The sequence below is a fragment of the Pavona decussata genome, unplaced genomic scaffold (assembly GCF_977016875.1).
Source record: "Pavona decussata unplaced genomic scaffold, jaPavDecu1.1 SCAFFOLD_280, whole genome shotgun sequence".
NCBI lineage: Eukaryota > Metazoa > Cnidaria > Anthozoa > Scleractinia > Agariciidae > Pavona > Pavona decussata.
In genome coordinates, this window is record NW_028145681.1 from 446248 (window position 1) to 589736 (window position 143489).

Consider the following 143489-nt stretch of genomic DNA (forward strand, 5'->3'; position numbering starts at 1 on the left):
AAGTGTGGTCTGAGGCAACTGACATAAGTTGCTGATTTGAAGCTCATTCTGCGTTTCAGGAAAGTTGTCATGCGCTAGCCGCTGAAAATAACCTAACGCATTCACCTTCTCACTTTCACGACCCACTCCAGAGGAAAGCAAAAATGACTTTTTGCAGCTTTCCTATAAATCATTAAATTTGCACCTTTCTCTTGTCTACGACCATACCACAGGGAAAGCACAGGTTCTCGTCCGATCACCGAAGTTAAGCCCTGTCGGGCGTGGTTAGTACTTGGATGGGTAACCGCCTGGGAATACCACGTGTTGTAGGCTTTGTTTTTACGTTTTTGAGAGCAAGGAAAACATTTTCCTTTTGCCAACGTTGTAAAAACAGTTCAGAGCTAATAGAAGAGGCGAGCGAAGAAACCATTTAGCCTACCAAAAACGTTTATTTAAAGTTTAAAGGCAGGGGCACTTTTGCAAATTGCCAACCTTGTGAAAACAATTCAGGGGTGACGGAAGAGGTGTGCGAACAAACCATTTTTTGTTAAGAACTGTACTAGACGTTTAAGCGGCTCTTAGTTTACACATGTAATTAAGAGAGAATACAAGTTTAATTCAGGAGCAAACTAACAACGATAGAACCAAATGTTAGGCATCAATTCATTGTTCACCTGCCCTGTGAAGCTTCCTTCACACGAACACAGATCGATAAAAATAGCAAACGTTGGATCCAAAGAAGGAACTTGCAGTGTAATTTCTTCCACTGCTCCTTTCTTCCATTAAAAGGACACCGTCATTCTCGGTTATCGTTTGTTGTAAGTACTGAAGTAGCGAGGTGAAAGCACTTGGTCACCATGATTGATTTCAGTTTCTCAACGAAACTAAAATCAATCCGATCCAAGTTTTTAGCTTTTTACACAAATAATATTTTGCTGTATCTTGTAGGAGACAAGAAATTTAACCTTGAGGAATTTCCTATCTAGCTGCAGCACTTGATTTCCATGTATTTTTGTTATAAACAACCCGGCTTAAAGGGTCACAAAAACAAAGAACATAAAGAACACAAAATGAAGAAACCAACACAATGTAGAAAGGCGCGCTCAGCCAATCAGGAGCGAGTATTTTCGCAGCTCGACCAATCAGGAATAAGTAATTTTTCCCTCGGTGAAAGGAAAATTACGAAACAAATGCCCTCTGTTACAACAAATAAGCATTCAGCAATTTTGCCCTCTGTGCTGCATTGTTATTGTTGATGAGCAGTTTGCTGCACATGCACTAAATATATATATATATAACTGCAGAATGGATGAGGAGCTTGTAAGGTTCATACAATAAGCATACTTCTATAAATGCTATTAGAAAAAGGAATTGTGGAGCTCCGATTTTAGGCTTGGCTAAATATATATTTATTATTTCCTTCTTCACGGACAGAACTGAATACGGAACATACAGTTTAAGTTTGGGGTGGTCTTCAGTACCCGAGAGAGTACTCTTATGATCTGTTCGGGGAACGCTTTTGGGAACTCACATTCATTGCCCTTTCTCCAGCAGTGTTGAACAACAAATCAAAACTTTGCCCGGGCTTCCTCTTCAGTTGCAGTCAAGATTTGTCACAACATTAATTGGGATCGCGATTGATAAAATAAGCACCAACTTTTCATGCCATAGTAACGTAGTTGCTCCGGTTTTCGCCTGCAATCGGTCCTTCATCCTCTTTGAGAATGGGTTGCTGTTAGTGCGAAGCGAAAATTTCTGTAGATTGCAGTTCAAAGTTTCAAATCTTATCCAACTTCTCTTACCAGTATGCGGGGTCAGCGCTGCAGATTTCCAACTTTTCTGTTGGTTCATAAAGGCGTCCGTCATATTTTCATCCAACAATCAGATCTTAAGCACGAGATCAAGTGAAAATGAATTGATAACAGCGAGTCTGTGTTCCATGTCGCCTTCTTTAACTGTGAGATATAATTGTCAATCTATAACAGTTGAAATGTTTGATTTTTCTGTTTTTCTTTCTTTTTGAGCCATAATTGTAGCAGGACATTCAATCGTGAGTCTTGAGGGGAAACCTGATTTTTCTTAAGCATCGTGATCTCTTTTAGGTTTTGGATCAGTCTATTAATATTCAAAAAGCGTGCTAACTGGTCAAACATTCAAAATTATTATTTTGATAAATATAGTGGAATTGAATTGTTAATGAAATGGGATTTTTACGGTGGCCCGCAAATAAGAAAAGCAAAATGCAAACAAAAAGCAAAAACGAAAATAAAAAAACGGAAGTAAAAAAGCAAAACGGAAGTAAACAGGAAAATCGCGTAGGGACTGAGCTCTAGGCCATCCGCGCCATTCTGTTCGCAAGCCACCGTGTAGCAGTTGCCGTGTGGAGCGAAGTATCTAGTGGAAAATAATTTGAGAAATCTACAGAGCAAACGTGCTCTGCCCAAGCCACACACCAATTACCTGAAACAAAGTTTTTGTTATAGCGGGGCCTGTTTATGGAATAATTTGTCCCAAGAATTAAAGGATGCCAGCTCTGTTGGGCATTTTAAACGAAAGATCACTAAAATGACGATTGCCGTATGTTTAAGTAACGTTTAAAGTGACTTTAAGAGACAAACCTATACCAGCATCCCAGGACGTTTTCCGTAAGGGTTCACTAGAACCTACTGTACCTGAAGAACCACATCGCTCGGTGCGGCTACGGAGACGACCTAGAAGATATCTTAAAGAAGGCTGATCCAGAAGGAATGCAATCCATCAGTCTTACCGCCCCGTCCCCTCTGGGAATTCTAAATGATAACCGTTTAGCCTTGAACTACGAAAACCTTGTTGATGTCTGTTTAGTGTCAAAATGTCGACTAAGGCTTTAGAGCTACAGCCCCTGAACAGTAAGTGGAATATAGTAAATATACATATTTGAACTGCGGATGAAAGAATGAGTAAGTGAATGACCATTGAAGTTGTGTACGCAACTTAAATTGTTGAAAAAAAAAAAAAAAAAAAAGTTGAGAAAAAAAAATGCCTAAAAGCCTTGGCTAAACGATTAAACATTTTCCTCCAACATCGTGTTTGTTACCCTAAAGCGTTCGGAGTTGAGACGTCATGCAAATTCCGTTCATCTGATTGGTTGCATTTTCCCACTCGCGCAAGCTAACCTCAACACAAGTAAACAAGAGGAGGTAAGAAGAAGGGAAGACGACAGTGTAAGTAGACAAGCTAGACGATGTAAGAAGTAGGCAAAATGACATGACAAGTAGGGAAGACGACGGAATAAGCAGACAAGAAGACGTAAGAAGTAGGGAAGACGAGATCACAAGTAGACAAGACGACATAAGAAATAGACATCCAGTTATTCTTGACCCCGATACCGCTCCATATCTTTGTTGCAAGTTGTCAGACTCGTCTTTTCTTCTTGTTTTAACAAATTCGCGCGCTATGCATGACCAACAAAGGCCTGTTGTACTCATTTATTCCCAAGGATAATATTGTTACATTGTCTACAATTCAAGCTGTTTTATTGACGTTAAAAAAATGTAAATGGGAAATTTGAAGCAAACGGTGCACACTTACTACAGCTGAGTACGGCGGCTACTAGAGAAGCCGTCAAACATCGGTGAATAAGGAATGATTTAGAGATATCCTACATCCAAAACAAACCTATCAAACGCTCACCAGATGTATAGAAATTTAGAAAAATAAAGGTGTGGGTAAACCTTGTTGCAAAGTAACAAATTTTCAAGACAGGTATGCTTAGTTTAATGTTTATTCAGTTCATCACAAACCACCTCACAGCAATCATTAGTCTTCAAGTGTAAACCAATGAAGTTTTATTGTATTTTATTATTTGTTGGTGCATTTATGAGTTTCCATGTCTAAAGACTACTTGTTCCTTTGCAAAGTTCTTCATGGTGAAGTGTTTTTTCTTTCCTTGAACACTTTGAATATTCATAGTTTATACTCCATGAATAATGGCCCACAAAAGCATTACGAATAAAGACTATCTCAAGGCGAACACAGAGTGTTTTGCATGTTAGATGAATAAGAGTTTATTTCGCTTTTAAATGATAATATACCTTTGCTAACAGGAAGGTAATAAGGATTTAAAAAGGACAGAAAAAAGAGATTGTTTTCTATATTACTGCAACATACACAAAAACTATTTTCCGTCGTGCTGTTTTTTATATAGAAATTCCGAAAACGTTAGGTGAAAATGACCTCCTATATTTTCCCATTCAAACGTTAGAATATTCTTAGCATTTACGATGCTTTTTACAAAATAGCTTGGAATTACTTTCCCATCCTAAGTGACAAAAAAGGGATATTGCACCCGGTGAATAACATAATAGCAAGAATATAATGACTGAAAAAAATATGGGTGCAGGGCAACTGCAGTGCTTGAATTATGCAACTTTAAATACATACTCAATACACCTTCCACGAAGCAAGCGGTGCTCTTAACAAAAAATATTAAATTTATTTATAGTGCCTTTTCCCATTAAACTGGGTAGGAGAAGCGATCTCATTAGCCAGCCCATTGACGTGTAATTTTAATTTGAGGGTTGGCAAAGAAATGGAAAGAAAAGTACAATAGGAGTAAAACAAATAATTTTGTTTGTTCACTTTTTGTACAGTTTTAATCTCATATTAACAAGGGAGATGTTTTTCTTAAATGTGCGACAGTTGGTGCAAGAACAAACAAAGAAATTATCTTTTTACCAAAGTACGGCAGTTGGTGCAAGAACAAACAAAGAAATTATCTTTTTACCAAAGCGAAAACATCTTGGCATTGTTATCGATATTTATGAGACAGTTAAGCACCGCTATTCATTCACTTCCTATAAATATTCACCGTCATTATTTCCCGATGGAAGATAATAGGGATAATAATAGGAAGGCTCGTCAACTGAAACAATCTCAATTCTTCTTGTACGTTTTCGTTGGAGTGAGCGTCTATTGATTATTTGGGTGAGTATTTGTTTCGTGTTAGCGAACCTTTTGACGTCGAAAATTACACTTTTGTTTATTTTAACCCAAGAGCACGCAAACTAAAGCAGAGGAAAATTCACAACAAATCGTTCTCTAAAGTACTGCTAAGCAAACAGCACCGCAAGAAAGTGCTTTAACAGCTTTCAATGTTAATGGCCACACTGCAGGACTTCAAGTAATGAACCAAAATGTAGAGCCATATTGAACAGCACAATAAACATCACCAAGGGAACAGTGCTCTATGGCTTGCATTTGAATGGTCACACATTAGGATTCCACCCACAGAGTCAAAAGCTGGAATCTACGTGGTAAGACACAGTGGGTTTGAAGAAATTTTCATTTGCGACTGAGGACATGACAAGTAGGCAAGACGACATGTACATAAGAAATAGACATCCAGTTATTCTTGACCCCGATACCGCTCCATGTCTTTGCTGCAAGTTGTCAGACTCATCTATTCTTCTTTTTTTTTTTTTTAACAAATTCGCACGCTATGCATGAACAACAAGAGATGATAGCCGGTTGTACTAATTTATTCCCAAGGATAATATTTTTACATTGTCTAAAATTCAAGCTGTTTTACTGACGTTAGAAAAATGTCAACGGGAAATTTCAAGCAAACGGTGCACACTTACTTGAGCTGATAGGCGGGTACCAGGGAAGCCGTCAAACATTGATGAATAAGCAATGGTTTAGGGATATCCTATTTCCAAAAGAAACCTCGTAAACATTCACAAAAGGTATAAAAATGTAGGAGAACAAAAGCGTGGGTAAACCTCGTTGCAAAGTAACAAATCTTCAAGACAGGTATGCTTAGTTTAATGTTTATTCAGTTCATCACAAACCACCTCACAGCAATCATCAGTCTTCAAGTCCAAACCAGTGAAGTTTTATTATAGCTTATTATTTGTTGGTGCATTTATGATTTTCCATGTCTAAAGACTTTAAGTTGTTCCTTTGCAAAGCCCGTCGTAGTAAAGTGTTTTTTCTTTCCTTGAACACTTTGAATATTTATAGTTTATACCCCATGACTAATGGCCCACAAAAGCATTACGAATAAAGACTAGCTCAAGGCAAACACAGGGTGTTCCGCATGTAAGATGAGTAAGAGTTTATTTCGCTTTTAAATGATAATCCACCTTTGCCAACAAGAGGTAATAAGTATTTAAAAAGGACAGAAAGAAAAGATTGCTTTCTATATTATTGCAACATACGCAAAGAACTTTTTTCCCTCGAGCTATTTTTTAGATAGATATATATATTTTTTTGTGGAAATTCCGCCAACGTTAGGTGACAATGATCTGTTATATTTTTCCTTTCAAAAGTTAAAATATTCTTGGAATTTACGATGCTTGTTACAAATAGCTTGCAATCCCTTTTCCCATCCTAAGTGACGAAAAAGGGATATTGCACCCGGTGAATAACATAATAGCAAGAATATAATGACTGAAAAAAAGATGGTTGCAGGGAAACTGCAGTGCTTGAATTATGTAACTTTAAATACATACTAAATACACCTTACACGAAGAAAGCGGTGCTCTTAACAAAAAATATTAGATTTATTTATAGTGCCTTTTCCCATTAAACTGGGTAGGGGAAGCGATCTCATTAGCCAATGGAAAGAAAAGTACAATAGGAGTAAAACAAATAATTTTGTTTGTTCACTTTTTGTACAGTTTTTAATCTCATATTAACAAGGGAGATGCTTTTCTTAAATGTGCGACAGTTGTTGCAAGAACAAACAAAAAATCAAAGGCTGCTGTGAGCCAACTCGTGAATGCAGAAGAGAACAGTGCTAACCGTAACGCAGTACTCGCATCAAACTACGTTAAAACTAACGATTCGTGGACGACATGCGGGAATGAAGTGTGACCTGAAAGGTATAAAATATTGTTCCCATTGTGTTCGGTTGGCCCAGGACTCGAAATACAAATCGTAAGATTTTGTCTTTGACATGTGCGAAGGTTCGAATCGGGAACCTCCAGCTTCAAAGACCATCTATAACGCCACTGCGCCACAGGTGCTCAACTTCCAATGCGGTGATTAATTTTTGTATTTATTAGTTGTTTAGGGTGTCTAACTATCTTGCACCCGTGGCGCAACGATTTTAACAGCCAAATGACTTCAGATTGCGAAAGAGGAATACGCAAATGAGCACGGAATATCCTCAGACGTTTCCCCATCGTATTTTCTGTCTCCATTTTGCGCGAAATCCCTGTTGACTTGGACAACAATCTCAATCTGCTTGAGCGGTATCCGACGGTGCGCTTTCCTCGCCAAAATATAAACGTACGAAGACTATATACATCGATCAAGTGTTGTTTAGTCTATTTCTTTTGATTTCGAACTCCCAAAAACGTGAATTTTTATAATTGAAGGAGCTGAGAAGCTAAAGCGAGCCGTGAGAGTACGCCACATTTGAAAGCCGGTTTACCAGCGACCGAGTGACATTTCCACCACATTACGATAACTCGCTCATTGCGCATTATGAGTATTGCACCCAAAGCGAAAACATCTTGGCATTGTTATCGATATTTATGAGACAGTTAAGCACCGTTATTCATTCACTTTCTATAAATATTCACCGTCATTATTTCCCGATGGAAGATAATAGGGATAATAATAGGAAGGCTCGTCAACTGAAACAATCTCAATTCTTCTTGTACGTTTTCGTTGGAGTGAGCGTCTATTGATTAATTGTGAGTATTTGTTTTGTTACCGAACCTTTTGACGTCGAAAATTACACTTTTGTCCGTTTAAGTCCAAGAGCACGCAAGCTAAAGCAGAGGAAAATTCAAAACAAATCGTTCTCTAAAATACTGCTAAGCGAACAGCAACGAAGGAAAGTGCTTTAACAGCTTTCAATGTTAATGGCCACACTGCAGGACTTCAAGTAATGAACCAAAATGTAGAGCCATATTGAACAGCACAATAAACATCACCAAGGGAAACAGTGCTCTATCGCTGGCATTTTAATGGTCACACATTAGGATTCCACCCACAGAGTCAAAAGCTCTGGAATCTACGTGGTAAGACACAGTGGGACTGAAGAAATTTTCGTTTGCATGGACACGTACTTGGCCTTGTAAGAACAACTGGACCAGAAGACAATTTAATGGTCTTCATTTCTCGGGCATGGTATAATATCTCATCAGTATACCTCGGCCACTAAGCCAATCAAATTTGTGGAATTGCATCAGTACAATGATCCCGTTGTTAATTATTCCTCTAATACGAGTAGTGGATGGACATTATTACTGAATTAATTACATCAAGGGGAACAGTTTTTGGGAGTCCAGCTTAAAGTGAGACCGGGTTTAAATAAAAACAATTCAGCATCATTATCTTTTGATACCCCTCATCTTGTTTCTTTTAAAATTATACCAGCGTATGACAAAGGTAGTTTATGTTTCATTTTACCATGACAAAATAACCTTCCTGGATATTTTCACCAGTGATGTCAGAAACAGCCTTCTTTTTAGTTAAATGATGTGGAAGATAAATGATTGACCTCAATCCTGCTCAGTTGAAGACAACTTCTCTAAAAATCAATATTTTAGTAACAATTTTAAAACACTCTCCTCTCTCTTGTGCACTTTCCGCCAACGTAAGAGACAAAGGTCGCACAATTTTTCCATTTCACACTGACCATTATGTTCTTTTAAGATATTCCAGCCCAAATCATAAGAAAACAATGAGAATGGAACAGGCGGAGATAAACAAAAGGATTTTGCTGTTAGAAAAACAGCTTTAACTTGTCAAAATATGGACTTTTAAATACATTCTTAACGCCCACTGCATTACTTCTGAGATATGTATTTGAGATAGAATTTAACATAATTTTGATTGTATGACGAAAAAAAAAAAAAAAAATGCTGGAAGCCAAAATTCCTTTGGCACAGTTGTAACAAAAATAATACGAATTCAAAAGAAAAAATAAAATAAAGACGGTATGATTTTCTGACCTGTTGCACAGCAACTTTAACTTTCGAGAGTGATATTTTCAAATACGTATTTAACAGTCTTTAGTCTACCTGCAAATTCTGCCAAGAAAGCTATGAAGCCAACGAGTGTAAGAAACGCTTGCGCATTAGAAGAGGCCTTCATTTGCAAGGAGAATCGATCTAATACCATAAGATAGGCAACGTGTAATTTTAAAATTGAAGGGCGACGAAACAAATAGGAATCATTGTAGGCGTAAAGCAAATAATTAATTCAACCTTCAACAATTAAATTTTTTGTGTAGTAAAATTACTACGTTATAGCCCAAGTTATTGACATTTATGAATGGCCATGTGGCATTATTCATTACTTATTCCGCCTGTTCTGTAACATGATGATATTCACCGTTTTTGCTGTAGTGCGTCAGTTTTCAGGAAGACTCGAGACGTGAAGCATCTCGGTTATTCAGGTAAGTTTTTGTACGGGATTTTCGATTGATTAACACAGCACAGCAGTTGAAAATTGTCCGAACTAGTCTCATGTTACCAAACGTTTTACTTTTCAAACAAAACTACTAACGGCTTTTTCCTCCTGAAGATCTCGTAAGGAGATCGGATCCAAAGAGTAAACTGAAGTCGGCGATAAGCGGGTCCCGTTGAAAATATGTGTCGGGGGTCTCCTGTTCAGAAGACGCCGGAGTTTTCGTTTTTTTCTCAGCCCCTTCTGGGAATTCTCTGGCGATTGTTCAATCTTGCCCTTATTGCAGAATTAGGTCTCTGAAATAACAGTGATATTTTTCAGTTAGGATGTGGGCGGCGTTTCTGGTAACTCGAATAACAACTTAAAGAGTACTGGTGATTAGAGAGTTGAAAAAAATGTTCAAAAAATGTTCAAAAAGCCAACGTTATTTTTTCCAGGGCGCATTTTTTTTTTAAATAAAAAATGTTAAATGTCCGTTTGAAAATTTAGTGAGGGCTTCATCAAGAGGAGTGTCAGTCATTTAAAGATGATGTTGGTTTATTTTGACAGGAAACGCAGCCAAAATGAACACTGCTTTGAAGATGTGTGCGTTGATTGGGTTGGTGGCGTTGATTTCATCACGTAAGTTGCTAATGAGATAATCCTGCTGGGTTGCTCCTTTTGTTTCTTGGCATCAATCGTTTGTAAAATTACAAAATTGTGAAACGCTTGAAAATGCACTTTTTTGGCGTGCGGTGAGCTTAGGTGACAATTCTCTCTCCCACCCATCCACTCAGTGTTTAGATATTCTTTCTGGTCGCCGATTTCAGTCCAGTGAAAAGGGCACGGAATAGAGAGAGGGAGTGGGTGAAGGCTTACTTATTTTAGATTAAGGAAGAATTTTAAATTATATTTGCCAGTTAGTTTTGTTCTTCATATAACTGCCTCAAAATTCTCTTGAGCTGATAAAAATTGCGACCAATTTTCCCAATTCTTTGGACTAAATTACGGTCGCCTCCTATGAACAAACAGGACTGCTGTTTCGTTTTCCAATCTTACCAGCCTTGCTTGCCTAATGTCGAAGCACATTGTTTTGTAAAACCGCTTCTATCCAAGGCAATCCAGAATCTAACCAAAAGCAAATATAACAAAAGTATAAAAGCACAACCTAAATTGTCTCAATTTTTTTGTCATTTAGAGGCCTGCGAAGTTGGCACCAAGACGGATAAAACAAACGCTCTCTTTCCTAATTGCTGCCATTTTCCCTTCTCGTACAACTTTAAGGAGTATCATGCCTGTACCCTTGATGGTTCAAAAGATGGCAAATACTGGTGTCAGTTTACCGGCCTACCAGTCTTGGGAATGTGGGGACACTGCGGTAAGCATCCAAACACTTGATGAACGTTAGTAAGGTTCGCTGTAAACATTTGTCCAAAACTTAATTTTGCACTTGTTATAATAACAATCCAGTTTGAAGTAGCTCAAAGTGAAGGCCCTTCACGAGTCTACTAATGGTGAATTTTCTCCATCTACGTTGCAAATGAATTTTCAAAAGAACGTAATTGTTTTTTCTCTAGAAAACCTAATGCTACACCTTTTGTTTCGTTTATCAAATGTAGTTGATGGAAACTGGGGCGAGTGGTCCGACTGGAGTAAGTGCAAGCGCAAGAAGCAGAAGCGATACCGAAAATGCGACAGCCCCGCCCCAGACCCCGCGCATGGTGGCCGAGCTTGTGTTGGTAGCGGCGAGCAGATACAGAAATGCAAAAAAACAAAGAGAGACTTCAAGGTAAATTCTGGAAGAGGCATACGTGTTAAGGAAAAATGATGACTTTCTTGAAAGCAAAGAAAAAAAAATGTGGCTTTGCATGTCATTGATTTAGTTCAAATCAAGATGGCGACATAGTAGGCTGAATGAGAGTCAATGGCGTTAATCACGGGCTTTTCAAAAATAAGGTTACCAGTTCAAAAACTAGGCTTTTCTTTGCGTCTTAGGTCGCGTTTGTCTCAATTTTCTTATTCATTTTCCTGCGATTCCTTGTTTAATTTTTGTTTTGACAGAACGAATATGCACCTTGCGCTATTATGCTACATCTAAGCGACCCCACTTAGCGATTTAGAGACCGGGCCTCTGTAAGGAATATCAACACGGCCAGCCTCTGCGCTGGGATAGATCTTTCCTAAAGTGGTCGTTTTGCTAGGGTTAATAATAATCATGTTCACTACGGGTGCATTTGAAGCCTTTTACACTTTATTTTGCTAAATGTTTTTAAATCCTACTAATGCTTTTAACATTTATACAGGAGCCCTTGGCCAGAAAGTGTTGCTGATGGACTCAAGTCTAAAAGGAATGAATGTGGGGAAATTAAATGGTAGCTTTTGTGATTTCTTAACTGTTGTAAAACTTCACCATAAGGGCCAGATGTAAGGGATAAATAAAGAGCATGAAAAACACAATTACTTCTATTATTTGTCTGCTGTGAGGATGAGGCAAGCTATCCAATGTTTTTAGGCATTACGTCCCCGTAGCCGCCCATTTCTCTTCTCTTCGTTCCCACCTGTTCTGTGACTGGATAGTTCGGCTACAATGTGCAAGTTAAACGAATTGGAATAATGGCGAAGTAGTAAAAGTAACGCGAACTTATATTTTCAAGTGACGTTTTTCGTTCATGAATGCGCGGCCGCGTGGTACGAAGGCTCTCACCCTATCGACAAACGAAAATCACATGTAGGAGGGCTTTTCTAGCGGATAAAATTGGTCGGTAGAGAAAATAGGAATTGATCAAGTATCGAGCTAGTTGGAGCGCTAAATTGTTTCTATCCTTTAATCAAATGTTAATGGCGAATATATGCCCAGACGCACAGATCGTTTCGAAAAATCTTGAGGGAGAAGAAAACACAGAGACTAAAGCTAGGCATTTCTCATTCTGAATTCTTGCGTATTCTAGCATTTCCACACAAACTCTTGTGTTTCAGCGCAGTCAAATAGATGCGTAGCATGTAACAGTTTTAAAATATACACACACGTGTACGTAAAATGCGCATCCCACAACAAACTAGATGCGCTTGGTATCTATAGTGCTACAGTCTTAACGCGCGTTCACGCAGCGCGATTTCAGCCGCGATTTGGGGTGCAATTTTTTCGGCGATCTCACAGCGACGCCAAATCGCGCGGTGTGAATGACCGGCGATTTGACTGCGATCTCACCTGCGATGGACTGCGACATCCTGCGATTTTCTGATGATGTCTGGAATAATATATAAATTTAGACACTGTTTAAGGAAAATGTCATTTTCATATTATTTTGGTGACTTGAAATAAGGTAAAGTTTAAAAAAATAATATTGAGGTTGTTACCCGTGAACGAAGTTCCCGTTTCCTCCTTGATAACTTGTAAATTAGCTTTCCGAGCCATTTTCCTTTTGTCGTTGTTTTTGTAGTCGGTTGACTTTGTGTTACACAAATATTCGTATTTTCCCCATTTGCTTATCAAAATATCCTCTTCTTGGGTTTTCGAAGTCTTTTTTTCACTTTTTTCGGCATCGACACCTTGAAAACACTGACAAATCTCCTTTGGGGGGGACCTCTAGGGCATCATTTCTTTGTCAGATTTCTGGAGAAATCGCAGTGAAATTTGAAAATGTTCAAAACACCTGCGACGGTCGTGCGACGTCGCGGGTCCATCGCAGGTGAGATCGCAGTCAAATCGCCGGCGTTGGCGTCGCCATGAGATCTCCGCAAAAAATCGCACCCCAAATCGCAGCTGAAACCGCGCCGTGTGAACGGACCTTAGTCACATCTGTTGGGACTGATCTCGTCACCCTACCCTCTCAATGTTGGTTGACAAGACTGGCTAGCAGAATTGCGAGAAACAACATTGAGAGGGGGGAGGTGGAGAGAACGGGAAGGCCAGTATTGCCTTCTCTGTGAAGTGTCCCAACTTAACTTGGCAAGGACTGCAGCTCCCAGTGTGTCTCGGATTACGTAGCCTTTGGTTGACAGTGTCTATCGGATGAATTCGGGTCAAACTGACAAAACCCTCTTCTCCTACGCTCGGCTCATCGTTTCAAGATCAAAGGGCCCTTAGAGCAGCTCATTCATGTATTGGCCAATTCGCATTTTTTTCTTTCGTTTAATGCAATATTGGTACAGTTGAAGACAGTTGGAAATAGCAGGGGTTAAGTTTGAATAGACATTTTTAATGACTGAGAAAATGCTTGAAGTAAAATGGATTTTATTTCGAAATAGCAGAGTAATAACCAAGTTTAAAATGGTGAAGTTCAAGTACAATGGTCAAGTTCTTTAGTTCTTTTTCAAGTATGGAATTCAATGATGTACGATTACTGCTAAGATAATATGTATATACCTCATGAAGGGGTATAGATAATTAAGCCAGACAGTCCTCTTTTCTGGGTTAAATGAGCATTATCTGGGATCATGGCCGTTGCTCCATTGACATGAAGACCAAAACTAATTAGGCATGACAGAAACTTTGCATGACTTTGGGGAGAGTTAGAACAGGCTTTCGGCAAATGTATTTATGCTCGTTGCGTCGGAATGGAGATTATGTAATTATGCGTACCGCATTGAGGCGTGTTCATCACGCCTATTGTTTGGGTTTGTATAAATTGTCTCTCCATGTATTCTGCTCTCACTTTAGGTCTTTTCAGTGCCTTCAATCGATCGTCACTTAGTTTTTGCTCGTATATAATGTCCGACAAAGAAGGCGAGGTAGATCCGAAATTAATCTCTGGTGGGTCCTTCGACGACTTGAGGGCTTACTTTGATCAGAAATTTTCCCATCTGAAGCGCGAGCTTTCGGACGATCAGGTTAAGTCGTCCTCATCCTTGGTAAAGAAACTGAAGTCAGAGACGAACTTAACATTTAAGTTTAGCGGGAATAAGAAGCAATTTGAGTTCAACAACGAGACCTTGGAACAGATTACGCAGAGTCTTTCCTTTGTGGATTCACTGAAGTCCTTGGTCGACCTCGAAAACTCCGAGAATCACCAAGTGTCTGCCTTGATTCTTAAACTTGACGATTCCCTCAACTCAGCCTCAAAGGCGATCAAGCGAAGGAACAAGCTCATCAGAATCGCGGATAAATCCGAGGCAGGCTGGGCTGCAGTTGATGAATATCTTTCTGACGAAGTCGCTTCAGGTTCCGAAGACGAGAAGAAGATCCGTGCTGCTGAGCAGCGAGCACTGAAAAAGAAAAAGAATGCCCGCATTGCGAAGTCGGGACAAAAGTTAAGTATTTTTATTTGTTTCCTTTTCCCGTTCTTTATGTCCTTTAGCGTTGGAGGTTCGTATTTGATGGCACTGCTCGACCTATTCCTCCAATACAACAATAAATTCATTATTGTGTATTTGCTTGTGCTTGATGTTTGATTACAGAGTTTAGAGCATAAATAAGTTATTTTCGGTACGCAGTTTAGAAAATAAATGTATTTATGCTCGTTGCGTCGGAATGGAGATTATGTAATTATGCGTACCGCATTGAGGCGTGTTCATCACGCCTATTGTTTGGGTTTGTATAAATTGTCTCTCCATGTGTTCTGCTCTCACTTTAGGTCTTTTCAGTGCCTTCAATCGATCGTCACTTAGTTTCAGCCTTTTTCCTTCATTTTTTTTTTATAGGTTGTTCAGCGCCCGGGGCCCTCATCTGGCTTTTCTTCTACTGTTTCTTCCATTACTCCGCGAAATTTCAACAATTTTCGTCCTCAAGCGTCAAAGATCGCCTTCGATAAATCTCGTCACGACATCTGCTTCGCCTGCGGAAAGATAGGCCATTGGCGAGCAAACTGCCCAAACGCATACTTTACAGCCGGCGCCGGATCGACCTACAAACAACGGCAAAGTTATCAAAGCAAAGAGAGTGCCTCTTCTGGGCAGCAGTGATGCGATTTCTGTTCATAACGCGGTTAATGATACTCTGGAAGGTATTTCTGACGTGTGTTTCTGTTATTGAAGAGTGTTATGAATTTGAGAATTCACCTACTAGTGTTCAAGCAGTCAAGGGTAGGCTCAGATCTAATTTTAGTTTTTGGTTGCATACTTTAGGCGCAAATGATTTCATTCTCCAGGTCATTGACAAGGGTTATACCATTCCTTTTATTACAGTTCCCCAGATTGCATTTTTTGACAATAACCATTCAGCCCTTGCGCACTCTGATTTTGTTTTAGAGGCTATTCAGGAGCTTCTTCTGTCAGGTTCAGTTGTTCAGGTATCTACCCCTCCTCATGTTGTGAACCCTTTGTCTGTTTCCATACAGAGTTGCGGTAAAAAGAGGTTAATCCTGGACCTCAGACATGTGAATAAACACATCTGGAAGGAGAAATTTAAATTTGAGGACATTAGAAATGCCTCTGTTTATCTTCCTTTCGATCATTTCATGTTTAAATTTGATCTTAAATCTGGCTACCACCATATTGATATTTTGCATGAACATCAAACTTTCTTAGGTTTTTCCTGGGTTGTTAATGGGGTAAGGAAGTTTTTTGTGTTTACGGTTCTCCCTTTTGGGTTATCTTCTGCCCCATACATTTTTACTAAGGTTGTCCGTGTTCTTGTTAGGTATTGGAGAAGTCATGCTATAAGAATTACAGTTTATCTTGACGATGGGCTCGGTTTCGCTTGTTGTGAAGCTGCTTCAGCATTTGTTAGGACTTCGCTTCAGCTCTCCGGTTTCCTTCCCAATGACAGTAAATCCATTTGGCAGCCAACTTCTTGCTTAGTGTGGTTGGGTTATTGTATTGATTTATCCATTCATACCATCACTATACCTTCCGAAAGAATTCTCAGTGCTGTACTAGTAATTGATTCAATTCGTTCCCAGTATCCTTTCAGTACCGCTAGGAAATTGGCCCAGTTTGTTGGTAAGATTATCTCAATGAGTTTCGTTTTTGGTAATATTACTCGTATCATGACAAGGTATTCCCATTTTGATATTTTCAGAAGTTCTACGTGGGATGGGAAGATTTCCCTGTCGGGTTCAACTCTTAACGAACTTAGTTTTTGGAAAGAGAATATTCCTTTCCTTAACAGCAGGCGCCTTCTGTCTGTAAAGCCTCAATATACCCGTGTATGTTATTCAGATGCGAGTTCTACGGGTTGTGCCAGTTACGTCTTAGATTTTCATAACACCTTTGCCCACAAGATGTGGAGCGTCGTGGAGGCTCAGAAGAGCTCTTCTTATAGGGAGTTAAAGGCTGTTTCACTCGGTTTAGAATCTTTTTTGCCCTTAGTCAAAGGGCACACTATCAAGTGGTATACTGATAATCAGAGTGTTTCTAGAATTGTCGAAGTGGGTAGCATGAAGGAAGATTTGCAACATCTAGCTTTGCGCATTTTTAGTTTGTGCTTGCAAAATTGCATCACATTGGAAGTTGAATGGATCCCGAGATCGGCTAATGACAGAGCTGATTTTCTTAGTAGAATTGTGGATTATGATGATTGGCGGGTAAACAGGGACTATTTCCTTTTGGCTGAGGAGAAATGGGATCCTCACTCAGTAGACCGTTTTGCAAATCACGAAAATACCCAGTTACCCCGCTTCAACAGCAGGTTTTGGTGCCCTGGAACAGAGGCGGTTGATGCCTTTTCCGTTTCTTGGGCGGGGGAAAATAATTGGCTTGTTCCACCTATTTTTCTCATTCCCCGGGTCATCAATCACATTGTCGCACTTGGCGGTTGTGCTATGCTACACTTGTTGTTCCACATTGGCCTTCCGCTCCATTTTGGCCACTGATTTTTACAGATGAGGGCATGTCTCCCCTTTTCTCTGATTTTTTCGAGATCCCTATGGGTACCGATGTTTTCGTTTTGGGTAATTATAAGAATGCCCTCTTTGGATCACAAAATTTCTGTTCAGGGGTTCTGTTTTTGAGGTTTTCCTAGAGAGGCCTTATTTTGTAGAATTTGTTATGCTCATTCCACATGGTTTTTAGTGTTGTGGGATGCACTTGGATCCCCCTGTTTTTCGTTGACCACTTGGTCTTTTTTCATAACGCTGGGACCACTTGGACCCAACCTTATTTTGCCATCTTGTGCCTTTTTTGTTTGGGAATGTTTTTGCTGCTTGTGGGACCACTTGGACCCAACCTTATTTTGCCATCTTGTGCCTTTTTTGTTTGGCAATGTTTTTGCTACGTGTGGGACCACTTGCACCCAACCTTATTTTGCCATCTTGTGCCTTTTTTGTTTGGCAATGTTTTTGCTGCTTGTGGGACCACTTGGACCCAACCTTATTTTGCCATCTTGTGCCTTTTTTGTTTGGCAATGTTTTTGCTGCGTGTGGGACCACTTGCACCCAACCTTATTTTGCCATTTGGGCCTTTTTTGTTGGCAATGTTTTTTGCTGCTTGTGGGACCACTTGGACCCAATATTATGTTTCTCTTATTATGTTACATGTTTTTTATATTTTTCTTATTTTCTTATTTTTTTCTAATTTTGCTTCAGATGTTAAAGCAGCTGCCAGCCGGACGTATGGCGTTCAACTGTGTGAGAAGTTTTGGCTCACTGTCTTTAATTCTAGAGCTGATAACACTGTTATCAATTATTGTCAATCATTTTGTAAATTTAAGGCGTGGTGTCTGCTTAGCTCTGGGGAGTTTTCTTTTCTCCCAGCTACTTCAGTTACAGTTTCGTTGTATTTGCATTATTTACTTGAGAGTTCTTTAGGTAGCTCCACTATTCAAAACGTCTTCTACGCTATTAACTGGGTGCACAAATTAGCTGGTTTTTAATAATCGTAATCCATGTGACGCTTTTATTGTAAAGTCTATTGTTGAGGCTTCACGTCGCGTTCCTCGTAAACCTGTTAGTAAAGCAGAGCCCATTACCCCGGAGATCCTTGGTCTAATTTACCGGCAATATGGGGAAAGTAGTAACTTACTTGACATCAGGTTTGTCTGTATGTGTTTACTTGCTTATGCTGGGTTTTTCCGCATTTCAGAGCTTCTTAGCATTAGGAGACCTAATATTGTAACCGAAGATCGTTATCATAGGATTCTCATTGAAGTCAGCAAGACTGACAAGTATAGAGAGGGTTCCTCGGTCTATATCGCTAAGACTGGGAATGTTACTTGTCCTTATTTATATCTCATAAAGTACTTGGAAGCTGCCAGGATTCCGTCATCTTCTCAGAATTATATTTTCAGATCCTTACGATATGACAAGAATTTGAAGACTAATGTTTTGTCCTCTAAGCCTCTCACCGCCAGCAGAGCGGGGGAAATTCTGAAGGAGAAGCTAGAAGCCATCGGCTTAGACCCCCATAAGTTTAGCAATCACAGCTTTAGGTCCGGAGGGGCTACTTCCGCGGCTAATCTGGATCTCCCGGACAGGCTTTTTAAAGTTCACGGGAGGTGGAAGTCTGATTCAGCTAAAGATGGCTATGTTCACGATAAAGTTGAGTCGCGTCTTATCGTTCCTTTGCATATTGGCGTGTGATTTAAGCAGGTTTTTGTTACAGCTCGTTTACATTATATTCTTTTTGTGTTTTTTCTTCTATTTGGTTTTTTGTAAAGGTCGTTAGGCGGTTCGTATTTGATGGCACTGCTCGACCTATTCCTCCAATACAACAATAAATTCATTATTGTGTATTTGCTTGTGCTTGATGTTTGATTACAGAGTTTAGAGTATAAATAAGTTATTTTCGGTACGCAGTTTAGAAAATAATAGCATTTCTGGAATGCTTTGGGTAACCAATGCTAGCCATGATCAGTCGATGTACTGTTACTTTAAGCTTATCATAGTTGATTTTTAAACAAAAGAAAGTGAGTTTTGTAATAAAAGAACTTTAATAAATGCAACATTACAATTAAACCTCCAAAACAGGGAAAACGAGGTAAATTAAGTCCTTCTTAGAAAATTATTTTAACTTGCCAGGGTTAATCAAGTAGTACATATGTATTTCCCCTTAACATTGTGTGTTTTCATGGAACCTCAAGTAACCTACTGGGGTCACAAGGTCAGCAAGGAAGGCATTCAAGCGTTGCAAGACAAGGTCGATGCTATTTACCAATGCACCTGCGCCTACGAATGTGTCAGAGCTCAGATCGTACTTGGGCAAGATTAACTACTACCAGAAATTTCTGCCCAACATATCAAGTGGGTTGGCTCCATTACATGCGTTGCTACGTAATGAGACTCGTTGGCTTTGGGGGTAAAGAGCAGACGCACGCATTCCAGAAGTCGAAGGAATTCCTGAAAGTTCTCAAGCCTCCTGGTCCACTACGACAGTCATTACCTTGACATGCGATGCATCACAACATGGTTTGGGAGCCGTTCTTTCTCATCAAATGGATGATGGCTCAGAGCATCCAATCGCTTATATGGATTCCTCGGGGGAATAGCATGGAGTAAGACGTGCCGTGCTGAGCTCCGCAAAAAGTTTTGATTTTAACTCAAACTGTCCAAAATTTTGTTGCCTTTGATTACTATGCTTCATGTCAGGAAGTCGTCTTCGATCTGGAAAAATCTTAGCGCCTGAAGGAAGCAATAAGCAGCAAAACTACTCGGAGAAGAAAGCTGTAAACACTAGCGAGTCGAACATGGCCAGTGCCAAAGTACGCGAAGAACTGAAATCGATGAGACTTGACCTCACAGGTCAAATAACCAAACTTAGTGATGATTTAAAGGACTTCCAAAGAAACACAAACGAAAGGCTGCAAAAAATTGAAAGCGTCATGTTCAAAGTTGACGAAATAGATGGTTTGAAGACCAAGCAACAGCAACTAGAAGCCGATGTCGACAACATGAAGGAATCCTTGAACTTTGTGAGCTTCAATGCCGAAGAGGTAGATAATCTTCGTAGAAGCAATGACGATCTTAAAAAAAGGTTGGAACATCTAGAACGGTATTCTAGAGAATTTAATATTCGAGTGCTTGGTGTTAACGAGGATGAAGGCGAAGACTGTATGTCGAAAATTTTGGATTTCATCACCTCTCTTGGCTTCGAAGATGTAGCAGCCGAGGTAGAGAACGTCCACCGCACCGGGAAGAAACGAGACGATAAGCCAAGGCCTATTATCGCGAAGCTTTACAGCAGACCTTTTAAAAGAAGATTATTACAAGCAGCAAAGAGTGCAGATGGAAAGGAAATACTACAAGGGGTAAGAATTGGAGAAGACTTTACACCTAGTGACTTTGATGCCCGCAAGAAAGCATTGCCAACTATGAGAAAGGCGTATGAAGATGGTAAAAAGGTGCGTTTCACTAAGGGAAAACTTTCCGCTTTGCTAACTTTGTATTTTGTATTTTGTAAAATGGCAGTGTGATGAGACCTTTTTCATTCCACATTTGCGAGCACAGCGCAAAAAATCATCTGCGCGATGTCTTCATGTCCGCTGGGATTACTTGTGCAGTGTTGCACTAGAGCGAATTTTGAGCAACACTTCTTCCAAATCAGTTTGCTTATGTACGCTTTATTTTTATTAGCAATTCTTTACAAGTCATATATTTTGTTTTCCTCAAACGTTTCTTGCGTTAGTATTAATTATTTACATCGGAAAAAATGGAGAATGTTTGAGGAAACGATTCTTTAAAGATCAAGTCCACAGTTATGTTAAATTACGTACTATATGTAAACTGTTACTATGTAACTGTGGAAATAACAAAAAAAAAATGAAATGTAAGAAGTTGCCTGGCACTTACTGCGGTGTTGTAAAACTATTATTATTAACTATTGTTAGCTATTATTACTATTAACTATTGTATATTTGTCTTGTATGTATGGCAATGTAATGGATTGTATTGTCAATAAATAAATTAAAAAAAAAAAAATATCCAATCGCTTATGCTTCCAGGACCGTGTCCACTGCAGAAAGAAATTACTCCAACCTGGAAAGAGAAGTACTAGCCCTGGTATTCGGGGTGAAGAAATTTCACCAGTACATTTGTGGCAGATATTTTACTTGGTGACTGACCACAACCCGTTGGAATTATTAATTAATGAGAAGGAGACCATACTTACTATAGCCGCAGCGAGGATTCAGCGTTGGGCCTTGGCACTGGCTGCCTACGACTAGTCCATTGATTACAAACCAGGACCTGAACACGCCAATGCTGATGCCCTCAGTCGACTGCCCTTGCCGCTTGGTCTGTCGACTACACCGTTGCCTGCACAAACTGTTTAGGAATGGAACTCCTCAATTCGGCAACAGTGAGTGTGAATGAAATAAGAACCGGAACCAGATGTGATCCGATGCTGGCTCAAGTAATCAAGTACGTACAGCAAGGTTGGCCTAATCAAGCGTTACATCACAAGGAAAGATGAATGGTGCGTTCAAGGTGGGTGTTTGCTATGGGGCAATGAAGTGGTGGTATCCCCTGAAGAAAGAGGAAGAGTAGTGGAGTTACGCGAGACACACCCTGGAATTTGCCGTATGAAGGCGTTGGGAAGAAGTTATGTGTGGTGGCCAAAAATGGACACAGATTTGGAGCAGAAAGTGCGTCAGTGCAGTCCTTGCCAGGAAAACAAGAAGTCACCGCCAGAAACTCCTTTACCTCCCTAAGAATGGCGTCATAAACCCTGGGTTCGACTTCACCTAGATTATGCAGGTCCGTTCCTTGGAAAAATGTTCGTTATCGCGATAGATGCCCACTCCAAGTGGATGGAGGCGTTTCTAATGAACACGTCGACATCAAGTGCGACCATTGAAAAATTAAGAATCGCTCTTGCAAGACAAGGTCTGCCGGAAATCGTTGTCACAGACAATGGCAGCAACTTCACAAGCGAAGAGCTTGAAGATTTCCTCAAACAAAACGGAATCCGTCATATCAGAACTGCACCCTATCACCCTGCATCAAATGGACTGGCTGAGAGGGACGTGCAAATATTCAAGGAGGGAATGAAAAAAAAAAAAAAATGAATTAAGGGAGTGTGGAGAGGCGAGTTTCGCGATTTCTAGCCCGTTAAAAGAATCACCGTACCCATCAGACTTCAACAGGAGTGTCGCCAGCAGAATTACTCCTAAGGAGGAAACCCAGGTCAAGGCTAGACCTAGTCTACCCAGAAATTGAAAGGAAAGTACGTCAAAGCCAGACTTCTCAGAAACAGGCATATGACTGACCATGCTAAGGAACGTACCATGCTGGACGGAGAAACCGTTTACGCAAGCAACTTCAGAAGAGGACCAAAGTGGATACCTGGAGTTTTGAAACAGTCGACTAGTCCAACTTCGTTTGTTGGTCAACTGGAAGATGGACGAATGTTGAGACGACACTAAGACCATCTTATACAGCGGTCCAGTGTTCTCCAAGCGTCTATTCCTAATCAAGAGGAAGTCCCAGCTGACCTGATTCCAGCATCAGTAGAAGCTGAAAAGCCAGAATTGCGGGTGCAAGAAACCCCGACAAGTTGTCAAGACACCCCAACATCAGCAATTGAGCCTGTGCAGTCTGCTCCCTAAGGTGTCCCAGAAAAATGCTACCCTACGAGGAACAGACACGCCCCTCGATGCTTGGCTGATTTTGTTACTTGACTTGTTAGGTTATTAGGACTGAGACATTTAAGAACTGCAAGCTAAGTTTGACGTTGATTTATTGTGATAGCTTTCATGACTAAGTGGGGGTGTGGAATGTTGTGAGCTGTGTAACCGAAGGTTTCCCTCGATGCTGCTGCGTTCATCTTGTTATTCATTCAACTCATCCACGTGCTGCTTCTGCCTGTGCTTTGGAGAAGAGCAAGCGAAACTTACTGGCCAAGAACAACAGCTTCCTCTTGATAAACTTGATAGCATTGCCTGTGATTGATCTAATGCGACGAGCAGCCATCTCAAGCAACTTTTAATGAGAAGATTGTTTCGTGGTTTGTATTCCGGATATTCAGCAGATCGTATAGCAGTTTTTGTACGAGGGAGCCTCGAGTCTGGATCGAAAATTGAGTAGAGAGACTATCTTGGCCGGTATTTTTGATGTGTGGCTTGTATGTTGAAGAACTCCAAAGGAAAAAAAAAATCACTAAAGCAATGATATTTACCAATACAAAAGCAAATAAACGACTTTCCAATAATAATAATAATAATAATAATAATAATAATAATAATAATAATAATAATAATAATAATAATAATAATAATAATAATAATAATAATAATCAAGCGAAAATTAAAGTTAATAGCCGACGTTTCGGCGTCATCGTGACACCATTCTCAAGGCAAAGTGGATAAATTAATGCGAAGATTTGGTTTCTATACTTTACAGTCTCTAAAAATTAGCATATTAACAAAGGATCACAAGTTCTTCAGGTGAATACCTTTGCGCGAATCGAGTCTGTTTGCACGTTTAGGGATGGTTTAAGTTTTCTTATGAAAAGCATCTCCTTAATTAGGCAATCAAATTTGTTAGCACATTTAGCTAGCACGTGAAATTGTTCTGAAAGACAGCGAGGCACGTTCGAGTTATGTTCGCTCAAGTAGTGTTTACAAATAGACGACGATTTTTATTTGTGTCCATCAACGCGTTCGTGGAGGTGGCCGCGAGTGTAACCAACATATCCTGCATCGCACAGGTTACATTGAAATTTATGAACTAGACATTGTTGGTTAACAGTGGCAGGCTTGACTTCTCGAACTTTAAGGTCTTCGTTGAGTTTTCTGCTAATGAACACAGGCTGAATTGTGGTCTTGATTTTTGAGCTGAGGTCTGTGATACGTTTCTTCACTACATTAGCAGAGGCCTGATCTTTAAATGGCATGACAACTCGGATGGTGGTTTCAGTTGAGGGAATGTGTTGCTGGTCTGATACTTTAAAATCTACGAACTGCTTGACAGCTAAATTGAGTAAGTGCCTCGGGTACTTAAGCTTTAAGAATACCGTCTCTAGTCGATCACATTCTTGTGAGAAGTACGACCAGTCGGAGGATATGCGGTAAGCTCGATCTAACATGGTGGTGATTAGACCGCGCTTGTACCGATTATCCACGCGGCTCTGATAATGGAGCAAGAGGCCCGTATTTGTTGGTTTCACGTAGACCTTGGTCTCGATTCTGGATTCTACGTTTAACAATTCAACGCCGATGAAAGGAAGTGACGCATTCCTTTCCACCTCCATAGTGAACTTAACTGATGGGTGGCGGTGGTTAAGGGTGTGAAGAAAAAATCCGGCTGATGCTATATCAGGCATGATGGTGAAGGTGTCATCAACATAGCGTCGATAATAGGAGGGCAATTTACCATCTTGATCGAGTTTACCTTCAATGGAGCACATGAACACGTTGGCGAGAAGAGGACCAAGAGGCGATCCCATTGCGACGCCATCGGTCTGCTCATAGAGATTTCCATTGAACTGAAAGAGTTGGTTCTTAGTGGCTGCGTTGAGTAGTTCAATTAGCTGGTCTCTGGACAGGTTCAGTTCATGGGTCTTGTTAAACCAATCATCATTGAAAGCCTTGTCAGCTAAAATCTGGATAGTCTCATCCAGCGGTACATTGGTAAACAGAGAGGTGACATCATAGGATACTAGAATATCACTTCTGTTGATCTCGAGGCTTTGTACTTCATTGACAAGTGTAACCAACATATCCTGCGATGCAGGATATGTTGGTTACACTCGCGGCCACCTCCACGAACGCGTTGATGGACACAAATAAAAATCGTCGTCTATTTGTAAACACTACTTGAGCGAACATAACTCGAACGTGCCTCGCTGTCTTTCAGAACAATTTCACGTGCTAGCTAAATGTTCTAACAAATTTGATTGCCTAATTAAGGAGATGCTTTTCATAAGAAAACTTAAACCATCCCTAAACGTGCAAACAGACTCGATTCGCGCAAAGGTATTCACCTGAAGAACTTGTGATCCTTTGTTAATATGCTAATTTTTAGAGACTGTAAAGTATAGAAACCAAATCTTCGCATTAATTTATCCACTTTGCCTTGAGAATGGTGTCACGATGACGCCGAAACGTCGGCTATTAACTTTAATTTTCGCTTGCTTATGTTTTAAGAAATCATTATTGATCAATAATAATAATAATAATAATAATAATAATAATAATAATAATAATAGTAATAATAATAATAATAATAATAATAATAATAATAATTTTAGTGATGATGCATGAATTGTAAATAGGTTTTTAATAGTTTTAACTTGTAAATATCGATTTTGCTCCGAATATTTCAATAAAGTTTAATTATTATTAAAAAAAAAAAAATAATAATAATAATAATAAAAAATTGGGGTCCTTGTAGGTGTGAACATTTTGGCTCCTCAATCCATATCGCGAATTTTCGAACTTGCGAAATTACGATTTGATGTTTATTTACTTTTTACACAAAACAAACATTTCTATTCTTTGCACTTGCGTATTTTAACTTCCTCGAAGGTAATGTGGACTTTTACTAAGCGGAGAAGGGGAGGAGGGGGGAGGAGGAGGAGGTGGGGTTTGCATGTCAAATCACTTCCGTCTACGGTCCACAACTTCCGTCCACATATGCTCAACCACAATACCTCATTCATTTCTTGCGCAGTGATTGAGCTAAAAAGGGAACTTTTAAACCAATACGTTCGTTCGGCGTTGAAGGCGTGTACTGCACCATGGAAGCTGAACTTTTACTGAACGGGAATTGAAATACAGTGTGTGTTAGTTGATGGGGTAATATACGTGGCGAACCCAGGAGCAAATTCCCGAAGCGCTGAAAGAGTGGGTTTCAGCTCAACAAAACACAGAGACGACTACAAGAACAAAGAATACGCATGTCAAACAAAGTACTGGGCAATAACTCTAACAAGCGCTTTATTCGATTGTCCTCACATCAGTGACGCAATTTAAGAACAGAACAGAACCACCCGCATGAAAAAAACAAATTATTCACAGGCACAGGAACTCTGAGAGGAAAAATGCTGGAGAACCAGTGACAAAGACAGGTGGCTAAACGGATCATTGTGATGAAAACAGTGCTGTGTTATTTGTGAATGAAAAATAGATATAAAACTCCTCCGCAAAGATGGTGTTAAAATACGACCAGGAATAAAAAAAGTTAAAAAAATAAAAACATCAAAATTAGCGCAAGACACACTTGCAATTTTTGGTTGACTGACACATTTGTTAAAGCAAAATATAGGAATATAGAACGCACTGTTTCTTTTCTTTTTTTTTTTGTTTGTTTGAAGAGTTGAATGAGCTGTTTTTGGTGGACAAGGAGAATGGATACGTAAATTTAAAACTGAGACACCAAGAAGCTGTTAGGAATCACTTTCTCATCCGAATCTTTGACTATGGCCGAAAATAACAACTGACAACTACAAAACCTTAACAAGTATGAAAGGAGATTTCGAGAAAACAACAATAGCTAACAGTTTTCGATGTTTGATAAATACCGCTTAGGTTACACCAGCTGACTTGAGTTTATGGAAACATTTTGCCGAACAATTTACGTTTCGCACTTATAGTAATCTTTCAACGGGGACAGAAGGTGCCTTATTACAGGAACACTCCAAGACTTCCCAAGCAAGCGCTGTCTCTGAGACCGGCCCATGTTGCTGACATCGGTGTAATGAGACGGCAAGCCAAACAACCTGAGAGTAAAATGGAACACTTATTCGCCAAGTTACGGGATGGGATACATCTAAAAGATACGTTTGTCTCATATTTCAGCCTTTCGCAGTCTCTCATAATTGTTGGAATGTTCATAAAAGAAAAATTAAGATTTGCAAATGATTGAAGGTTAAAATCAATAGCTGGGGACCAAAACAATTCGCTTTCACACGGAAATGCTCTCTTTGTGGCGGATTAAATGGCGGTGTGAAAAAAACAAAATAACTTTTTACACACGAGGCGTAAGTCCGCTGTGCAGTAGCAGCGGAATTTCTGAACTAATACTGCAATAGACCTGATCACGGTTTTGGAAGCCATCTTGATGAGTTGGCAAACACGTCTTGATATAACAGTGTTTTTATGGAAATCCAATGTCAAATAATCTTCATAAAACATCGCTTCTGAAAAATTCATGAATTGGAAACTGTTCGCACTAGGAAAAGGATTTTAAGAAAAAAAAAATGGAGGGATGTAACTGTGCCAGAGAGCGCCCAGTCGTGTTTTGAACTTTCCTTACATTGCCTGTATTTTTTTCCCGCGTCTATTTTTAGTAGCAGTTCACGGCTGGTTCGCTAGACAGACAAATGTATGGAAATGTGAAAATGCAACTAGATGCTTTCTAGCACAGCTACATACCTCAGTTATTTTCTGTAAAATCCTCTGCATAGTGCCAAAAGTTTCGAATTCATGAATTTTACAGAAGCGATGTTCTATGAAAATTATTTGCCATCGGATTTCCACACAAACACTGTTATTTCAAGACGTGTTTACGTACCCATCAAGGTGGCTTCCAAAACCGTGCAAAGGTCTATGTTTATTACTATTATTATTATACAGTCTAGAACATATAAATGTATCCTTGCGAAACAACTTCATTGGGCGGCCAGCGTAACCTATGAGCTGATGAGCAAAACGACTTATGTACACATTATATAAAATACACTAGAAAATATCGTATTGATAAAACTGAGAGTCAACATTGAATAAAATATATGCCTTCAACAAAATTTAAAAGCTTTACAAATTATTATCATCATTATTATTATTATTATTATTATTATTATTATTATTATTATTATTAATGTCGATTCATACCTTTCCATCTCTGTGATCCAGAGAATGTCTTCCTTGTCTTGGCCATCACTGGCTACATACTGAACTGGAAGCAATGCTTTCTTTGTTTGAAGCATGGAATTGGCGTTAGTGGTGAGAGTTTGTACCTTGGTAAACTGTGAAAACCGAACAAAGCCTTAGACAGGATGCAGATGGCGCGACTTCACATCACTTTTAACGTTTTTATCCTTAATGATACCATCACAGGTTTATAGCATACAGTCCCAACAGCATATATTTTTATAGTAATTTTTAGAGTGTTCGCAAAACAGCAATCTCTAGGGAAGTTGAGAAAAATGACGATATCAAAATGGAATATCAAATTTGGAGGTTAATACTTTAATAACGAACACCAAACGGTCTGACGTCCCCCAGCATTGTTAGCGGACTGTCTGGGTGTGCATAAAATCCTCTTTCCATAAGTCACTCTACATTTCATAACCTTTCAGTACAGACGCCGGTCAAATAAACTTTTGCTGGGTAAGAATTCTAAGATGTCGTTTCTTTCCAGTCAAATATGAATTGTGTTGTTATCAAGCTGATTCATTACGATTTTTGACAGGTTTTTTGGATGCAAAGATTACATTCTAAGCGACTGTCATTCGTCGTACACTCTGAGAAAACATGACTTTGGTCAACAAGACCAGACTGTGGTTTCCTGTGTATACATGCTAGCTACAGTTGGTCTGTACCTTGGCCTGGCGACCACAGTTTGGTTCAAGGCAATCCTGTAAGCACAGTTTATCACCTGGCAACGGTATGGTTGGTCTGAAGAATGAAAGACACAACTAAAAATTACTCGGTGGCAAACACCCAGCAAGTATATTAAGGTGGCATTGATCGCCTAAAGGTGCGTGTATCCGAATCTTGTCGTTATAAAACACCACAGTACACAAGCCATCGGTCTCCTAACATGACCGGTGTTTGACACGGGTTCAGTGGAATGAAGGGATTTTTCTGCCCCCCCCCCCCCCCCTTCAGCCCTACCCCCAGCAGTATGTCCCCACTTCCTATTTATACACTTGCGTGAAGAGAAAAACCTTGGAGCAAAGTTTCTAGTCTAAGGAAACAGCATGACGGTAGAGGTTAGGCCTTGAACTAAAGACCTTCAGCTCTGACGACAACAAACTCATCACTACAGACTTTCCTGCGTAACAAGGGAAAATAAAACTTTTTACTCGCTGTTGTTCTGGATGGGGACAAAGACCAGCTAGGATGGTCAAAACAGCAACTTGAAAATTTGAAAGCTGCAAAACAATATCTTAAAGGAAATACGCCTGATGCTTCAATTTTCCCGTTAAATTTCCCTGTAATTCAGGCACACCTCCACTTGGAAAATGACCAGAAATCCGTCAATTAGACTACGAGAAGTCCCTTAGGCCCCGTCCACACGTATCCGGATATTTTTGAAAACGAATATTTTTTCTCCGTCCACACGAAAACGCTAAAACAATGGAAATACGATAGCGTCCCTTACAGAGCATACGCAATGCTAGTGGAATTCTCAAAAATTCTCCCTCAATTCTCCTGGTACAACAATTTGGTTCACAAGAGTATCCCACCATGCACTCGTTCGTCCTGGCCTGACGCAGAATCTCCGTGGTGTAGCTGGCCTTCTTTTTAATCGTTTTACAGTCCCTGTTCTCGACACTGGCACGGAAAGCAGTTCAGTTCAGTCGCTTCCTCACATAGTCAGCTTGAAGATTTAACAACGTAAAATGCAACTGTATGCATGCTACTGGGCTTGAAAGACGCCGAAGTAGCAACGACAAAAGTTGTCTGTCCGCTATCTTGATTTTTCACTCGGGGAAACGCAGACCGGTATAGACTGGACTCGACCTATGACATCATCGTATTTGAAAACCTCCGTTTTCGTCTATCCACACGAAAACGATGAGCCGGCGTTTTCAAAAAAACTCCACTCTGGGGACCGTTTCTCGAAAACCTTCGTTTTTGGTACCCGAAACGCCGTTTACGTGTGGACGGAAGGCTAAAACAAAGAAAAAAATCTCCGTTTTCAAAAATATCCGAATACGCGTGGACGGGGCCTTATTTCTTCTATTGGGATAGTAAAGCCAGCGGACCACGCCCAGAAATTGCCTCACGCGCGTCGCGTCTTCTCGTGGGAGGAAATTTTCGCGCGCGCTCGCGTGGTTGACACGCTTTACTCACGTGGTTTCCATTAATTTTTGAAAAAAAAAAAAACCAATATACGCAGTAAAACGTAACTGAAGACAAGATTAGTTTTCAACTGACTCCATAACCAATGCAATGGCATCAGCCAAGTCAGTACAAACTTAAAGAACGTGAAAAGCCAATCAGAATTTGAAGTATGACTATGAAACGAGGCAAAGAGACAGGACACGTGCTTTAGGCAACTGCATTGGCTTTACTTCTGCCTGTTTGACAACCGGATAAAATGGTATTCTGATTAAAAAAGTCCCCCAAATGCGTCCTTGGGTGTGACTAAAAGAAAACATGACCACATCACCTGTTCATGCCAGGCAGATTTCCCCAGAAATAGCGCGCTCTGTGGGCAGGGGAGATCTCCTTGGCGTCCACTACTACTGGATTACACTGCAACCACAAACAACACAGAACTTCACTTACTACGGCTGACTTATGTCGGTGCATTTAAAGGGAGAGTTTCACGGTTCGGCGCATGTGCGAGCGATAACGTAAGCGCTGTCAAGCCTATTGTTTTTGGACCAATTAGAAGCGAGTACACAACACCGGCGGGATACGGCGGGCAAGTCTTATAACCTGCTGGCATAAAAATAAAACTGACCGGCCAGTGTTTCGATCACGTTTCAGAAAGAAACAAAAAGGCTGTCCATGTAAAACACATAGGGATTTTTGCAGCGCCGCTTCGTGAATGTCCCATAACATTCAAGAAATGCCAGAACTTTTGCGAACGTATACGGTTTTATTTTAGTACAATGTCGATATCTCGCGGCATCGACCTTTTTTTATTACGCGCGGTTCGAAAAGCCGAGAAGCTCCCTCAAACTTACGTACTTAAATCCAGTATTTCATCAGTATATAGTGATAAACTTACTATAGTGTGTACGCTCGATAGCCTGATTTTATTAGGCCAGCGAGAAGGCGAAGAACGAGAAATCTGCAAGCTTCAAGAAGCGATGCGACCGTTTAGTAACAACAACACTGAGCGTCCTTCCGAGATGCTGGAATGCATTTGAGAAAACTCTGCCATGGTGGCAAATCAAAAGTGCGTTTGCCATTCGCAATGACCATAATTTTATAGATAAATGAATACCTTACAATAGATTTTGTACTTTGCCGCAAATCTTTTGCATTTTTTTTCTACTGCCCGCTATTCGAGCCCGCTAGTAGACGACTACAACTAACCCGCACATTTGATCTCATATTTAATTTATTCGCTTCGCGTCTCAGTGTTGTACAATTTTTTCCATCCAAAGCAAAACACTGATGTTTTATGCTGTTTGTCCGTCGAATTCTCCGTTTTTGACAGTTGACTTCCCTATGAACAAACAGTACGATTGAAATCTAGAAAATCCTCGCGAGTTCATCCAAAGCCAGTTGGTGACCTTTGCCATTTCCAGCGAAAGCAGATGTGCCGCGAAATCGTTGTCTATTTTAAACAGACTTATCCCTTTACCAATCTTCCACGTTTGGTGGACGTATCTTGTTAACCACACAGGATTTCTACATCCACTCCACTCTGTCCGCTTTAACTTCTGTGCTTCCAGAGAGTCCAAAGAACGTCCCGTCGCCGGTCGGCCGCGACGTCTCCTTGCCGATCCATCGACAAAAATGTCGTTTTCGGATGCTAAAACACTTTTAACCTTACAAAAATCGAACTTATATTTACAACAGGAAACAAAGATTATAAAAAGTGAAGAACGAAGAGCGGATGATCCAAATTCGGGCGCGATTTCAACAGATTGTTCCACCAAAAGCTCGCATCGAATTTAGTGTCGACCCGTACAATTTATTTTTGAGCCGGTCTGCTCGCGCATGCGCTTGACCATGAAACTCTTCCTTTAACTACTGTTTAGAATATTAATGAGGCAAGTTATATCAGGACTTGCTGAGTGGGGATAATCTCAACCAAACTATAAAGTCACACAATTATTTTAGTCGCAAAAATGTTAAATTCGCGCAAGGGCCGCAGGCGGTCCAACGGGATGGCAGTAGACTCCGGGTTTCTGTAGCATGAGGAAACTAGGGGTATAGGTTGATTGCATGTGACGTCATGGCGGCCATGTTGGTGGTATGGAACGATAAGATTTTTCTCCTCTGTGAGTTAACTTCCATTTTTATGCAAACTATGTGAGCAAATTTTCTTTTGTTTTTACCACCAACATGGCGGCAATGCAATCCACCTATTGCTACTCCTAAGTGAAATCAGACTCTCCTTGTTGAATGAGCGACCACGTGATCTTAGTGATGTAATAAGAATAAGCTGTGCTATTTCGTCCGCTGTCTCTGTAGGTTCGCTTGTAGTGTGGTGGTTATCACGTCTGCCTTGAATGCAACAGACCGGGGTTCGAGTCCTCGCCGGTGAACCATATTTTCACATGGTCCGTTCCTTTGATATAACAGTTCATTACAGTGATCCTATGTGAAAATATGGCTGATTTACTTAGTATGAATATTCCCTGCTGTCTGTTTCGCATGGTTACTCCCATCACAGGGCTCCCCCCAGCAGTATGTCGCTTGTACCCACTTATCTAAGGAAACAACACAGCAAAACTGACACCAGTCTCGCTCAGGCGTCCGACCGCTAACCATCATAACTCCGCGCCGATACGAAAGTTACGGCTGCCAAACAGAAAACTTCCTTCCCAAAGATATGTTATTTACCGGACGGGAGGTCCGTCTTGGGAAAAAATAAGCCCTCTGACTGACCTAAGCCGGCGAATATCATTTTTATTTTTTCCGCAAGAAAACAAGACCCAGGTCTTGCAACAAATCACGCAATAAATCCGCTCTGGTTCGTAGGCAAGATCGAAAAATTCCGCCCGCTGCCGAAACCAATCAGATTGCATGATATACAGAATTCCGCTCGCTCGCGCATTGAGAAAAAAAAAATAATAAAAAGATAAAATGACGCCTATCAAAAACTGCTGTCTTTAGTATTTGTTTAGCAAACGTAGAATGCAAAATATACACAACTTTTCATACCTCTAGAAATCGTGAAATAACGCTTTTGTCTTCCGCTCTCATACCAACAACATTTTCAAAAAGCCAAAAGAAAGGTCTGTCGAGCTCGGATTTGGGCCGAGCACATTCAAGGAGGCGGAAAAACTCGAAGAAAAGACGACCTGTACCCTCTGCAAACAAAAACAAAACAGGTGAAAAAAAAATCGACTTTTCCGGCTAAGAGATACACGAGAAGAATCGGCTCTGAACTTCATGCAAAACGTAACGCATAAAAAGATTTTGAAAGCCAAGGGCTATATTTCACAACACTGCTTTTGGGGAATTTATGAAAGCAGTTAAAACAGTCTTAAAAGAGCAACTTTCTGTTTTGGTGACAATTAACTTTTTTCAAGTAAAAACTCAGAAGTAATAACAATGAAATGCAGAAATTTGAAGCTCTCATGGCTTGTGTCATTCAAAGCGTGTTACGCGTTTATTGCAATTTTCATAAGGGAAAATGGCAATTTGTGTCAAGTGCTAAATCGGTAAGAAGCAAATTTCCATTAACGAAAAAAAATTCACATAATAATTCCTTACCATAAATTCCCCGTCTTGCTGGATTTGCAATGGAGAGGTCATTACACGGGCTTCCTCCAAAAACAAAATCAAATGGTCCCAGTTCTTCCATCTTAAAAGAAGTAAATATAATACTTACATTTAAAATGGTTATGCTACGGAGATCAGTTTGCTTTGTGTGTGTTTCTGAGTGCGTGGTGAGGGGATGGGGGCACGCAGTTATGGAGTTTTTGTACACTCTTTCAAACACAAAATGTACCAAGACAATATTGTGGAATCATACTTTAGAAAAATTAAGCAAAACAACAAAAGAAGAAGCAGAAAAAAGGTTTTGGGCCTGCCAACAGGTGAAAATCCCGATGTCTATTTTCGGCCACTGCATGAGAAGCATACAAGCTCCTTTGTTTATAATAATTATATTTTGTTTGTTTGTCCACTTGGCCCATATGAAAAATCAGCCATTATTTTTCGGGGATCTCGTGGATATGTGATTTATTTACCTTGGGCTACGGATTCGCTGCTTAAATCATACATCCCCTCGTTGCTTACATATATTAATCGATTTTTTTAAGATTCAAGGAAGCAACTGGCATGAAAACGTTGGTCCATCCTTGAATGCCTTAGCCAAGGGCCTTGTTAATTCTGCAGTCTTGTTTCAATGTACTTGGGAACCAAGCAAGCTGTGCTATTAGTGCAAACCAGGGGACAAAGAAATTGCCAATGATTCTTGCCATTACTGAACTCGGCAAATATCAACTCAGTAATTAGGGACCTTAAGCGGAGACGACAGCGACGACGACGCCAACGAAAACGGGACTTAAAAATGACATTCGCGTTTTCTGAATAAATTTGCCACGATTTCTACTCATTCAGTTTGTGTAATGTGGCCGAACTAAAATTCAGAAACAGAAAGAAAAATTAATTATCACTGATGCGTTCACGTTTTCAATAAAACGTTAAATGTGGTCATTTCACGTTGTTGTTTTGCAGAGGACGGCAAAGAAATGTACCAAAGTTTAAAACGCACGTGCAGAGACAATGTTGTTTTCTGTCGTTTCTCGTTGCGGTCGTTGTCGTCGCTGCTTAAGGTCCCAAATTAGTGAAAATGACAAGGATGTGATCTACAATAAAAAACATGAACCACTCACTTGGGATCTAGAAATCTTTTGTATGTCGCCAATGTGAAGGATGTTATTTCCATGCTGAACTTTGGCAACCTGGCAAAAAAAGTAATCGCAAATAAGAAAGGTGGTTGCAACCAGCCGTTTGCGTCTTAATTTTGATTTATTTTTCTTTGCTTATTTCAACCATTAATTACGGTAAGAAAACGGAAAATTTAAACAAACAAAACAAGGGAAAAAACAAAACAAAACAAAACAAACAAACAAACAAACAAAAACAACAACAACAACTGTAATACAGAGTTGGTTGTTGAAGGCACAGTAGTCCCCAAACGTCTAAGCTCCCTCCGTAAATATCAGCGCCCAAAGCCAAAATTCCAACTTTGAACACAACTTATACCAATGGCACCACACGGTGTTTAACATTTTTTTTTTTCAGTGTGGTTATATATCAGCCTTAGCAAAGGAAGTTGAAAAGTCTTAATACAAACCTGGATGGCTTGTTCATCAATTTCAGAAGCACAGTACAGTTCTATTTCAATGCCAAGTTCCTTCAGAGCTTGCAATCCTGTCCGGAAATTGAGAGCATACTTCAACTAAGACTTGGAAAAGAATTTAAACGAGGCGCGTAGCATCGATACGCGAGTTGGCTAGAGTCATCCCATATCCAACAAGCGCAAATTTGCGATAAGATCTTACTGACTTCGTTTTGTCAGAAAGACCAGAAGATCATATAATGGGCGTTTTTCTCGTATGGGGATAATGGCTGACATTCACCAGCAGCGGCTAAGCAAATCAAAACACTGGAGTCGCGTTATCCAATGATACAGGATTTAACAATGAGCTTTTTTTTTGCAATGCCCACTTTTATAACTGGCTCAGAGCTTTGTCAAGAATGACCTTATTTTTCATGCAGACTAGGTGCCTTTAAAAGTTGTGGTTCATTATATTTATTATTTTACTTGAGGGATTGAATTCGACGAATTGATCAGTCAGTTTCAAAAAACTAAACTTGCTCAGAGTAGCATGAATGATAGTTTTGACCTCTGGTTGAACCCAAACAAAAGGAGCCATCAAAGCATAAGGTTGTTGTTTGTTTTAGCTGCTTGGGTTTTTAGCAAAATTCACAAATTAGAACTTATTCGGGGAAATTTAGATTCTAAGACCAAAATCGTAAGCCCTTCAACTGACCATGAATAATTTATGTTTATAAAATAATTCTTTTACAGCCTTCGGCTTTGTTAACGGGAAAACACTCTTAAATGCTTTTCTTTAATCAAATGTTCATTTGATGACTATAATTATATAAACTACACTTACCAGATGCTATGCCATCAAACAATGACAGCACTCGGATTGGTCGGCGCTCTTCTGGAGGAATTGCTGGGAAAGTGTATGGTGCTTTCTGTTGAAACAAATGATATACTGTTTCCATATTTCCTGAGAATCTCAGTCCCAGCAGTTAGTTTTTTCTGGGAATCTTGATGTTTCCCAGAAAGACAAGGTCAAGAAGGAAGAGATCGAGATTTGAGGGGAGGCAATGTGTCTACCACAATTCACAAGCTGGTTTTGTCTTGAAAACAGACACGTTATAACCAAAACACACCAAACCAAAGGTTGTTAACACACAAGCACAACAAACATAAATATTTCATTGTTCAATTTCAATGTTTGGTACAACGTTTTCCGTGTGATCAAGATCAACATTTAGAAATTAAGTTTTATTTATCAGTTTGTAGCCATTTGTTCCTGCAAACTCACAAATCTTTTGAGTTTAAAAAGTTTGAGTACCTGTGAATTGAATTTGAGGTAAGATACAATTTTTTGAATCGTAGTCTATGTTGACTACATCCGTAACAAGCGGTAATGAAACATGTGGCCAAGAGACAACCAGTGAGTACGTGCATTAGGAATAAAACTCAAGCTACATTGCTATATACTAGATAAAATTGTTATCTTATTATGAATCATAAATAAGGGTGAATCACTCAGAGATTTGCATAAGCAACAATCCCAACTTAGGTAATTACTTAAAAGACTTATCTGAAAACTTCCGAAAACTTCCGAACTCTCCTTTTTCCCTAGAACTGTTATCGAATGGAACAATCTACCTGCCTCGATTTTCAACGATTTCTGTTCTCTTGAGTGTTTCAAGCAACAGATAAGCAGTACAAACCATGTACTTGCTCATGAAATCCTAATCAGTGTTTTTAAATATTTGTACTCAATGCTGACCCTAGCCAATAATCCTCAAATTTGAGGGGTACGTTAAATAAATAAATAAATAAATAAATAAATAAATAAATAAATAAATAAATAAATAAATAAATAAATAAATAAATAAATAAATAAATAAATAAATAAATAAATAGACTTTTCCAAAAGAGAAACTATAAAAAAGCATCATACAAAGTCCTGTAGTTTGTCGTTCATGAACAGTTCTTGCAGCCGTGCTGACCAGTCCTTACGAGGTGTGACCAGTCCTTGGGATTTCCCTGAGCACATGTAGCACACCCACTGTTCACACGCTACAATCTAACAAACAGACCAAAGCATAAGGAAGTTGGGACAACTAAAGACAAATATACTGCTGTTCTAAGGCCTGTTAACTCACCTGGTATGCCAGGTAAGAGATTCAATCTTTGTTGATTTTGATATCTTTACTATTTTCATAAAAGCAACAGGAAAGTTTACACTTAACACTACCAGTCAATTAAAAAAAATAAAACTGATTTGATAAATACATGTACTTATTATACAGGGCTGGGAATTACGTTACCAGGATTTGAAAAATGGGTTGCTGGTCTTTGAAGTTCTGATCCAAGTGATCATAACAAAATTGCTTTTCAGTTTAAATACTCTTCCTCATGTTTGAACCATTCCTTCGTATATAAAGAAACAATGAACATGGTGTACACACCAGGGTTGAGCCACCAACTATCCAATGAGAAATGCCCTTTAAGGGAGGTTCAGCTTTAATGAGGTAAACTATTGAGCCTCAAAAAGTTGAGGAATACCTACAATAGATTAGCTTTCCATCCAGAAGGAAGCAGTTACAATCTTAATCTTACAATCTTACAACGAAAATAGAGACAAGGCCATGCTGAGTAATGATCCACAACCAGCTGCTTCAATGTACTCAATGATAAAGTGTTTTCAGTTCAAGAGTGTTCAAGAATCGAGACGTTTTAAATAAAACTTTTGGCCTGTCTTCGACTCCCATAATTAACTCAAGAATATTCGTCAATTAAAAAAAAAAATATTTAAGTGAGATAAAGAAAGGTTTAATACAGGGTTACAGGGATTACAAACTGGAGGATTATTCTTTCCACCTCCCCAACAAAATCCCCTGAAAAGACATCAGTTTAAAAGCTTCTGTGAGGTTCCTCCCTCCCTCCCTGCACCCCTTTACTGAAATTAAATCACAACTGTCAATCACTGGGCAATCCCCTTCCCCTTCTCCATGGTAACAAGGAATCAATGATGCAAATAGTTCAAGGCCTGGTGTGTATTTCTCAAACTCTCAAAAAGATTTTGGACGCAAAAATATTATTTTATGTGCACAAACTTTGGTATGACAAATTCAGTTTTTGATCATTTTAATAGCAAAAATATTATAATTTTTCCAAGATTAAGAAACACAATGAGTTAGTTTGTATGAAAAACAACCGCCAACTCTTGTACATGTAGAAGAGGGATAAGAAAAATACCTTTTCAGGCCCAAAAGACTTGGGGAGCTTTGAGAAATGTATGCCAGGCAACACTGACAAGTGAAAACTATCAAAAGAAGATGTAGATAATTTATGAAGATTTACCTTTGTCACAGCAGCTACACCACAGAGCATACCAATACACAGGTTGCAGTATGATCTACAAAAGTGCAATCAACATATAAAAGGTTCATCTGAAAGATATCTAGAATATCTCTAAAAAGCCAAAAGAATAGATATTGGGGATGGGGCTTGGGGTTCCAAAGAGCCCCTAAAGATTCATTTTCACTCTCATTACAAATAATGTCTGCTTAAAGCCTGGCCAGACAAAAATGTTCCTTCTACTTCCTTGGAACAGACTTGAACAGCATGAAGCCATTAGGAATATTACATCTCACCCCTGGATGGGAAGATAGTCCAACAGATGGTTATAAATCACCAGCCTCTTCTTAGGTTTTGCTGCGATCGAACACTCCTTTGATGGCATGTGGGTATGTTGAGAGCTAGGATGAGCCTGGGTAATGGTTCGTTTTTCAGGAAATGACACGGCACAAACTAGAGACCAGCCTTGACCCACCAACCTCTTGATTTTCTGATTGAAGTTCCAATGTTCCAACCAATCCATCACCATGCCCCCAAAATGTTTGCCAATAAAATTATTTTTGAAAGGAGATAATAAGTTTGTGCAATTACCACACCCATTTCCTGGAATATAATCATTCCCTTTAGAAACAAATAAAATTGCTACTCTAGATCTCTGCTTTTGTTTGAGGAACGTAATACTGTAGTTTATGAGGAATTCCTTCATTTCTTACCTGAAGCATCCAGTCTTGTCACACATAAAAACCTCCTTTCCATCACCACAAATAGTGCAATACATCTAAAAAACAAAATTCAATTCTGAGCACTTGAGTCTAGAAATGAATTACCTTGGGTATCAAGGGACTCAGTCGAGGGTTAACCTTTACACTACTCAGAAAACAACAAGTTATTTTGGGCCAAGAGATCAGTGCAACATGGAATTTGAACTTTATCAAAGCCTGGTGTAACATTCAGTTTTCTTTTGTAAAGTTCATTTTACAGAAGTTGTGAACAAACCCAAACTGAAACCGTTATTCTTCTTTGCTTTCCACAACTTACAAAGATTATCAATTAATAAACAGACCATCGCAGTTAGTAATTAAATTAATTTGTATGTATTTTTGAAATTTGCAATGAATTCAAAGAATGACTCTTCTACCTTTTCCAAATCAAAATGGAACTTAGAATTGTTGGCTTTTGTACATCAGCTACAAACTTGACCTACGAAACATAGCATCATCTCTGGGATTCAAGTGTGAGCCACATTGGTGGTACTCTCACTACTGTGCAATCCTAGCTTAAGTTGTTGTTTCAAGTTATCCATGTACATGTACATAGTTACATGTACGTATATGTATGTGACTATGAAAAAGACCTCTAACCTGTGAGCCATCTTCATCATACAAATAAACATTCTCTAAAAAAGAAGTCTGAATGAGAACAACAACAACAAAAAGAGTTAATAAATAATTATTATTCTGATGCATAAACAAAAAACTACTGCTAAACATCCAGTATATGAGCTATCCTCAAGTACCACTTGAGCATGTGTCATTGAACAAGTGTCAAGGAAGCACCTTCTTCCTTTCAGGGTATACAAAGGTTTGATTGACAGAAGACCTTTACCAAGTAAGTATGGGTGCAAGTGACATCACCTAAGTAATGCACAGTAGTTTCACAAAATTCACACTTTGGCCTGAAGGATTAAATTCACAGAATTTGCTCATAACTAAGTTTTCCCTAAAACTGAAGCATCTCAAGTGAATCATGAATCACTTCTTTGTTCTCTGTTTGAGTTGGAACAAAAGAATCAAGGTGTGTGTGTGTTTTTTCCCCAAGCACTACATGTATCTTAGCTTTCAACGATCTTTAGATTTTTAGACTTAAAATCCTATTTTTAATTTGCATAAGTATGAATTTATTTGTAATTTTGACATGAAACTTATTGTAACCCAGTCCCTCATTGATTGATTAACAGTATGTGATTTTTATAGTTGTACAATTGTAACCACATAATTTGTAATTCAGATTAACTGCAATGACGATGGAATTAAACTTCTTTTATTATTATTATTATTATTATTTATTATTATTATTATTATTGTTATTATTATTATTATTATTATTATTATTATTATTATAATAATTATTATTATTATTATAAATTCATATCTAAAGTAAAGAAATAAATGGAACTATGAAAAGACAATTAAGAGAAATTAGAATTTCAAGGCCAGACTTTTCCATGGGCCACTTCAATTTCAGTAACCACCTTTGACATTCTTGAAGTTTGCAAGGTTTCTTAACTAGTTCCTCATATAAATGATCAATCAAGTTTCTTTCCAGTTTACAGCTGCAACCTCATTTTACAGTTCACTACTGTTAAGTTACAAGTACCTTGCATTCGTTACAGAGGCCTCCCTTAAACAAAGGGTGTTTTGAACAAACTCTAAGGTCTCCACAGGCCAGGCAAATTCCTGTAAAACAATGTAATACAGTGTAAGTGCTGCCCTCGATTAAGCGCCGCACACGGAGCGGAATGGTTAATACAGTGTAAGCGCCGCCCTCGAATAGATGATAAAAATACACTGTAATCGCTGCAATGCGGTTCTAAGCCAGCAATGGAAATTTATTTTCATCAATAGTGATGTTTTTCAGTTCGAAGTGAGTATATCTTGATGCTCTTTCATTCAGCTCTCTCTTCAAAATGTTCCCGTTCTTCAGTTCTTGCGTGAAGGCTGTAAACTTCGCCGGTATGACAAGCCCAACCTCCCTCTTTCTGTTCCCTGTAACTGTTGCAGTAAGGAGATTGTCAGGGTTTGCTGTACTCATGAAGTAAATTAATTTCTACAATCAAAATGTTTTGTCTTTGTGGTATGAGGCTTTTAAATAATCGCCGCCCTCGAATAAGCGCCGCACAGGAGACACGAAAAATTAAATGACCACCACAGCGCTTATTCGAGGAAATACGGTACTCCCTTTCAGACCAAAATATGTCATTTTCCGGTACCCTTTTTTAGAGCTGGCCTCTAAAATCCATTTCCATTTTCAGACTTTCAGACCAAAATTATTAAAATCCATACCCTACTTCAGACAAAAACAGCTCAAAAGCTATACCCTTTGATGCCATACCTATATAGCTTATAAAGGAGAGTGACCCCCACCCCCAAGGAAACAAACTGCACTACGTAACTGCAAACACTACCTCCTATTATATATAATTTTCATTATAGTAGCTAGCTACATGTAAGTTAAAATCAACAAAAGAAAATTTAATAAATAAACATTTCTGACTGAAGCACTCTTACCTTCAATTTCTCTTTTCCCAGCAGCCACCTCATCAAAAAGAGCTTAAAAGAAAGAAGAATGTATTTTACATGTACCAGGACTATTAAAATAAATAAATACATGTAGATCGGGTAACTAAATTTCTGGTAAAGTACTAAAATACACCTGTAAGTAAAAACATAAAAATTAACATGTTGCAATGTTTTGAAGATCATTAAATCAAACTGAGAATTGACAATGAAAACTGAATTTAACTTACTGTTCAAGTCACATTCTTTTGATCTCTGTTTAAGACATTTGCGATGCATGCTTAGATATATGTGTCTGAATTGACTTCCATTCACTGAACAGTAAGTGATATTCAGTTTTGATTGTCATATCTCTGCTTGAGAAAGAAATCAAAAATATGTTGCAACATATTAATTGACATATTTTATTATAAATAAATAAAAACAGTTTCAAACAAAAAACTGTTACTAGTATTCATCCTGCATTTTCATCTACCAAAAACTAAAGGTGGAGAGAATCTAAATCAGAAAATTCTAGTACCTTTAATATTCTCTGCCAGGTTTGGTTCAGTGACTGGTTTTCCAAACCTTGACTTGTGGTCTACAGTTAAGACTGTGTTCTCAGATGACATTGCATCCATGACAGTAACAGCAACATTAGGGCTGGGAATCACATCTTCTGTGGATTCCAAAAAAGACAAAGAAAAAAAAAACAAACAACCATTCAGTACATGTTTAAAACCCTAATGGCTTATAAATAAACCAGAGTTACATGCCATATCCTCAAACACTGGATTGCTATCAAGCCAGCAGGGGGGGGGGGGGGGGGGTCACATTAGAAATAAGGTGTTTGCTGTAAATTTTTGGGAAAAAATCCTACAGGGTACCATAATCTCGAGGCTCAAATTCATTTTCAACACCTTAAAAGAGGTACCAAGATGAGTTGGTAATGAATGAAGATCAGTTTAATACTCACCTGGTACTGACAAACAATACATTCCTGTCATAAATGTATTTTTCGGCTTGATAATGACCCTAAAAAGGTACCTCCATGGCTCATTTCAGATTTTAGTGCCCTAACTGGTACCAGTCCACAATTTATGTCCTAAAGATATGACGATCACCCACAACATTTTTATAATTTTATTGGAGTTTTCCTCCACCTCCCAGGAAATAAACACAAAGTCTATCAGGCAGGTCGTCTTTTAAAGAAGTGCGTCTGGGGTTTATTTGAGGTAACAGCACTTAATTTGAATCCCACCTTGTGTGACTTGCTGATTAGGTTTGTTTCATTTGATAATACCACACAAAGCAAACTTAAGGCAATGAATAACAATGGAAAAATATACACTTTCAGACGAGTCTAAAAAATGTGTGTACGTGTCAAGGCTGCCTTGCATGATCCAAATCTCCACTGTTTGCTTAATTCTGACCTGCAATGTACCTTCAGTTTGGGCAAAGCCTTTAGGACCACTTGGTTTAAATCCATTCACTGCCCACTGTACCATCAACTCTTGCCTCTCTCTATCAGTGAGTGGATCATCCTCCTGCTCTTTGGTTTCCTTTGCTTCAATCTTTGCTTGCCTAGTTCTACTGCTTTTCTTGGTCTGTGTTGCCTGTTTATCCGGAGTTTTCATGAACACTTTTCCACACCTTCTAGCAGCCACCTAGTGGAATCAAGCCAATCAACACATTGAGAATGAAAACACCCTCAGATTTGCACAACCAAAGCCCCAAAGGCCACTTCCCTCCTCCTTTCCCTATATAACCACAAGGGGCAAAATGATATGGAGCAAAGTTTGTAAGGATGTACTCAGGAAAGCCCCCAGGCTTCATTTCACAGAGAAAATAAAAATTAATTGACCCAGACTTGTGAGATGGGGCATTGAAAATTGCATGGTGTGTATACATGCGGGTTTCAACTTCACAAGCACAATGGACACTCACTTTGTTTATAAAACTAAATATTGTAGCTGTGCCTTATAGAGTCCTAAAGTGATTACATCACAAAAACTAAAGAGATATTTTGAAAGAGCATGATGGAAAATGCCTACTTGCCAAAAATCAGCATCTTATGGCAACCTGGGGTCCTAAATTGCAATAAGATGCTGATTTTTGGCAAGTGGGCATTTTTCATTATGCTCTTTCCGAATACATCTTAATAAATCCCATAATTTAAAAATTCAAATATTTGTGATGTCACACTTTAATTTGTCCTCTACTACTTTTCACAAGACATTCTTATAACTTACCTCTAAGCTCTCAATAATAGCTCTCTTGTAAATACCCCTCATCTTTCCAGGGTTCAAACTCCCCTTGAATTTGAACAGCGGTCGTAAACATTGAACAGGAAGCTAAAACAGTAGAAAACAAATTCCATGTGATTGGTACATGTATTGGTAGGTAAAGTTGCACTATGAACCTAAGTGTTCCACAAGGCTGGAGCTTAACATGGTTTCTGTACCATGAAGCAACCACGAGTATTGCTCCTCCCCCTGGATGGGGTGCTAGTCCATAGCAGGGTTACCCCCAGCAGTATGTTGACGGTACCCATTTATACACCTGGGTGAAGTGAGACAATGCGGTGTAAAGTTTTTTGTCTTGGGAAATTATAACACAACAATGAAAAGACCAACCGAGCCTTGCACCACTGACCCTCCGATATTCCGACTGTCCAATTGAAAGTCTACACACCAACCACTACACCACCGCCCCTCCACGGTGCATGTATTACCAAAACAAAAGTCAACTGAACTCAAAAAGCTATACTTGTAAATAGTCAAACATGCTAGTAAGTTGGCATATTGGCTAAAATGACCTACAAACACTGTTTTCTTTTAGAAATAATATATATGAAACTCATGCTCCATTGCTCAATTGAAGTTAATTAAGGATGAGGAATTAAGGAATGTTCTACAAACATTTGACAACTACATGAATTGTAAAATATGTACAATGATGAATTATTTTTGGAATAATCATGTCAACTTGTTTTCAGCCCTTCAAAAGGTTCTGAAGAAGTAGGCAGTGCAAAAGAAGTATCAGGCAACAAGGTCCTGAAAATAATGATGTACTGTTTCAAATGGTTGCATCTGGTTCATTTTGGAAGTAAACTCAGTCCCATTCTTGACAACATAACATTCTTTGAGGGCTTTTAATAATTTATTGTTATAAGTCATAGTCATTTTCCACCTGAGTGCTTCAAGTGGGAAAAGCAAAAAGGTATTTATTTATTTATTTAATTATTGAGTAAGCACTTGAAAACATTATAACCGGAAAACAATAAAAATTGAGCATTTCAGACAAAACTGCACACCTCTGTTATTGAATGGGCTCTCCTAAATTAGTGACAAACACATGTCTGTATAATTTGTATAGGATATAGATTCAAGACCAGTGTTTTTGATTATAATTTGAATTAGTATGTTTTGTATTTCTTATTAATAAGTGTAAGAGTAGGTGGCCAATAATCCACTATAGGCGGCAAACTGCCGGCACATGTTGACAGGGCAGCGCTTGGTTACAAGGCCCTCATCTGGATAAACCACTTTAATTTAACATGAAGCCATGAATGTAAACATTTGAGGAAATGATTATACAAACCATTGAAAATTTGTTATCGCCAAACCACTTGACCCAATGGTTACTTGGAGAAGGGGGAGCTTTCTGTGCTTCCATATATGAAACAACAAGTCCAGGCCACCAGTCATAACCCTTCAGCCTGCCCCAGATCAGCTGACCATTCACAAACTCTGCTGTAGTCTATAACAATAAAACATAATAATAAATAATAATAATAATAGTTTATTGGGATCCCTCTCGCAGCCTAAAAGGCTGAATTACAAGGATGGTGAGTTACAATAGTACAAGACACTACGGTATAAAGACATTCAGATAAATAATTATATAAATATGATTAAAGCACAAATAACAGAGAAAACATAACAGAGAAAAGGATTACAACTGGTCTTGATACTTAATGGTGCAGAAATCTGTGAACCACTTTGTCTTGGGGACAAAGCGCACCGGAACACGTTCGCCTGATCGGAGGCAGTACGGCCTGTCAATTGACACGCGAGGAATTAATGGCTTAAGGACAAGAGACGACAGGCAATCACGCTTGATAAAATAAACAGTATGTTTTAAGTATTTATCAAATACAATTACTGTATCTGTGTGGGTTGAACAAATTAAAAGCTTTGTAGAAAATATGCGGCTATTTTTGATGCTTAAGTGAGAAAAAAGAGCCAAAACTTGAGCAAAGAGGATGTGACGTAATTTGCAAACCACCCTCACAGAATGAATAAATTATAAGCACCTGGAAACAAAGCGTTGTCGATTTCTTTGTGTACGCAAGCAAAAACGCAGGTTTTTTGCAGACATTATTTCTCAAATACGAAACACAAATCGGAAAAAAAAATACCGGACAATGTTTTTCAATCGAATTGCAGTTAAAAAAAAAAAAAAAATTAATGCAAAACGAAAAACAATCGGCCTAAAATTCGACATAGGTCGGTTATTACCGTATCCTTCAGCTAAATAATGGACCTTGAGAAGTCGTATAAATTATTTCATTGCCGAATGTAAAGGACACTGAGAGGACTTAAAACTCTTCCGTTGTCCAATCATGGTTTTGAACCTTGGAAATCAGTGTTGAATGAAGCCAATAAAGTCATGAAGGCTGACTGGCTCACAAGGGTAAAATTTACTTATTTATTTGCTTATGCCACAGAAACCTACATATAAATATACAACACACTCAAGTGTCGCATGGTTAACTTCAAAGGATAAACCCAAGTTAGTTAAATAAGGAAGTTGGAAAAACGAACTAATATGACTTTCGAAAAACATTTCTTAATCCAGCTTTTATACGCCAGCATTTGAACTACTAAGGAATACTCAACAGTTTTGACGGCGGAAATCCAAGAAAAAAGGTCGAAGAAATTGCGCTTCGAGTACAAATTGTTGTTTCATCCAACCTGAGCCATTATGTAATTGCAGCTTCCCTGTGTATAAAAAGGATATCTTCTTCATCTTGAAAGCATTTATTTTGTAACTCAACATAATTATCATGAAATTTTTGCAGGAATATAATTTTGCAAATTAAAATTTTATTGGTAAATAGAATATATGGCAGCAATAAATTATGTCAAGAAGAGGGAATTACATGTATTGATACTTTAACTTCTCCTAACTAATGTTATAAAAATTGTATGTAAATCAGTTGGGAGAATTAGTAAATTGATAATTACCTCTTCACCAGATGTCACTTGATCTTCAGAGGATGATGCATGCTTAGCATTTACGGGAGTGACAGAAATATTCAACTCACTCTTCACACGGATTTTTTTCTTGGATTTGTAATCTGAAGCAGAAAACTCAAGCCGTCTCTTGAACTTTGGCTTTTTCTTTGGAGTTTCAACAACAGCTGAGGGTGTTGACTGTCACAAATAAGAAAAGAAAGAAATGGTGTTGAAGAAGAACTCACATGCGTATGACTGTAAAACTTGCCAGTTGGAAATAACCATGGGAAACTAAAGCAAGATGGAATGCAAACAAAAGAACAACATAAATAAATAAATAAATAAATAAATAAATAAATAAATAAATAAATAAATAAATAAATAAATAAATAAATAAATACAGTCAAGCTTCTTTGATATGTAGGCCAAAAGAAACAGTTGCAGTCTATGTTATAAAGGTGCCCATATTGTAGAGGCACAGTTATTTTTTAATTTTTTCCTCTGTGACAAGATGAACTAATTGCACTTATCTGCAGGTTAAAGTAAATTGTATTCTTTTTTTTCTTCAATGAAATTTCTTTGTTTTTTGTTTGTTTGTTGTTGAACTGACTGATCCATAAGGAAAGGTTCACCATAGAAAATATCAGATTGACCTCAAATAAAATGAAATATCATATTTAAGAAACCACAGTATGGACCGCAGAACCAGGAGATTAAGACCCTCAGACTGAGAACCACCAACAATTGTGGACTCGTATATATAAATGTTGAGTCTGTGAGGTGATTTGAATCTTAGCAATACTTGTGGGAATCACGTTAGCTCTCACCACTGTACTGCAGCCTCCTTAAACATTGATACAAATCTACAAATCAATGGTTTCCAATCTTTCTTCATGCTTGCATCTGCATGCTTTTTAAAAAACTGATGTAAAATCATATATTTTTTTCTGTACGTGCAATTTTCTGAATATGCCATCTATCAGAGACAATGGGCTTTTTGTTCAAGAGAGCAAGGTTATTACCTTGCTCTCTTGAACAAAATTGGCCTAAATCAGCAAAACAATACACAACGGCTTAACTTGGCATTTACCCGAAAATAACTTAACGTAATTGCCTTTCTCTCCTATCTCGCAAACTTCTTTGGCAAATGATGTTGCAAATTTTCCAAGGAATCGCCATGGTCAGCAACCTTGTATAACCTTTTTCATTAGAGTTGCCGTTACATCTCAAGTGGTACTTTACACAACCAAATCAAATATGTCTTTGCAAAATCAAAATGCTTATAAACCAGCCATCAATCAAAACGTATCCTTCACAATATTATAATCCACTTTCATCCTCGCCATTGTTAACCAACATCACCTCCAAACGAGTTGCTGTCAGTGGCAGAGTGCTATTTTACTAAATTAAATCACTACTGTTGTGATTGCAGTGATTGAGGTACATTTTCTGAGCTTCTCAAAAGATCAATAGATAATCCACGAGGCACTTGCACAAAACCTGTGTCAATGACATATTTACATATTTCCAAGTTCCTGCCCGTAATCTTTGGATTAGCCTTCATTGTGCATATTATTTAATGGTTAGATTAAAAAGCTTTCTGAGCTTTCCTGAAGCTTAAAAAATTACCACCTCAAACACCATTTTAATATGCAAAACCACTCCCAGGTGTGAAGAAAGGGACATTAAATATTTGCATAATTTTGTAGTTCTTGTTCAATGGATTTTGCTCTTCAAATTGCAAGAATGCCGATACATAAGACTTATAAGCCATTGCTATATTTAGACTACTCATAAAGTTGCAGCTTTCGCATTGTCTTCAAAACAAAACCATCCTCCAAGCTTTAAAAGCTTAACCGGTAAGCTATAAAAATGTCTTTAAGCTTATGTTATAATAGGCATGCATGTAACAGATATCTTATCGGCTTTTAAAACACAATAATCACGCTGTTCTATTAATCCCTTTAGAGAAAAATAAGCTTAAGTGTGATGACTTGCAAACGCTTGCTGTGCGCATTCTTAACATGCAATTAACACGATTATCAGCGATGCGATTCACTCACCGCCATATTCCTAACTGCAGAGTAGAGACGCTTGTAGCGGACCTTGCAAGCTTGCAAATAGCCCTTGATTTGTTTCGCTTTGCGGCCGGATGGGAGTAGCCGTGGGGTGTACAAATCATGTCCCTGGGAACAATAGAACCCTTCTTTACAGCTTTCCAGTTTTCATTTCTGAGAAAAACCAACGTTGTCGACAACAAATCCAATGAAGAAGCATTTTTTAGGGATAAATGTTCTTTGAAAGTTAAAAATTCCGTGTTATAAAGTAATTTGTTCATGAATCGATTGATTCCAATCATTTTGCTCAAACTCCCGGGAAAAGCGAACTCGTGCCAGTCCCATTAACGAGGAGGGCTATCCCCAGTCCCTAACGGCTCAAAATTTGATTCAATCAATGAAAATAACTAGAAATACGTGACTCGCAAAACCTCGCGAAGCTAGGGCTGGGTGGACAGTTGATTTGGAGTGAAGGAATGGGCTAGGGCAGCTAGAAAATATGAATTCTCGTTCTTCATGATTCTTTACAAATACAACGTGCCGCCAACATCCCACGCAGACTCGCTTTACAAACTAGAGACGTGACTGAACAAACCTACACGAGTACCTTTCATAACGACTTTTAACCCATCACTTCCTAACATCTCCAACGTCATTAAAAAACATTTCCATTTACTGCTCTCGTCTGACCGCTGCAAAAAGGTTTTTCCAAATTTACCTGTAGTGGCCTTCAGACAATCTCCTAACTTACGTGACTTATTGGTTTCAGCTAAACGTTCTTCTAACTCGACTAATCCCCACGCACAACTCCCTTCCGGCTCCTATCCTTGCGGGAAAAATTGGGCCACTTGCCCATACATTTCCGATGGTCTCACTAACTTGCACCTTTTTTTCCACCGGTGAAACACGTCCTACCAAATCTAACCTGACCCGTGAAACTAAAGATCAAATCTACATGATCCAATGTACACCCTGTTTTTTTTTTTATATAAGAACCTTTTTATAAGAACGTCAAGGCTGAGATAAACCAAAATTTTAAAAACGTACTGTTTAAAACATTCCTCAGGCTGAGAGTTGATTAAGAACGTTTTTATTTTGCTAATCTGTATATAAAATCAAGGTAACAAATGTAAATTAACCAAAATACTTAAGGGCATGTTTTGTATAACATCAACAATGGTGGCACACATCTCGGTTTGTCATAATCAGCAGTTCTTGATACCATATCTCAGCAAACAATGCACTTTGATAAGTTTCCTGGTCACGTCCGCATTGATTTACTAAAATACATGTAGTGTATACCATGTAATTTAAGAACATCTTAAGAACGTTTTCAGCCTCAAATCGCAAAAAAATATAAGAACGTTCAGCTTCAGCTCCAAAATTAGACGTTCTTACAAAAAAACCAGTGTAACCGCTGTAATTTACAATACATAGGAGAGAGTAAACGATGCTTAAAAGACCGCTTTAAAGAACACCGTCGCACCATAGATAACCATAACACTAAATCTTAACCCACCACAGCTGCAGAACACTTCCTCACCGCTCCGAACCACACCGCTAACGACATGCAATTAATCCCCACAGCAAACGTCTACTCTAACCGAGACTCAATCCCTAAGGCACGGAAGCCTTTCTAATCTCAAAAGGCAGAACACTCCTCACATGGCCTCAATATTCGCGAAGAAATTTACTAGTTTTTTCTTCCTTTTTTTTAATATTATTATTATTTTTTTTGCTTCATCTTTTATACTCACTGTCAATCACTTTAGTTTTACGTAGTTCCGCTATTGCGCAAATACTTGTAATATAAGCGTATGTCCCACGGCAAATTATCATTGTAGCTGAAGAAGGCTGGTTTGGCCAGCCGAAATATAGTACACTCTAAAACGTAATTCTACGTTGTATCGCTCTCTGCTTCTCTTCAGTATCATTTATGATAGTGAACTGCGATGTTCATTCCCCACTTATTCATTCTTTCCTCCACAGTTCAAATGTATGAATTTCATATATTTCTACTGATTTCATCATACAACAAACTAGTGATATTTCCCTAAAAAATGGCAGAAAAATATGCTCTTTCTATGGACCGCTAATTCTTGTTAAAAAATTTACTCTTTCCGTGACGTTTAGGCCAACAGTTTTTCGTCAACAGAAAAGTCTGCTCAATGGCTAATACGCCAGCAAGAAGGAAAAAGGGAAGATAAAAGCAACAGGACTGACCACAAAAAATAGAAAAGCTGTACTGGTTCCGTCTGTTTTCCGGTAAGAATAGGCTTCCTTCATGAATTAGCTTAAAGAATGTTAGTTCAGTTTAATTTTCCACCGCTATGCTATGGTTCTCCTTTCTTCTTTTTGTTCTGTAGTTGTCAACATTATCATTATATAAAATGCTTCATCCATTTTTTTTTCATATTTTCAACGTAGATATGCTTTCACTCTAAACAACCGTGAAAGTTGAAATTGTCAAAACGTTTTTTTTTTTTGTATTTTCACCTTTTTCCCGAAGCTTTTTAAAATTGTTTGATGTTTTATAGGAAGGGGGTGAGTGGGAATGGGGGGGGGGGGGGGTGTGGTTGGAGACTAAGAAGATGAGCTACATGTACGTGTACCATCCTCTGAGGACTCTCTGTTAAATATCATTTGCAAAGTATTGTACACTTTGATTAACCCTTGCACTACCAACATCTGAAAGCTAATTCTCCTTAGTGATTAACATTCATGTAATTAAATAGAAGAAAGATCCTCGCAGTTACTACGCGCAGTTGCAATGAAAGGCCTGAAAAAAAATTCAGGCTTGAACGGGATTCGAACCCATGACCTCTGCGATGCCGGTTCAGTGCTCTATCAACTGAGCTATCAAAGCCAACTGGGAGCTGGTCATATTGTGAGTTCGTAATATACCCGCGAAGGAACTGCTTAAGTTGCCTAGTAACTGCGAGGATCTTTCTTCTATTTGATCTCTCATCCGCAGTTCTAATATATGTTTCATATATTTACATTTATGTATTCATGTATTTGTTGACTTTTCCTGAGAGTTTGGTGGCATAGCAAAACACTATCCCCTTAATGTTTTTATTTCTTTAATTTTTATTACCTGTCTGCTTGACAGCGTATTGAAATTATAAGGAGATTTCAAAATAATGCTGCTCACTTCTGGTAGTGAAAGGGGGAGACTGTTGCGCAGGGTAACACTTTGTGCCCATAGTATCTATTATTTGCCCTTCTGTTAAACGCTTACTCTCTATTGAGTGACTACTTCTCAAATCCATGAAGATAAACTCGTTCCTGTATTCTCGATTAAGCAATCAGTTGGCTATTCAACAGGTTTAGAAGGACGACTAAGGAGATCAAGGCAATTTATAGAACCTTCTGTTCAGGGATACATCATTACAAATGTCAAGGGGGGTGGGAGGGAGGACTTTCCTAACGGCACAAAGTGTTACCCTGCGCAACAGTCTTCATTTCCCACCAACTCTTTCACTACCAGAAGTGAACAGCACTATTTTAAAATCTCCTTATAATTTCAATACACTGTCAAGCAGAGAGGTAATAAGAATTGAGGAAATAAAAACAATTTTAAATAAGGGGATAGTGTTTTGCTATGACACCAAACTCTCAGGAAAAGCCAACAAATACATGAATATTAATTACTTAGGAGAATTAGCTTTCAGATGTTGGTAGTGCAAGGGTTAGTTAAAGTGTAAAATACTTTGCAAATGATATTTAACAGAGAATTCTCAGAAGATGGTACACGTACATGTAGCTCATCTTTTTGCTCTCCACTACTACGGAACAAAAAGAAGAAAGGGGGACCATAGCATAGCGGTGGAAAATTAAACTGAACTAACATTGTTTAAGCTAATTCATGAAGGAAGGCTATCTCCACAGGAAAACAGACGGAACCAGTACAGCTTTTCTATTTTTTGTGGTCAGTCCTGTTGCTTTTGTCTTCCCTTTTTCCTTTTTGCTGGCGTATTAGCCATTGAGCAGACTTTTCTGTTGACGAAAAACTGTTGGCCTAAACGTTACGGAAACAGTAAATTTTTTTAACAAGAGTTAACGGTCCATAGAAAGAGCATATTTTCCTGGCATTTTTTGGGGAAATATCACTAGTTTGTTGTATGATGAAATCAGTAGAAATATATGAAATTCATACATTTGAACTGTGGAGGAAAGAATCAATAAGTACGGAATGAACATCGTAGTTATGTACGCAACTTAAGCAGTTGCAAAATAAAAGGCTGGAAAGAATGCAGACTTGAACGGGATTCGAACCCATGACCTCTGCGTTACTAGTGAAGTGCTCTACCAATTGATCTATCAAGCCAACTGGGAGGTGGTCATTTTGTGTGTAAACATGGCCTGATTTATCTGACCTTTTTTATTTTTAGCATCAGTATTTGTAGATCTCATCCCTATGAATCGGCTGATTATCAAAGCTATCGGTGAGGTCACAAATGGCACAAGATTAGTGGCACGGGAGTCGTGTATTTTCTCCAAAGCAGAATGCGTTACCTCTCGCGCACAAAGGTGGTCAATCTTTGTTTGTGCGACACTTGAAAAGGGGCCTATATTCAGTAATTCATGTAAAATATGGAAGATTTGTTAGGAGTAATATTTCTTACTCCAATAATTTCAAGAGCTCAGTTGTAATAAGGTATTCGGTTCATACTTCATGTTAGCCGCACCATTTAATGTTTCTTATCTTTTTATTCCAGGTTTCAAGGTCGTCTCACAAATATTACAAATTTAATTTCATAGATATTTGGTCAAAATGTATTTTACAGGTTATAAACAATAATAATAACAATAATCTTTTGCTACATTTATAGCGACAGCACGAGCAGTGGTACTGCGTTCGTATCCATATTTTTTCATATTTATCTTGATCGTCGATCATTTAAGCTTTACAAAGGCCATCTGTACATATAAAATATTCAACGTCCGTCCCAATATCATTCTCTCTTAGATAGATACAGTCGAAGCCTCCCTCAAGGATGGTCCATAAATATCACTCTATGTCTGTAGACTGTTCCAAGATATCAAGATATCAAGGGAAACGCGGAGGGTGTTTACTTTCATAAAGTCGAAATTTCTTGTCTAATTTATACAGAGCAGTGACCAAAATCAGAGTAACGTAGCCCAGTGACCACTTAAACAACGAGTACTACACTTAAGTTTGAGAGATGAATAGTACAAAGACGGACAGAGTGCAGATTCTATTCATTCCTTGGTGTGTACCTTGAATTGCCAGTATTCCATTCAACTTAAATGTGACCACAGTTTACTGAATTTAAGCTGTGTGACTTTAACGTTTGACTTTGTGATGGAAATTCTTAAAGGTGATCGTTCAAAAGAAAGCTACTGAGTGACGCCTTCCTCTGATTGTATGCTGTACAATGCTGCTCTGTCCTTTCACTGTCCTTTGAGTCTGTGGATGAAATCCTTAACATGGTGCGACCATTCAGTTGAAAGTTATTGAGCAGTATTTCCTTGTGAATGTGGTGTTGTTTGTTGTGTTATACAAACAGGTTTCTACCTTTTGAGTCTGTGGTCAGTTACCGAGTAAATTGTAGGGGGATAATTCTGCTGAAAATTGAACTAAAGAGAAAATAAAACGTTCTCGTGGTGTAAAATGTCGTTCAATTTCATACAACTGGCGATACAAGTATATTTTATGGAAATTTGTCAAATCTATACTTAATCGACTATCAAGATCTAATCAAGACCGAGTTCAATAAAAAAAAAAAGTTTAATTTCTTTTCTTTGTCCACCGCGTTTCCCTTGTACCTGGAACAGACCAGAGGTTGTCTACTATTCTTTGCGTGATTAAGATCAGAAAACTAAAGGCCCGTTGTAATACTGGCCGAGTCAAATTTCATTCTAATCGCTATTGTAATGAGCTATACATGCAGCTAAATACAAATATCCCGAGACCTTTCACTGCCAGAGCCAAACCTTGTGTCATGTTAAGTGGAGAAAATGACTTTTGCGTCTGATTCGCTACAGATCTTTAGGTGTTCTTTGCAGTAGTTAGCCCTTTTTGTTTCTTGATATGTTGCAAAAGGGCTCTTTCTTCACTTTAGGTGAGAACTAGTTCTGGCAATGAAAGGGACTTTAAAGCCTGACCGAACAGGCGGCTTAGAAAACTCATCGTCGTCCTAACAAATATGCAGCCTGATTACCAGGGACTGTTGTAAAAGCTATGAAAGAGGTCAAGATTGGGAGGATCTTCAAAGTGATTCATAGGCAAACCGTACAGAGAGGTGTGTGTTTTTTTGAACCCTGTAGAGCTCACAGTGAATACTGTTCGACACCAGGCCTCTGGCCGTGTGCTCATATGAAACACATCATCGTTAAAACATAGCGAAGTAGTTAGTAGACACATGCAGTGTCCAGGTCCCACTCGGCTTGGTAGCAGCTCGCTGTTGGGGTGACGTAATGCTGTTGTGGGAAGGGTGGCTTGGGGTAAGAATCCTTCGGCATTGGAAGAAGTTGCTGACTTGCGTGCGGGCTCACAGGTTTGGGTTCTCTGCACTCTGGCTTGATGTAAGGTTTTTGTGAATCGGGGAAGGCCATACTGAATAGGGCCTCGGGACTGCACACGAATTTATACACATAACGCTCTCCTGCCACTTTCTGCATAATTCCTTTTTCGTAATAATAGCGCAGGGAGCGGCTGAGTTTATCGTAGTTCATGGCCGGCCGATTCTTTTGAATGCCCCATCTACGTGCCACCTCTTCAGGATCAATGAGTTTGAACTCCATACCACGCCCTGTCCAAGCGATAAACGAGGAACATTCAGGCTCGTCTAAGAGGGCCACTAGAAACTGCCAGAGCTGTAATGAGCCCCTCCTTTGGAAGGCCCTGGGTTCTGGGTAGGTCACACCGTTTGGTACTTTAAATTCAGGAGCTGAAAGATAGACAACAGGAACGTGGTTTAGTATGAACATGGTTTCTTGCAACTATTTTCAGGGAGACTTGAATACTGATTTCAATTTACTTGCGATATAACCGAATAAGATACCTCTGGTTGCTTCGGAAATTGAAGTTATACTCGACATTCGATTTTCGATTACCGGTATTCAAGCGGCTCAGAGACTCATACGCAGGATCGAAAGAAAATCCGTAGAGAGAAGCAATCCGCTAAGGAGGTCAACGTCTAAATTTGTCGACTGAGTTTTCAAGAATTTTCACTTTAAAAAGTATTGTTTGAACTTTATAACATCCCCTACTAATCAAAAAGCTATAGCCACCCTGCGTGTACAGGATGATAATAAACATGACAAAATACTGATCAGCCCGCTCGGTACTGAGCTTTCACTAAGTGAGCGCACTTCACAATTTCATCCGGTCAATAGACGCAAACGTTACAGCTCCCTTGCACAGTATTATTAACAGGAAATCATCTCCAGATAGCTTTCACTTTAATGGTTATGGCTTAAAATTTCCTCCACAGCATCAAAACATGGAATCACTATGTACAACATGATCAAAAGCTCAATAAACGGTTCTGCTAAATGGTCAAGTTTATAATCTCTTTTACTGACTAAAAAGTTACAAACTGCACTTCAAAAAAATTAATGCTTGATAGCTTTTATTTGAATGACTGTCAGAGTTGAGGATTTCCTCGGCGGCTGAAATTGTTAGAACTTCCTCGACAGCGTAATGAGAAATATGGCAGAAGAATACTACGGGATATATATAGACTTTATTTGAATGACCATAATTTAGGATTTTAATTAAAGACACAAAATAAAGAATTGCATCGAGTTTAGCTAGGGCGAAGAAGGAAATTGGGCACTGTAGTACTGAGGGCAAGGTATTTTCTCGGCCGTTAATATCTTGATATTAAAAGTCTAGGTTTGCCTGAGATGTATAAGAGTTGAAAGAGGAAAAAATTCAGATTACGATCAAGGAAAGTTTGAGTTTATATAAAATCTTATATTACGCAACATTGGGGGGATTATCAAGGCCTGAAGATGACAGGTCACGCGCGGATTTTGACAAAGGAAGTAGAAACTCGTGCAAACAACAAATATCAAACAAGCTAAAGTCCCATTCATCAGACAGATTTCTGCGCCAGACGCAGACTTGAACAAACAGGAGCGTGGTATTTTTGTCATATTGACGCACATCAGTTGTTCTCAGTAAAATTTGCCTTGAACGGCAAGGGCAGATGTAGAGGAAGTTGAAAATATAGGCACATGCATCTGAAAAGGTTGACCCGGTTGTATTCATTTGTAAATATTGTAGCTGCATCTGTTAGGTATAGATCGCTTTGGGCAAATATTATATTTGTTGTCTATGTTTTGTCGATTTCTCTGCCCACATGCAAAATTGCAAGCAGTTTTTAACAAAGTAGAAAATGGCTTGGCCGCGCTGAATTCATTTGTAAATATTTTAACTGCTTGCTTATCGCCTTATCTAGATGTTCGTAGAGATCGTGCGTAATGGCTATTTTGCACAAATACGATTATTCCTTCTTTTCAGTTGTCGATCTAGCAATGGCAAATAAAATTATGTGAAACTTATTGAGATCACGTACCTATGTCTGTGGATGAATTCTCAAAAAAATCGTAGACTACTTTTTGACTGGCTAGTTTGAATTGATTTTTGTTGCTGAAATGTAACCTCCCGTTGCAGAGCGTTATATTTTGTCGTAAAATTTATGTTTACTGCTCAAACAGTGATCTAATTATTTCCCAGTGCGAGTTTAGGAGAAATCAAGTAAACCTGACATGGTAAAATGTTAAAAAATTTAGCTTGTAGTCGTCAAATTTGCTCTTTCAAAGTAAAACATTGTGAAGTCAAAAAAAAAAAAAAAAAAAAAAAATTAATAATAATAAATAAATAAATAAAAAATAAGAAAAAAAAAGCATTAACTGTGAATATATGAAACATCATATATGTGAACTTCGGGTGAAAGATTGAAAGACGAGGAAGGCATCGCAGTTATGCACTCAACTTGAACAGTTTTGAGAAAGCCTGAAAAGAATTGAACGGGATTCTGCTATGAAGCCCACAGGGAGCTGCTCATTGTGTGAGTTCGGTAAAACATTAAACCGTGAAGGATGAATAAATTAGAGTGAATATCTGAAAATTCATATGATATTTCATTTCATATATTCAAACGCAGTTATTCATTCTCCACGAGTTTATTACGAACTACAGCACAAAATGACCAGCTCACAAGCTCATGGATTCGATTCCCGTTCAAGCCTGAACTTTTTTCAGGCTTTCTTTTTGTAACCACTCAAGTTGGTTACATAACTGCGAAAGTCTTCAGTGACTTTAAACCAAAAGAACATCGACAAAAGGCACTGAAAATAAAGCTTTTTTTGTATTCGCTCACGGAGAATATCAACAAATAAATTAATTTAAGCAACATGAACTGAATTTTAATTTTGCATTCATTGAGAAGGGAAACTGAACAAGTTCTGCATACTTCAACTCATTTCTTTTTCCTTTTTTTATTCTTGAGTTGTCCAATTTTTACTTAGGGGAAAAGTAGTGCCCAATAAAAGCATTTTCTAATTTCGCGCATATAAAATGGAGTCAAAAATATTAGTTGGTCGGGTACAATACATGGGCAAAATGAGAATTCTCATAAATTGCAACTAACAGCTGTCTGGCACACTAAAAAATTCAAAACAAATGTGAACAGAGAAAAGCCATGTGTATGTGAATTAGAAGGAGCTTCTTATTTAAAGAAATACGACGACGACCCGATTAATTATCAGAAAACACCATTAGTTACCAGACTGACAAAGCGTACAGAGATATGAAATAGCTCTTCTAACTTCTATTGATATTCAAAACACTTTCAGTCGATTAAGAATCTTCAGGATAGCAGATGACGCATTTGTATGGCCGTAAGAACGCTCTGTTTGCATAATGTAATGAGTTCGTGATTTTTGTTCCGATCAGCTCATCCCGTGTTGATTTCAAGCAACGTAGAGTTTTTTGTCAAATTGGTTGCGTTGCGTGTGGCGCAATTTAACGTTCGGTGGGTGATCCTTAGGAAAACGTTTGCGTTTTACTTTTTAATTAAGTTACAAAACGAAAATAACAAATAAAAGATCGAAATTAATCTTGCGACGTGCAAAGTTCCCTTAACTGAATACAAATCAAATGAGTTTGACATTTGTCACGACTTGAGAGCAGTTTGGCGTCATCTTGTTTGGTTTTGCGAAAAGTAATTTATCTTGTAATTATTCAAAAAACAGAGCACAGACCCGATGTCTTCCAAAAAAGAACCGAATCTGATTAAAAAGACATTGAATTTCCCACTGATTTTTGAACAAAAACGTATTCACACAAAATCGACTTGATTTTTTGTTTATTGTCTATTTTCGCTGTTTCAAGTGGAGTATAACATCCGGGTCTTTGAAATGCGCGAGCACACCCATTTTCAAGCTCGTCTGACATCTTGTTTAGCGATCAAAACATTCACCTCTTGCAGGGAAAGTTGTCTTTTTGTAGAATATTTATGCCTTAATGGGCAACGAAACTTCCTGGAATTAATTGATGATATAAAATCGAAAAGGAGGCGAATTTTCGTCCAATTTAAGCAATTAAATCTTAGCGGCTACTTGGACTTTCTCAAAGCCACATTCTTAGGGCAAAAATTACAAGCCAAAAAGAATGGTTAAGGAAAGATTAGAGTGTAGCCTTTATCCGGAAAACGGTTTCTTCATTTAATGACAGTGTAATGACAAAGTGTTTGATAAATATCTCATGCGTCGCTTTGAATTTGCGTTTGGACGCTTGCTGGTTCACGAACGCAAATCAAAATAGCGCCTGTAATTAGTGCAGCAAAAAGATAGCGAGGTCGCTTTTAAGATGTGCCTCATATCGCTTGTTATTATCATGAAATATGGGATTTTGTCAGACTTTACTGGCTTATCATTAAATATCAGTTTAGAGTAGGAATCAACACCTTGAAAAGGTTGCTGTCTACAAAAACTGCAAATGAACGGCAAGCTAGCTGTTTTTTTTAGAAACCTGCGCTAGGATCGGCGTTCGCTTTTTTGTTTAATTTTATCCAAGCGTTAGTCTTGCGACAGGTGCAATGCAACGAGTCGATGTCTTTTTTCTTCTCTAATTTTTGACATGGCGTTATTATTGAGGAATACAGATCCTGCATGGAAAGCTCCGTGTGATATGAGTAATATATGGTTTACTGATTGAAGCAGCGATGTATTAATCGTATAAATTTCACCAGCTAGTTTCTTCCGCTTGCTCAAGTAGTTGCGCAAACATTTTTCAGTGTACGTTGATGTTCAGTTTGGTGTCGTGTATAAAAATAAAAGCGAGCGAAAAATCCACAACATGTGTTTCGTTTGACTTGAAAAAACGAAAAACAAAAAAACGCTGGACTAACAAACTCTAATCCCCGCATCGGATGTAGAAATCTCACGGCAATCCAATATACATCGAACCCTTCGAAAAATATAGCAATCAATACTAAGGAAAAGGAAAAAAAATATAGATTCTTGCATTTCAACTCACCGTCTCTATAACTTGGCTTGTGCTCTTTGAAGTCCACATATTTGTGATATCTGTCAGCGTATGGCAATGGTTCGTCATAAAACGAATGCGCATTTGGGTCGTAAACAGCAGCTACGAAAAAACACACAAAAAAAAACAAAAAATAATATTCAGTTACGAGCGCAGTTTACAACATTATTTTCCAATAATTCAATTTTGCACTAAGACAAAGATCACATGGAATGTTTTTGCATCAAAATAACAAGATCGTTGCCTTTTAAATGCCTTAAAATTAATAAAACAGCCATAAAGTGCGAACATGTTTTTCTAACCGAATTTTTGAATGGAAGCCATTTTAATGTCGCGGCGAGGCTTGTGGCAGGTTCAACAACAGCTAAGATAAATGAAACATTTTCTTAAACGGCGGACACCTATTATCATAGCTTCTAGTAAGCACAGGTTGAACGCTGTTTTGTAACGTATTATGTCCGGTCATATTTTAGCGCAAATAAAAGACAAAATGGTTAAGTCCTTAAAGGCCGCGTTTTGGTGAAAAGAGCGACCGGGTATCGTGAGGCTGTTAGGAAGCGAATCTGCTATCATTTGCTAAACTTTTCATATTAAATATCACTTTGTCACTCGTATTATAATATTTTTCATGCGAAACGGATTTAACATTACGTACGTCCGTTCGATAACAGAAACGTTTAAACAGGAAAGAAAAAGGCAGGCCTTGTCGCCTTGGAGCTGTAAATCGTTCAGGAATCTTGGCCAAATATTGCCGGCTCCAGAAAACGATTTCAAATAAGCTCGGATTAAAAACTCTTTCAGCTCGCTGGCTTGAAATTGAAAAGGCACAGATTAAACAAAAGCTTCAAGATTGTGGTGCCTCCAATCTTTTTCTTTTTTTTAAAACGCAACTAGAAATTAACCCGTTTCCCGTTTTCGGAGTGTTTTAAAGTATAGACTCTTAAATCCCTGATCGTTTCCGCCCTTTCTTGTTGACATATCGCTTCCCGTTTACCACAGTAAATATCCTGTCTTCGGTATAAATTGAGGCTTCTCTTCCTCTTTATCCCAATATTCTAGTGTATTTGAGAGACCTTGAACACTTTTTCTGTTCGCTTTCTGGTTCAAGCGCCGAATTAGCGACCAGCGAAGACACTGCACAAGCTCTCGCAACCCCGTTTCTCTAAAGGCGATTCAGCCGTCAAAACAATGTTGTAGTCGTTTTCGACGACATTAATGGCTGTTTTGGAGGGATATCTACAAAAGAATATCAGTTCGTGGGAGAGCTGCAATTATTCAGACTCTTGTGAGTAGGAAACATTGTGTTACGAAAGTGTAAAGATCAAGAAAAACTGCTACAAAGGGAACAAAGAAAACTTTACTTGTACAGTCCAAGCATACAAAATACTACTGCACTAAACGAGAGTCTCACAGCACGTTCGATTATTAACCACACAAGCCCGTAAAATTGCCTTGAAATTGTTTTGGAAAGGAATTATAAGGGCTTTTATTTTATAACTAGCAGGATCAGCGAGGCTTCATTTCGGGTGGATGCATGAAACGTGCTCCAAAGCGCAGGTGATTTCGAAATACGCCTCGAGGGTTTCGTTCATTTTTTGGACTGCACGCTCCTCTCAAGTTTGAGAGATTATGAATCTCAGTGTAAAGATATATTGACAGCGCTTTGTGTGCATGGGTTTCTTTCTTGTACATTAAAGTCACGTTTGATTAACAGCTTCATGAGACATTTTCAACTTTTCATATCGCGGCGAGTGCTGTGAAAGGACAAATTCAATTGACACTTTTTCTGAAACCTTCATTTGATTGAGTTGTGTTTTAAGTGTTTCTCCTAGCTATGATCAAGCCAAACTACCTAGTTATGTAATTAACAGAAAGAAAGGAAGTGAAATTCACATAAACAGCGACAAAGCGCTAGAATTTATCGATTTGTGAGTCGTTCCACTGTTTACAATTTTTTCGTAATCTGTACAAAAAAATATACATCTTGGCGTCTTTGATGGTTTCTTTCGTTTTACTAAAGCCTAAAAGGTCACAAACATACCCAACGATTTGTATTCAAAATTCAACACACCCTGTTTTATTTGTAGAATAAAAATTAGCAGAGTAAAGACCGAAAGAGTTTTTATTTTATTCACTCCGGCTCAATAAATGCTCTTTTTTGCGACCTACGAGCTCCTAATAAAGAATAAATCTCTTCTCTCTCATTTTAGCGCAATTGGGATATTAAAAGGTCATGCATAACACTTTTACAACTAATTTTCTGCCGGTAAGAGAAGAAGGGTTTTGTGCTTTTTGAATAGATAGTCAGAAGGAAGAGACCCTAAAACGATTAATCAGGCGAAATTTAGCCCATTCAGGGCGAAATACACCTGCGCTGCAATTGTGAATTTAAACGACGGTCTTGGACGAAGCAAATTAAATTACCTTTGACAATGCCGGGTAAATGGCTCTCAAAAACTAAACTAATTTTAAAAAGTTTGGAAAAGGCCTATCATGTTTTACCGTGCTCCGAGGCTTAAAATGTCCTAGTGAATGTACGGCTGTCAAGGTATAATTTAATTACAGAAATACAAAATGCAAACAATGAGATCTTGGCTTGTGTGAAATCTGAGAACTAAACTGCGATTGAAACAGTGCGAGGCAAATGAATATAAGAAACAGCAAGGATTGGAAAATTAAGCTGAGTTTGATCTCAGATGTAAACTACAGGATCTCCCTAAGATCTTTTGAAAATGTTTTACCTCAATTAGCGAGTATTTTTTTTGTTAAGAATTTTAAGTGGGGGAAAAACAGCATAACTCGCACAAAACAACAACATGCACACACACACACACACACACATACAAAAAAGAGGCTAGAAAAATACTTTGGTCGTGGAAATGAACTATGAAAAATGTAAAATGTCAAAATAGAATAAGATATTGCTTGAGGGAGAGAGAAAGCATCTGGCTTCGGGCTGTCATAGTTCATACGTGTTTGCCAAGGAAAATATTAAAGTGATGCAGCAATCAGCGTAAGAACATCTGCCTTGCAAATTTGAGATATTGTGTTCAGTTCACTCCATAACAATTAAAATTAATTTCAACATTTTCTATCATAAAATCAAAGCGTTATGAATATTCATCATGTGTGGGCTATCAAACTGTCTAATTAGAATGAAAAACAATTCGCCGAGTGCTATTTCACAATGGAAAAAAAAATTCACCTTCACTTGAAGAAGATTGTAAGTTATAGCATTCGGCCTGTTGATGAGCTTGATGGTGAAACGACGCCAGGCTCTGTAAGCGCTCTGAAAAGGGAAAATAAAATAAAATAAGTGACAAAGCCGCAAACAATTTCAATGCAGCGCAGGCCATTTGTGGGTGCTTTCAGGACAAAAACATATATACTTTATCAAAGCGCCAAAACAAAAGCGCAAAGCTTAAAAAGTTTACATGCTCGTTTGTATGTCATCTAACAGTTTGGAGAAAACAAGTGAGCAACACAGCGCGGGTTTTTAGGATTTCTCTCGCTCAACACGTGACATTTCATGTACCGCTGCTAATCTAGCCAGGAATTGAAGACGAAAAACTGTAATAATTGCTGTAAAAGATAGCAGAAAAGGGCTTATTAAAAAATAACTTTCACTCTTCATCTAAATTTCATTCCTAAATGAGTGCAAAAGAATTGAGTGGCTACAGGAGGCCGTGGATTTCAAAATGTCTTTACGTTTGTCAGTGGGAGAAAAAATCAAATAAAAATGTGATACAACACAACAAAGTGTTTCTTTCAACAAGTGTACATTTCAAGTGAGGAAAAAATTAAATTAACGCTGAAAAATACAAGCCTTGATTTTATTACCTCCTGGAAAGTGATCGACATAGAAGACGAAAATTTGTTACGAATTAAATAGGGGAACTCGAAAGGAAAAAGAAAATCTACCACGAATGACGGAGAAAAAAAAGATGCAATCAAAAGCGAAAGCTTGAAGATTTAGCTTCTTTTTCTAAGCGTATTTGATAGCTTACCTTGTTCGTATGGGTTTTCGCACGTCGTGTAGTCGATGGGTTCTTGCTTGATGGAAGCGTAATTTGTCGGTGGTGAAGATTCGAAAGGTGCGCTGTCATATGCTGCAGCGAGTTGTCTATATCCCTTCATGCAGTGAAAAGTTGAAGGCTGTGTTGGGCAGGTGTAAACTAGAGGAGAACTGCTTGAAGCATGGCTTTCGCTCATCATTCTCATGTATGTAGAGCTATCGCTTCCCTTATCCATCTTATTTGGTTGTTTGAGTGTTGTTCGCCGGTGTTGGTCTGGGTCTTGACAGGCGCGCTCCCTCGGTTCAGGCTTAATCTGTATGGCATAGCTACCTACAAAACGAGGAAAAATATACCTCTAGACAAAAATGCCTATTCATTTTCAAAACAAAACTAACGTTATGAATGGCCTAAACAAAAAAGAATGCCTTATTTACATAATGAAAAATGGGATGGGGGTTGAGCAGGGAAAACAACCGAAATACACAACTTTTGTTGCGAAAATAATACACCAGGCTTTGTATTGTGAACGCAAAATCATGCCTCACCACAAAACAAGGAAAAAACTGTTATTTAACTTCATTTTACGCAAACAGAGACCTGAAAAATATTCATGGATATTTAGGGCCATTTATCGGCGCGGATCGTTTGAAGCGGTTTTTTAGTGACTTTTCTCCAGTTAGATCGAGGCTCCAAATTTATGAGTATCGTCACATTACTGCGGTCGCTTAAAGTCATAAATAAATCAAGCCCGGGGCAAGAATTTAGGCAAGATTGTGAAAGAGCTTGTCATCAGAGATAACACTAATTGCACTAGTGTTTCACTGGTTAGAGTTCGAATGCATAGCACGTGTTTACTGACAAAATTCTAACGTTAATTAAAATTAACGTTCCCCTAACAACTCCAAGAAGATGCTGTGAGAAAATGTTCTCGAGCTTTTTGAGTCTAGGGCCACCGGAACACTTGTCCAAGTAGAATATTAAGGTAGTTTTCTATTATTTGGTCTCATACCTGTTGCTTACTGGAAAACGTACAATTAATTTCGTTCGAATTTTTTTTGGTTTATACAACAATTTTTCGTTTGACATTTACCTTCGGTCTTTGTATTCGTCGAGCTACCTTCGATTTCTGGGACAAACTGTTCATCTGTCGCACTTGCCTGGTAAGGCCGCGCTGTGAAAAGCCACACACAAAAAGAAAATTAAACGTATTGCCTCTGAAATCTAAGTTTAATGAATTCGACGCTTTTTCATCAATTATTCAGTATGTTTCATGCTCTAAGTTAATAAAATTATCTCTAAGTCGCCGCAAACTTCACATTTAAAACTTAGTTACATTACCTTCTATCATCCAGTGTTCCTGCATTTGGCAGAGGTCTTGAAACAATTCTAGTAGAGAAAAATAAATCGCAGAAGATTACGTTTAATTAAGAAATTTTCTCAACCCACAGAAAACATCAAAAATGTAATGCGAGTTTCATAAACGAAACGCTGTGTTTCATTACCTTGTGAGTCTAAAGATAGATTTTCACCCTGACCGCGATTTCGCTCTGCAGGACTACAGGACTTGCGTTCAAGGTAAGCGGATCGTGAAGAAAGCTGCCAAGAGTAAATTCAAACATTATATTACCGAAGTGAGGAAATGTCAAAGCGTTCTCGAGCAGTGAGGAAAAAGAAAATGTGTTTTACCTGTGGGTACATGTGAGGAACCTCTTGATCATAAGGTGAATCGAACTGGTACATTCTAGTCTCGATGTGTAAGTTACACACCGTGCGAGCGAAGATTTTTCGTTGCTGTTTCCAGTCAACTGAACCGGCTTTGTATTTTGCCACTTAAAACTAATAAAACACCAACGAAATAAAAACTAAAAAAAACACGAATGGCCCGCTGGTATGAATTAATTTGGATGTCGTAGTAAGTAGTGGCAACTCAAGCTACAACCGTCTCAGTTGTATTATTTGGCCGGCTTTGTCATATTCACACAAGATCATAGTTGTATTTTTTAGCTGTCCGCTTTTGATCAAATCTTTCATTTATAGCGAACGAGCTCGCCATTGGCTTACCAATTTAGCCCTTTTGATGTGTGATTGGTCATTTGCAAGTAGCAATTCAGCGAGTGTCAATTTCTGTCTATTGACCAATCAAAACAATGAAAACAATTAGTCTCATTTGGCACACGTTAGTTGTCGCGGCGAGTTGGCGAGCGCGTGCCTACTTTGTCATTCTGGTATACATCTAATAACATCATATTCAACAATGATCTCTCATACACTATAAAAGCCACCAAGGGTCATAGAAGAGAAAATAACGTGGACGGCGAAGCGCGAATAACTCTCCTCCGGTTACAACGCGAGTTAAGTTCTTGGTTGGTTCTAGACGTAAGATTACAAAAAGACAAAATTCAAATACCTGTTTACTTTGATCTTTTTGGCGAAAATACGAGATGCGTGCGATTTAATTTACAGGTCCGTCCCTTGGGAGGTACCCTAGGGAGGCGAGTACACGAAAAGTTTCAAAGACAAGTAAAGTGGGATTTCCCATCATTTAGCACACTGAATACGCGATCCTGATGAGAGCTGATTTTAATGCTCTTGCTGAAAAGAGGATAAGCTTTAAAACAAAAAGACCCGTGGAAACCGAACATCAAGCTCGCTAATTGGCATTGTGTGACGAGAAAATGAGTTAGCATTTTATTGTTCGCGCGAAAATACAGGTGACGGCTGAATTTAGTTAGTTTTTCATCAATTCTCAAAAAAAAAAAAAAAAAATCTTTCCAAACTCGACGATTAAATTAGCAAACAAACTTTGTCTATTTCGATAATTTCTTGCGACACTTAAAGGAACGAATTTTTTATCAAAAATACTTTTTAAATGGCCCTGGCCTTAAAATTTTCCCAATTTATCTCTGTATTAAATGATTTTCTGAAAGCTCGAGAGCTCTTGCTGTTCACTGGAGGTTTTTTCCCACGCCTTAATACGAATTCATAAGGACCGAAACCCAATTTTTTTGCACAAATTCTCTCAAAATTCGACATTTTCAACTGCTTGGCAAACGTATTGCCCAGCTTTCTATCGGCAAAGTGGCACCTATTTCCGGGTATTGCATATGCCCCAATGTTGTTTGAGAAACCTATCAGAGCGGTATTGAAGTTTAGTCATTCCCTTGTAGATGCTACATTTAGCGGCCTGTTTCGCCATTATCATCCCCCTTGCCAGTTTGATTGAGTTTTTCATCAAGGTTTGTTTGACTCTGTGTGTGACGTTGTGGTACTTTTGTTTGTACTGGAATAACCTACGCTTCACATGTACGCAAGCAAAGCCTTTCGAAAACTAAAACACAACGCCACGTTAATGAAACTGACAAATGCACGCTTAGATGCGTCAGCCGCCCTCTAGGTTCTCACGTCACGCATATTAGCGGAAAATTTCTGATGAAAAGAGCGCTGTCACGTATTAAACAAGACACGCGGCGAGGGAAAACTGCGAATTTTGCCGAGGAAATAAAAATAATAACGATTTTAAAAGGGTTTCAGTGTTATTGGTTATCAATATTCGAAAGAGCGAAAAGTTGTTATCAACACAAGCTGCAAATGATCAATTTTTCAATAAATAAAACACAATCGGGGAACTATAGAACAGGGGTTAATATGCACAAAATGGGAATTTGGAAAACAAAAATAATCACATCATTTGATATTTCCTACAAAACTTACTGCCTCCTAAGTTAAAAGGTTGGGAATTGATATGCTGTGTGTGATCTAACTGAATTGCGGTTTACTCACTCTGTTTGAAAACACACCGGCCTACTTAAAAACACGATAGATGAATTTGTGTTAAGCTGCAGAAAATGTTCGCGGAATAAAACCTAATCTCCCTATTTCTTCTTTTTTCCTTTGATGAACGAAATAGTCTTTTTGTAATAAAAAGAGAAATAAGTGTTAAACGGTTCGTCTTTAGTTCGAGCGACTTGAATAACATGCCAGCTTATTCCTGCTTTCCTTACACCTTTGGTAAACAAGCATTTCGCAGGATGATCTAATGAGGCTCTGTTTTGGGAGTCGCTGTTAGTGGTTAGATGTGATGTGGTACCGATTTAACTCGCTATCATTTAGAAGCTCGACTACTGGCAAACGCCACCTGACCTGGCTGATAATAAAACATTAGAAATTCAGTCGCCGAGAGCTGTGAAAATTTTGAAGGACAGCAGCTGCATTTTGAGTTTACCTTTTGATTCTTTTTACAATATCTCTAATAAGGCCTTGGCTTTGTTTCGACAAAATAAACGAAAATTATGAACACACTCCCTCACTTTATCTCCTCGCTCTCATTCACTATGTTTTTTCGAATCGCAAACCCGAATTTCGTAATTACAACTCGAATTTGCTAGTAAAAACTTCCTTTTTGCCGGCATGTTTGGTGACTGCTTATGTAGTAGGAGTTAATTTTATTCACAAATTTAATTTATTGAAGGGTTTTTCTATAGCAATTGTTGTTTTTACGGCAGAAAGCCTAAATGTTTACTTCTTTGCGTTCGAATTGCTGCCGCGAAAAAACAGCATGGCGACACTTAGGTCTTGTTTTTCTATTCAACAGAAAATAACATTTTTTCCTTAGTTGCCGCAAAATTTGACATGAAACGAAAGTTCCCTGGTCAAGTGTAAAATGTTTGCTTATATTACAATCCCAGAAGAAAGACAGATTCGACACTTTCACTCAAATGAAACCATCAACCAAGATTTCTTCGCTCGCTTCAAAAGTTTTCGCACTTCGAAAACAATAAGAATCATTTGCGATTTCCACTTGTCAAAACTAAAACGAAACAGCTTCGTCGTAAAACGAAAAATGATAGAAAGCCTATTCTTTCGGGGGGATTGGGGAAGTAGAAAAGATAATGGCTAGCTTCACAAGTTAGCGAAAACACACACCGCGACAAAAGCACGATCATGCCAGTTATGTTACACCTGTTGTGATATGTACTGCGCACGCGCCATTGTCATCGAAAACAAATTGCTACCTCCTGAGGTCGGCATTGTGTTTTTTCTTAGAGTCTTTTCATTCCTCAAAGATTTTCTTTCAAAAGAACAGACGAAAAGAAATTTCTATAACATCTAGCCTTGTTTTGACCACATAAACTTATCACACGCAGACTTAAGGAAGCCCTGTTTTGAAAATTATCCAGATTAAGAACATTAGAATATTTAATTAAATTATATTTAATTTATTTAATTTATTTTGACACAATTGCTTTGTCTCGTAAGTAATCTATAACTTTTCTTCGCTGCGCTATAATGAAACTCGACCAATTGATTTGTTAGTTTTAGGTCTCTTTCTAATGGAAAATGGCCTCGGTCTTGTTTTCGATATAATTTACATGCAACGAAAAACTCTAGGAACGCCACAGTTTGACCACACTTTGAGCGACACATTGTGTGGAGTATTAAAGCGCTTCAATACGCACACCTCACGCGCTGTTATAGCTAGATGCTGTATATGACAGAACTTTCCGGAATTTTGATGGGATCTCAATTGCTGTTTGTTCTAGAGAAAAAAATAAGAGCAGACGTAAAACCGGGTTAAATTACTTAAACTGTAAGGGCGTACATTTGATGCGATCTTAGCTATATCCAAGCGTTAGCTTTCACCCAACGTTGACATGTCCATTTCAAGTAGCATTTAACGGGCTTACCTGCTTCCGGCACGAGAAAGGGTTCTTTAGTAGTTTAGTTTATACAATTCTCGTGAGCGATTTCAAAAAAGAGCCGTTTTCTCTTAAGGCACTAAATAAATCGTGAACTCGTTGGCTCTGAGGCGAATTCAAAGGTTTTCTTCTGACCACGCTTACCCAATACGCACGGTAAATTGTCCCTTTGAAACTCAAGCGAAATGGATCGCATATATTTTAATTCATTCACGTGGGCCTACTCAGGCAATCAGCTGCGTAGTGAAATTAGTAATATGCATTTAGAGATGAAGTTATTAGTTAAAAATCCGTGTAATTGAGGAGATATAGAGTTTCCATGGCCTAGGTGCACTTTAACAATAAAACCTATTTTTCTTTTTTAAGATCTTTTGAGCGTGTCATTGGAAAAGATAATTTCGATCTCAAATCAAAGGATGAAAATTCTTCTGAGGATTTAATACCCTATAAAAAAATTCTCATTTTTCTCGAGGGCAGGTTTTATCATTTATTTTATTTGCGCTACCATTCATACTTGATTTGATATTTCAGTTAAAAGAGGGACAAAAAGAAAACTATTAAGCAGTCACGATTTCTCTATCAATCGCTTTTTTTGCGGCGCGCCCATGACATTGTAACGTGTCAGCCTTAAATTATATTTTGTTTTGTTTTTCTCGGTAGCGCGAGTAGAATTATTTCTCAATCAGAACCAACTGGATTAATAAGGCACAAGCAATTAAACGTTTGTTTATGAGGCTGAATTGACAAAATGAAAAATCGGGTATTGCCTTATATTACGCGTCTAAACATTACAAAGCTTTGTTTCGGGGCATTTATATCCACCCCTTTTAACGCCTTTGGTTCATCTGACCACAAATCGAATGTTTGCGTCCTGATTTAAGGGCCCAATAAAGCTCCATAAGAACATAAAACTAGATATAAGATAAAAAGAACTCTTACTGATTTGGTGAAATTGCTTTTCTTGGTCATATCGTTTGTTCTCAAAGCCTAATTTCGACTTTCTAGTTATACAAGACACTGATCTCAAAGAAGCTTTAAAATCAATGTGAAAAAAAAAGTATATGAACGATTCGAAAAGCAGCTGAGTTGAAAATTTAGCTTACACGTATAACTGGTTAATTTTCACAGGGCACACTAAGTTTTATAGACAGGTTCAAAATTAAAAATATCTCACTCGGCTTCGGTTCAAAGTAAAATTGAACAGTCCATGTCAAGACTGATTACTGCTTAGCATCGATCGCTATTGTTTTATTTCAACTCTATTGGTAGCCTCGAAGGATAATTACTTTTTTAGAAATCGGAAATACTTCTATGTTGGTATTCATCTTTTCAGGAAAGCACGTGTTCACGGATAAACTTTTTATTAATCTCAGCTCGGCATTGTCCACGTACTTTTACCGGAAATCCTCGACTTTTAATATTTGATATTATCACGCTTTCTTCGCGTCTTCTCGCTAACAAATCCATCGCGAATTAGCGAATTAAGGTTGTTCCGGAGGGTTTTCACTGTAACAATAGCGATGAATAAACTCTCTGTAGGGCGTGCAGTTTGTTTTTATTTTAAGTCGTGATTCGCGCCTTCTTTTCAACAGTAGACAAGGTAAAGTAATTATTAGGAAGCCAACTGAACGCGTCTTATTTCAAAGGACATGTAAACAGAAAAAAAAAAAGAAATGATCCTTTGTTGTTCTCAAGTTTTCAATAGATGTAATTACTCACATTATATTGAGATTCCCTCTGTGCGTGCGGGCAATACACAACTCCAGCGTGCTGTATATCAACTCAGTCTGAAAAACTGATGTGATGCATGTAAAACCGCTAGCTGATTTTCACCTAGGAACGAGATAAATGCAATATCGTTGAATAAATGTTATGTATTATTTAAAGTGTAAAGTAATATTCTCTTGGAAGATTACTCTGTGGTATTTGTAAATTTGACTGCCGTCGGAGAGTCTGCTAACTTAGATTACCGCTGGCTTTGCCCGACTACGCGATCAATTTGCCACTCTTAGTAAATGTATTTAGGTTTGGGTAAAATATTACTTTTTGGTCTCATAAAAATATTTGCGTTTGATAGGCTTTAAAGAAAAGAAGAATTATCTTTTCTCTGCCATCTTGCGTTATTTTTTTAAGTGGAATATCCAATAATTTAGTTGATCAAGAATGTTGTATTGGGCACGAGAAAGGGGGGTCGAGAAAAGTTGAAAGCCTAGAGAAAGTGTTACTGCTCTCCTCTCTTTAGCTAAACGTTTCTTGAGGTTAATTGAAAACTCGTGATAATTTCCAACCCATAAACTTCCTAATTGTTTTATAGTCATCTAAAGATTCCAAACGAATCTAATTATACCAAAAAAATTCATTTAAAAGGCCCTGAAGTTTATAAAGGCACGATTTTTCAAGGATTTTGCCTCATATTTCTTTGTGGAATCGATTCAATTCGAACGGTGCAAAAAGCAGCTTGGAATGTCAAGCAAAGACGAAACAGTGCGGTTAAATATATTAATTACAAGGAACTGATTAGACAATTGACATGACAAAACAATCCGTTGTCAGTAAAAGGAATTATTTAATGCTCATTCCTTGTGGTTATGAGCAATAATTGACCTTGAAGTCAATGTGAAGACTTATTTCACGAAGGGCGAGTCCGCAGTCGGTGTATGCTTTGAATATCGACTCATGTTCTCTTGACATCGAGCAATTCAGTTAGAATTATAACTCAGTTTTGTGAAGGTTTTCTGTGATTTCTAAGGATAACCGGCATCTACTTCCAGCTATTTCTCCTAACAACACAATATGTCATATATTGTGTTGTTAGGAGAGTGAGAATGAGACAGGCCGGGAGAGGATCAAGGAAAGCGTAAAATTGTGATGATTATATAAACCGTGTTGAAAGCTAAAGAAACGATTAAGAAAATAAGGAACCGTGACTGTTCACTGGACCTGCTGCCTGCTCAGAGAACAGTACGTCTCAAAACTCGAGTCAGCTCCAATAAATATATCTAACTTATAATGACGGTCTTGAGAATTTACAAGTGGGTCACAAACTCACAATTGTCGATTCTTACTCGCTATTTTCCTTTTTATGAAGCTAAAATACAATTACGGACATGTATTCTTGGATGCTAGGCCGTAGCAGGTGTTTTACCCAAGGACACAACACCATGACACAGATAAGGTAGGCTTCTAATAGATCTCGATAATAATAAAAGGCTCATTTTTGGACTTCATCAGGAGTGACTGCAATCTTAACAGTTATTCGCAGGCAAGTTCTGATTGGTTGTTTGTGTTGTTTAAGTTTGTTGTGATTGGACAGAACAGTTGGGTTCTGGTTTTACAATACTCCATTAGCTACCTCTTTAAAAAGCTTTTGTCACTGTTTAACAACCAGTCTCCTGATAACAGTACGGTCCTGTAAAATAAAAAGGACATTGTAATTTCAAAGGTTGCTTTGAAGTTATTTTTTCAGCAATAAGATGGCCAAAAGCGAGGAGATAATAAGGGTAGTGCTGATTAAAATGAAAACAATGAAATGTTTTGCCCATTGAAGCAGCCTTTCAATGAATGCCCTATCTTCTCTAAAAAGCGACCTGAGACTTCAATTTAATTAACCTCAAAGACTCGTCTCTTATATAAAAGTGACGCGGGGATGTTCGTCGGCGAAAAAAGGAAGCCCTTAAGGGTATTGAACTGAACTTTGTAATTGGGCGTGGTACGCCTGAGGTGCCATTTCCAGCTTCTACGCTAAAATACTAAAAGGTTTTAGAATAATTCTAGCTGTAATCATTTTTAATCGTAAGCGTTACCAACACTTACACTTCGTAGAAAAAGAGATCTTTGGTGTGGAAGGAACGACAACACGATCCAATTAAACTGGGGGAGATTTTTGTGTCCTTTGAAGACAAATGCAATTAACGGATGCATTACGCTTGTAGCATTACCCGAACTAATTGTATTCAGTGAGCTAGTTAACATGCAAACTTTCTCAAAGTTCGTTTTCGTGGAGTCCAGTCAGACTTCCTCGCCTAGCAACTCGGTCACTCGTTACGCTTTTTCACCGCCATAACCGGGCGCCATAAAAGTCGTTTGTGGCAAGTCTAGGTACATCTATTGTACTCGGATCTTCTTCTGACAAGGTTTTAATCCAGAAACTGGATTTGACGCTTATTCTGTTCGTCTTACTTAATAGCGACCAACGATTTTGTTGAAATTAAATAATTTAAACTTTTTTTTCTTTTCTTTCTAGGCTGATCAAGCCAACACTCGACACCTGATTGAATTTCCGTAGCTACACTAGCGTGAAGGTCACACCGCAACAATTCTACTTCCTTTTCAGGCTGTGGCATCCGACCGTTCAATTTACCGCAATAATTCGATGTACCACCCGGGGCGCTAATTCACTTTTCGTAGTTCAAGGGAGGGCGCTTACTAGGCATGACTAGGGACAGAATACTTCCTTTTATTTTCTTTTTTTTTTATCTTTACAGATTGAAGGGTTAATAGCATTTGGCAGTCTTTTTAAAAGTTAATACCTTTCACAATTATGATGTTACTTCCTGGTGAGACAGCAGAATACTGATAGAATTCAATTCAGTTATTATAGGAAAAGCCAAATGATAGCGGTTGTGTACCAAGCTGGGGGGGGGGGGTAGGCGCTTATTATTGGTAGAGGGGGTATAGGAATTAGGGGGCTTATTGGAATATAGGGGCGTCTGTTAACAAAATGACACTCAAGGCAGGGGGCGGGGGAGGGGGGGGGTATTAGAGAGGGTGCACTTTTTGGAAAGAGGGCGCTAAATCGAATACAAACCTCACCATCTGAGAGGTTAACGTTATATTAAACCGTCATACCTTTTCTACGCTATACGACGTCGGCAGTCAACTGGTCAATTTGATTTAGTTTCGTCACTTAACTCAACCGTCACCTCCTGTCAACTGTCAACCATCTCTGCCGCATTCAGATACTGTAGGAGGTAAAATCAACCTTTCAATCTGCTTTTAGCCACACTCATCATTGCATGTTACCTTTACTGAACCTTTCAATAACCTTTAGCCACACTCCGCAGTTACGACCTACGGCTCCTACAGCAAGAACCCCATGTCATTAACCCGCTCTGCACATTCAGGAGTTTGTAAAAGTACCAAGAATCATCACCCACCACTTAGCCGCGCGCTGCACGCTCTTTTTGAACAAAACATATCACGTGGTACAATATCAGACGATATACCCCGTACGATTTATTGGCGAGAACAAAGTAAAGGAAGAACGGCAAATTTGCAAATCTTTTAGTCGCAATATAAAGTAATCAGCATTTTTGCTTGCTGGCCTTATTTTGTCCTTCGAATGTTTAGTTTTATCAACTGGCCACCATGAACAGATTGAAGTGTTGACGTTTCAGACAATTTACCTAATTAATTCAGTTGATATGACCAAACATTCGTTTCCACCCCTCCATCGACGTAGCAGCGCAGTTTCTTTAGAAACTAACCCCCCCCCCTCCCCAGCTAGTCTTTTTGTTATTTAGTCTTAATTTTTCCCGTTTTATAAATTAATCAGAAGGCAATAGAGCTGCATCTACCTCTTTCGGGGTTGCTGGTTTATAAAATGATAAGGCTCCTGTTTCTGAAAAAAATATCCTTAAAATTTTACAGTTCCTTGTTCGGTGAAAGGTTATTAATTTAGGTAATTGAGAGTAAGTAAGGAATGGACTCGAGTAATGAGATTGGCTATTAACGGTATTACCGTCGCAAAACTTGAATGCTCCTCAGCCTAGTACGCGCATTTTAGAACACAGTAACCTCAATCTCTTATACAACATATTTTTTGTTAACAAGTCACTGAGTGGCATTTGAGGCCTGGGATCCATTTCTCAAACGTCCAGGGCCCATATTCATTTAGCCCAGGAGTTAAGATGTATCCTAAGTACTGTTTATTAACGGTAGACTGTTATTGTCAACTACGAGAGCAGCGGCAGCCGCTGTTTATCGCCTTTATTAACCTCACGAAGGCCTTCGATCTTGTGAGTCATGACGTCTTGTTCCGGATCCTAGCCAAGATCGGATTCCCGCCCAAGCTCCTCAGTGTGATTCAGTCGTTCCACATTGACATGAAGGGTGTTATGCAGTTTGACGACAGCTCTTTAGAGGCCTTCAGCATTCTCAGCGGCGTAAAGTAGGGGCGTGTGATCGCCCCGACCCTGTTTGGCATTTCTTTTGCTGTCATGTTTAAGCATGCCTTTGGCCCATCCACAGAGGACGTCTATCTCTATATCAGATCGGATGGGAAGTTGTTCAACCTCTCCGGGCTAAGCTAAGACCAAAGTTTGTGAGACAACCATCAGGGATATGCTCTTTGCAGAAGAGGCAGCCTTAGTCACTCACACCGAGCAGCAGCTACAGAGCATCATGGACAGCTTCTCACCTGCCAGCCGGGACTTAAGCATGACCATCAGCATAAAAAAGACTAACATGTGCCAAGGAGTCAAGCATCCGCCGGAAATCACAGTCAGTAACAAAAAGTTGGAGGTTGTAAACGAATTCACATATCTGGGCTCAACAGTGTCAGTCGATCTCGCTCTGGATACTGAGACCGACAGGCACATCGGGCGAGCAGCCTCTCCCTTTGCCAGTTTGCTCAAATGAGTCTGGGAAAACGGCAAGCTGACCATCCATATGAAGGTGGCCGTATACAGAGCGTCCTCGGCACCCTCCTCTATGGCAGCGAGTCTTGGACTCCTTACTCCAGACAGGAAAAGAGACTGAACGCATTCCATCTGCGAAATCTATGGCACATCATCGGCATCAAGTGGTCTTACCGCGTGACAAACACCGAGGTCCTCGCCCAAACTGGAATCCAGAACCTCTACACCCCAGCTTCTCCAACAGCGCAGCCTCCGCTGGCTTGAACTTGTTCACGGCATGGCAGATAGAAGGATCCCAAAGGACCCGCTCTATAGTGAACCCGCCACATGTAAGAGAGCTTGTGGATGCCCACATCTACGTTTCAGGGACGTCTGCAAAGGATACCTGAAGTCAACGGACATTGACATCGAAAGTTGGGAGGAGCTGGCCTCTGACCGGGTCAGGTGGATACAAGAGTTACGCAAGGATCTCGACAGATTGGAGGCTAAGGAAAGGCGGGCAGCTGAAGACAAAATGGTCTCGGGGAAAGAACAGCCAGATGGCAGCCCACCAGGACACTCCCTTCAGGTGCAACCTGTGCGAAAGAGATGAAGATCTCACCAATGATGATAACAGGGTCATAACAGACCACAACAAATAAGGAATTGAAAGAGAAGTACCGCTCTTTTCTTTCCTTTCTCTTATCAGTATGGAGTGGCCTCGGCCATAAGATGTGCTATCAAGTCTCAAATCACATGATGACAAAGATCAGGAAAATTCAGTACAAAAACTGACTGCTGCTACCAATCCAACCAATCCAGCCTGATTAATAAAAATTTACTCGCTTTCAAAAGGCGTTTATTTTAATAAACAAGAAATTCTACTATAGAAGGGATGGAACCTCCCTCATTTTAAAGAACACATGGCTACATGCAGGCTAAAATTCCGAAATAAATCAGAATTGGAGGAATTTACGGAACTATTGACTCAGACAATAAGACGAAACAAGCTCTTGTGTTGACAGTATCGGATTACTTTGATCATCATTGGATACAACTCATGTCGCATCTAGATGTTTCTTGAACGGAAAGTCAAGTAAATTTCCATATCAAGGTTCATAAGAAAAAAAAATCAGTTTCAAGGGAAACGAAAGGCGCAGAGAAGACAGTAAACAATAGACCTTTATCACACTGCGGCCATGTTGAATCTCAGGAGAATAAAAAGCCGAATCCTACCCACAAACGTTTAATACCAATTTAACCACAACTGCTCTTTCTGCAGCGGCTCCTCAGAAAACCAAGCCCATGCACCTATTTTGGCTCTGTCCAAAGGTTTCTCTTTCTTGGGATAATTTGGTTGAAAGGCTAGAGCGGTTCAAGTAAATACCAAGAAACTATTCAAAGAATGTGGCTATTTTATTGGGTCTGTCCGAGAATCTCTCTCCGTGCTGGTTCTCAATCAAGCTGAGGACTGTATCTGTCGTTTTATAAATTCGTTTATTCCGTCAAACACTTCTTTACACTCGCAATTCTATTCCATTCTGAGGCTTAACCTCTTACAACAATGTCTTATAGATAGGGAAATACAAAAATGTGCGGTTACAAACTCTAATTGCTGCGGTTACAAAACTTTCGCTGTTTACAGTCGTTCTTTGTTTTACAATTCAAAGTACGTGATATACCCTAGACGTACATCTGTCATGCGCAATTCGTGACGTTACAGCGAATAAAAAACATTGCGTGTTATGATACTAAAATAAACTATTATAAATCTGACACAGGGTCTGAGGTTCGACAACTCCAGTTCCTCCCTTCAACTGAACTTGTGCTTTCTTTAATCAAGGTACTTCATATGGTGTTTCAGGGTAAACAAACTTGGTAAGATTCCACTTTTAAAAAGCTTCCTTCTGGTTCTCAAATCACAATTTCACGTTGAATCCTATAAATCTAGAGCAAATCAAAAGAAATAGCAGCCTCTCTTCCCTTTCCTCAATATTAATTGGCCAACGCTATAAAAAATTGAAGAAAGAAAATTTAGGGTCACATCTTTTTAAGCTTACTCCCCACTCCCTAGTACATTGAGGTAGCTTCCCAACTGTCCTTAAACACCTGATGTAAATATATTTTTTTCATCGCTGCCATCAAACTGTGTAAAGAAAACGGCTGTAGAAAACTGCTTAGCTTATGATAATGGTTTTTTTCTGTGGTAGTTTTTTCCTGTAAGCGCCTCTCTCGTCTGTATGTGTCGACTTTTTGTAATTAATGTTAGTTATGCGTGATGTAGTTGGTACTTGTTGATATTTTTGTAACACTGTTGGTTTTAAAAACAAAAACAAAAAACAGTTGCAAAAAAAAAAAAAAAAAGAAAGAAAAAAAAAAAAAAGAAAAAAAAAAATGCTCGTAGGTACGCAGCATCTTCCTGAAACTTAATTTGTTTGTATGTTTTTGTATCATCGGCAAACATGGCAACATGGCTCGTCAGGACCGAGTCGGGCAAGTTATTTACATAAATGAGAAATAACATCGGGCCAAAAATGGAGGCCTGAGGTATTCCGGAGCTGACAGGCAAACTATCAGAGGTTTCACCCAGCACTGTTACACGTTGGTAGCGACCCATCAAGAGCTAAACCACCACAAGAGGCTGCCTCCAAACCCGAACTCGTGAAACTTTTGCAGCAGGCAGCCATGGTTCACCTTATCGAAGGCCTTAGACATATCCATATGGATCATGTCCACCTGTTTTTCGTTGTCTAGTAAGGAGCCCACGTGGTCCAAAACTTCCATAAGGTTGGAGGTGCATTATTTCCCTCTAATAAATCCATTTTGTCGTAAATTTTTGTATTGTTTCAGATATTGTACATTTTATATATCACTGAACTTCTGGTGTTTTGACAGCTTTAGATTCAAATCGTTCTCTTGTTCTAGGCTCAGGGCAGTTCTACTACCTGTAAAATCAAATCTAAATGATACTTAGAGACTGTTATTAGCTAACCATTTCTCATTTCATTTCTAACCATCGTTTTATATAAAGAGAGTTTCGTTTTGAACTTATGGCTTTTCTGGCTTGTATTCATTTGAGAATTTTTCTAGGCTTTTTTATTTATTTATTTTATTTTATTTATTTTTGTCTTTCTGACTTCGCAAAACACTTCAGCTGCAAAAAAGTAACTTATTAGGAAAATCAAACGTAACTTCAGAAATAGATATACATATCGTATTTCTGCCTCACTCGTTTAAACTCCTTTTTACATTTCCTCAACAGCGCAACAGGTTTCTCTTTTCAGTCCAAAAACTAATTTAAAAAATAAGCGACCCCGCCAGGACTTGAACCTGGAATCTTCTGATCCGAAGTCAGACGCCTTGTCCATTAGGCCACGAGACCGATTATACAAATCTTACTTGTAGACCAAGCAATGAAATATTAAAGTGTAAAAACTTATTGCCACTTGTCAAAAAGCTGTCTTCCATATCTAAATGATAACATTAAGCAAAAATCATGATTACTGTATTGTTTCGTCGCTTCGGTGGTAAGACAATTTGGCAGCTTCTTCAAAATAAAGTGGTTTTGTAATGAACTTGGCTATAACAACACAAAATAATGCTTAAAGTTTATTGTAAAGACACCGGTCCGACATGGCCAGTGTTGTGTCTAAAATATTTGGTATGAAAAAGGACATCTCAGTGGGGCCTCTGGTGGAAATTGGGATTATATTTCAGGCACTTGTATTTAGAATTTTTAGAAAACCCAGCTTTCCGAATAACAAGAATGTGCCAACACTAAATTACCCTACACGGCAATGCTTTTCCGCGACTAATTTAAAAAAACTTTTTTCAAACACTTTGCATTAAGAACTGTTCTTGTATAATACCCCTGTGAGCCAAAAAATGTGGGATGCGACTAATTATCAGAGGATTCCAAGTTAAAGTCCAATAGCCTGTTTTTGGATTATTCAAGTCCGAAAACGGCGTTTGCAAATATAAATATAGCAATGAAAACGGAATTCTTAGTAAAGGCCCAAGTCCCAATGGATAAGGTGTCGAAAACAAACCATGCAGGGGATCGAGATTCGACTCAAGGTGGGATCGTAGATTTTTGTGATTTTTTCTATATCCTGGCCATGGGTTTATCATTACCAAATAATGAATTAAGGCCCGTTGTAAAACATCGTATTCTCAGAGAAGGCCCTGTGGCCCAATGGATAAGGCATCTGACTACGAATCAGGGGATTCCAGGTTCGAGTCCTGGCGGGGTCGTGCATTTTTTTTTCTGGTATGGCCAGAAAAAAAAACATTTTACATATCGTTGAATTTTTGGTGCTTTGACAGCTTTAGATTCAAATCGTTCTCTTGTTCTAGGCTCAGGGCAGTTCTACTGCCTGTAAAATCAAATTTAAATGATACTTAGAGACTGTTATTAGCTAACCATTTCTCATTTCATTTCTAACCATCGTTTTATATAAAGAGAGTTTCGTTTTGAACTTATGGCTTTTCTGGCTTGTATTCATTTGAGAATTTTTCTAGGCTTTTTTATTTATTTATTTATTTTATTTTATTTATTTTTGTCTTTCTGACTTCGCAAAACACTTCAGCTGCAAAAAAGTAACTTATTAGGCAAATAAAACGTAACTTCAGATATAGATATCATATTTCTGCCTCACTTGTTTAAACCCCTTTTAAATTTCCTCAACAATGGAACAGGTTTCTCTTTTCTCCCCAGATACTAATTCAAAAAAATAAGCGACCCCGCAAGGACTTGAACCTGGAATCTTCTGATCCGAAGTCAGACGCCTTATCCATTAGGCCACGAGGCCGAGACTCAATGCACTCTATTATACAAATCTTACTTGTAGCCCAAGCAATGAAATCTTAAAGTGGAAAAACTTATCGTCACTTGTCAAAAAGCTGTCTTTCATATCTAAATGATAACATTAAGCAAAAATCATGATTATTGTATTGTTTGGTCGCTTCCGTGGTAAGACAATTTGGCAGCTTCTTCAAAATAAAGTGGTTTTGTAATGAACTTGGCTATACCAACACAAAATAATGCTTAGAGTTTATTGTAAAGACACCGGTCCGACATGGCCAGTGTTTTGTCTAAAATATTTGGTATGAAAAAGGACATCTCAGTGGGGCCTCTGGTGGAAATTGGGATTATATTTCAGGCACTTGTATTTAGAATTTTTACTCCGGCAACCCAGCTTTTCAACTAACAAGAATGTGCCAACACTAAATTACCCTACACTGCAATGCCTTTCCGCGACTAATTTAAAAACCTTTTCAAACACTTTGCATTGAGAACTGCTCTTGTATAATATCTCCGTGAGCCAAAAAATGTGGGATGCAACTAATTATCAGAGGATTCCAAGTTAGAGTCCAATTCTCGGTTTTCAGTGTCACGCCATTGAAAAAAAATCGAAACCATTCCATGACTGAAGTCAAGAAATTGACATGGTATAGAGGATAAATAAATAAAGCATCTGTCCAAGTGTCAGGTCTGTGCGGCATTCCGTACTCGAGTTATTTAACAAAATGTTCCACATAAATTTATAGAGCTTAGTATGGAGACGCCATGTTCGTGTCCCTCTGAGGGGCACGAACATGGCGGCCAGAAATAGGAAAAAACATCTGGAGTTCACTTTTACCAGAAAAAAGGTTTGTTTGCCCTTGTGAATTTTCGAATGTTTAGATTAATATTTCTCCTCAAATTTAAATTGTTTAGAATGCTGAAAATCACCCGAAGAGTCGTTATTAAGATACGGAAAAGCTCTGTCACGGCCGTCCTCCTGATGTCACGCACGATGGAAACTCGAAAATTGAAACTGTTCTATTTTCAAAAGGAAGCACGACATCGAGCTAAGAAATTGTGAAAAGACATATTTTTAGGTAATCTTTCCTTGAATGAAGGTAAAAATTTTGTAGGCCTCCCAGTTTTGAATTCTACAATTTGGTGACGTCACGTGAAAACCAAGAATAGCCTGTTTTTGGATTATTCAAGTCCGAAAACGGCGTTTGCAAATATAAATATATGCAATGAAAACGGAATTCTTAGTGAAGACCCAAGTCCCAATGGATAAGGTGTCGAAAACAAACCAGGGGATCCAGATTCGACTGAAGGTGGGATCGTAGATTTTTCTGATTTTTTCTATACCCTGGCCATGAGTTTATCAATACCAAATAATGAATTAAGGCCCGTTGTAAAACATCGAATTCTCAGAGAAGGCCCCGTGGCCCAATGGATAAGGCATCTGACTACGAATCAGGGGATTCCAGGTTCGAGTCCTGGCGGGGTCATGTATTTTTTTTTCTGGTATTGCACATTTTACATATCGTTGAATTTCTGGTGCTTTGACAGCTTTAGATTCAAATCGTTCTCTTGTTCTAGGCTCAGGGCAGTTCTACTGCCTGTAAAATCAAATCTAAATGATAGTTAGAGACTGTTATTAGCTAACCATTTCTCATTTCATTTCTAACCATCGTTTTATATAAAGAGAGTTTCGTTTTGAACTTATGGCTTTTCTGGCTTGTATTCATTTGAGAATTTTTCTAGGCTTTTTTATTTATTTATTTTATTTTATTTATTTTTGTCTTTCTGACTTCGCAAAACACTTCAGCTGCAAAAAAGTAACTTATTAGGCAAATCAAACGTAACTTCAGATATAGATATCATATTTCTGCCTCACTTGTTTAAACCCCTTTTAAATTTCCTCAACAATGGAACAGGTTTCTCTTTTCTCCCCAGATACTAATTCAAAAAAATAAGCGACCCCGCAAGGACTTGAACCTGGAATCTTCTGATCCGAAGTCAGACGCCTTATCCATTAGGCCACGAGGCCGAGACTCAATGCACTCTATTATACAAATATTACTTGTAGACCAAGCAATGAAATATTAAAGTGTAAAAACTTATCGTCACTTGTCAAAAAGCTGTCTTCCATATCTAAATGATAACATTAAGCAAAAATCATGATTACTGTATTGTTTCGTCGCTTCGGTGGTAAGACAATTTGGCAGCTTCTTCAAAATAAAGTGGTTTTGTAATGAACTTGGCTATACCAAGACAAATAATGCTTAGAGTTTATTGTAAAGACACCGGTCCGACATGGCCAGTGTTTTGTCTAAAATATTTGGTATGAAAAAGGACATCTCAGTGGGGCCTCTGGTGGAAATTGGGATTATATTTCAGGCACTTGTATTTAGAATTTTTACTCCGGCAACCCAGCTTTTCAACTAACAAGAGTGCGCCAACACTAAATTACCCTACACTGCAATGCTTTTCCGCGACTAATTTAAAAAAACTTTTTTCAAACACTTTGCATTAAGAACTGTTCTTGTATAATACCCCTGTGAGCCAAAAAATTTGGGATGCAACTAATTATCAGAGGATTCCAAGTTAGAGTCCAATAGCCTGTTTTTGGAGTATTCAAGTCCGAAAACGGCGTTTGCAAATATAAATATATGCAATGAAAACGGAATTCTTAGTGAAGTCCCAAGTCCCAATGGATAAGGTGTCGAAAACAAACCAGGGGATCCAGATTCGACTGAAGGTGGGATCGTAGATTTTTCTGATTTTTTCTATATCCTGGCCATGGGTTTATCAATACCAAATAATGAAGTAAGGCCCGTTGTAAAACATGGAATTCTCAGTGAAGGCCCCGTGGCCCAATGGATAAGGCATCCGAGTACGAATCAGGGGATTCCAGGTTCGAGTCCTGGCCGGGTCGCGTATTTTTTTTTCTGGTATTGCACATTTTACATATCGTTGAATTTCTGGTGCTTTGACAGCTTTAGATTCAAATCGTTCTCTTGTTCTAGGCTCAGGGCAGTTCTACTGCCTGTAAAATCAAATTTAAATGATACTTAGAGACTGTTATTAGCTAACCATTTCTCATTTCATTTCTAACCATCGTTTTATATAAAAAGAGTTTCGTTTTGAACTTATGGCTTTTCTGGCTTGTATTCATTTGAGAATTTTTCTAGGCTTTTTTATTTATTTATTTTATTTCATTTATTTTTGTCTTTCTGACTTCGCAAAACACTTCAGCTGCAAAAAAGTAACTTATTAGGCAAATAAAACGTAACTGCAGAAATAGCTATACATATCATATTTCTGCCTCACTTGTTTAAACTCCTTCTTATATTTCCTCAACAGCGGAACAGACTTCTCTTTTTATTCCAAACCTTATTAAAAAAATAAGCGACCCCGCAAGGACTTGAACCTGGAATCTTCTGATCCGAAGTCAGACGCCTTATCCATTAGGCCACGAGGCCGAGAGACAACGTTTTCTATTATACAAATCTTACTTGTAGACCAAATGATGAAATGTTTAAGTAGACTGAAAACTTCTCGTCACTTGTTAAAAAACCTGTCGTCCATATCTAAATCATAACATTAAGCGTATAAGATGTTGTTTCGTAAGTACATGTATCATGATTGGTGTAGAGAGGGGGGGGGGGGGGGGAGGGGGTGTCATGGGCGAAAACCGATGCGAAGTAGGAGTTAAACAGATTGGCTATTTCCCGGGGATTTTCACCTGGGTCAGTGGATGCACTGGCTGATATTGGCGTCGAGACTCGATCAGGAATTGTATGCGATTTGGAATTTAATGTGGACCAAAAACGCTTTGGGTTTGTTGTGGTCGGAGTCAATGGAACCAAGAAACTTAACTGTTTTGCGCAAGTTCTTTAACTTTTCCCTCAGGTGGCTCGAGGGAGATAGTTTCAGTTTTTGTCTTATAGATTTCTTATTTCTTGATAGAATTAAGTATGGCACCAGACATCCAAGGTATGGGATTCCGTCCCTTAAGCCTCTTGGTCTGTGTATAGTCAGAGACCGCTACAAGAAACGTGTCTTTCCATTGATGCCAGTCAGTTTATATCGTCATTGGCTATGATCGAAGGGAGGTTAATTTTTGACAGAGCAAGTTATCTATTTAGAAACGTTCCAGCCAGTTAATCGTCTAATGTATCAGTTCCCAGCCAGCTCTATTCCAGCCTACAGAGCGGGATTTTAGTCGAGCGGCCCCATCAGGTACTCCTGACAAAATAATCTATTCAGAGGTAGTTTTAGAGCATGGTCCATTCTCTATTGAGCGGAGCTGTTTAAGAATAGAATAACCAGGACAGAGAGTAGCAGTGATCTCAAACTAACGACCCCCCAAAGTAGCACCCTCCGTACCAACTCAGTCTCGATTGGTTGATTTGGCTTCACGACGAAAGAGGTGATTTCTTGGGGGCAAAAGAGATATTCATATGAATATTAAATACCAATGAAAAACGTGCACTTAACAATTATTCTACGAGCGCGCGTTGAATGATAGAGCCAACGAGGTGCGTAGCGCCGAGTTGGTTATAATCATCTCATATCCAACAACCGTGAGTAGAATAATTGTTTTTAAACAATTAAAATTAAAGAAAAAAACAATCAAGAATTGAGAATGATGTATTAATCAGTAAATGACACAGGCATACTCGGAAAAAATCCGAGTGCTCCTCAGGAGTCGAACCTAAGACCTTCCGATTCGGATGCTCTACCACTGAGCTACAGGAGACTTGTGGGAGCTAAGGCCATTAAACGACGTTAGTGTGACAAACATCCTGCATACTGCTAGGATTGCTAGAATCCTTGCTACTATCCTACTAGAATCCCGCATACTGCTAGAATTGTTCAAGAATTGTTGCTAGATATTACTAATTTCACTTTGCAAGAACAACCAGAAGACAATTAAATGGTCGCCATTTCTCGGGTATGGTATTATGGCTCATATACCATGGCCGCTAAACCAATCAAATCCCTGGAATTGAATTATACAATGATCCAGTTTTTAATAATGCATCTGATTTGTGTGTGGAGAGCATGAGGCGAAAGTGGACTTGTTCAGATGATTGTAAAATGGGAGCGTGGAGTACGTGCGTGTATTTCATGTAGGATCTTCCTGTGAAAATGAATATTTTTTTCAAAAACGCAACGAGCTTCGGTTCCGCAGAACTACCTGAGCTACCATTTTGATTCACGTACTCGTTCTCCGTAACCAACCGAACAGAAGTGACCTTGAATAAGGCTAAGATAAACTGATCAGGGAATAATGAAACCATGGACTATTGAAACACCATTGGGAAAACACTTAAGTAGATCAGCAAATGAGCAAACAAAACTTCAAACTTTGCCTAGAGAAAAAGTGCGCGAACTCGTTTGTCGCAGAAAAGGGAAGCCAAACTGTACTTGAGTAGCAACCATGTATCTTAGCAACGAAGACGATAACGGCAACGAGAACGCCACGAATCAATAGGTTTAATGAGAAAAAGCAATCGCTTTGATCGTGCACAGTAACAGTTTTTCCCGACGCATTTCTTTGCCGTCCTCTGCAAAAAAAAAAAAACAAAACAAAAAAAATAAAAAAATAAAAAAATAAATAATTAAATAAATAAATAAATAAAAAAACTAACTGAAATGACCAAATTCAAAGTTTTGTGAAGAGCGTGAGCACATGACGGTGACGTTTTCATTCTCTTTCTTAACTTGAACACCGTTTCAGGAATTTAGAGCCCGGGTTTTCTAACCACATTGTTCATGTTATGCGAGTTGAAATAATCGCGAAATGGCTCAAAAATGCGAAGCGGCGTTTCTATTGGCGTCGCCACATCGCCGCGCTGCTTAAGTTACCCAATTTCCCAATGTGACGTTTGCGGACTCACCCAAGAGAAAGTTTTTCATGTGATGAATACAGTTGAACCTACCATAGCGCGAACACCAAAATTTTACGAAAATCAGTGTTCTTCAGTGGAGAAGTGGTTGGTTATGAGAGGTTTGATTAAGAAGAAAGAACAGTAAAGCAAAGAAATTTTGGTTAACACTGTGAGCGGGAGGCTTCAACTGTCAACTCTGCAGTGTATGTTTAAGTGTTAAGTGAACCCATGAAATTCCCATTAAGCTTTAGCCCTAGTAAGGAAATGAGGCAAAAATAAAAATCTTTGACCTCGGTGAGGATCGAACCATTTGTGTCACTAGGAAAGTTTGAATGTATGTATGTAAGAACTTTATAGTGTTTAGGTATAAGCACCCGCCCGAGAGCACTTTATCGATCGGTTGCCGTAAGAAAGTTTTAAAATTTTTCATAACTAGTTATAGGAAACTTGTATCCTATGAATAATGCACCAATGCATAAGAATTTCGTGTGAAACAAAATTAATAAGAATTTTTCCTTTACTTGACTTGTTAGCTTGTCTTTCATTACGTGATCTACTAGGAATTATGATTGTTTTCGTTTTCTGTAAAACGCCTTAACTTATTGATTGAAATCCGTATTTCTCTGTTACAAGAACTCGTGATTTTTTTTTTCAGCGGATATTTCCTATAAAAAGAAACAGAAAGCATTTTCTTGATCCGCGTGTTTGTTGAGTAATTAAAACAAACAGGAGAGAAACAGCTTTGGACTGACCAAAACACTCGCTTTAGGTTGTGTTTCCACAATAGTTCCTCCTAGTTGTACCAAATTTCTCCTCGTTTATTAACACTCAGTTGTTTAAAATTACTTTGTTCTTGAGAATCCTTATTTTATATTTCGTGAGAGACTAGCAGTTAATATTAAAGAGAGAAACCAACCTTTGACGACAAACTCGCCCCCAAAGCGATTCATCAAATACGGAGGTAAGAATTTTCAGCAAATTTCTCAATGAAAATATTAAGAGATCTGAAATATTAATTCACAAGCTCACGCCATCACCGACTTTCTAAAATTAGCGGACACACGCTTGGTTAGCGTTGATAATAATAATAAGAATAAATAGATAATAGATAAATAGATAAATTAATTAGTTGGCAGTGACTCGTCTAAGCAAGCAAAAAAGAACAAATTCTAGTTGTAATGAAGTTCTCTTTATCTCAGTAGCTGTTTGACCGGAAGTTTCGTCTAAACGTTGTTGTAGGAACATTTGTTGGTTAAACAATGTTAAAACGTTTAGCATCCCATGTTATATGACGTTTGACAAACTCTTTTGTTGCATGAATATTGGTGTGATGTTTAAAAATGACGCTTTAATAACCGCGTTTAACATTGTTCTACAACAAATGTTGTGCAAAGTTGTTCGGGAACGTTTAGAGAGGCGGTTTTAGAAGTTGCAGAGGATTAAACCTCCCATCTTAACACTGGCCTAAAAAAATGGGCAAATTTCCATGCAACTGTCACTCGAGACAATATCATCAGCTTGCCAGAAAGAGTTAATGTGAACAGTATATTAAATCGTTATTTACAATCGTGGCTAAAAATAGTCTTTGTCTTTGCATGGCAAAATCAACTTGTAGACTTGTGTTGGGAAATAAAGAGGTGAGTGAGCATTGGAACTAAGTTCTGCTCTTGTTGATTTTTTTTTCAAACGACTTTTTTTGTGTTCGCAAATGAAGTCGATATGTTAACATTAATCAAACTTGTGTGGTTTACTTTTAACGCCAGAGTTTATAGAAAGAATTTCGATCAAACTAGGAGCAGGAATTCTGTGCGGGTTTGTCGTGAAAGCACGAGTTTGTTACAATGTAACATATTGTAATCTTAACCAATACAATTCACTTAGCATGTAAACAAGTTAGACAAACTCGAACGAAGGAAAAATCACCATTTAGTAGAGCAAATGGTATCAGCCTCGAGAAACAATCTCTCCTACACCTCTCTTATACCTAGAGGGAGGTGTAGAACTTGCTAGCACGTTAGGATAACACGGATCATTCGCGTGCGCTATTTAGCTCAACTACTATATAAGGCCGAGGTGCATCTCTCGACTCTCTCGATTCAGGTACTTGTCCAACAGTAAGCACTTTACTGAAATAAGGTTTTAACATAACTTAAAAGGCGGAATATAATTGACAATGGCCTAACCCACATGGTTAAAACTTGAAAATATCGGACTTGATAGCCGCTTTGGTGTGCAAGAAACAAGTTTCTCTTGGTTTTTCAGGGTCGTAGCCAGAAAAAAATAAGGACTGAGGCAATATCCATGGTTGAATTCCCCGCCCAGCAATTTAGGGTCTTTATGATGATTACGTTTAAGCAAAACACTGGGATCAAACCTTATTTGACAAAAATTCCGCTAAGAGCCCTTAAGGCCATCTAGATCTAGAGATCGAGGTGACTTTTTTTTTTGGGGGGGGGGGGGGGGTACTTAAATGCTACTTTAGGGGCTCTGTGTTCTTGTATGCGGCTGTTTAATGTGTTTGTTGGCGGTTTGTTTCTTTAGGAAGGCCTTAGATAACAATCACCTAAACCAGGTTTGCCTGACCAGAGGTTTCGTGAAAAGAAGGGTTTATTGGGGGCGGCTCAGTCTCTCAGGCTCATAAAACCTGGTCTCGGCCGTTCTCATTTGAGGGTTTTCGTTTCTAAATGACAACAAAGTTAGGTGTTAAATGCCAGCGCGATTCGCCCCTGCCCACTGGCATCCCACCGCTGTAGAGGCTCGAGCGGGTCCACAGGGATTTCGCTGTGGACATAGGCTAATGCAAGGCCATTCAGCCTGTTAGAGCCCATCGATGAACGGCACCAGGTCTTCAACCTGCGGAGAGCGCTTAAGCTGGGCTCGCTCGAACAGCTTCCTGTACTTAGTGGCGCTGCCGCCTGTCCGGTTTTTGCCTCTACAACTTTTTTCCCACCATCTCCGGTGGCTTCTTCACTGACACCACCGTCTCTACTAGATGGAATGAAAGACAAAGTTGCTTCGCTGAATACTAGTAATGCCAAAACAAGGTTAAATTTTGGTTCGATTATTGAGAAGAACTGAAAACATGTTATGAAAGCAATTACTTTCCGCTTTCTTTGAAAAAAGCTGTTGATAGAACGCTGCATTTTGATAGATTTTTCTCACTCAGATCAGAGAAGACAGAAGACTCGAGAAATGGCGGAAAAACACAAAAAAAGAAGGCAGTTTTCTGTGGGAAGCCGCTGCCTAGTTAGCATGAATTTTTGCTTAATTTTTCTCATCCGTAATTCAGGGCACTGCCTGATTCGCGTTATCATTCAACATAATATCATGTTGCGTTAACATTTCTTTTTTTTACTTATTTAACTGTTTGTGAATTTGTCAACAATGACTGAGGCAAGTGCCTCGGTTTGCCTCATACTGGCTACGGCCCTGTTTTTAGCATGTCCACTTAGCGCTCAAAATACTTGTAATATTCTTCCGCTATGGATACTATTAGCAACCCTCTTGGCAACATGGCGTTAATAGCTACGAATATTAATTAATCAAAAGAGTGTAGCCCCAGCAAATAATCAAAAGACGAGCTTGTGCGTGGCAACACTTTACAGCTAATTACATGCGCTGAATAATAAAACAGCGATGATACATTGTACATTGTTTACTTCTAAAATAAACGTCAGAGTTTTAAGATTTACGCCATGGTTACCCAAGGGCGTGTTTGTAAATGTGCCAAGTTTTTCTCATTATCGTCAAGTATTGAGTGTAGAAGCATGTCACATTCTTTTGAAAGCAGGTTAAACATCTCTCATACTCCAGGTGGACCGCTTTGTTTTGGATAATTAACGCCCCCGCCACGTGCTGTGGAATAACAAAGCCTGTCTTACCGAGCACACTTCGGGCGTACTTTGCGGTGACCCACGTTCACTCTGCTCAAATTTTTTTTTCTGGCCAGCCAAGAATAATTCTTTCGCTGTAAACTTTGGCATTATTGACGTCAAAAACTCTTAATATGCTGTTATGTGACTCCAAACTGCTTGTTAAAATACAACCGAACGTTAAACTCAGGGTTTAATAAAGAAGTGCTTGAAGCAAAGAAATACTAATGAAGGTTAACAAATCTTGCCTCCGGGCTACAAAGCTTGGATGAATGAAACCAACTGACTTGCTGTTGTTTCGAAGGCTTAAGACTCGCTCAAGCGCGAACAAGCCATTGTTGAGTTGCACTGAGGGGTTGGCCAGCATTATTCCCGTGAACCAATCAAACCCACGGCCTCGCAGATTTATTTATCCAACGAGTGTATTGTGACGAACAAAGAACTGATATTATTGCTGTGAATAAAAACGCCTTGGAGATTCATGAAAGAGCCATTGTTATAGTCTCATAAACTTTATTTATATATTGCCTTGTAGGAACTATCTGACTGGATTTCGGGGCTGGTATATACAAGCGGTCTCTTGTACAGCATACAGAAAATATTAAACACAATGTCACAATCAGCACGGAACTTGCTTGTTAATGCTTCAATGTCCTTTTAGAATCCATTTATAGAACACAGAGGTTATTTACATGATCTGTATTCAAGAGTCATTCTTAAAACGCAACGCTGCCTAAAGAACTCTTACTTCTTGTACATACGCATTTTCTAACTGGCTGAATACATAATTACGTTCGTTGAAACTCGTTCGGTATACAGTGGGTTGAAAACAACGCACTTCCTTTCGGGAAGAATTGACAAACATCAAACCTAAATAACAAGAACAATTCCTGGTCGAATATTACTGATCAAACCTTGATCAACTCGATGTTGATCTTTTTTAATGCCAGTAGTTTTCCATGCAATTGCGCTCGATATGGAGGGCCATGTGGTAAACACGTGTTCCTTTTTTTGTACTTCCAAGTTCCATCCAGACCAAAAGTGTCATTGCATTCGGCATTTCTACAGAGTCGCGACATTGTCAACTGCAAATAATGTTCACAGAACGTGACAGGAAATTTCTACAAATTATAACCGAGCGAAACGGAGAGCGCAGCTCAGCCCTTTCACCAATCGCTCTCCGTCCGCTACCTCGACGGGTTTAATTTAATTTTATACAAACTTTGTACAAACTTATGTTACATTCGCAGGCTGCATAGTGAAGGCATGTTTGCTCTCCATCTTTGTAGGTATGTCTTTTGACATTTGTTCGTCATTGTAGATTTTGTTCTTTATTGTTTATGAACAGAGCTGTGAGCGTGCATCAAGGGTTCGTTTCATTCTGTTTGTGTGTATATCTCTTACATTTGCAAGACCGAACGACTCGCACTCTATATTTTCTTTTTGTGCCATCGTTGCAGTGAACGGTCACTTTTTTACTTCTGACCTGATCTGCGACGCAACGCCACTCTCTTTTTCGACCACTGATAATTTTGGAATATTCCGGAAACCATGGAAGTTCATCCATCGGCAGGCATTTGCCGTCGCAAATTGTATCCCGGATCGGTCGCCGGCTTGTGCAAAAGCCATTCGACACATATCTGCGAATCCGGATTCCTTGACATCCGAGGTTGAGAATGCCTGCGAAGCAACAATACACAAAATTGATCAACAACTGATTTTTCATCGCAGTCCTACCCAGTCATGGCGAAAGACACGCACCACAACAGCCTGAATGAAAACTTCTGCAAGAAAAGATTCAATGGGTAAACAGCTCAGAATTACGTGAACTCACACACACATACACTAACACAGATAATACAATGTTAATATCGGTTCAAATCACCTGACGTTTTTTGTGGCTGCTCTAATTCCAAGTCTGTTTCCTCAGGTGCTGTTGTGGGGCCAGCTGTGCTGTTGGTTGTTACACGCGGGGTCGATTCTGTGGACGGTTCGTTTAGCTCGTTTTGGCGGGCAACACTTCTATGCCAACACATGCAAACGAGAGCCAACATGATAAAATTCCGATGCCAACACGTTGTAACTAAAGTCATTATGCGTCCGGGAAATTCTTGCGGAAGAGAACGCCTCGAAGAGGGAGTTTTAGGTTACGAAACAAAACTTTCCGTGTGCAGTGGTTGGCTGTTGAACAACTGGGAGGCAAGTTACAAATGTCAATAACACGGGATATGGCGCCACTTGTGACATCAGTTGTGCTTGAGCGACCAATCGAATAGCCGTGCTTTTATAATAGCGCGTTCCCGCGAATGAACACAAACGAACTAGGCCAAATGAAAACAACCATAACAATGAATTGTATAGTATTAAGGAAGTAAAAACAACGCAATACACACCCCAACACTTCTATTTTAGACAGCTATTAAAATCCACGTGAAAACAGAGAGGAAAATTTGTTTAACGTGCGGCAGCCACGCTCCTATTGGCTTTATGTAAATGCCGCACGATCGAAGGTAAGCACTGCTAGTATTCGTTTCCGGAGTTCTCTTACAATTTTATTACACGCATGCTATTAGCAAACAATAGCGAACAAACATCATTTAAATGTCTACAAACGTTTCACGATTTTCACGTTATTTCAGAAGGATTAGTTGAGGCTTTAGGGGATAATAACGATTTCTCGCTGAGCACGTTGCAAAATAGAATGAAAGAAGGCGGCGAAAATTCCAGAAGAAAGTTTACAACTTGTCACAGAAACGTTCTTTATTTAGAGAGTTCTTCCGTAGAGAAGTTGTACTGGAAACTATGAGTTCAGCGAGTCTCGAAGTGAAGCGAACATGCAGATATGCTGTCTACCACGCTTGAGGTAAAAAATGTCTCTTGAAACTGTAGTGGTACAAAAAAAAATAAAAAAAAAAAAAAAAAATAAAAAAATAATAATAATAATAATAAAAAATAAAAAACATTCTGCCTTCTATGGTACTTTCTCAGAGCCGTTGAGAAACATCCTCTTTTTTTGAAGTTTCTGACTTTATTAAACAGGAAAAAGACTTGGAAAGGCGCGATTTAGTTGAGTTGATTGGCAGTGAGATGGATGGTGGAGTGTCTTTGGACGCCGTTTTATATGCGACCAAGTCGAAGACGAGGCTTGGTTTATGTTCAAGTTTATATTCGCTGAAATAGGGAGTTGTTTACCAAAACAATAGGGAAATAGAAAATGATGCCAGTTTTAAAAAACATTTCTCTTTATTACTAATAATAGTTTCGCATATTAGAGAAAGTTTGAGGCTTTCAACCAAAGCCGTCTTACTCTCTTTTTTTATTAAGAAATACTTTTATTTTATTTTCAACATTTTCATGAAAGTACTGAAGCGCAACAATTGCCAAGGTTGACGTCAAACGCACTTGGCCTTATTTCAACAATATCATTAGTTTTATCAGCTGCCGCTAAAAACTTTTTATATTACTGTGTGTTTTGACCGGAAATGGGAATACCATTCAATGCCTCAAATTAGTACTTGTGAAGGACTTCCGAGTGTTTTAAAAACCCCTTTCAAACCGGAAATGGAATCGTACAACAAGAAAACTTCTGGTCACGTTATGAAAGCGGGCAAAACAACAAATCTTGCTCCGTCCCACTCCATTGTCTGGAGCGGAGATCAACACGTCTTAAGTAAACAAAAGAGGCTGTTGGCTCTATAAAATGTACAGGACAGCAACTTTACTATTTGTATGAACTAAAAAATACCTCGCGTACTTTCGTTTGGGGTTATACAAATTGTACAAAGTACTTAAAACAAGAATATCGTATCGTTTATTCTAAATTGCTTGAATCCTCAGAACAGTTTCCTAAGGTAGGAGAACGCCATAAAGAAGCCGACCTTCAGTCCGGGGACCGGACCAGAATGCTACAACATCCGACATATCAGTACTTCCTTCCGGTCTTTATTCAAGGCAGTGTTAAATCGTACAGTCATTTCGACATCAGCTCTAAGTACCAAATACTCCATATCATTGACAGCGGTTTCCTTGAAGAATATCGATACTTCGGCTAGAAATATCGCCTGCTTCGATCCCTTACGATACTGATCACGTGACCACTCACTTGAATATTTGAAGCCGGAAACCAATGTTTTTCCGTTTGTGTATATATGTGTTGTTGCACTGAGGTGAGCTCGAAGAAAGTATCACACAAAGTTGAAACACTGTTTCCAGGGTTGTGTGTTTTTGTATAATGTTTACAGACCATAAAGAGTTTTGAGAGTGTACGTGTAGGTCTTAAATAAAGTCATTTATTACAATACAATATCACAATATCGATATCGATATCAATATCGAAAAATGCCAAATATCGGTAAATATCGTACTCGTATCGGAACGATTTGAAAAAATGGTATCGGTCCAACCCTCAGGAGAATGTACCAGTTAGAGTGGTTTTCATTTGGTGTCGTAAAACCAAAGCCACGTCACTGTCTAACGCTGACCAACCACAACAGACGTAAACAGCGCAATGAAACAATCAGAACTCGAAGCAAATACAGATAACCGGTGCCAAGCGCGGGAAAACGCGTGAGAGCAAGTCATGCGAGTTGGTTTCTTATTGGCTTACAAATGGTGGTGCAAATTTTGCTAACCAATCATCACTGAGGAGAAGCAAACGCAAAATTACTTTCGAGTTCAGACACTGAAAACCGCTCAGAGAGTTGGAGCTAATTAATACGTCGAATTTCAAACCCGCAGAGTACAATTCAAGTGTCAAACGGCAGGAATCGCATCTGCCCCCTGTTCGAACCCCGCAAATATATCCCCGAAAGTGCACATTTTTTATCGTAGTGACGTCAAACCGCCCAACGTCCTAAAACGTTGTCTACAGCTCGAAGACTAACTTTTACACTTACTTTATAGTAAGTTGGGTTAAGTCTACTCGTAAATTGGCGTATTCTGCATACAGCAATGATCGTAAAAATCGCGTATTCTGCTCAAAAATTCAGATCCGACAACAAAATTCTGCTAGGTACAATACTACTTTGTGAAGCAAAACTGTGGCCATCTAAACTGATGGCTGATCGGGCTCGTCACAGAATTTTAATACCATTGAGTAGTTTTACGTTAAAATGGGCGCACTTTTTGCAATGCCGCTGTACTATGTTCAGCATCCAGGCACGTTTTAGCTTGTCATGGGAAACACAATCCTAGGTAGTTTGGATCTGTTCTGAATTTTACTGTTTTGTAAATATTTTGTCCCTGTTTTTTTCCGTATTTTGCTCAAATTTTTGCTCCAAATGCAGTATTCTGCCGGCAGAAAGCTCCCTTCTGCAGGTGACGAATTGTGCTCGAAATTCTGCCGGCAGAATTTATTCAGGTCATTTACGAACGTTTCTTCGCGCATGCAGTCGTCTTTCGTTGCCTCCTGCCTTCTTTTTTCTCTAAAATTTTGCTCGGCTTGCGGATCTTTTGGTCTCTCTCTTTCTCCAAGCCGAACATTGAATCAGTGTTGAAAAAATTGAATTTCTTTTACCAAATTGCCGAAGAAATTGTTGGGTTGGCCAATTTTCCCCCCTATTTTGCGGGGGGGAAATCATTGGTTTTCAGGGTATACCTTCAAGACATTTGCTTAGATTTAAACAACAATTTCCGCTGCAAAAACTGATAACATCACAAGTTGTATAACTGGCTAACCTCTAAATCGCGCATACTAACACCGAACGTAAACCCAATTTTACCGATAGAAAAACATTTGACCACTGATTTTGGTAAGAAAAAAGGCAACATTTCTAACAGTAAGATACGTATTTCTAATTCATGACAATGGCAATGCTTCACTGCCTCGATGAACCAACGTAAATATTTAAGGGTTCTTGCGGCCCGTGGTTTCACTGCCAAGTTTCGAACATTTTATGACGACTCTAAACGAGGATCCTAATTTGCCAGCTTATCCTTTAAAAACACGAGGAAAAATGAAAAATATGATACGTCAGAGGCGGTATAATGCACCGAGCAAACTTGGCCAATAACCCCAGCCTATTACCGACGGTCATCAAAAGCTTTATTTGTTCGTTTGCCTTTTGATCTCTCCAGATATTGTGGCCATTGCAGATGTCCAAGCCAAAGTCAATCATATTTGGTGCTTGGTGCAAAGGGTATACTTCACACCGATAACTAGTCGATAGGCGGGGTTAGGGTTCAGGCCTGATTAGAATTTAGTCTGCTTAGATTTCGGCCAAGCTTATGTTACAGGTTTGGTGTTTGGGTGGGTTACAGGCACGTCAGAGATTCGTCCTGCTACACAACCCTTAGTTGTAACACGTTCTAAATTTGGCTTTTTGTCTCTGATTAAACTCTGAGCACTTTACTTCTGCGTGCTTGCTCACAGCTCTGTAGCAAACACTCGTCGAGATCGTTTGCTGAATCTGGAATGGGGCATAGGTTTCGGCTACTTGGAGCTACTCGCAGATGGAAACGAAACCACCGCAATTAGGCCGGAAAGTGTTGCTTATTTTCGTCCCTAATCATCTATCCTACCCTTCGCCAGTATAGCAATATCGTAATATCTCGTTGAGAAATATACCGCAGGGTTGTAAAGAGAGCGCGAGATGAGCTATTGTCAACTCCAACCGAGCTTTCTACCCATATAACTGTCTTTCTATACAAAAGCACAACACACGTTTCGTCAACATTTACTTCTTCAAGAATCCTAGAAATTAACAAATTCACGAGAATGCACTTCTCTCCTCGTGCGTAAAAACTAGCAAAATACATAAATATTACAAGTAGACACCGCAAAAAAAGGACTCAAGTGCTGCAGCAGCGGCACGTCTGGTGTATTGTCAAGCTGTGAAGCATCGTCAAAGAAATCAAAACTCAGCCGTGGAGTGGTTCACCACTTCAACAATGTCTACACCATTCCAGTGCCTAGCCAATCAAAAGAATTATGAAACCAGTTTCTTGTTAGGACAAGGTCAAACTTCAGTTCGGAATAATCGTGTTGTCGGCTTATCCCTTCCGCCGCTCCCAATATAAAAAGTAAATAATAGCCGTTTTTTGCGTGGTTTGCCAGCTGACCAAGCAGCTATCGAGTTGAATTCCAGTCCCGTTACTCATGCAATGTGGTCAGCGGGCTGGCTGCAGTTCTTACGCCAAATAAGCGTAAGTATCCTTCTCTCCCTCTACTCGCTCAAGGTATTCTTTTTCGATTAAGATATCAATACATTTCTGAAAAAGAACAGAATGAATAAGTATCATTAAATTACCGAAAACAGCCAACAGTGATCCACATTGAGCAAACGTTTACACCAGATGAAAAGATTCCGGATTTGCGACGAGTTTGGAAGACCAAAGCCCTGGATTCGAGGTAACTTGCCAACCTAACTTCACTATAGTTGATTTTACGGAGAGAAAAGAGTTACTCGTCTTACTTCTTCAATCGTTTTGCTGCTTACACCTCGACAAAACGATGAATCGGTATATAAAGTCACAGGCTGTACAACGGGTGGGAAACAACTTTCCTACAGAGCGCCACTGCTGCGGGGAAAATTGGGCCGTATTTCAGACTGCTCTGAGATAGCAAGAGAAAGAATAGTGGAATGTCTCGTTTCTAAACACAGTGATTACATCCCTGATATCCCAGTTTCCACAGGCCACCACAACCCGTTAATGACCAGAGATTTAATTGCAGAACCAGTAAATGGCATCTCATTGGAACGAGATTTCACAATGATGTCTAGTAAGAAAGACAGTCAGGGATTGTGGTTGCGTATTTAGGTACCTTAATGACGGGAACTCTAGGTTTGAATCTGCTCGAGAGCTGTGATAACACCTCCGCCAGCAGAGGTTGGTGCTTTAACATCTTCCTCATTTTCATGATTCGTACAATGGCTGCCTACAATGAAACAAGGTAAAACAAGACATCAATAAAAAAGTTCAGTAAACAAAATAACGACAGAATTCCTGTATTCGGACTGAGCTAGAATCCTTTCGCAACTCGTACGTTTCTTGCCCGTTGAGGGATCTTTACCGGGGTTCTTCCCGGTAGAAACAGCGTTGCTTGAAGCGCTAGTTGACTTCCCATATTTAATCAGATTTAATGGACCCGATTTTTATTTTCGCGATAAAGGCAATTTCTCGTTTACCTGCAGAAGGAGCAAGCGAGCTCCCAGCAGTTACTGAATTAAAATAAGGTGAGTTTTGAGAACATCCGAAACGGACTTACAGGGGACTTCATGAGCGTGGCAAGGTATATTGACAGTTTCGAGAAACGCGCCCCTCGCGCGTGCTTCTCAAAACTTCTCAAATCATTTCGGGCCAGAAAGCTATTTACGTGCATAACGTTCATTACCAGATATTAGAGTTTTTCATAATTTTGAAAACTAAAACATTGAAACCTAAACAACGGACTAGTTTGCATTAAAAACTAACACCAATTGATAGAAAAAGCAGGATTCGAAAATACTCCTGGCGCCCTCTCTTCGGGAGTTTTGAGAAACGGACCAGGGGCCCGTTTCTCGAAATTCCCGGTAACTTACCGGGTCCGATAAGTGATTTTGGTGATAAACGTTTCTTAGCAGAAGTCAATTTTTGCTAGCTTTGAATACTAAATTTTGAAATCTTGTAACTGTATGAAAACATTGGCTAAGTACCATGTCTGTAATCACTGTGTAATCGGCGAAAAAACATTTAAAAATATACTTATCGGGCCCGATAAGTTACCGGGACTTTCGAGAAACGGGCCCCTGGTGTCAGAATAACGAAGCCCTTCTAAGTTAAGATGTATTCTAAGTACATTCAACTCTCGCCTTGCGGACACCTCGCTATTACGGACACCCCGATAATACGGACAGCAGCTAAATCCCCGGCAAAAATAAATTAAAGATGTTTGACTGAAATAAATTCCCGCTATTACGGACTCTCGCTATTGAGGACACTAACTCGCGGTCCCGAGGGTGTCTGCAATAAAGGGAGTTGACTGTACTGTCTTTTGACAATAGTCTATTGTTAGTTCAGCAATAGTCTATTGTTAAGAAACAATACTTAAGATATATCTTGACTTATGAGGCCTTCGTGATTTGAAAGTTTGTTTCAAAGCGAGCTCCCTGTGATTCCTGGATAGCGCTTTTCCTTCAGGCTGATACCTGTGTGGACTTGTTACCTGTATAAGAAGTTTTCTGTCCTCTTCAATGTATTTGTGTGTTTGTTCCTGTTCTTGCCTTTGTTCTGTTTTCATGGGCACGTTGATATTAACTCTCAGCTTCTTACTGTGAATCAAATGCAAAATCAGGTCAGAAAACGAATTCTGATTCAAATATACGTGAAATAGAAAAGAAAAATACTGGGCTCCATTTTCTTTGGGTTAATTCGCAACTGCTTGCGTTGCCGCTTAACTGAGAAGCTCTCTTTTTCTGTAATTGACTTTTGTCTTGTAACATCTTGAAAATTCAGCGGCTTGTCGCGCTGCGTGCTTCTCGGATTTGCTTTACTGTTATAGACTGCCAAAACTAATTTTTAACTCACACTGAAGTTGTACGTGTAACCCAGTTCGTAGTTTACATTTTGTAATTGTCATGTAAGTAGTTAATGTTAATAAACCTATCACTCTCTGAGTTATTGCAACTGACGATGGCATTTGATCACGCCGAAATATGTTTTGAAAACCAATGTAAGATTAAACAGAAACATTCCGAGAAGAAAAGACATGATCACCGAAGGCAAATTGCAACAATTACTGCAGAGGATGTATGGGGACTGGTGAAGAAACCGTTTGTTGTCAAGGCTTAACTAAGGATGGAACAGCACAACAGACATGTAACACTCTGCTGGCATTTCTTTTTTTCACAGTACGTTCTGTTCAGAATCATGACCGTGTTTTGGCTCAACGAAATGTCCAGCACAAGAATCTTACAAACCAGTGGTAAGGATAAGGATGTTATTTGTCTGCTTGGGCGAAAGTTCTTAAGGGCATGCATAGGACGATTTAACAGTCCCTCTCTCCTCACGTCCCCGAAAAAAATACCTGTGGAAGCTTCAGCTGTATTGACATCACAAGTATGAACTAAAGGCAAGTTTAACACAAGGGAACATATATATCCACTTACTTTTTGTATCCAATAAAAAGACTAACTGATGATTGCCGGTCTAAATTGGAGCCATCGTCAGACGTCTCGCACATCTGAGAGAGAGAGATAGAGAGAGGGAATTATGCCACGGTTTGCACCTTTTAAATAGTTAACTCTAAACGTCTTTGTAATCCAAATTCCTTCGAAATTCGTCCTTCCTTATCCAAGTGATGTTAATCTTTCTCAATTTTCTATCAATTCTGCTTCGCCATTTGCCCAGAGATCCCCTTTGAATTCAGAGCTTATGACATAAGATGGATTTGACGATGCCGTCTGCAATTACAGGCATATTGCAACACTGCCCAACACTGCCCAAGGGGACAAGATAGAAGAACTTGTTCTTTGATATTTGGTGAACTTTTGCTTTGAATTTGAATGGGAAGGTATTTCAAACACTCGAAAGAGTGTTTTATCCGATTTCCAAATACCTCGAAGTTGTTAAAAAAAAAAAAAAATCGGCTGCACCTCGTCTTTTCAACCCACTCCTAGGTGTTTGGAAATCGGATGAAACAATCTTCTTCTTGTTTGATATGTTACATCATAAACCGCAAAAAGTAACGTTTATCGATTCATCTCAACCCTTTTATGATAATCGTGACTTGTAATCTTCGTACGATTTTCCACAAACGCTGCAAAGTTGTCAATTTGTTTCACTGAACGTTTACGCTTTAGAAATAGTAAAAGAATTCATAAGGTGGGCAAGGTGGAACAGTGACCACAAAAGTGTTTGACTTACAAGAAGTTTCGACTTCAACAGTATTCCAAGGACTTGAGAAAGAATATCCTACAAACAAAATAAGGGGAAGCAAAATAAGTAACTGTGTAAGGGACTGTGTAAGACTCAAAAGTTAAAACATCAGCCGCCTTGTACTACAGGAAAGTACTGGTTAGTAGCTTTCATCCGAATGATCTTAAGGCAAACGAACAGAACATAACATCAAATCAAGTGCGAGGGAACCCACCGTTTTAAGTTGAGTGTGTTCCTGAATCTGCTCCAAGGTCAGACTGTCTGAGTTATTGAACATCAAAAGTACACCCATCTGATAGGTGGATGCCTACAGTGAAACAAACATTTACATAATCCTTTACACATCAATGCTACGCGACCGTGAATGGCCATGACAGATGTCTTGCGCAAATTCCATAGTATTAATTTTCAAAAGCGCGCTGACGTCGCAAGGAATTTTGCACAGCAAGGATGTGCAATGCAGTTCAATGAAATCACCTTGAGTACGAGAAGGTGTTGGAGACAAAGGGTGCTTACCATTTACATGGAAAACCCGGAAATTCCAGTTGGAAAATCAAATGGTACGCATCATTCCATTTGGAGTACTTCTGAAATTATGGACTTCTGGTCAAAGTGATGCATTTTTATTACTGCTTTTGGGATTTACAGCTGATGTTCATACATTTTGCATGTTATCCATCTTCTGTTAAGACAAGTTAACTCATTTCGTACTTATGCCGAAAATTTCCTTTCGGGTGGTTTGCGTGAATGGTAAGCACCCAAGGTCAACAGTACGAAAGTCTAAAACAGGTTACAAGGGGGTGTTCCAGTAAGAACCTTTTCACGAAAAATTTTGTCCACACTTTCTTTTTCCAAAACTGACTTTTCCAGACTTAAAATCTATATCCTGAATTCGTTCCTAGCCAGGGTCAGATTCAAGAAGTCCTCCTATCCTCGGCCACAATCAGCACAGCTTTAACTTTCATCATGCGAAAATGAAGGCTCTCTATCTGTTAAGAAATTATACTTAAGAGGGCTTCGTAAATCTTTTTCCCTAAGAAAACAAGAGATTTAAGACTCGATTTACCAACTCACCGATCATTTCAACAATTCTCAAAGAGAACTGAACAAAATAGATAATCGGTTTTGGAGAAAGTAGTTGGTGATAAACCAGTTCTTTAAGATTTCTCACCTGGAGAGTGTAGCGATTCTTGAAGCAATTTGTTACCAGTTCACCCTGTAAGGACAGCAAACATGAACTCAGTAGCTATGGTCAACATGCTACTGGACCAATTGCAACAACACTGTGCGGGGGATGGATACTGGAGGTAATGTCGAGTTGTTTTCCTTGGACTGTACGGTATCAAAGACCAATGTACCTCAACTCACTAGACAAGTAACCCGCGACCAGGCTCTATTTTCGTTTACCTTAGTAAACCATTCCCGCGAAACGAAAAATAGGCACTAATTGTGGGAGATCAGTTGTACCAGGCCCAACTTTAGCGTGCAACCAACTAAGAGAAAAATACTTGAATAGCGTTGGTACATGAAAAGAGCTTACCTTGGACATGTGATAAAGCCAGTGGAGTTTCCGACCACTGTGTTGGCTGCTGTAAAATGTTGTAAAACGTTGATGACTTCTTTCCATCTGAAATGAAATCCAAAGTTAATAGTTATATGAAAGAAACTGCCTGCATTAAGGGAGCGTGTTCAATTAAACACAGGTGTCTCACACCCTGCACCAGCACAGCTGTATATGCCTCGGCGGTAAAGAAATAAGATGGTAAATTCTAAGCTTGGTCATGAAAATAGGAAAGATGTAGTATATAAAGCAAGACAATCTGTCTCTCAATAGGAATCAAACCCTTTAACCCACTGTGGTGCTCGTAGTATGGTAAATGTAGGTCATCTAGGAGGTTCACCTGTGACATGTGTCTTAAATACTGCTCGGATCAGTAGTGTCTAAAGCATATGGAGCTAGGCCTACAGAACAAGAACCATGCTGGTCCTTTTTTTTACATACGACATCCACTTTAGTATGTCAAGTAGTCATTCCAAGAAGTTACACTATTACGTGTCACTTGGAACAAAGTAAATACAGTGATTTTATAGAAGAGATAAGTGTTTCCACATAAAAATGATTCGCAAGTTCACAAAGAAAACACATACAAGTTATTGACCAGGGCTTTACCTCTGCTGGTAGAGAGAATGGTACTGACTGCTGGAACGGCCATGATCCTGAACTTAGAACCTGGATTGAAAAGTCCACTGAAGACAGATGAAAACACAAACAAAAAATATACTGTCAACAAAGAGAAAAACAGAGAGACATTGAATCACTGTAATCATTTCCCTAAAACATTAAACAACTTACAATCTAAGGCTTCTGTGTTGATTAGATGATTCTTGAATTTGTCATTAAGATCTTTGCTAACTCCTATGTCTTGGAACATTCTTTGAAGTTTAGATGTGTACTCAAAACCACATGCTTGCTGCAAGAGAAAGAAACAATGGAAGAGCAAGCTAAAATCAGTGTTCTTTCCTGGGGTGGATAGGTTTGTAGGTACACAAGTGAAGATACAAATTGGCCTAAGGCAGTCTTCATGAAAAATATATGCCCCTTCCCCTGGTCCTTCACATTAAAAGGTAGCACATCCCAGGGTCTGTACCCCTAACATTTTGTTTGTTTTCTCAAAATGTTCACCGGTACTGACTTACAGTGGAAAGAGAACATGCAGTTGAAACTTTCTTATGTATGCATCTGTGGGGGTGTTTAAACGAAAGCAGTCCAAAATCTCATATTGCTACAAGTCATAAACCTTTTTCATAACTGGCAGCAGATATTTATCCTTTTGTTTTCATGATTATCAGTCCTACTAGCATCGTTAACATGTCCAAAGTTCAGCAGAATTTTTTCTTTTCAAAATTAATGAGGTTAGTAGGGCTAAGTAACTGTACATACAAAAGAATAATAAATTGACCACTATTTATAAAAAAAAAAGAAGCTCAACACACTGGTGCATGTTTACTTTGGGTAGTCATGCTGGATTAGATTTTCATTGCAATACTAAAACCTACTAGTATAATGAAAACAAGTAAATGTCTGACTTAAAGTACTTTTACATGTGGTTTAAGCATTTCAGTTCAGAATGTTTTTTCATAGCATCAAGAAAACAGTTTTTGTAATTTCCAGTATGAAATATGGAGTTTTCATCTTGTACTGGAATAACAGTCTTAACCGCATCATGTAAACACCCCTTCACAAGTAACAGTACACACAAGAAAAGACCAGTGGACAGTTTGACATGCTGATCAATAGTCAATGCCACTGTGCTCACACAACTTTGTTTGGTATGTGTTGTCATAATGATTATTATAACCTCTGAAATTAGGTGATCTACCTACTTTCATTATTGCTACCTTACTCGTGAAATTAGACTATTTTACCTTAAGTTTAGAGATCATGCTAGCTTCTGCATCATCAGAAGCTGAGTTGTGCTGTACCAGTCGTTTTGCCAACATCTTGGAATAGAACTTCTGGAAGACATCTTTGTCTTCAATGTACTTAAACACAACCATCTGTATACATGTACGTGAAACAAGGTGTTAAGAAATACCATGGAAATGAAACTTCACACCCTCACAAGAAAAAATCTACAGGAAAAAATTCTACTGTTCACAGACATCTGGGCCAAGTTGTTCAAAGCCCAATGAAGCTAAAAAATAATCCCGAGTGAACATGAACTTTGACTCTAGTTTACTAATATTACTTATCAATAAAGGTTCTCCCAAAGCTTTCTGTCCACCAGTTTTACCTTAGATTTTTGTTAACCACAAGCTTAAAATTAACTTTAAAATATTTTTAACAAGCAGGATGAAAACCTTAACTTACCCTTAACTTTCAACTGGGGATGAGCATTAATCACAGTTTGAACAACCCGGCCCTGGGGGATATTAACTGACAAACAGTTGTAAAAATGTTGTTTATAGCAATGTACAGAGTACGTGTGCAACTGTCGATCCGAAAATACAGTTTTAATGTGTTTGGATAGAGTACCTTATGTGATTCAAGCACTTTCACTGTAACCCTCTATTGGGATCAGAGGAAAATTTCTTTGAAAAATCAGACATATAAGAGTGATTTCCAAGGTTCCTCAGGCCAGCCAACTAGATCCTACCACTTACCACTGAATTAAGAATGTCTTCTAGTTCAGCCTCCTCTGGATTCTTTGAACTGTAAATAATAAAAGCTAGAGATTCATCTATATTGCTCTTTGAAGCTGTCTTACATACATGTAGCATTCTAATTATTAATACTGTGATTCTTCCAACTTCTTGTCAAGATTTATAGAAACCATGTAAATTTTAAGAAATTAATGAATGATTTATGTTAGGTAGTAATAATAATAGATACCAAGTGAATTGTTGTTATGCTCTATCCTTTTTTTCTACCTGTTATGAAAACCTTTTATAACTTTCAAAGAGGCAGTCTTCTCATTTAACGTTATCCAAGCAGGTCTTGGATTCATCACACTACAAACTCAGGATTTTGACGCCTGGACCTGTATTCCATATCTATGGATTCCCGATTGTAAAAGATTAGTGTCAAGATTTGGGATTTGCATTCCAGTAACTTTAAAATCCAAGACAAATGTAATCCACTGCAATAATACTGGTGATGAAGCAGCAGTAATTCCTTGATAAACACTTTTTGAAATGACATTACCTTAGCCCAAAAGGAAACTATAAAATGCAGACCTAGTGGCCAGACAAAAATTAAATTCCTTGAATTTTCCCTGACTTTGAAAAAACAAAATCCATTTTTCCCTAACTTTTCCTGACTGTGACCACCCTGGATAATGGGACTTCCTTACATGAGGCAAACCAGGGAGCTGCCCATGGATGTCCTGCTTTACTACATGTTAATTTTCTCATCAAACTAAAATAGCATACCTTTTCTTTAGCAATGAATCACAGTATCTTGCTAGAAGTTCAGGAGACTTGGATGAACTTTGAGCTTGTTTAGTGACAAAGTTATTATTTATAAACTTGCCACAAGCCTGTTAAAAACCAATCAAAGTCACCATAAGACAAAATATGCAATTAATCAGTAGAGAACTCCTGGCATCACTACAGCAACAACCAACGGATAGAAAGATACATTTATGGCAAAATGGTGCAGAGCAATCCACAAATTACTCTGGAATGGTCTATTTACTTTTAACCCATTTACTGGGTGATAAACATTTTTTACCAGGAACACTGTACCTTGTCTAGAGCTGCAACAAATCCTGCATCATTGTTGAAGGCTGTCAGGACTAGTGCATTGTACTTGCGATGAACTTCAAGAATTGTTTCTACATACACCTTGGGATCCTATAGAAGAGTTCAGTACCATTTGCGATTGCAGTCAACCCATGTTTAACATCAGTACTGTAAAGTATCATTGTCGAGTGAAGGGCACACAAACAAAAACTACACATACAAGCTGTCTTTGTTACAATTGGCTAGCTCTACAAGTAAGCTCCTAATGCCTTACTGCTACTGACTCTATTATGCAACGCAATTCTCATCACACCAGGTTCCCATTTACCATAGGTTTAAGGAGGCTCGAGGCAGTTTTTTTGGACTTAGGGTGAAAGTTTTGAAATTACAATCTCGCATACAAGATAAACTTCGATCTCCTTCACACTACTTCATCATTTCAACATATGATCAAAGTTCATTTTCTCATCGGTTTCCAAGCAACAGCTATTACCATAGCAACGGAAGCGCGTAGCCTCTCATTTTAAACATTGTCGATTATCTCGAGATCTAGTCGGACACTTTATGAGGAAACTTTAGGGATTTAAACTACTCAATCTAGACAACTTGTAGGCGAAATTAGATAAAAATCTGTAAGAGCGTTTTCAAGTAAATAATGAATCAATTTTTACGAGGTGATTTTGTTTATTCCAGCATTTTTCACCAATATCTCTGACAAAATAAAACTTGACACTTTGTCTTTTCTGTTAAAAGGTCCTTGCTGATAGCAAAACATTCTTAATGTATATTGAGCCTCATGGGTGTCTCCCATTTTAAGATATTTATGTTTGAAAACAGTGAAAATAAAGTGCAGATGAATGAAAAAGTTTCTACTTTGCATAAATCGAGATATCTTTAAAATACCCCAGCAGATTTTTCTGTTAAATTACAAGCGGTTAGAGTAAGAATTCTTTTCGATATTCACGCAAGTTTTAGGCTCAAGAACCGAAACCGGTGTTAGATAAGAAGGTTTCAGTCATTATTCGCTTTCTCCGAACAAGAATTTTATTTTGTTTGTCCCGGTCTATTCCACTGCTGTGAATATTTATGATTACGTGAAGTCGTGCAAAAGGTAACATTTACATAAATATATGCTCCTGCTTCTCAAGTCTTCCATTGTAAATTTTACCTTTTGCACGACTTCACGTTATGATAAATATTCAAAGCACGTGAATAGCAGTGAAATAGACCGGGACAAACAAAATAAAATTCTTGTTCGGAGAAAGCGAATAACAACTGAAACTTGACCAAGATTCAGCCTTCTTATCTAACACCAATTTCGGTTCCTGAGTCTAAAACTTGCGTAGATATCGAAAGGAATTATTACTTTAACCGCTTGTAATTTCACAGAAAAATCTGCGGGGGCACTTTAAAGATATCTCGATTTATGCAAAGTAGGAACTTTTTCATTCATCTGCGCTTTATTTTCACTGTTTTCAAACATAAATATCTTAAAATTGGAGACACCCATGAAGCTCTATATACATTAAGAATGTTTTGCTATCAGGAAAGACCCTTTGACAGAAAAGACAAAGTGTCAAGTTTTATTTAGCCAGAGATATTGGTGAAAAATGCTGGAATAAACAAAATCACCACGTAAAAATTGATTCATTATTCACTTGAAAACGCTCTTAAAGATTTTTTTTAAATTCCCCCTACAAGTTGTCTAGATTGAGTAGTTTAAATCCCTAAAGTTTCGTCATAAAGTGTCTGACTAGATCTCGAGATAATCGACAATGTTTAAAATGAGAGGCTATGCGCTTCCGTTGCTATGGTAATAGCTGTTGCTTGGAAACCGATGAGAAAATGAACTTTGATCATATGTTGAAATGATGATGTAGTATGAAGGAGATCGAAGTTTCTCTTGTATGCGAGATTGTAATTTCAAAACTTCCACCCTAAGTCCAAAAAAACTGCCTTGAGCCTCCTTAATGAGTTTGCCCCAAATGTACATTCCTATTGTAGTATGAAATGCCTGTACTAACATTAAAGAGAGAAAGTGGCTGGAGAAGGGATATTTTTTATGTACATGTACTCTTGTACACAAATCGTAGATAACAATAATTTGGACCTTGACTTATTTATGCGTCAACCAACTGTATACCAGTAACATCACTACCAGATCATGCACTAAACAACTCTTTCACACACTTGACTACCTTGTACACCATTAAAATGACTGTGTTGTTGCAATCCACATGTTTACTTACGTTGAATGCCTGATCCCCACATTTTTCTAAAGCATTGAGTCCTTGACTAGTTATGTGGTTTTCTAACAAGGTTCGAAGCTGCCCTAGTCCATCAGGTATCCTGGCAACCAAGTTGTACATGCGACCAAGATCTAAACATATATCAAAAATGTATTATAGGAAATTTAGAAATTAGAAATTAGCTACAGTGAAAAGAACAGAAGGCAGGTGACTGTATGGGTGTTAATTATCCACATTAAATTGCCTGAAAAATTGGTGATGAAGAGAGAAAGAAAGTACACTTTAAGCTCAGCAAATGATAAGATAAAATCATTTATCTTGTTATGAATGTGAGACAAAGAAGAAATCCGACTCCCATTTTTTCTTTGTTCAGTGCCTGTGACAAGATGAATATTTCATCTTTTAACCAACAAAGTTTGGAAATCACATGGATCATAGAGTCAATAAAAAGAACAAAAATGGTCAATTTCCTCCATGCATCATGGACTACAACTGTTTTTGCTTTTGCAAAGTATGTTACATGGTATACATTGTGTAATGTCTTGTACATTTTGCTTTGCAATCATTGTAACAGGTTGTGCAAAGACTGTTTATAAGGTAACATTACAGGCTTCCTGTAACAAAACAGGAAGAACACCACAGCCTTATCTAGACACACAATGTCCTTCCCAAGCCAACGCAATGCAGCAAGGGATTCCCTTATTTTCTGACTGGCCTGTCATTTGTTATGCACATTTATGTACATTTTATACAATTTTTTTTTCATTCCAAGTCAATTTCATAGTACTGATCAAAGCTACAGACAATTAAGTTCAAGGCTGTAGTTGAACTACAGCAAGGCCCTGTTTGACTGCTTTGAAGAACCAGCTTTTTTGCTATATTTTGAAGTTGATGTAAAGTGGATGTGGTCTTATTAAGCTAAAACCTACATACCCTCATTTTTATCATCATCTAAGAGGTTTTGAAATTCTGTATAGAAGATGTCTAAATGCTTCTCAATCAGGACGTGTTCACATTTTCTGGCAAGCTGCAAACAAAATAGAAATCACAATGTGAAATGTAGTGTCATTAAATTACAGTGTACTGTACTTGTTACAAATCAATAAGCTTTTGGAACTCTCTGGATACACAAACAAGGGAGCTATCCGGTACATTTTGTTTTAAAATAAACTGAAAAGTAATCTTTTGTAAGTAATTTGTTTTGTTTTAGGATCATTGTAAAAAGATTTAGTTTTAGCTTTTTAAGTATTGAAATGTGTTATTTTTTTTTTAATTTTTATATTTTAATTATAACATGACCACATCAGCTTTTATCATGTATAAATAAAAGATAAATAAAATAAATAAATAAATAAAAATTGCAGGAAGCAAATTTGTTAAAGTCCTTGTTTACTTTCCAAAATTGACAGCTTACCTCATCTTGAGTGCTTTCATGTAAATAGACCTGGACTCTCCTTTGTTCTTCTAACAGACGAGCTTCAGCCTGAATATTCAATCAATATTATCAACAAGTTATGTAACTGAATTGCATATCACACTTATTGAAGAGCAAATGGCCTGATCTGATACCTGATAACTTGGATACTGGTAATTTGACTTACATTGTATTTGACACTTTAAATCATTTTGCCAAAATAATTGAGATGTTACTTCACACAAAAATAAATCATTTCAAGAATGACATGAAACAAAAGTAGAAGTAACCAATACTGATGCCAGCTTGCCCTAACTTGCTTTGGGTGATCAAAGTGAAAAATGTGATTCAACTAATTCAAGTGTCGTCCAATGGATGTATGCACATTCTGGTAAGAGGTCGCAAAACAAAGCCACAAGTTGCCATAACTTGTGTTTAGTTGCATTTCCATTTAGGAAGGGCTTTAAAAAATAGTTGAGCACTGGTATGCAATTTTGTCTGTATAAGTAACATGAAATGTTGAACAAGAAAAGTAATAATTATTGTTTTTGTTTTTTAACAACCAGGAATGTGTACCTTTTTCATATACTCTGTAACAGGGTTTTCTCTTAGAAATTCTGTACTCTCTGTTGTATAAAACCTCTCTGTATCATCTAAAAACACTGATTCAAAAGAAGATTTGTAGACATTGAGGGTAGGCCCCTTGGTGGAAGGGTCTTCTTCATTTAGTCCAAGTTCAACTGTGGAATAAATATGGAGTAAAAAAGGTTAAGACAACAATGCACAGTGTGTATAAATAATGTTCAACACATATTAACAATAACACTGCCATGTACCAAAAGGAGAAGGCTCATCTACATGTATGAGTTAAGGATGGTGCCTACTTTTGATACTGCGCATACTTTCTGCGCATCTGGAGACACTCGGGTTTCCTATGGGTGGTGCCTACTAATACAAGGATATTTTTGTGCAGTTTAAGATTATGCGGAGAAAACAGAACCTAGCAAGTGCCCTTGGTATCCAAAAAGAAAATTTGGGGTAGCCATGCATTTTTCAATCTTCAATTTGGGAAAAAAAAAAAAAACCAACATGCATTGCTTTGTATTTTACCGCTTTTTAGAATAATAATATTGTTGCTTAGTTATCTCTAAAAAATGCGTGGTTACCCCCAATTTTCTCTCTGGATTTAAGGTGGCTTACTACAGTTTTTCCTAGACTTAGTAGCGCGCGCTATGATAGCCTGCCACACGTCAGTATTTGTTGCGCGTGCAAAAATGACGCAAGTAACCTCAAGAAGTAACAAAAACCACTTCAGCACTTGAAAGGCGTCAAATCTCTTTGGTATATGTAGCGATAGTTTCAAAACTCCGTTCAAACATGTAATCAAGCCTAGGGCCAAAAAAATATGGCAAAAAAGTTTGATAAACACTCGGTAAAAGAGCTCCAATTTACTGTACCTTTCTCGCACGCGATACATGGCGTTACATGAGCGCGCGCTTAAATAAAGGGCATGCGCAATTCAATTCTCGTCCGAGGTTGTAAAAATCTGTCTTTGATCGAGGATTGCTCGAAAACTTACCGTACAACTGATGATGAAATTTTCACGGTTGATTTGTTCGGATGAATCACGTTTGGAGCCAAAATTTTTGAAAAATCTGTAAGACAGATTTTGAGCTATTTTTGATTTCACATTCTTTTAGTTTGCACAAAAACTGTCTTACAGATTTTAATTTTACTTTGCATGAATGTTAAATCAGACCCAATTTCTTATTCCTGAAATTTTCAGGTGGGGTCATACGGGTAGAATTTGAGAAAAACGTGACTTAACCTACTAGTGCCCAGTCTCTCATTGGGTACTCGGTCGCTCATTTTGGCTATTTGCTGACGTTTAATTGTTCAAATTTCACATAGAATCGTAACAGACTTAAGCAAACAGTAAATAGTGAAGGGAAAAACAGCTTGGAACCTTTTTATAAAAGAGTTAAAAGTTGTGCCCTTATACTCCATTAAAACTGTAGTAAGCCACCTTAAAAAAGTCCTTCCTAAGAACTGCTTTTCCCTCATAGTCATAAATAACACAAGAATACTTCTCTATTAGTAGGCACCATCCTTAACATATCAAACTTTTTAAAAGTATCTGGAGGTATGTAGAGGTATGTGGTTGGTTGAATACAACTGCAGTGTACTACCTGTATATAGTGTCATAATCAACTTAAGTTTTAAATGTTACTATAAAATTATGAATCAGAGAAGCAAGAACCCTTGACATCCTGACAACGTATTGTCTGCTGATAAAAGCTCTTTTGTCTTCTATTGTTGTTATTGTCCTCAAGAAGGAGAAAACAATAAGAATTCATCTACTGAACATAAATCCTGAAAGGCGTAGGGTCTTACAAAAGAGTTTTAACCACTTAAAAATCTCATTTTGAAAGAAAATGGCAGCCTGTTACAACCACTGTTTAGTACACACAACAAATTGCCCTTGCAAAAGTGCATTAACTGTTGTAACTAAACGTTTGTGGATGTCATGCAACTCAGCTTCACTTACTGGTATATGTAGTGAACCTACATGTATTATTACTGTATGACTGATGTTTTTTTCATCTCACTCTGGTTTTCTTCGCAACAAGGTGACATTACACATATAATTCTGACTACTTCTTTGAATTTGGATTGACAAATAACTTTGCTGAATAAACAGGAAGAGATTCACTATACTTAATAATTACACAGGCTATAAGACATTCAGAAAATTATTATAAACACATACCATAACACTGGATCACTCCACTGACAAGTCTTGTGTTAATTGTCTCTCCATTCCTTTCTCTCTCAATCAGCCGCAACACAGCATTTGTAACCTGATAATAACAGCAAATAGCAAAACTAGGAGTTGGAAACAGTATGCACAGCCGTACTGTGACAAACAAAATTAATACATATGTACAATATTATTAACAATAACAAAACTGAGCAGGTTTTCAAAGCAATGTACATGACATTTAGGTTTTAAACTATTGGGAAAACTTTTCTGGTTTTTCTTGCATATTTAGTGAGATTCTGGCAGATTTGATGTAGAACTGTTAATGACACCATTTAATTGTACTTTTAAGGCCAGAAACTCTCTGATGTAATTTATTTCTGGCACTGCAAAGTTGAACCAAAATTGCAGCAGGAAATATTCAGTAACTATATTTGCAGCAAGAAAAGACATGTTAGTTTGCAATAAATCCCTGTTTGCCATGGTTTCAGTGGTATATATCTGTCTGCCACAAGTAACAACAAAATTAAGATTACCTGTCTGTTCAGTGGTCTGAACAAATTCTCTCGCCAGGTCACTAGGGCAAGCTACAACAACAACAACGTCACTCATGTTAACAAGTTGTTTACAGACACTTTAGGCAGGCTGGGAATAATCTTTCTTTAAGAAAGATTATTTCAATAAAAGGATGTGTGGCTTTCTGGAGTGGAAGAGTGAGAGTCACTGCAAACCTTCTACAGGTACATGTACATTAGAAAATTGGTTGAACAATTGCTATTTTAGATTCCTTATCACTATAATTAGTAAGACCATCCCCTTCATCATACATCAAAGGGAGATTTCAAATTATATGATGGTCACCATTTCAAATAATAAGTCAGGGGCGTTTTTTAAATTTTATAACTTGTTAAGGAAAAAAAAAAAAAACAACAACAACAACAACAACATGAATACTTTGATTCGGTTTTGGAAATTATGTCAATTGTCATAGCCAGCCATAAAATGAGACCTCAATATGCAAGAAATGTAAACAAATGGAAAATGACAGAGCTACTTGACCCATTAATTTTATGCAAATAATATGTCCTGTCTTCCCTTTGAAAGTGAAACACAGACGAGGTGTTCACAGTTTTTGGATTCACACAGTTTATGTTTTTGAAAATTGACTGGTTGATATGACTTTCATTTTTGGGTGCCAACACCATGTTGCGGCACATTTGGCTCAATTTTCCAACATTGTTAGACACATTTGGTTAGTCCATGAACAATTTAGAATATTTACATGTTCACATAGTTTCCATAACGGTTAATGGTAAAATAAACGAATTGAATTGAATTGAATAATGGATAACATTCCAGTTTTTCCAGTTACATTTTTTATTGGGTGAGTCACATTTCTTGCCAAACAATTTAATGGGACAAAAAAAAAAACATTGGATGTCCAACATGGCCATCAAACAAGATTTAATGATATGTCTATTGGCCAACAATGTTACCAGGTTTAGACTTTGGCCAAGGCCTTGGTCAGCCATTTCAGAAACTTTGCCCAACAATGTAGACCTGCTAACACTATAATACATGTACAATGTACCATTTAATTACTAATTTTATCAGTTCAACGAGATCAACAACAAGAGGAAGGATTAACTCACAGAGTAAATTTCATAGATGCCTTTTCTTCCTTCATCGCACTCTCTTCGTACCCAGTGTCGGTTGAGATATGCACAAACTCCATTCAAAACTTTGCTTGAGAATCTATAATCTTCCCAGCGCTGGGTGTAAAATTTCAACACTGACTCATCCATGAGATCTGAACCATCCTATAAAAGATGAATACATAAGTTTCCCATGAGCAAACTGCTATGCTACGTTTGTAGGCTAGAAAAGGAAGTAAATAAAATAATGTTCACATTTCATTCAACTCCACCGTAGCATGAACCAGGAATAACATTATTTGGCTTAGCAACCTTCTAACAGGGTTTTTGTACACCAAATGAAATCCCATCTGAATTGGGCATGAAGTAGAAATGTATATACACAGATGACCTGCTCCCGTGGGCCACCAGAAAGGAGCTCCAAACATAGTCTGCCCTCTTCTATAATAATAGGCCTTATCACAGTTTTCGACACCATTTTGACAAGTAGGCAAACGTGTCTTGAAATAACAGTGTTTGTATGGAAATCCCATGTCAAATAATTTTCATAAAACATCGCTTCTGATAAATTCATGAATCAGAAACTTTTGGCACTAGGAAAAGGATTTTAAGAAAAAAATTAGGAGGGATGTATCCGTGCCAGAAAGTGTCCAGTCGTGTTTTGAACTTTGCATACATTTCCCTGTAATTTTTCCCGCGAACTATTTTTAGTAGCAGTTCACGGCTGGTTTTCGCTATACAGACAAATGTATGGAAAGTTCAAAACATGACTGGCGCTTTCTGGCACAGCTACATCCCTCCAATTTTTTCTTAAAATCCTTTTCCTAGTGCCAAAAGTTTCCAATTCATGAATTTTTCAGAAGCGATGTTTTATGAAAATTATTTGCCATCGGATGTCTTTACAAACACTGTTATTTCAAGACGTGTTTGCTTACTTGTCAAAATGGTGTCGAAAACCGTGAGAAGGTCTATTAAACTTGCATGACTTGTTGTTTAACTAATACACTGTAAGTTCCTGGCAGGAGTCAAATCCATGATATTTTTTATCTTTAGTCAGATGCTCCAAGACTGAGCTGCAGGGAGACTTCTGGCAAGCTACATTATAGGTCATATTTACAAGGTTCCACACAACACATCCTGTAAGATGTTAGGATTAGAAATGTTGAAAATACCATGATGTTGTGATAAAGAGACAGTAATTTCTCATTGCATCTTCTTTAAGCTTATCTGAATATTACTACCATTAAGCAGGTAAAAGTCACTGAATTAAACAATAGTAAAAGAAACATATTTTTACCTTTTGCATGCCTGTGAGGTAATTCCTGAGAAAGTCTTTTAGTCTTTTGTACAATTCATGACCGACAAACTGGGCTCCTATAAAGGAAGGTATAAGTAGGCAGTCATAAGTATCCAAAGACAATGGATTTGTGGCACCAAGTAAAATCATTCTTAAGAGACCTTTTTCACAAATGGCAGCCCATTTATTACTCTCTTATATAAACATGTATAAATTATGTTTATTAATATAATTTACTGGCCGCTGCAATTTATGAAAAAGGTCTATTCTACTGAAACTTTGGGTTACCTTATTTTTAAAAATCAATATTATTGTAACAAGTTATCTGGAATATTTTACGTAGATGAGACTCAAATACTTGTACATCCATTTCCTTCGCTAAATCACTTTCAAAATGTTTTCCTTGATTGCTTTCTTGGACATTTTAGTTATGACTACTCCTCAGACTGAGTGATAAGCAGAGAAATTATTGCACTTAACAAAAAGTATCAAGAATAGTTTCAATCACGTGCAACGATTGACTATGAGCAACTGCCAAGGACTAGAACTGTGCCAAACAAGTCTCATTGGTTGCAAATGATGGATCAGAGAATTACCTCTGCAGTGTATTTTAAAGTGCTAAAGTGAACCCATGAATTTACCACTGAACGTTAGCCCTAGTATTAAGGAAATGGGAGATCGCATGATGCAAAGAAAAATCTTTGACCTCATGAGAATCTAACCCGGATTTGGATTTGGATTTGATCATCTGTTGCTCTATAGAACATTGGTTGCAGTCTACTTTTGTTTCTGTTTATTCAAACGAAACAAGAAGAAAACACTTTCTAAAACCCTACGTCAACTGGAAAGTTGGAGCATTTCTGATTAACTAAAGTCTCTCGGAGTCAAGTACAGGAAAATATTTTTCAGTTACTTACCACCCTGGTTAGGGGCTTTTTTCTGTTTGGGAACTCTGGACTGTGACTGTTGATGAACACTCGTGCAGTAATTGTATACATGTCTAAAGACAGTCAAGGATCACAGGTTTGGAATAATCGCCTGTACTAAATCCATGTTTGATAGTTGTGCAGCATTGCTTATCATAATAACGTTCCAAAATGTAGTGAAATATTTGATGACTGTAACCCTTCAATACCGGCCAATACCGGCCAGCACCTACATAATTTTAGTGTCTCCTTACAATGTTATGGTTAATTAAATTAAACATACAGTTTATGAGAATAAAAGATGTGATCATCAAAGATAAAATGCCTTGATGTTCCTCTAACTTGTAGCATAAGAAAAAATGGAGAACAGTCAAGAAAATATGAATGCTAAATACTGGGGCTTCTAGAGTTACATGTAATTAACCCTTCAAGTAATGCCCTCAGAAGCAACTTTGATACCTCAAAAAACTACTATAAAAGTCTGAAAAATCACTTGACTTTCAAGACAGAAATCAGTGGGATACCAAATACCTGATGCTTGAGGATCACGGGCATGCTGTGGACTTAAACTGTCAGGAACAAAGACTGATTTTTTTTAGAAACTAAAAAATTATTCAAGCTATCTCAGGTACCAAGTTGTTTTACAAGGTGAACTGACCCAAACATGTACATGTACATGTATGTTTTTGCCACCTGAAAATAATGGACACCCGATAGCAATGATTCCCAAATATACCGGTGGAAAAAGACTACTAAATATGAAAGTAAGGTTGCTCTTTTGGTATTTTATGCTAATGTTTCCAACTAATTTTTTCTAATTACAGCGATGCGTACATGTAAGTGCAGCCCTCTCAAAATGTTTTGTAAAACAGACAACCTAACAGCCAGAGTAGAGTTTACATTTTTCAAACTCAAACCATTTCTTTTGTTACTTTTTTGCTTCAGGATGATCATCTCCAAACGAGGGCATTGTGTGGAGCCAATGCCTTAATTTGGATTGTAAGCAGCACTAGCAGTTGGCATTTTGAGGGTTGCAACTCACTGGAAATCCTCAAAACATAGAGACTGTACAAGCTCTTTCGGGGACTTAAACCAGGGTGGTCATAATATCTGCCCATATTAACTTGATAGTCATAGGGCATGGTTTGACTGTACTTGCTTGGTTGCCAAGATTTTACATTAACCTACTCTATATAAAAAATGCTATGGCAATTACAATGAAAAGACTGATTTCCTTGACTTCTACTACAGACAACAAAACTTTGAGTAAGAAGAAAGAAGAAGCAATAGGCCTTCTCATGGTTTCGACGCCATTGTGACGAGTAGGCAAACACATCTTGAAATAACAGTGTTTGTATGGAAATCCGATGTCAAATAATTTTCATATAAAATCGCTTCTAAAAAATTCATGGATTGGAAACTTTTGGCACTAGGAAAAGGACTTTACAGAAAATAACTGAGGAATGTAGCTGTGCAAGAAAGCATCTAGTTGCGTTTTAACATTTCCATACATTTGCCTGTATAGTGAACCAGCCGTGAACTACTACTAACAATATTTCGCGGGAAAAAATACAGGGAAATGTATGGAAAGTTCAAAACATGACTGGACGCTTTCTGGCACAGCTACATCCCTCCAATTTTTTTTCTTAAATAAAATCATTTTTCTAATGCCAAAAGTTTCCAGTTCATGAATTTTTCAGAAGCGATGTTATATGAAAATTATTTGACATCGGATTTCCACTGTTATTTCAGGACGTGTTTGCCTACTCGCCAAAATGGCGTTGAAAACCGTGATAAGGCCTATTGTCATGGCAACGTGGCATTATATTTAATCACTTGATCATGCGTCAACCAGTTATTCCTCTAAAAGTAACAAAAACAAAAGATGTGCCATGAGTAGCATTATTAATGTAAATTGTACCAGGAGACCTGGGACCAGCATTGACAAATCCCAGGTGTGAACTTTGCTACAACACAGGTTGGAAACAGAAAGACTTAGAGGAAACCAACAAAATTAAAAATGGTACGCCATGAAGCCTTATCAGTAGTATCTTTTCTTGGGATGGTGAATATACTAAGTAACAAACAACCGTCTTAATAAATCACTTGTAGGGTTCATTTCTACAACAAAATAAAATTCTCACAAAAGGATACGTGTATAGTTCCATATACCGCGGTTTCGACATACTCTGTTGCTTATAAACGTGTTGTATTCCTTCTTTAAGATCATCCCAGATTTCATCCAAGTTAATTTGGCGTAATCCATGCGGATTTTGTGTCCTAGAAGCCATCGTGTTCATAATTACAGCGTCCACAAACCCAAGTTATTAACTGACTTCCTGTACGTTTTCTTTCCTGAAACTCGCAGGAAAGAGTAGTCCTTCGCAATATCAACTAATATTTCCCCTAAAAGGTTTCAGCACTAGTTAGTATCTCAACAACTTCATCCCAAACGCGAAGAATTTGCTGTTTGACGTACACAACTTGGACGGATGCATGCAGCCACCAACACAAATGAATGGTCGAAACAAGAACTTCCCTCTTGACTTGGAAAGCGTTTCTCAAGCAAGCTGCACTTCAGAAGGAAGTCCCATATCCTTAGTTGAAATTTTCCTTTATAACTGCTCCGTCTCTCGAGGAAAATACCATCTTTTTATCACTTTTCTTCACGATACATTACCCTCAAGCACGTAAAACAAGATGGCTGCAAGCCCGTGACGTCACAGACACCAAGGCCGCAATGCATGCTTACCCGCGCCTTTCAAATTTTGCCATGAGGTTATCAAACGGAAGTGCGACAGAGGAAACGAAAGACGCTAACGGGAAATATGAAAAATACGGCAGATTTAAAACAATGCCTTCACTCCCTTTATGATAAATAAAAAGCTGCCAGTATTTGAACATAGGAAATTACGTTACGTAACGTTGTTGTGTGAATTGATTGGTTGGTCTACCACAGGCATCCCACACAAACGGGCCTGACGGTATCGCTGACTGCCAGTGTTAATTTTTTTTGGCGTGTGTTATTCGGTCATTTCGCAGTATGATGAGGAATGTACATGTCAGATGCTATCCAATATCGCTCTAAAATAACTGCGTCGACGAAGGAGACGCTCCCTTATCGAGTCGTTGTGTATGTTCCCAAGCGCGAGAAATCGAGAAAAGAGATACTGTCCATCATGCCCAGCGCGCGCGTTTCGTTCTGTTCCTTGTGGTTTCGCCCCGAAAACTACAAGTGAAGGTAAGAATCCCTAGGAAATTCTGGGAAACATGTTGAAATTGGATTTGCTAAAACTGTCATATGACACTGACTCAGAACAATATTGACGTTATTCGCATTTAATTTATCTTTTGTTCGCGTCCGTCGTTGTAGTTACTCAAGCTCCAGTGTGCCAATTAATATATTCAACCTGTTTGTTGCAGTTCATTTTCTGGAAATTCCAGAATTAATACATTATACTTTGATCATTTTAATCCGAATAAATATTGTAATCACCAAGGTCTGATTTGATAAGGGTTGCATGCATTAAACATCCAAATAAAGAAGAAAAAACCTCCTGCATGAGTAATGACATGCACTGGGAAAACAAAGAAGTGACTGGAACTACAGTACCCCCGCCGCACCCTTGGTAGGATGGCCTGTAAACACCTGCAAGTGGGACTGGTTGCATAAAACGTTTTTAAGATAACACGGATGTTAAGGATTGTTCTCAAACAATAACCTATTGTTTTGCAACTATACTTACAGGTTTCCGTAATCTTAACATGATTTATACAACCCAGCTAAGTGCCTAAGGCGACGCACTATAATCTTTGATTACTACTAGTCTTTAAACTTAAACGCACAAATTTTTTTTTTCGGGGCCGACCTGTACATTGTTAAAAGACAAACACCAGTAACTGTGTTTCCAAGGACCACCGTGACAAAATATACAAAATAAAAGCACCGGATCCTGAAGTAAAGGATCTTATCAGTCCAACCAATCCACTGCACATTGTACAGAGAAGAATAGGCCTTATCACGGTTTTCGACACCATTTTGACGAGTAGGCAAACAGGCGTGAAATAACAGCGTTTGTATGGAAATCCGATGTCAAATAATTTTCATAAAACATCGCTTCTGAACAATTCATGAATTGGAAACTTTTGGCACTAGGAAAATGATTTTAAGAACAAAATTGGAGGGATGTAGCTGTGCCAGAAAGCGTCCAGCCGTGTTTTGAAATTTCCATACATTTGTAAACGATAAACGGTCAAGTTAAGAAGCAGTTCAGACTTAATGCCCACGGCCGGGTTGTTCGAAAGCCGATTAACGCTAATCCACGATTAAAAGATAAACGGGGTATTCGTCTCGCTCATTAAAAATGATTTTAAAGGCTCATTTTAAGCTAATGGTAAAGAAAAGTCTAAGGTAGAACTTAGGGACAAAAATCTTTTGGACGAATCCTTATGGTTTAGTAAATATACTCGAATCAAAGTTTACGTTAACCCAGGATTAACTTAAGGTTTTAACTGAACTGGGCCGTGGCCTTTTTCCACAGCCTGGTACCAATATGGGAAATGAAGCCAACAGCAAGGAATGTTCTTACTAAGTGAATCAGCCATATTTTCATAAAAGATCAGAGAAGCTTCTCATGTATCTTATAGGGTGTCTCGATATGTCGGTCGTTACTCAATCGACACTCGACCGACACACGAGCGATATGCCGCTCGGCTATCGACCGATAGTCGAGCGAGAGTCGACCGCTGGCCTACCGATTTAGACAATCGATTGTCAATCAATAATTCGGTGACACTGATGTAAGTAATGTTTCGCCGAATTGACCGATAAGCTGCCGATGATATCTCGGTCGATACATCGGTCGACATCGGTGGACGCTCGACCCATTTTTCGGTGGGCTAGCGGTCGACTCTCGGCCGAGCGGCATATCGGTCGTTTGTCGGTCGAGTGTGGATCGAATACACTCCGTTTTTTTTTTATAAGAACCTTTTTTATAAGAACGTCGAGGCTGAGATTAACCAAAATTTTAAGAACGTATTAAGAACATTCTTCAGGCTGAAAGTCGATTAAGAACGTTTTTATTTTGCTGATCTGTGTATAAAATCAAGGTAACAAATGTAAATTAACCAAAATACGTAAGGGCATGTTTTGTATAACATTAACAATGGTGACGCACATCTCGGTTTGTCATAATCACTTTGATATGTTTCCTGGTCACGTTCGCATTGAGTTTACTGAAATATATGTAGTGTATATGTAATTTAAGAACATCTTAAGAACGTTTTCAGCCTCAAATCGCAAAAAAATATAAGAACGTTCAGCCTCAGCTCCAAAATTAGACGTTCTTATAAAAGAAACAGAGTGTAACGATCGACAAATCGACCTATGTATCGGTCGATATATCGATCGAGGCAGATACATCATGATGATCCATCACCTTTGGTGTAGCGGCCGATCACGTCTGCCTTGAATGCAAGAGACCGAGGTTGGAGTTCTCTCCGGCGAACCATTTTTTCACATAATATGTTATATCTTACTTTTATACATTTACCAATGGCTCAGCCTTGCATCTCAGCCGGTTTGCGCCACGCGTCTGGTATTTCTAGCATGAGCAACCCGGCGAGAACTGAGCGGCCACGGTTTCTCCAACTCTTGGTCAAGTAACCCTTTGCGTTTAAAAGAAAGTATTTAACGAACAGAAATATTTAAGTTAAACAAGACCTATAGGCTGTATACGCCTGGAGTTTTTTGATAAATCATGCAGTTTTAAAGGATTGCAAATTGAAGGCCAATCTACAAACGAGTGCAAATCAGTGCCCGGACCATGAACGTGCTTGACAAACCACTCATTAAAAGTCAATAATTGGGGAAAGAAATAACCTAAAAAAGAGCAAGGCTGATTTCACGGTCAGGGAAGTATATTTTCCAATATTTCGAAAGGCACGGCCTTTTTTCTTCAGGGTGTGTTTGAAACTGACCCTGTGGCAAGATACGTTACAATTTTAAACAGTTACAATATATACCTGAAAAAGGCTAAAGTTACATTGAGCTGGACTTGTGAAGGCTGCGTGGCGCAAAGAAATTATTAGTGTTGAGGTTAGTCGTGCCTTTCAAAATATTTTGTCACGGTGGTCCTTGCAAACACAGCGGTTTGTCACTGGTTTTTACTGAAAGAAATAACGACCGGACTATGAAACATTTTTTCAAGCAGTACATTGTATAAGACCATTGGACATTTTGAATCGTTAGTCGCTATTTTCTGAGGAGGAAGCTAAGCGGTCGGCGGTAAGCCGGACATGTCATGTACCGGCTAACCGGTTGAAGACCTTAGATTTTTACTGATTCAAATATTGCATGTCAAACTGTAACAAGCTTTTTCTAGTAACATCTAGCATTGAAAATCTGAGGGTAGGGGAGCATTGAATGAATACGGAATGTTGACCAGTTTTGTTTTTGGCAGTGAATAATTTTCTTTCATTTGTGAACGTGTAGTTTTGTTGCTAATACTCTTAGTATACCACCATAAAAGGTCACAGGAGTGCACTGAATTGTTGGCAAACTATTCTTTATTTGCTATAAACCGGAAGATGTTTACATACGATTTACTCTCCACAAGAGCGCTGATTAAAGTAATACGGATTACTTTAGTCAAGTGGTTATTATGCCGAAGTAAACATACACCAACTAAAAATGAAAGTGGTTCAGTACTCAGCAAACTCTCCTAGCGGGTTCATGACTTCCGCCTCTGAGGGCAGAGCTTTATTAGCCGGGCCGGGGTGGCTAAATATTCCACCATAACTTAAATCGGCCGATAACCAAAACTCTATCACGCGCGCTTACATTGATTAACCACGTGGATTAATAAATTTCTTTACCCCATGGCAAAGAAATGCCTAGGGTCGGTTGTTTTTGAAGTGACCGCCGATTTGTATTCAACACACAAACGCCGCGGCAATTATCATATACCCTAATTAAATACAAAGGAAAATCCATGTTGTCAACATCTGTCCAATTAAGTGTTAATTGCAGTTAAGTACCCTCTCGGCTGGAGACGCAGCTTTTCCTGTTAACAAGTAAACACATGCAGCTTTCAAAACTGAACACGGAGGTTCAAACCCAAGCAATCTTAATGCCTTTTGTTTTACACATCGTTAAAGCCGCGAGACGTGACTTGACAAAAGAACACAATAAACTCTTGGACTCACTTGTACCCGTGAAAAATACACTTTGTTAAATTTGTACGATTTTCGTAAATAAAACCAGCGAAATCATAAAACGTAGATATGTATACAACCACAAAAAATTACTTTGTACAGCGTGAGCATAATCTCTAGTAAAACAGGTTGAAACGTGACTTTTTAATTGTGAGTCGTTTTAGTATTCCACAGTCTGAGGATGACAAAGTGAAACAGCATAAAACTTTCCCTTGGTATAAAGACTGCAAAACAGTCGTTTTTCTCTTGGAATTCGTCAGTTCATATAGGAACAGGCGACTGATCGCAGAAAACGCTAAATCGCGAGACGCGAAACGCGGAGAGCGTGGGTTCTCGCGTGGGTATGGCAGGCTTTTGCCACCGAAAAATCACGGAGTGTGTCTTTGGGAAGAAAGGAGACCACACAGGAAAGTACAATGCTTGCTACTTTGTTTAAATTGTCACATGTTAGTTTTGGCTCAAACATCATATTTGGCGGTAGGAAAGGGATTATTACACAGATCTCTATAGCTACCTCTGACTTTCACAACTGTGGGTTAACGAGAGATTCTAATGCAAAATTTGAAGTGACTAGAGGCTAATTCAAACTGTACTTCACGAAGATGATAATGTAGAAAATACATTGTTAAACTTATACTGATAAGAGTTCAGTAAAAAATAAAACAGCGCTCAGTTTCTTTGCGCTGAAAACAGTGCTTGTCTTCGCGCTAAGAGTCAGGATATTAAAACCAAGATGTTTGGAGGCTTCTGCCCCTCCATCAATGCATAAGCCGGGGATTGTTGCCAATGGGAGATTTTCTTTTCAGTGTAGTTTCAAGATTCGTTTGTGATTGATTGTATTTTCTCTTTTTATTCAGTTTTCTTGACATAAGGATTGCTTCTCTCGATATTAGGACGATCTCAGTTGTACCAAGGGAAAAGAACTCACCAAACCGTAGCCGCTGAACGCGGCATAACTATTCGGACACTTAGGGAGGGGGTATTGATTCATTCAGCTCAGTATAGAAGTATGCCGACTGCAAAAGGTGTATTCTTTTTAACTCGTTTTGCACCGAAGTATGGCTTACGGCTTCATTATTTTGGCTCAAATGGGGTTTGATTGTCTACTAGTGTAAAATCGAGTACAGGTATTTAGCGTTGTGGTCCGTTTGATAAAGAGAAATTTAATACAAAACAATACAATACAAAACCTTTATAAACCGACACGAAAACAAGTTAGGGCGTAACTGAACACTACACTTTCCGCGTGCCATAGCTAGGGATCAACATGTTGAGACTGATATAATAAACACCCAAATATAGTTTGGTATTATCTAGCCTGTTGTAAGATAAACAAATAAGTTTATCTTAATGCTATTTTAATGCATTTGAACCTTGAGATACCATGTAATCGCTGTACACACATGAAAGATACCCAGCAAAGCCACGCTTCATCACATGAGCGGCCCACTACCCGTTTAATTATATATTCATGATGTTGTACAAACAAACTTCATCGATATTTTTAGCCCAATAGAAGACTTTTTTGATCATTATATTTAAGAGAGACAATGGATTCATAATTCTCCTTAATCTTAAAAGAAACGTCGGAACTTGCGAACTTAAAAACTGATGCAACTTGATAAAGCCTTTATCAAGTTGCATCAGATTCTAAGGTCGCAAATTTTATCATTTGACAAGTACAGGCTTTTCACTTTATCACTTACCGGCTAAGAAAAATAAGAAGGGAGTATTTCCTCTTATCAGATAAGCAATTGTTTCTATCTTCAACCATCTCAATTAGAAAAGACATTTGGCCCCAAGTCCGCGTGTGGAAAATCAGTCAGAAAAAATTTCCGTTTTCAAAGCGGAACAACTTTTCTATCGTTCGATTCGAGGCTTTCGAAAGTATATATCTCAACTTCCTTGTACTCAGCAAAACACACATATCTTTCCTTTCTACGGACTTCACCCTGCACAGCGAGTTTACACTTAGTTGTTTCGGTGACTGATTTGAATTGTAGATCCCCGAAACCATTCCGACATCAGTTCTGCAATGAAGATTTGGATGTGGAACTGGGCACACTTTGAAACTTTTAGAAATCAGTTGTATCTAAAACAATGTCGTGAAATCCGTCAGAGGCCAAAAATACGTAAATATAAATTGAGGACTTTGGCAAATAATTGGCTTAAGTTGGTCAAGTGCAAGATGGATGATACCATATACACTGATACAGATGTATGAAGACTCTTAAAAACCTCGCATATATATCTACAGCCAAGTGGATTTAAATTATTCTCCCTTGAGGCGATTGAGGTATGTTGGAAAAAATTTATTTCCGTTTCGCTGAATATGGAAATTACGTAGTTTTTTTTTGTGGATGAAAAACTTGACATACTATATATATATATATGTATGGACGGCAAAAGTGGACGTGAGTTTCAACTGCAGGAAAGGTAAACTTTCATATTTTGAGATCTAAGATTATTTCGCTTCAGGTCAATACCGAATATTTTATTTTTGGAAAAAATTCAGATCCTCCTCGAAACTTTATCTATTAGGGGCCCGCTGAATTTAGAAAGCTATTTTAGAGCATCCTGGGATTACATCTCTTGGAAGTGAAGCCTTTAATCAAATTGATGGAAGTCTCCTGTCATTCCGGTGCATCTTGCAAATCTGTAAACAGGAAGACTTTCAAAAGCACACTTCCTTATTCTTTCCCGCTCGGTTGCTTTCGCGGATAAAATCATATATGTTTACAAGCGAAACTAGAAATTCAGCCTAAAATACCAACTGTGTAATATAATTGTTTAGTCAAAAAGTTCAGAAATAGTTTGGTTCGTAAACTGCCCGGCCGGCTTTTCAGGAGAATTACACATACTTGTTCCTTTTCTACAACCATTTAAAAACTGTTGTTACCGTTTATCAGGATGTTTTGACAGTTTGAAGGTTTCGATTTCAAACTTCCTTTTGACTGAATTCTATCACACTATAAACTGTTCCTCTCTATACTGATCAACTTTAAAGCTGCGTAAATATGAATTTTTTAAAAATTCCGTGTTTTGCATGGACTTATTGTGGGGGTATCCGACGAAAACATGATCATGAAAAAGAATTAAAATTCGTAGAATGTTTTCCACATGGCCTTTCCAGCTTTAAGGCATATTTTTGTAAGCTATCGGAATCTGAAAATCGAAGCCGCATAAACTTGAGGGATCTTCTCCCGAATTTCCTAGCTGCAGCTGGCCTTATTTCGTACTTTAAACGATATATTTGGCCCTCAGAGAAAAAAGGAATAATTTTTCCAAGTGACATTTTGCTCAAGAAATCTCAAGTTTTTTTTGTACGGTTAACTTGTGAATTCCAGCTGAGGCGGTTAAGCCGCGGTCGTCCGAAACTGACATTTCACCGCAGACAATCTCTTGGCTGCCACTGTTATTTAATTACTAGTTTGCAAAGCAGCTGAGTTTCCAATGCACAACTTTTTCATCTGCAAAAATAAAAGAGATGAAGATCTAATCGTTTTCTTTTCTCTGCAGTGCGTACCACGTGCCAACAAAATATTGCCATTTCGGCGTTAATCTTGCCAAACGGAACCTGGGCACTCATTCACCTGCATAACTGCTCGTACGCCATGCATGATAAAGAGCGGTTCCGCGTTAAGTAGGTTTGTTTAAAAGGAATTTTGGGAGAGAATGTGTATTGTATCACCCACAAGTCTTGCTAGAACTCCCACAGATTCGGCGGAGTGTGACAAGAAAGTAATTCCGATTTTTGTGTACTCTCTTGCTTAGCATAAATATAATTTTAACGAGGTTTAACTCCGGATTTGATGAAGTTCGAAATGGCGGACAGAAGTTAAATGCTATGCAGCACTGAATTTAAGAACTCTCAATGTGACGCTATACAAATACAGGAAACTTCGCAATTGTTTTTAGAGTTTTGTGGTTAGGTTTTTGAGAAAACTGGTTTTGTAACACATGTGGTAATGACACTGTTGACTATTGCCAAAAGGCCGTGTTTTACCACAAGATGGTGTCTAAAATGCACCGTAAAGCAACTATACTAACGACCTTTATAAAGCAACAGTACCACTGGTCTCCTATCTGAGGCGCCCACCTTCTTGAACGATCAGTTTTTTGACTAGCCAAGCGTTTTACTTCACAGTAGTATGTAGAAAATCTAACAAGCAAAAAGCGATCATTTCTCTTAGGCGGTTTTATCGAGAGTGCCAATAGTCGGTTAGGTTTTATTACAAATCGATGTCTTCTAAGTAAATTGGGTTTTGCTCACAAACTAGCTCGGTTGAGAAAACAAGTAACACTTCAAGCTAGCTGGTGTTCATTAGTGCCTTAGCTCTCAGCCCTGTTAGGGTTTTTTTTTATGTTGTGTTCCTTTATTTTTCTCCGTGAAACAGCTATAGGGTTTTTGTGTGAGGCGCCTTCCCGGCATCATTTGGTATTTGAAGTCCTAGCTTGCTCGCTGCAAACTGCCATTAACTGAGTGGATAGAATTTATTACTAAATTACTCAGCCTTTCCCTTTATTAGTCCTTTGTTTGTCTACAGGCTTGCCATGGACGGTATAAAACAAAGGGAACAAAACATTCTTTACACAAATGTAATGTTCCTGACGTATTCAAATTTTCTTGTTGAGGGCATGCCTTTGAACATTGCTTGTTGAACGAAAAAGTAGCATCTACGTCATCTAATCCCAAGCAAGAAATCGGCTTTTTTACAGTAACGCCTTCATGTGTACTGAATATACTTTTACTGTAAATCTATCTGCACTACTGCATTGCTATAATCGGTAGTCTCGTCGTGGCTTTGTCTTTCTTAGATAGTGGTTGAAGTAAGGTGCTAAGTAACATTTTAGCCGGCGGTTTGGCTTTCATGTTGCTGGATTGCAAGTGACGAGTTAAAACATTTCCCATCTATGGTCAATGCATATTTGTGGCACGTAGATGATAGATTTGCAGTCGGTCAAAAAACTCCGCCACATTCTAAACGCGGGCTGGAATGCATTTGACGAGTTGCTAAAAGCTTTTTATTAGAGGGTTATTAGAGAGTTATTCGTGTCTCGGTAGCCGTTTTGGAGAAAGTGTCCGACAAGGTTTATCGTCTGAAGGATATTAGACTTCTAGCTCAAGAGAACTGAAAAAAAAAAAAAAAAAATAATAATAATTGCATTTCTCATATCTTGTTCGGCATCATGACGCGTTGTTCCCTTTTCTTTAGCGTGGTCTTCAGTCATTTTGTTCCAGTGCTATTTATAATTCTCAAGGTTTTAAGTTTCTTCTCAGAAATTGGCGGACGTGCCTTTCGGCATTTTGCACGAAAAACCAACGCCCAAGTAATCTGTAATCCTTGACCTAGCAATGAACCTAGAGACCGTATTATTCTGTATTTGCAATAATCACTTTAAAATAACCTTTAATCTTTTGCTCCTGGGATGATCAACTCTCGAACCAAGAGGATGATTTATAAGTCGGTGAACGGTTTATTGCGAATGAGGTACACCTTGAACGCAGCTTTGCCGGAATGCAATTGATTAATTGATAAAACTTTACTAACGAGCATAGGGTGTTTGCCGCATTTGTAACAAAACACACTGAATTAGAAAAGGTTTGCAGTAAATTCATCTAACACCCCACAAAGTTGCCGAGAATAGAATTTTCTGTTACCGGTTGTGCCAGAGAAAATTTCAACGTTTCCAAACCCCTTGGTTTGACATGTCCCTCTTATCCGGTTTTAAATACACACTCCAATGTATGACCTCTATAAGATATGCCAATGTCACCGAGCACGTCAAAGTATTTGTGCAATTAAAAGCAATATGTCGGTGATTTTCTTTAACATTCTGTAAGATGACTCTTTGTGGTGGCTATCGATTGTTTTAACAATTCCTAGCCAGCAATTGACATATTATTGTTGGAGTAAAATCTTTGTGTTTTGTTTGAAGTGAAAATAAATGGCTGTTTATTGCTTTTGTCAATGGCTGTATCAGGTACCGATCTTTGAAGAAACACTTGAGTTGAAGTTGTGTAGACAACAATAATTGCCCATTGTTTAATCCAGTGGGTTACTAAGTCAACATGTAGGAGCCAGGTTGTCGAATATTCTGTCATGAACATTTTTTTATAACACAAGCTGGAGAAAAACTTTGCCAGACAAAAGAGTTTGTGGCGCCTTATACTAACAAAGGATTAATTGTTGCGTCTGTTTGGGCAAGTGTACGTTCATAAAAATAAATCTGACTTCATTTCGGTTTGAATGAAGTCATGTTTCACGTGCCCATGGCCTGCTAAGTTCCCCGTAAACTAGGAAATCCAGTGTTGATTTTAGAAACTAAAAATTGTTATCACGAGACCTTGCAACCGGAAATTGCAGTCATTAACAGTTTCACAGCTTTGTGATTTGTTTGGGCAAACTAACAAAAGTGATGACAGGATATCAATCAACCAACAGCAGCTGCACTGTATAAAAGGGACTTGAATCGTTCCAACGTTTCATTCGTGGAATTGCTCTTCTTACAAGCTGTGCAAAGTGACTAAAACACGATGCCTTCTTCAAGCTCTCTGGCTGCACTTCTCCTTGCTGTCATCCCGTGCTTGATCTTCTCAGCAGAGATACCGACCCTTATACCTGGCGATGTCGCTCCCCCGTTTGTTGTCCAAGCAAAGAAAACCGGACAGCAGGCAGAGGAGCTCCTTAAGTACGGAACAGGCAACGATTCCAACATCCAAGGGCCGCTCGTCTTCCTTGCGTTCACAAACCGATCTGGATTCCTGGAGCGACTCTTGTCGAATCCGGATTGCTTCAAAGAGCTCTTAGAGAACTCTCCGGATAATGTCAACTACGTGTTCCTGTTTTATGCTGATCATCCAACTACCTGCAGCAAGGACACACAACTGGCTGACCAACTAATACAGAGGTTCAGGAATACCTTACCTAGCTATTACGCAATAAAGTAAGTGATTTTTTTTGATATTGTCGATAATGCTGCTAAACCTTAACTATCTTTCTCTGCTGTCTTTTATATGATTTGTCTAGTTCGTTAGAGAAAAGGGGAAACGAACGGCTGGTAGTGAAACGAAGGAACGCCTTTGAAACTTGAAATAGAAGACCCGAGCGTTGAACGGGCTTGTTGAAAAACAATCTGATAGGCCAGGCCAGCCAACGATTGCAAAATACTACAAGGGAAATTTAAAAGAAAATTGCTACAGGACCGCACGCAGCAAATCTGCCCTCCAGAAACGTATTAAGTGAACTAGGATCGACGTCCTTGGCGTACTGCGATCCGGAAACCACAATATGCGCAAAAATTTCACTTCGTTTATTCCCAACGGAGAGGTCTCTTGATATGATCATCAACTTAACACCTCATTACTTGAAAATCGCGGAAGGGAACGTTTTTTTTTTATAGCTATTTAAGATTTTTCTTGAAATTGTTTCATTTATTTTGAGTTTTGGCTGTATGTTTGCTTTGTTTCTTAGAAGAACCGTGTTCGCGAATTTCATCACTTCATTGAACTTGCAATATTTCTTGTTGAGAATTTCGACTTAAATCAACACTGACCTTCACCTTTATGTGATTGAACCTTTCAAGCATTGTTTGAATTGTTTTTTAATGCATTACCCACTTCTGCTTTGCTGTATGTGCAGCTTATTTTAAAGGAATTACTTGCCAATGATCAACCTAAAAGTGTGGCAAACATAACACTGCTTTTATAACGCAACGGTATCTGGAATTTAGAGCTTTTAATTGGATCCTGCGTGCCCCAAATCAGCGCAGTTTTGAAACAATTCTGGCAACGATCCAATGCGAAAGGTAAAGTGATATTTGTTGACGTAAATGGGAAACGCAATCGAAAATAAGCCGTATGTACCCACGCGCGCACGACTACAAAGAAGATAAGCGATTTGTCGGCTTTCCCGATTTCTTTTCAGTTTCTTTCATCGAACATGCTTGTTTTCGCAGCAGCTTGAGTTGCGCACAGAACTCCGATCGTCCCTCTTTATGCATTCTTTCACCTGTGCCTGCAGTTCACTTTCATATCTCATTTCCATCTCTTATAAATTCTCAAAATGATCAGCTCCCAGTTGGCTTGATAGCTCAGTTGGTAGAGCACTGCAGCAGGGGTCATGGGTTCGAATCCCGTTCACGCCTGAATTTTTCCAGGATTTCTTTTCGCAGCGTACATAACTGTGATTGTCAGTCTCTCGATTATTGAACACGTTCATTGGATGAAACGTGATGGTGTGTTTTAAGCTTGGTGATTAAAAATTGTTAACTTGAACTGAGAGGCTTCAAATGGAATCAACCCAGTTTCCCTATGGAGACTGCGCAATGTGTTTCTCGCTTTTGATCCTTGTGACTCAAGTGATCATTTGTGGAACTTTTTGCCTTTCTGTTGTACAAAGGGTAAATGGTGTTTCATTTCATTCTCTTTACTTCATCACACACGTTACAAAATCTGAAAATACGAAAGGAAGTAAAAAATGATTACAGAGAGGAAGCCTTAGGAGAAACCAGTATAGAATAAAGCTTCCTCGTTGCAGTGCTGTTACATAGAAGGTTTAGAGACTGTGAGACGGTTGATGCAATTACAGCTGAAACAGTCATAAAACGAATAAACAGAAAGCGATCAATAGACATTTGACAAAAAAAATCAACATTAAAAATGGTGATAACAGATTTAGTAGTTGCTGTAGATATGTTTTTTAAGGCTAGGTTTAAGGAGAAAAGAGATACCGAGTTATAAATGTCTTTATCTAAAGAATTAAAGTACTTAGGTCCTTAATAGCATACACGAAATTGTCTGGCGTTGGTTGGAGCACGTCAAGCATGAGCATTTCTTGCGTTGTAGGAATCACTGAGTTTGATTGTCAAGAAGGAATGCATTTTTAAACGTACTGGGTAGAAGTGAGTTTTTATAAGAGTACATAAATTTAGCTTGTTCTAATGAATGGATGTCATGGAATTTTTAATATCTGAAGTTCCGATTAAAGATAACGTATGAAGGGGGATCAAAATGTGACTTTATTTTCAATTCTGATGACTCGTTCAGTCTGTGATTTTGTGCTTTTTTTTCCACCAAGTGGAAATTATCAAATTTGTGGTGTAAAAAGATCCTTTGATACAGTTAGCGGAAAGGCTTGTTTTTATACGATCACTTAGCCACCAGGTTAATCCGAATCACTGGTCTACACCGGCTTTCTCAGTTGCTAATCACGGATTATAGCCTCCTTTATTTTTATAAAATAAAACCTAATCCCTTTACTCCTAACAGGAAGCTGTTTCAACGTTTACTCGGGCTTCGTTAAGAAGAAACAGGTTTTGCTAACAAGAGTAGACTGGTTTAATTGTGGTGCTTCGCTCCTTTCTTTTCCCGAGTGAACTTGGGTCACTGTGAATTAACTCATTGTACCCCTAAATATGTTCACCAATACGGGTTTTATCAGCTTCATCTCAACCCTCCTCGCAGTCAAAGAGGAGAATCAAGAGGAAAATCTCGAGTTCACTCAGGCCTGGCCTCGTAGCGAACCTGTGCATTGTCAGCGAGAACCTTATCCATAATCAGCATGCATAGAATTTGTGAGGTCATCTGTGGAGGAAAACTCCTTAGCAAACCTTGCGCTTCCTACGGAAGTCCGGGCAATAATGCCAATTAAGTTTAGACGGGCAATGTCACGGCAATTTTGCTGTATTTTGGTAGAAATTGTTGAAATATTTGATAAACATCCTGTTTTCTAACAAGACATTACTCTTAGAATACCAGGGAGAAAATGTAAAGGGATTTCTCAGAGGAAGAACAGACTATTATCAGATTTTATTGACTTCTCTAAAATATATAGCAAGAACTCGAAAAAGTTAACCAATTTTTTCAAGTTGCAATCCATTTCCATCCTAGCCATCCGCAACTAAACATATTTAAGGACGGTGTCTACTAATACAAGTGTATTTTTGTGCAGTTTATGGCTGTGCGGGAAAAGTAGATCTTATCAAGGGCTATTGGAATCCCAAAAGAAAATTGGGGGTTAACCACGCATTTTAAAGAAATAGTTAAGCAACAATTGTTCTAAAAAGCAGTAAATTCAAAGAAATGTATGGCATTTTCTCCAAATTGAAGCTTTCTTAGTACTGGTAGTAAACCTTTATTTAACTAGGGTAATCCAGTCAAAATACAAAAAGTATATCTGTTATCAATAGGAGCCCTACATTAAAGCTAATTATCTCTTATCTCTGAAAAATGCATGGTAACCCAACATTTTTGCTCTGGATACCATAGCATCGCATAGTTTTAAGCCGCTCAAAAGTATTCCTGTATTAGCAGGCACCACCCATAGGAAACCCGAGTATCTCGACATGCGCAGAACATATGCGCAGTAACAAAAGTAGGCACCGTCCTCAATTCTAGTTTCTGCGCACTAGGGATATCATTAAAAAACTGGACCATTATTTTAGCGATTCCATGGATTCAAATACGTTTTTTTGGTTAGTCAAAGTGACACAAAAAATATGTGACACTTCCCCTGTAAGGCTCCATAGTATCCTTAAAATTTTATTTTGTAAGAAATGCAACATATTGAAAACTGAATGAAAAGCTCTACATTTAGTCAAGTACTGCCTGAGTGCATCGATATACAGACATGATTAGAATTCATTTAGCAACATTTCTCTCTGTCAGAGTTGGCTGACTTTATCCCTTCAGATTATAACGTGAAGGTCATAAAGTATTAACCTTTACTGACGTGAAATACTTTAACATTAAAATACAACTCTACGAAGTTCACACATGTGTTGATGGTCAATTCTGTTAAACTTGCAATATACCGCAACAGCGAGTCTCAATTCATGATTTAAGTGATTCTTCAGACGTATCTGATCCTAGACATTGTATTATACGGAGACATTAGATGTAATTCCAAAATTTGGTAATCTGATCTGAGGGAGGGGAGGGAGGGGAGGGGAATGGGCTTCGGAGGAAACACGACGGTGATAATCCGCCAAACACAACTAAAAATAGACTGCAAACCACAGAAAAAGTCAGAATCTTTTACGTTTATCTGTGAATTTCAAGAGGAAAACGACTGTTTGGAGTCTCCACTCAACATTGCATTTACCTTTTCTCAAACAACTTCGCAATTATTAAAAATCGTTCAATTTGCATCATATAGCAGAACAAAGGACATATTCTCTTTGGCCGAACTATTTTTTCAGCTGAGTTCGTGGGCACGGATTTCCTGTTTAGACAGTGACGGGAAATTCTCCGTCACGTATTCACTTTCCCTTCTGTCCAAAAATTTTGAAAACTTCAACTCTCGTTTTAGCTGTTAACTCACTCTCTCTCTCTCTCTCTCTCTCTCTCTCTCTCTCTCTCTCTCTCTCTCTCTCTCTCTCTCTCTCTCTCTCTCTCTCTCTCTCTCTCTCTCTCTTTCTCTTCGAAGCTTTATACAATCCAAAAATTTTACGCCCCGGTACATTGTCCAGAAATCTTACTGCATTATTTTCCGCGATTCTTACAAAGTTTACACCGAGGAAGAACGAGGAATGGATTAATAAATTTTGGGGAAGGTCAAAAAAGAAAAGGATTTCAAAACGTTTCTGAAAAATACAATGTGAAGTTGAGCACCGAAATAGTTTGCGATTAAACTGAAGTCTAAGTGCTCTTCGATGGAAAACGATCTATTTTGGTTGTGGGCATGTTATTTCCCGTCTTAACTTTCTGGTTCATTTCGTTTTAAATTTGCAATGCCCCCTCTCGATCCAGTTGATGGAATCTTTAACTAAACCTTACCATTGAACTGCTATCAATTTCTTTTCTAAGGTTTGATAGAGTTCGGCAGGAAAGTAAACGAGTACGCAGATTCCCCTGGATAACCAACTCAAGAGTACCAAGAAGCAAAGATTTCGAGAGCAGTTGGTTCTCACGGGTACACTTCACGGTATATCCCACATTTACCCTCGGGAACTGGATCGCGCGGGTGTTACACCAGTGGTTCTGCTCGGGGCATGGCTGTGGGTTTGATCAGATTGTTGTCGAAAATGACAAAGGTAAAGAACTAATTACATAGATGATATAAGACAACAATAGACATGTAACTTAATACAATGTACTCACCACCATAGGGTATCCAGTTTGAGGCAATCTGATTGGCTCCCTGGTCAAGAGATATGACCCACTATACCTATATTACTTTATCTTGAAAGGCCATACAGTACAGTTAAGTTACTGCTTGTCTCTACGTCGCGTTCTAATGTTTCTGTAAAGGAAAAAAATTCCCTCTCAATGCCTAGTGTTAGTAAACGCAGACGTATTCCTCCAGATTGTCTCCAGAGAGATTCAGGTCCCCACCCCATCTTGTATCTTTTATGTCGGCAATTTGCCTTGGGTAATTAACACACTGACCATGCACTTAAGTTGATTCAATGTCTTTACTTTAGGTGAAGCCTTTTGCGTGGCGAAACGTTTAGACGCTCGCTATGACTGGCTGCCATCTCCTAACACACTCGCCAAATATGGTCATTTGTTTGTGGTTTACGTTGGTAACGCGTGCTCCCCAGACACGTTCCCTGCAAATGTCACCGTCACCGGTAATCTCGCTCTAGTGTCCAACGACACTGGGGCCTGTTCGTATTTTACAAAGGTAAGGTTCTGTAAGGTATACACTACACCAAAAAAAAAAAAAAAAAAAAAAAAAAAAAAAAAAAAAGATTACAACCCTTTACCTTGATAAACCAAACTGATTGCAAGGCTGACACTACGGCAGAGGGCAATTTATTTTGGGCCAGTATTTCAACTAGCAATTGGCCTTGTCTCAGACACTTTCTCATGTAAATTACAGAAATTAGTAGGCGGTGTTAAAATATTCACATCCCTGATCGAAAGAGAAAGGGAACGTAGTCCCTGTTGTAATTTTTTGGCTTGTTCATATTGATTCACGGACTGAGTGGATGGAGTGGAATAATACAATGGACTGATAGCATCTATAATCAGACATGAAGGTGCTTTACATGCTGGCAGTTTACTTCAGTTATAAAGCATACTGAACATATCCAATGAAAAATAAAGGCATTCAGCTAAAGAATTTAAGCAGAGCAAACCTTGTGAATGTACACAAATATTTCTTTCAACGCTCCCCCCCCCAAAAAAAAACAAACAAACAAACAAACAAAAAAAAAAGACAATTTAAGTATTACATAGACAAGCAAAAACGAACGGTAAAAACCGACGTTTTCCTTGTCATCATGACGCCATGGTTGTTAACAAGTTACCTTAGCTTGAATAAAACGTGCGGTTTTAAGCTTCTGTTTAAAAGCACTAAAGTTCGACGTGCTTCATATGGAAGAGCATTCCACAATTTCGGTGCCGCTGCTATAAATGCTCTGAAGAGAGACCCTGGGAACGAGGTTGGGTCACGGTATAGTAATCTTGCCGCCGCATTTTGAACACGCTGTTGAACTATCCAGTTTAAGGCATGTTTCTCTTTCGAATCTTGTTTTATGTAAATGAAAATTGCAACACCAAAAAATTTAAGACCCATAAATCCATGTCAGCTCGGAAAACAGTTTCTATTTCTGAATCATATGCTTTTCTTGCAGGTTCAAAATTGCCAAACAAAAGGCGCCCTCGGAGTTATAGTGTACAGCAATCAGTCCCAGGCCCTGGAAGACATGAACTGCCAAGGTTCAGAGTGTAACATACAGCTCAATATACCAGCTACTATGATTCCATTCGATATAGGATTTAAAATGAAAGGCAGTCTCCATTCTTACGTCCGCTTTCAAACCACGCCCTCAGACGTGTTTGCGTTCGGAATTGACGGGCAGGGTAAGGTGCAAGAAACCGGATGGTTTTTGTACCCTTCCATGCGATTCTTGGCATATCAGGCACAATGGTGAGTTTCGATTCATACAGCTTCTGTAATGACAGTGTTAAAGGCAGACAACGCTGAAAGTCGCTTTCAAATTCTGAATCTTTCCTTTCGGACATAAAACTTCGGACGGAAAACTTTTGGACGTTTTTTTTAGGCGCAGTTCAGAAGCCTGTTATTTTAGACGATAACTGAGAGTAAAAATCATTCACTGTGATTTCTTCCAATGACTCAGAGACACTACTATTGACATAATTACAGTACGCTATCTTACGCTATCATATATTCTCAGATTGACTACCAACTAAATAATTCTTTAGTCCGCGGGAATTCCGAGCGAAAACGTTTTCAGTCTCAGTGAATCAGTTACGAAACGCTCTTTTAGATGACAAAAGTATGATGGCATGGAAAAATGTGGATATCCAACCTCAATAGATAATGATGTATAGTTCATAAATCTGAATGCAAAGGCCTTTTTTAAAACGTTTGGACATTTTTAAATTGTTCAGAAGCGCCTTCTGTCAGGGCGTTTAATTTTCGGATGTTTAGCCTCGTCCGATTTTTGGATGTCTTTCTTTTTCAACTTAAGCAACTTACATTTTCACAGTATCGATTGACTGAAAGTAATAGCCTGCTTTGAGATATGTTCATTGTAGACGCTCCGTGGTGTAGTGTTCATCGACTGAGTCACTCTTTCGATTATGTACTTTTATCGGTACAAAAACGGCAGAGACGCGCGACAAAACATCGAGGCGAGTTTAATCAATTTAAAAATGGTATAAAGATACCTCCCCTCGATGATGCTCACAGCCAGTTTTGGTTTTTGGGCAGGTTTAACTACAAAACAGAACTGCTGAAGAACCTGACAACAGGGGATGCGATGGTCATTAATGTGTTTAACAACACAGTGATGCAAGGAGAGAAAGGAATTACTGCTACAGTTGATCTGCCGTCCATTGATGGTGAGATGCTATCCTTTATTCCCTCATTGTTTATTTAGAAACTTGTTTACTTTCCGGGTGAACGACTTACAAATGAAAACTCCGTAACTAATGCCGGCTAAAAATATACCTAACGAAGAACTCGTCGTTATTCTCAATTTTTCCTACGTAAAAACCATCATTTTTCTTTCTTTCAACCTAATGAAGCTGTCTATCTTTGTAATTTTCATTACCCTGCTATAAATCCGCCACATTTCGATATCAAATTGTATCATTTTGTTATTCACCACAATTTTCCGCTTTCTCTCCTCAGAGCTCCAACGTTATGAGCACGTGGAACTGGATTTCTCTTTGTCATGCCCAGGCTCTACAGATGACACATGCGCTCACTGGGACCACGTGATACAGCTATACGTTTGTTGTAATGCGACCAGTGAACTGTGTGGCCAGGAACTAGGAAGATGGATAACAACTTTTCGAAGGTGATTGTCGCGAACAAAATACACATGCAGACTAAAAAAAACTTATGTTATATGGTTATGCTCCTGAGATTAATTGTAGATTTTGCCCAAAATCCGGGTTTTTGTTTGCAAATGTAACAAACAATGGCGAGAAAATCATGTAACGTAATTTATTTTAATCAAAATAAACTAGACTGAATGTAGATAGCAGAAATCCACAGGTCGGCTGCTTTCTATTCTGAAATTCTTGAAATGTTTTGTTACAACATAGTTATGGAATTCTGCCTTTTTTTATATGTTTTATGACTATAGGAAACTAAAATGAAACCAGTTTTAAGCTTTATTTCTTCCCCACTAGAATTTAAAGTCTTTCCCGTCAGCAAAGTACTTTGATGATCACTTTGGGAGCGTTTTACTTCATATAAAAATTACCATCTTTACTTTCTTTTAACAGACGCATTGGACGTTGGTTAACTCCGGTAAAGCCGCTGATACCGTTACTGCAATCCGCGAACTCCAGTTCCAGAAACCAATGCAATTTTACAATGAAAACGGTTCCTTGGGCTATGGCCTGGGTGCCTTCACTCAATATCAGACTGGTTAGCAAAGTGCAAGGTATGTACATGACAGGTTAAGACAAAAACTTTACTTAAGTAACGTAACCAATTAACAGGAGAGTTTCACGATCAGTAAATAAAATCATATTTAAACTGGATCTGACTCTGATAAAAAGCCAAGGAGTATTCTAGAGTTAATTATTTTTTGACAATGAAAAAGTAATACCTTTTATTTCGGAGGGATAAAACTTCAAGTTTCTTTGGGTGCGCAGTTTTGAAAAGGGGCATCGTGGCGCTAAATGGACCAATAAGATGACACATGATGTCGGTGCACAATTTGCCGATATATGAACATTAAAGGCTTATACAAACTAAAGCTGCCTGCCAAAAAATCAATGTACTTGTTAAATATAGTAAGGTAGTTTTCTCGTGAGCTTTCATGATGCAAAATGCCGGCACGGAAAATTAAAAAAGCAGCTGTACGCTTCCCAGCACAATTGCTGTCCTCAAATTTGATCAGCAGAATTTCTTTTCAAGTTTCTGGAGTTATTACCTTCAAACAATGTATTATTTTTTGACGAAAATTATTAGACAACAGACTCCAATACAAGCGCAGCATTTCAATGATACGATGGTCACATCTTCTATGTTGCGTAGCAAGTCATTTTAGAGTAGTTAGTACCCCTGTATGCCATATATGCATTTATACGAGAAACTGTTGTCTCTGTTTTCAGTTTGTAATTACAAAACATTCCACTCAATGGAGAAGACCCTGGTTCCTTTTAAAATTGAGCCGCTGTTTAGAGGAGGAACATTTGACGCGGACTACAACTCAAAATACTCGCCGTTCAACTTCGTCAAACCAAGTGGAACTGACAGAGTGAAGCTTGTTGCAGTTATTACCGGACACGGCAGCGACAACAACAACTGCGCCGAGTTCTGCGTCACTTCACATCACTTTGTAGTCAACAGGAAGCAAAATTACACCCGAGTGTTTAGCAACGCGGGTACCGCCTTGGGATGTGCCGATCGTGTACCCGAGGGAGTGGTCCCCAATGAACATGGGACGTGGCTGTATGGTCGTGACGGATGGTGTGACGGACAGGAAGTGGTCCCATGGGTGGTGGATATCACCAGCTCCCTCCAATCCTCTAACAATACCATAGAGTATTTTGGTTGGTTTAACAATACTGATCCTAACCCTACCAGGGATCCCGGAAGAATCGACATGTACTCTTACTTGGTTTACTACAAGTATCTTACAAAGTCATGTCAGTAATCGGTGGAGATCAGCTCACTCAGTAGAAACAACTTAAACGTACTATTATAATTAATAAACTCAGTAACATATACCAGCCGGGGAAGCTAAACTTGTTAAGACATTGCAAAATGATTTCCATGACAAGGGATTATTAACCGGCTATAAGCTGTAATTAGAACGGTTTTCAATTGAGTGTCTTAAAACCAAAACGAAATCAATTACTCTGACTCATGATCATATCAAACCGAAAAAAAAAAAAAAAAAAAAACAACAACAACAACAACAAAAAAAACACAAATATTAACTTTAATTTTTTTTCTTCTGTAAAGTTGGGGTTCTTACAGCGAAAATCCGAATTTCCAAACCTCGCCCGGAGAAGTTCATATTATAGATTTAACAGGTATGATTTAACATAGTTTCAGTTTTTAAGAGCGCACGGCACAAATCGGCTTTTTTGGCCAAGACCAGGCATTAGAAAACGGGTTAGCCAACATTTGGTTGAAGAAATGACAACTTGATGCGATTTACCAACGTTTTGCTATGACTTTGAGTTGGTCGAGAAAGTGGCATGCGTTTTTTGTTTATACAATAACAAAACGTTGTAAAAGGAAGCCAAAAGAAACTCAATTGAAACCGTTTTAAATTTAAGGTTACACTATAAGTATTGTTACGTCCCAAAGATGGGAGAGTCGAGGGGTTGGCGGGGAGGGGCTGGAGGAGAGGTTTCATTTCGAAAGTAAAACAGTCACTACAATCTAGTCTAGTAAGAAGAAGACTTTTCACGTGGGAACGAAAAAACAGTCATTATACACTTTTATGTCCATGCCAACCTTGCAATTCGATACCACCGCCACTATGAAACTCGATGAAGGTTAGTATTTCAACAACGTTTCTTCAAGCAAATTTGTCCAAAAGAAGTCAATTCTCGTACGAAGGGATGGGGTATTGACAACTACATTTTCTCTCAACGTGAAACATTTGAAAGCCGTTAACAACTGTCCTTAGTTTTTTTCTTTGATTTCAAACTCGAGAATTTTTAAAGGGAATTTTTGTTGATTTTTCATTGCACTACGGCTATGTACGGTGCTTTTATACATGACATATCTCTTAAAGAAACTGAAAGCGGTCGACGATACACAACAAAAGAGA

General features: G+C 38.5%; 7 protein-coding genes and 7 non-coding genes across 19 annotated transcripts; 5 read left to right on the top strand and 9 right to left on the bottom strand.

Annotated features, from left to right (window-relative positions):
- Positions 1 to 193: 193 nt before the first annotated feature.
- Positions 194 to 312, top strand: LOC146455299 (5S ribosomal RNA). Its single transcript, XR_014859057.1, has one exon. It is a non-coding gene; the product is annotated as a 5S ribosomal RNA (ribosomal RNA).
- Positions 313 to 2935: 2623 nt separating this feature from the next.
- LOC146455300 (uncharacterized) lies at positions 2936 to 11823 on the top strand. 3 transcript variants are annotated; one of them, XM_085094436.1, is made up of 6 exons: positions 2938 to 3182; positions 9327 to 9376; positions 9937 to 10008; positions 10565 to 10744; positions 10986 to 11155; positions 11670 to 11823. In XM_085094436.1, the coding sequence occupies exons 3-6, from the start codon at positions 9951 to 9953 to the stop codon at positions 11694 to 11696; spliced, it is 435 nt and encodes a 144-aa protein (XP_084950562.1). In that variant the 5' UTR covers positions 2938 to 3182; positions 9327 to 9376; positions 9937 to 9950; the 3' UTR covers positions 11697 to 11823. The 3 variants fall into 3 exon arrangements, with proteins under 3 accessions (XP_084950564.1, XP_084950562.1, XP_084950563.1); XM_085094438.1 differs by lacking the exon at positions 9327 to 9376 and having other exon boundaries at positions 2936 to 3182; XM_085094437.1 differs by lacking the exon at positions 2938 to 3182 and having other exon boundaries at positions 8463 to 9376.
- An 11589-nt stretch (positions 11824 to 23412) lies between these two features.
- LOC146455301 (uncharacterized) lies at positions 23413 to 24894 on the bottom strand. Its single transcript, XM_085094458.1, has one exon. The coding sequence runs from the start codon at positions 24892 to 24894 to the stop codon at positions 23815 to 23817; it is 1080 nt and encodes a 359-aa protein (XP_084950584.1). The 3' UTR covers positions 23413 to 23814.
- A 1202-nt stretch (positions 24895 to 26096) lies between these two features.
- LOC146455302 (DNA (cytosine-5)-methyltransferase 3A-like) lies at positions 26097 to 49568 on the bottom strand. The gene is made up of 21 exons (XM_085094474.1): positions 49245 to 49568; positions 47191 to 47379; positions 45542 to 45700; positions 44191 to 44292; positions 43383 to 43605; positions 42480 to 42617; positions 41951 to 41992; positions 41040 to 41119; positions 40025 to 40072; positions 39377 to 39441; positions 38667 to 38721; positions 37261 to 37386; positions 36172 to 36256; positions 35343 to 35419; positions 34879 to 34947; positions 33752 to 33842; positions 33197 to 33345; positions 30519 to 30604; positions 28720 to 28795; positions 28010 to 28143; positions 26097 to 26895 (listed from the first exon to the last, which is right to left on the bottom strand). Exons 1-21 carry the CDS (start codon positions 49248 to 49250, stop codon positions 26751 to 26753), a joined length of 2145 nt encoding a protein of 714 aa, XP_084950600.1. The 5' UTR covers positions 49251 to 49568; the 3' UTR covers positions 26097 to 26750.
- Positions 49569 to 53931: 4363 nt separating this feature from the next.
- On the bottom strand, positions 53932 to 70639 carry LOC146455303 (ETS translocation variant 1-like). 4 transcript variants are annotated; one of them, XM_085094477.1, is made up of 9 exons: positions 70466 to 70639; positions 70240 to 70317; positions 66284 to 66377; positions 66120 to 66167; positions 65872 to 65952; positions 64773 to 65111; positions 63971 to 64054; positions 60757 to 60867; positions 53932 to 56155 (listed from the first exon to the last, which is right to left on the bottom strand). In XM_085094477.1, the coding sequence occupies exons 4-9, from the start codon at positions 66142 to 66144 to the stop codon at positions 55617 to 55619; spliced, it is 1179 nt and encodes a 392-aa protein (XP_084950603.1). In that variant the 5' UTR covers positions 66145 to 66167; positions 66284 to 66377; positions 70240 to 70317; positions 70466 to 70639; the 3' UTR covers positions 53932 to 55616. The 4 variants fall into 4 exon arrangements, with proteins under 4 accessions (XP_084950603.1, XP_084950601.1, XP_084950602.1 ...); XM_085094475.1 differs by lacking the exons at positions 70240 to 70317; positions 70466 to 70639 and adding an exon at positions 66468 to 67558; XM_085094476.1 differs by lacking the exons at positions 65872 to 65952; positions 70240 to 70317; positions 70466 to 70639 and adding an exon at positions 66468 to 67565.
- A 9764-nt stretch (positions 70640 to 80403) lies between these two features.
- On the bottom strand, positions 80404 to 80476 carry Trnar-ucg (transfer RNA arginine (anticodon UCG)). The gene has a single exon. It is a non-coding gene; the product is annotated as a tRNA-Arg (tRNA).
- A 799-nt stretch (positions 80477 to 81275) lies between these two features.
- Positions 81276 to 81348, top strand: Trnar-acg (transfer RNA arginine (anticodon ACG)). Its single transcript has one exon. It is a non-coding gene; the product is annotated as a tRNA-Arg (tRNA).
- A 484-nt stretch (positions 81349 to 81832) lies between these two features.
- Trnar-ucg (transfer RNA arginine (anticodon UCG)) lies at positions 81833 to 81905 on the bottom strand. Its single transcript has one exon. It is a non-coding gene; the product is annotated as a tRNA-Arg (tRNA).
- Positions 81906 to 83312: 1407 nt separating this feature from the next.
- Positions 83313 to 83385, top strand: Trnar-acg (transfer RNA arginine (anticodon ACG)). Its single transcript has one exon. It is a non-coding gene; the product is annotated as a tRNA-Arg (tRNA).
- A 469-nt stretch (positions 83386 to 83854) lies between these two features.
- On the bottom strand, positions 83855 to 83927 carry Trnar-ucg (transfer RNA arginine (anticodon UCG)). The gene has a single exon. It is a non-coding gene; the product is annotated as a tRNA-Arg (tRNA).
- A 1362-nt stretch (positions 83928 to 85289) lies between these two features.
- Trnar-ucg (transfer RNA arginine (anticodon UCG)) lies at positions 85290 to 85362 on the bottom strand. The gene has a single exon. It is a non-coding gene; the product is annotated as a tRNA-Arg (tRNA).
- Positions 85363 to 92142: 6780 nt separating this feature from the next.
- Positions 92143 to 94077, bottom strand: LOC146455310 (sclerostin domain-containing protein 1-like). Its single transcript, XM_085094390.1, has 2 exons — positions 93535 to 94077; positions 92143 to 93329 (listed from the first exon to the last, which is right to left on the bottom strand). Exons 1-2 carry the CDS (start codon positions 93740 to 93742, stop codon positions 93013 to 93015), a joined length of 525 nt encoding a protein of 174 aa, XP_084950516.1. The 5' UTR covers positions 93743 to 94077; the 3' UTR covers positions 92143 to 93012.
- Positions 94078 to 98307: 4230 nt separating this feature from the next.
- On the bottom strand, positions 98308 to 120762 carry LOC146455311 (cullin-1-like). Its single transcript, XM_085094389.1, has 24 exons — positions 120204 to 120762; positions 118041 to 118123; positions 117124 to 117200; positions 115824 to 115991; positions 114708 to 114758; positions 114181 to 114271; positions 111987 to 112150; positions 111411 to 111479; positions 110930 to 111023; positions 109997 to 110127; positions 107751 to 107858; positions 107436 to 107542; positions 106668 to 106716; positions 105930 to 106061; positions 104857 to 104974; positions 104674 to 104750; positions 104044 to 104130; positions 103675 to 103719; positions 102718 to 102810; positions 102492 to 102539; positions 101735 to 101808; positions 100792 to 100897; positions 99412 to 99525; positions 98308 to 98858 (listed from the first exon to the last, which is right to left on the bottom strand). Exons 1-24 carry the CDS (start codon positions 120347 to 120349, stop codon positions 98778 to 98780), a joined length of 2313 nt encoding a protein of 770 aa, XP_084950515.1. The 5' UTR covers positions 120350 to 120762; the 3' UTR covers positions 98308 to 98777.
- A 10751-nt stretch (positions 120763 to 131513) lies between these two features.
- Positions 131514 to 142645, top strand: LOC146455312 (uncharacterized). Its single transcript, XM_085094424.1, has 8 exons — positions 131514 to 132212; positions 137074 to 137300; positions 137691 to 137893; positions 138849 to 139144; positions 139952 to 140082; positions 140375 to 140543; positions 140977 to 141137; positions 141814 to 142645. The coding sequence occupies exons 1-8, from the start codon at positions 131803 to 131805 to the stop codon at positions 142356 to 142358; spliced, it is 2142 nt and encodes a 713-aa protein (XP_084950550.1). The 5' UTR covers positions 131514 to 131802; the 3' UTR covers positions 142359 to 142645.
- The last annotated feature ends 844 nt before the right edge of the window (positions 142646 to 143489 follow it).

Bases quoted from the DNA above. Each gene is read 5' to 3' on its own strand.
- LOC146455310 (XM_085094390.1), bottom strand. From the start codon at position 93,742: ATGACTTTAGTTACAACGTGTTGGCATCGGAATTTTATCATGTTGGCT. The intron at 93,330-93,534 runs GTGATTTGAACC...GTTGCTTCGCAG, and splicing joins GCAGCCACAAAAAACGTCAG to GCATTCTCAACCTCGGATGT.
- LOC146455311 (XM_085094389.1), bottom strand. From the start codon at position 120,349: ATGAACACGATGGCTTCTAGGACACAAAATCCGCATGGATTACGCCAA. The intron at 106,062-106,667 runs GTAAGTGGTAGG...ACATGTATACAG, and splicing joins AAGACATTCTTAATTCAGTG to ATGGTTGTGTTTAAGTACAT. The intron at 104,975-105,929 runs GTAAAATAGTCT...TTTCTCTTGCAG, and splicing joins GCATGATCTCTAAACTTAAG to CAAGCATGTGGTTTTGAGTA.
- LOC146455302 (XM_085094474.1), bottom strand. The intron at 39,442-40,024 runs GTTAGAGGTCTT...TTTGTTTTTTAG, and splicing joins ATGATGAAGATGGCTCACAG to ATGTATTGCACTATTTGTGG. The intron at 36,257-37,260 runs GTATGATGCTTT...TTGTTTCAACAG, and splicing joins ACGACAAACTACAGGACTTT to AAAGCACCATACACTTTCCC.
- LOC146455301 (XM_085094458.1), bottom strand. From the start codon at position 24,894: ATGTTGGTTACACTTGTCAATGAAGTACAAAGCCTCGAGATCAACAGA.
- LOC146455312 (XM_085094424.1), top strand. From the start codon at position 131,803: ATGCCTTCTTCAAGCTCTCTGGCTGCACTTCTCCTTGCTGTCATCCCG. The intron at 137,894-138,848 runs GTAAGGTTCTGT...CTTTTCTTGCAG, and splicing joins CCTGTTCGTATTTTACAAAG to GTTCAAAATTGCCAAACAAA. The intron at 140,083-140,374 runs GTGAGATGCTAT...TTCTCTCCTCAG, and splicing joins TGATCTGCCGTCCATTGATG to AGCTCCAACGTTATGAGCAC.
- LOC146455303 (XM_085094475.1), bottom strand. From the start codon at position 66,521: ATGTACCAGTTCGATTCACCTTATGATCAAGAGGTTCCTCACATGTAC. The intron at 66,378-66,467 runs GTAAAACACATT...TACTCTTGGCAG, and splicing joins TTCCTCACATGTACCCACAG to CTTTCTTCACGATCCGCTTA. The intron at 66,168-66,283 runs GTAATGAAACAC...TTTCTCTACTAG, and splicing joins TCTATCTTTAGACTCACAAG to AATTGTTTCAAGACCTCTGC.
- LOC146455300 (XM_085094438.1), top strand. From the start codon at position 9,951: ATGAACACTGCTTTGAAGATGTGTGCGTTGATTGGGTTGGTGGCGTTG. The intron at 10,009-10,564 runs GTAAGTTGCTAA...TTTGTCATTTAG, and splicing joins GGTGGCGTTGATTTCATCAC to AGGCCTGCGAAGTTGGCACC. The intron at 11,156-11,669 runs GTAAATTCTGGA...ACATTTATACAG, and splicing joins AAACAAAGAGAGACTTCAAG to GAGCCCTTGGCCAGAAAGTG.